We start from the raw sequence: 143,294 nt of genomic DNA on the forward strand, positions 1-143,294 counted from the left end.
ATATTTGATTGACAGCTGAGCTATTTAAATTACAACAGCTATGAATGCTTTAATAAAAAAAAGAATTTGGATGTCATGTTTAGTTTGAAAACGACTTTTAGTATACAGCTTTTTATGTCTGGGTGTGGCAATGTGGCAGGACTTACCGTATATACTCGAGTATAAGCCGTCCCGAGTATAAACCGAGGTACCTAATTTGACATCCAAAAACTGGGAAAGCTTAATAACTCGAGTATAAGCCTAGGGTGAGAAATTCAGCAGCTTCTGGTAAGTTTCAATCAAAAAATTGAGGGTTTCTGCTCCCATTGGAGGTGCCGGCGTCTTGTTTTTGGATGCCGGCGACCATTCTTGGATGCGGGCGAATATTCTTGGATGCCGGCGAATATTCTTGGAGACTATTCTTAGACGCCAGCGACTATTCTTAGGTGCCGCGACTATTCTTAGGTGCCGCGACTATTCTTAGGTGCCGCGACTATTCTTAGGTGCCGCGACTATTCTTAGACGCCGGCGACTATTATTAGACACCGGCGACCGTTTTTGTGCTTGACCCGAGTATAAGCCGAGGTAGAGTTTTTCAGAATATTGTGGGGGCTGAAAAACTCGGCTTATACTCGAGTATATACGGTAAATAATATTCTATATTTAAAATACACTTTTCTAGTAAACATTCCGTACCAACTGCCTCTAACAAAGCATGCTGAATAGAGGTATCTGGGAGTCAGGGAAGGAAATGATATCCCCAACTCATATGTGTCCCCAGGCCCCCTAAGATACACTAGTAGTTTGATACTTTTGATTCTATTGTTAAAAATGCTGCTGATCAACAAGAAGTAACTAATAACTTAGAATATGTAAAAGCTGTGCCAAGAGGTCTGAGAGAGAAAAGAATAATACAGGGAGCATATAAACTTTGGCTATCTCAGACCAAAACATAAAGCCTATAAAGGACTATCTTTAGTAGTAATTACCTGGGAGGTATAAAATCTTTATTTTTTTATTTATTTTTTTGTGTGGGGTTTTTTGTTGTTAGGGTTATAGTTAATTTTAGATCTTACTCCTTAGAGAAGTATATGAAGATACACTGTATGTATTTGTTGTAAAACACAATAAATAAAGAGAAAAAAATGCTGCTGATATCACAGTTTCATACTAGTATGGGAAATTTTTCTGATCCCTAGCCAATACCGTTTACCAAGAGTGTAATTTTGATCCACCAGTGCTGCCACCTCAGTCCCCCCCCCACCCGACTGTACCCTTCCCCCCTTCTGCCATGGCCATTCCCCTATACTTCTTTCCTTTGCTGCGCAATGGGAGAGTTCAAGTGGAGCTCACAGAGTGGGTCTGGGTCGCCATTGGGTTTTAATTTTTTTCCCATTTTTGTGACGTGGTACATATCACCAAGAAAATATTGCTTCAATAAAATTTTTGTCTTTTATTGATGGCCAATGCACAGTGCAATTTAATGTGGTCTGGTATTCCAAAAAACCCTCCAAAGCATTGCGGTATTTGCCCACTGCCTGTCATTTGGATTGAGATGGGGAGTGTATGATGGTTTACAAGCTGGCCAGGATCAAATTAAAGTGGTTCAAAGCTGGCTGGAAACTTCTCAATTCCCACAGGCTCAGAACAAAGAGAATACTGTACCATTCATGATAACATGTAACTGTCTCAGCAGACACTCCACTAGACAGAGGAGATAGAAATAGAATTCACAAGGATCTAGAGCAAAATCACGAACACCTACACCTTGTTGATAAAACATTTTCCATAAACACTGATTAAGAGCCTTGTCCCACTGAGCCCCTTTTCCCCTTGTGCAGATTAACTACAATCAGGGTCTGCCTAACTTCACCAAACCAAATCAAAAAAAATCAAGTTATACATTTTTCTGGCTAATCTGCAGATTAGGTTACAGATCTGGTGACCATGGGCCCCAAACTAAACTCTTTATATTTGGTGGCAAGCTGGGTCCCCAGAACTGTAGTAAGCGATGCCTATAGTCTAAACACAGGAAGGTCTCCATCACATTGCACTTGGGCCACTAACATATATCCCTTAAGCTTCATAATCAGCTTACTAATTATTGAATTATACTATTTAAGTGATAAATTACAATATCTTACCATGTACTCTGACATTTCTATGTATAGCATTTGGATGATTTATAAGGCACTTCCTTGCCAAAACACATATTTCATATCTTTTGATATGCTGAGTAAGTATGACATTCTTGATCCATGTTTAAACAAACACTACTTCCTCTTATAAAAAGTTGCCTACATTAATATCCCCTACGGGTGAATTATTTAAATTCAGAAGCTTGCCAAGAACATGCTTCTGGCATTTGCGGTTTGACTAATGCAATTTGCGGGCATGTAGATTTCCAGTTTTAGCAACCTTGCATACTTGTTGTCAATAGAAAAACAACAAATTAGGCATTGCTTTGCAGTAATCAATATATATTATGGGCATTCTGGCATTGTCCTTATTCTCATTGCATTTTGAAATCTTTTTTTTTTTTAAGAAGAAAATAAGCCAACACAATACCAGGAACTGATTTAAATCAATTCTCATTTTAAATTATTCTAGGCCTAACTGGATATATTAGAATTATTTGTTTTTTAACTAACATTTTCTTATATTTTAAATGTAGCAATTCTATGATCCGTAATGTCAACAAAGTTCCCAGAATTCTGTCACCATGTTTTTACAAAGGAAATAAAAGGAGTTGTTTAATTTAATTTAATGGGTATGATAGCAGACTGAAAGTTAGAGTAGGGATTAAGTAAACCCTCTACCACTACAGTGCTTCTGTTTGTTAGGAACCTGCATTTGGGATTAATGATTCCCTGGAGTTGTGGGATACCTCAGGGCAGCACCTCTAGTGATGATATACCCTTTGTGGGAATGTCTATGTAGCTCAGCTAGCGATGCAGTGTTATTTTTAGGAGTATTCATGAATCAAAGACCGTGTGATTCTCCACCTCTCCACCCAGTGTATTCTACATCATTTCCTTACATCCTGAAGAGTATGGATGGGTGTCCTGGAACTGGGAAAGGTATGCCCCATGATTATTATATATAAGGCTTATATATATATATTGCATGTTATATATATATATATAACATGCAAATGAGATTTAGTCAGAGCGAAACCCCAAGGTGTATCCAGTGTCTTGGTTGACTGGGACAGAGTGTATGCCAGTTAGCTACACTTTTGGACAGAATGTCTCTTTGTTCTCCTGGATACTTCTGCAAGTTCATCTTGAAGGCCATTTAGAAGGAGATATTGAGAGATTACTTTTTCCTAAATATACTTAGATGTTTGGCTGAATAAATAATACAGCAATATATGGCTAAGGCATAAGGTAAAGACAGGGCAAGACTGTGGCCCTATGAAAGGTGTACATTGCAGACATTCCTCTGGGCAGCATTGCTCGCTTTTGGCCCTTAGTAATCTAACGTATGGCTTGGAAGGAAAAATGTATGGCAGTAGAAAAATAAACAAGAGTTGATTTATGCATCAAACTTACACATTCCAGTTAAATTTTCGAAAACTTGAATGTCTTGAAAATTTGAATGTAAAATTCGCCATCTAAAAGATGACCAGATCATGTAGTCAATGCGAGTTGTCCTAGGAAAAACTCAAGTTTTTTTGATTGATTTGAGGGTTTTCATCTGGCCACTCGATCAATTCAAGTTTTTGGGTCATAAACCCAATCAATTTGAGCAATTTAACTTTTTTCGGGACATGAACACGATCATTAGAGTTTTTGACATTCAGATTTTTTCATATATACCCAAACATTCGGAATTCAAGTTTATCCGAGGTAGAAACATTTTAAAAGAGGCATCATACTAAGTATAACCAGGAAGCACTGCTTAACAGATTTGAATTAATGTTGAACAGACCATTGTGTTGGATCTATTTTTGTTTTTGTTGGGTTGTCTTATGTATAAAAATAGTACTAATCATATCCCATTAATTCTGAAGGAAGATTCTTAGCAAAACAAAGGAAAGATTAATCATGTCAGTCATATGCTGGCAGTGTATAACTGCAGAAAGTAAAAGGCATTGCAGAAGGGCAGAATACATTAACAGAAAGGCAAGTTTAGAATAGCGAAGGGGGCTTAACGCTTTTTGTTTGTGATAAAGTGAATGCAATTGTTGCACATATTGATAAAATTCATCAAATGTTCTTGTGTCCAAATATATTAATGTGTTTGCCCAGTCTGCTCTGATGCACCTATTGGAACTAGAGAACCCTGGAGTTATTGCACCCTGCAAAAATTAGGCTATATGCCCATGCACGTTGTCCCATCTTACATAAATGACCCAGTCTTATTAAATATATAAGTCTTTTTATATATTCAGAAAACTGAAGATCTAAGTTCCAAAACATTTGCAATTATTAGATTTGGAATGTGCTCCATTTAGTATTACTAATGATTAATGGTAGACTTCCATCAAGTGCTATAAAAATAAAGTGCCCATAAATATGCTTTAATCCATAAAGCAAATCTATAAAACATAAAGATTACACGAAGGCCTTCCCCAAAATAAAACATTCATCAGACACATTCTCAAAATTTCTCACATGGAGTTATGTAGACAGGAGCAGAATTTGTTATCTTGAAATGTGTTTGCTGATAAGTGAAGTATGCATTACATTTCTGTTAAAAATATGTACTATTTATTTTCAGTGTGAAATAAACTCAGATCATTGCTTTGATAAATTGCCATGATTAATGGCCTACCCTAAAAATGTTGCATCCCCAAGATACACTTTGATTAAAGATCTGAACAAATTTGAAAATGTTTTAGGAACTTCAAAGCTTCTTGTTCTGATTGTCTGTCATTAGGGTTTTTTGTTCCATTAGGGTGATTTAATATTTCTTTTTGCAGATCACTTTTGGAGATAGCACTTTTTTTTCCACTACAAAGATTGGTTTCAAAACACCAACATGTCTTGGTGTGTCATGGCATGTTGATTCACACTACAAGTCTTTGAAGTGCACAGTAAGCACATAGGCAAAAATATTTACCTGTGCCTTTTTATTTCACTGTTTCACAGTGGGTCTCATAGGTCCTAGAACCTTATACCTTAAGCCCACTCTCATAGCATTTAGATGTAGGTAGTGCCAAATGGTATAGAAATTTCTAAGTTTACTGTATAAATAAGAAATGTTTGATGGGAGGAAATAATTTAAACATTAAATTAAACCCAATAGAATTGGAACAAGGTACTGTTTGATTAAAACAGAGAAAACAGAATTTATTTAAAAAAAAAAAATTATTTGTTTAAAATGGTGTCTATGTGAGGTGGCCTTCCTGAAATTCGGAGCTTTCTGAATAACGGGCTTCCTGATAAGGGATCCCATATAAAAAACTTGCAAAAAAATCGATAAAGTGTACGAAAAAATCACAGCCCAGTTTGTCTAGCCAGCAGCAGGCTAGTGATTTCAAAGTATTCCAGGATGCAATTGCCAAAGCTCTTGGAATATCTACAAGTGGAGCAAACACTAGTATCTGAACAGCAGAACAATAACACTGGGAATCTTGCTGTAATTTCATTAACAGAAACTGATACCAAAATAATGCATAAAATGAGTTATACCATTGCCCAGAAAGACAATTCTGCACAACAGCAACAACATCATGTTATGAAACCTACTCAGTACAATGTTCAATACAATGACATGGCAGGGCTGTGCCGCGCCTCACAGGCGCCCAAGGATGGCGGCGGATGCAGCACCAGCTTAGCGCGAGTGCGCATGAGCAAGGTTTTTACTTCTTTTTGCGCTCCTGCGCACGCGTGAATTGGAGCGAGCCTGCGTTCGCACGCATGTGCAGGAGCGCAAGAAGAAGAGAGTCTGGCACAGCGGGGACCAGACTGGGGGTAGGCAACAGAGCAGGTACATGCCTGGCGCCCCCCCGCCAGCTTTGTGCTCTAGGCACGTGCCTACTCTGCCTACCCCTTGGCCCGGCCCTGTGACATAGTCCCTCAGAATCCTTCTACTACAACCAGGGGAATACATGAATATGACATGGAACAGCAGATGGCTCTACAGCAGCAAATGGAACATGTGAGACAGTCACCATTTTCAGTATATGAAGGTTCACCTCTATTTAGGAACACAATTCCTGGACACCAACCCTGAAGATGTAGCTTTATGGAACCCCAAGCATTTCAGGCTAAGACTGGGCATAGGACCTAGGCTGCATCCCAAAGCTTTAAATCCAGAAGCACCGCAAATACAAAAGATTGTGCATCAGATGATATATTTCCACCTGGATCAGTAGTAATGACAAGATTAAGGGAAAGAGCACCATGGAAGAGGATAAAAGATATGCTTAAAATGATAAAATCTGAGTAGTCTGGAAAAAAATGTTGAGCCACCAGCAAATTAATAATTTCTACATTAATAATAATAATAATAATAATAATTAAAAAAAAAATTAACAGAAGTGCACAAGAAATAATTCATGGCTCTTAGACTCAAGCTATATGAACAGGTATTCACTTTTAGGAAAAGTATTTTTTATAATCTGAGAGTCATTTCTGTAGTATAATGTTAAACCAATGTTTCGCTTAACTGTGCCTGAGTTTACTTAAAAAACGTGATTGCATTTCTACAGTTCTAGAGTTTCTTTAGTTTTATATGTAAGGTTATATTTACAGCACCAATGATCATTACATTGATATAGTGACCAACTGTGAAGAGTTTGGGCACCCTGGCATTACTGTGAGAATGGCAATATCGCCAACCAATATCACCTTTTTATTTGGGTTCACCCCATAACTATGTGATTCAAGTTTTTTGAGTGTGGCCTCAAAGCTCTAACATTGGCAGCAGTTTAAATTTCTCCATTGAAACTCCTTAATGAAAGAATTATTAACTGGACTCGTACATCACAGATTTAAAGCAAAGTTCAAGAAACCCTCTAGTTATAGTAAAAGAAGTAAAGGCACACACATATTCTGCATATAGGATGGCTCATATATTTATCTTCATAAAGCAAGTTTTTTTAATCTAACTGTTACTCATGCTTGCTTCTGATTTTGTAGCATGCCTAATATAGATATTCATACAGATGTTTACTGGAGAAAAATATATATAATTCATGTATTTGATGTTTCATTCCCTTTAAAATACACTGATTTACATCCAGTGGTCCATTATAACAGTAGTCTTTCTGTGTGAGTGCAACCACAACATGGGTGGGATAGCCTTAAGCCTAAGACTTATGACAGCAGGGATAATGTAAAGCAGAAACAGACATGAATTAAGGAACTGATTTATATCTAATAAAGTAAATTGCTCTTTTGCTACACCTAGAACAGAAATGATTGTGTTTGTTTTATTGTGTAAATTTAAAGTGTGTAGTGTACTGTGTATAAGTATTTTGGAACAACGCCAATATTTTTTGTATTTATTATTATTTCTGGAATATACTGCACATCTATACATCTTTAATACGTGCATTGTAATTGAAATGCATTAGCCAAGATAATAAATGCTGAGGAGAAGCATAATTCAGCAGTGTAACCCCTTTTTAAATATTTAGACATTTCAGTTTAGGGTTCTTAATATTTAAAAATGTTCATGTAATGAGATTTGCTAAGCCATTTGAAATGTATAGTCATACCAAATAATGAAAGGAAAGCATTTCCATATGAACTCTTTTGATATTACTAGGTGGTCCCACAACAAGGGGGGAAATTCTATTGGATTGGATTTTAGTTTCCAGGTTATCCATTTTAGATCTGCGGATTCAGGTTATATTGAATTTCCTTTTCTTAAGGACTTAGAAGGTTTAAGACGTAGTACATAATATAAACAAATCTGTGGTTTTTATAGGCTAAATGGTATGCAGTCCCCCATGAACCTTATTAATTAGCTTAATTTTGGAATTACTAACATTTCTAGGAAGGCCATCTCCCATATAATTTATTTAACTCAAATAATTCACATTTATAATAATGATTTCCTTTTTCTTTGTAATAATCAAACAGTAGCTTGTATTTCATCCTAAGTTGTATGAATCTATAACGATGGCAAAATAAACCTATTGGCGTTATTTGATGCTTAAATTTTTTTTTTTTTTTAGCAGACTTAAGGTATGGTGGTCCAAAGTACATAAAGATCAATTATCCAGAAAATTCCAGGTAATAAGAATTATGCGAATTATGGATCACATACCTGTACTTGAATCAATAAAATGCAATCATGTTAAATTGCACAAACTTGATCATGCTAAAATTGCATTTTACTATTCATTTTCAATGCAAAATTATAATTTGTTTTCCTGAAATTCAAATTTGAAAATAACCTAAAATAAGAAGCTCACCAAGTCTAGTTGTCAAATGATTCAATTTGGATGTCCATTTAGATCACATCTACTGCCCTCCCCCCGCTGTCCAGCCTCTTACTAGCCTCATCATAAAAACCAATTATATTTGTCTGACATGACCTATCCATCATAAAGCCATGCTGATACTGCTCATAATGCCATTCACCATCTGGCATATGATCTCTTAACAAAATTTTAGATACATTTCCCACCAAAGACATGAAATTTACAGGCCTATAATTGTTAGGCTGAGATTGTTATCCCTTCAGTATTGGAATTACCTTAGTTTACCTCCAATCTAATGCACCATACCTAATGAAATGGATTCTTCCAATATCTAAAAAACAAGCCTAGCCTAGCTCACTAAGTACTTGGGGCTAGGGCCAGATGGAGCCAAAATCAGCTTGCGGAAATCTGCAGGCCAATTTCAGCCCCCCGACTGCTAGCAGAATCATTTTCTGTGTTTTCTTTGCCTCTATCCTCAGAATGTGTTTACACTGGTTACAACTTTAGGCTTCCAGAAGCAAACGCAGAAGAGGATTCAGCTAGAGACAGGGGCTGAAATAGTCCTGCACATTTCAGCAGGCTGATTTTGGTCCCTTCTGGCCCTTGCCTAAGGGCAGACCTGAACTGAGAATCAAAATAAGCCCTTGCATTTTAGGTACAGAGAGGCCCAAACAGCCCACACAGAGGCCCAAACAGACCCTCACCAGCCCAATAAATAGTAATTTTCTATGGCAATTTACAGCAGTGCCTCTGGCATTTGAGATCTCCTTCCTAAGGGTATATTTCATCAGGCCCTGATGCTTTGTTCACACTGAGTAAACATTTAAGTACCATATCCTGCGTCGACCATTGACTTGATTGAGCTAATTTATCTGAAATGTTACAGAGTGGCCGCCTGAACCAGTTAAAAGCATTTTAGTGTGTGGCACAATGAAGCATAGACTGTAACCCTATCCTGTACGGGAAAATGAGTAGCATCTTACCCTGGACAGCATGGCTTTAATTCCTTGTTAAGACGACCCAGCAAGGGGGTAGGTATAGATCATTGTCACAAATGACCGTGGAAATGAACTTAAGTGGCTGCCTGACCAAAAAATTACTAATTTCCTACTTGCCATTGCTTTTCTAATGCAAACCATACGCTGTACACATCATGCTTGATTACTTAAAGGCTAATTGCTCTAAAGTGTTTCATGCAACATGTCACAAGCCTATACCAGGTTGCTGCAGCTACCTGCATCTATCACAACTTATTTAGTTTACAATTCATAGAGAATGAAATAAAGGCAAAGAAATATGAAAGGCAAACATAAATACAAATATAGATTTAAAAGACAAGAAGAGGGAAGAAGATAAAGCAAGATGAGGAATACAATTAAGTCAGTAAGGTCTGGTTGTTGTACAGGCTTATCCATGGAAATTGTGCTCTAATTTGATGATTCCTTATTCACCGAAAATGGTTGCAACGTAGATAACAAGGTACATGAGAAATGGAAAGAACAAAATACATTGGGAAAGCAATGGAAGCACTGAAGCATTTGAAGGATGAGGGAGAGGGATGGAAGAGGAATAGGGGATGGTGTATAATCTAGAAAAGAACAGAACACAAATACAAATATTATTAATCATTACAGTTTAGTGTTTCAGTTGCTTCTGAATAATTATATTGATATGCGAATATATTCTTGAAACAAATGGCATTGTAAGTGATCTTCCATAAAGAATAAGTGATATAAGTTGTCCTGCATTGGCACCGGAGGGGCCCTTTTACTGTTTCATTTGAAAAACATCCATTTCAAAAAAGTATCAAGGGTTTTGTTTTGGTTGATACTTTTCAATGCTACATTTACCATTGCAATCGCAGTGCTGGACAAAATGCAGTGGGATTTACAACCATTTTTTTCAAGATAGTTCCAAAAGTTGTGTTTTTTTTTCAAAACACATTTTAAGTTACATTTTGAAAAAAGTTAACTGGTTATTGTTAATGTCATAGCAAGATAGCATTTTGCTAAAGAAATACTTTAAAACATTAGTGTTTCACTGAAAAGCTGAAATGAAAGAAAACTATTTCCCCAGGCAGCTGAATTATAAACTGCAAGGAGAACACAGTGTTGTAGCAGGAAAGTAAGTCAACACCCAGTTAAGTATAGAGAATGAGGTAGGCATCAAAATGTCATGTGGTTTTAGCACAGGATATTTTAGGACAGAGTTCTTGCAGTAACACATTACAATGATGCGTTACATGTTTTATAAGATTGCAGTAACATAACTGTGTAACATGTCATCACAGCTGATTTTCCCTTTCGGGTTCTATCATTCAACTACTATATTCTTTGAAAGTGAGAACAGCAAAATATAACAGAAAATCCAAGATATGTTTATGTAGGAAAAGTACTAAAAGCTATTTTCACACACAGTCACAAGAAAAATACTTATAGGCCATATTAAAACTGACTTAGCTTAATTTAAAGGTTAACTAAACACAAAAAGGCTTTTGTGAACAGCTGAGATCCTTCTCTGTCTGTGGCACTGCTGGGATTGTGGATCACAGAGCTTTCACTCTAGAGACTGAGGTTGAAGAGCTCTGAAGTTGCCCAGTCATTTAAGGTTAAATCGTAGCCATGGATGAATCACTTTTGTCACAACTATAAGAAAGCAAAAGCTACTTATTTTCTCCCTTATGGGCATCAGTAAAGGCTTTTGCCCTTTCAACGCCAGTTGATGTTCCTCAAACCTGCGGCTGCCAAATAAATATTATTTGCCTCAGGACAATTCAAATATACATTAAATTGGTGTGTGACAAGATAGATTCTAGTTAAACACATGGAAATACATTTTTTCATAATAAATAGAAATATAAACATACGGGGCAGATTTATTAGTCTGTTTTAAAAACATAATAAAGAGTTTTAATTTACAAAATATTTTTCTTCTTTGTTACTATCAATTCAGAGTAACTAGAGGAATAGGAGATGGTGTGCGATTGAGTGAATTTGAGCTTTTTAATTTGTAATGGAATTGAACAAATTCCTTAAAAATCCACCTATCAACATAAACATTAGATGCACTGCACTATATCTCCCTCATGTCTGTGGGTACAATGACAAAAAGCAAAGAAAATTGATAGTACATATTCTGGTATTGGTATGTAATAGTAATTAGTACATCCTGATTTTTTATGGCTGAGACTTTGGTTCCTGCAAACTAAACTCACTCTATAAGGTTTATGTGTTGCAAAAGTTCATAATAGTAAGATAATCCCACATGCTGATTCAAAACACAAAATAGCTTAGTTAGCTAATAGTTAGCCATTTCCAAAACATTTCCAAACACTTACTGAAGAATGTGCAATTTTCTACATAAATACGAATTCCGCAAACCTTCTGAATAGTTTGATATCTCATATGTACATAAGGTAATAAAGTATCACAGAGAGACCCCAAAATATAAAAAGTGCAAATTAATTTTCTTGTATATTGGTTTGTCTGTTCCAGGCAGGCCCGGACTGGCAATCTGTGGGTTCTGGCAAATGCCAGAGGGGCTGCTATAAGGTGCCATAGAAAGTCAGTAATTAGTGGGCTGGTGGGGGCTGTTTGGGCCTCTATGTGGGCTGATTGGGCCTCTGTGTACCTCAAATGCAAGGGCCTATTTTCATTCTCAGTCCGGACCTGGTTCCAGGTAATCTTTTTTGTCACAGCTTGGCAGAGGGATACTTGCAAAGGAGGTCCCAGGGCCCAATCCTAACATGGCTGCAATCCAGTGGTGACTGGTACTTGAACTTTTTTCCCGGGAGATGAATAGAGTAACATGTGCCCTTCTGAGACAGCTGCTGAAGGTGGCTGGAACTGCAGGTAAATCTGTTCATGGTGTTATTGTGGCAACTAGCATTCCTGAGGGTTGTTATTATTCATGTGGAAATTCATGATGTGAAGTTATATCCAGTTTTGGGCTGGTGGCTTGAGGTTGTACCAGGCAAGTAACCATATATGTATATGAAAAAAAATTCAAAATGAGTAAATTTACATTTGTACATAAAGATATTGCAGACCTGGGATCCTCTTTTCATGTACATATTTAACTAATATATTTCCTTGCTGACAAAGAGAAGCCTTTCTTGCTTTATGGTGGGGACTTTAGATATCCACTCAAGATCATAGCCTGTCTCCCATGGGACAAAACAATCAATTACCATTTATCTGAGCTCACAAACACTTACTGAATGCACTGGTGCTTGGAATTCCTGTGGTTGGTTTAGCAATAAGAGTAAGGCCATTGCCACATAGGCCTAATTCTTGGCCTATGTATAAACACAGGCCAAGTATCAGCCAACCCTCTGCTGACTCCTTCATCTGCTCCCACAGGAACAGCCATGGCCTCGGAGCAAACACACAGAGCAGATTTAGTTGCAGAAATGCGCGACTATGAATTTTCGCACAGAAATCCGATCCAGGTGTCTGCACTCAGCAAAATGAAGTGGCTGTGGCATAGGAGCCAGAGAATGTCTAGAGGACTGGCTGATTCTACTAAGACAGAACTTCTATTTTTTGCTGGTTCTTCAAGTAAATTGAAATTGATATGTATAAACAACTAGCAACGTTAAATGCAGGCTGAGAATCAGCCAATCTGCTGGCTTCTGCTGGCAAGCTCAGAGTGAGCTCTGTATAAACAAACCACATCCATCTACCAGTGTCAGGCTTTTTATTTTACAACTGGCTTATCTGTGGGCTGTTAATTTGATTAAACTTTCTCCGCCTCCCACAGAAGAACTACGTGAAGTTGAAACTATTTTCAGTTTCAGTCTACACTATTTTACTTTTCTTTGTTTAGATAAAGTTATAACAAAAACCATATAGTTTTCTTAGTTACAATAGGCAAAAAGTATGTTCAGCACTAGCCCTGTTGATTGAACTTATGCTGAATTAACATAGAGGGCAGGTAAAGCAATGCATTTGAGTTTCTGATGACACAAAACTATACAGACAATTAAATCCATGGATGATTTGCAAAGGGATCTTGACAAGCTGGATGTCTTGGCAGAGACATGGCAGATGAGATTTAATGTAAAAAGAAAAGGTTATGCATTTGTTATTTAATGTGACTAAGATAAGTAAATGAATGATGGAGAAGTATGGAGTCTATTAGAATTAAACTCAGCTAAACGTTAGGTAGAACTTACCCAGAGAAAAGGTTGTACTTAAAGAATGTGTACCTTTAAGAGTATTAAGAATAACAAACCTATAATGGTAACCTTAGGGATCAAGTACTTTATAAGGAGTCTGCTATATAAACATGTTTGGGCTTAACTTAGTCACTGATCCTCCTCCAAGTTTTTTGATATTTGGTGCATGCCGAGTAATAGAGGGGTTATATTTATATAAAGTAAAATGACAAACTGTTAGTTCCCTTGCCAGTCAATAGTTTTTTTCAATCTCACATTTTAGAAAATAAGCACAAAATGATAATATAGAAATACACATTTTTAACCTTATAATAATTTAGTGACTATGGCATAACACGGTTTGTACCTGTTTCTATAAGAACCTCAAATTATAGCTGTAACACCATGTACTTATGCAAATGAGTCTATAAATGGAGATAAACTTAAAATAAAAGCCCTTTCAATCACAGTTGGGTTCGCTAATCACAGGATAGGGTGTTCTGCTGAGGCTTGACTGCAAGCCAAGGAATAGTCAAATAATCAAACTGCAGATGTCGGAATAGAAAAAAAGACTACATTTATACCATGGCTGAAATTCAAACAAGAAGAAAAATGTACCATGAACATTGAAAGAATGCATTACCCACTATATTTTTCCTTAACTAGCTCTGTATAATAACCAGACATTTTATTGATCAAAGGAATGCTCCTGCACTGAACATGTCCAGTCTGCTTTCAAACTTCAGCAATTCCTTTTAATCACATTTTTTACATTGATGAAAACATAGTTAATGATGCCATATATTGACTTTGGAAGACATATATACCAACTTCTACTTAGACAGATCATTGGTTTACTCTTCCTTTTTGCTGGTATTTCAAATAAATTGCCATTGATATGTATAAAGACACCCTTCTGTTCTCCAGCTGTAGCAAAACTGAAGCACTCAGCAGAGGGGCACAGCAGATGCTGAAAGGTGTAATTCTGAAACAGGTAAAGCAGGTAAAGTATTCTTCAATCTTTTTCACTAAACTTTATTTTACATACTATTTTTCAGTTTTAGTTGTTTACAGTATACATGGGCAGAACATTGGAACAGATATGACATTTTTTCGTCTTCTCTCACTAAGGGGTAAATTTATCAAAGAGTGAAGTTCCGCCACTAGAGTGAAATTCCGCAGCTCTCAATTCATTTCTATGGGATTTTGAAAGGTGTATTTATCAATGGGTGAAAGTGAAAGTTCACCCTTTGATAAATACGCCTATAAAAATCCCATAGAAATGAATGGAGAGCTGCAGAATTTCATAGTGGCGGAACTTCACTCTTTGATAAATATACCCCTATCTGGTAAAAGGGAAAAGGTTCTGTAAACAGGAACATTTTTCAGTGAAGTGAAAAGGAACCAAGAAGAACTGGTCTGGAATGAGTTACCCAGAATGTTCAGGACCTAAGATTTTGCGGTTAAAGGGGTCTTTCTGTAATTCGGATCCCATACTTTATGTCTGCTAAAAAAATCATTTCAACTTTAAATAAACCCAATAAAAATAATTTTGCCTCCAATAAGGACTAATTATATCTTAGATGGTAAGGAACCTTCCGTAATTTGGAGCTTTATGTATAACGGGTTTTTGGATAACAGATACCATACCTGTATAGGTATCTTGGAAATACTGAAGCAGGCATATTATAATTCAAAGATTAAACAATGCATCTGGAAATTGTAGTTAAAAATCCATCTTTTATTCCTGGCTATTAAAAGAAAGAAATTAAAGTCAGGTATAGCGTTGGCTCTAGGTCCTTAATCTTAGGCGTTAAATGATGTCCTTTTCCAACAGAAATTCTAATTAAATTTTACTTGTAGTATGAGGCAGAAACTGAGATTTTTATTTGTTGTTTTAGTTCTGCTTAGTTGATGACTCTCGATTAGGAAGTCACGGAAAGTTCAACCTGAACATAATTTATAAGGCTGAATAACATTTGCATCACATTTCCAATGGTTTCCTTATATTAATAAGCATATTTTTAGGTAATGTTTGGAATAGCAATGCATAATTCATTCATGTCTCTAAGATTTTCTTTAATTATGCAAGACAACATTTTCCTGTGACGTTTGCCTTTAATTTCAAGCTCTCACAAGCTTTATTGGCAGTTTTTAGTTGCATGCCCTTTCAATTCAAGCAAATATACTGACAGATACATTTGATTCATTTCAAGGGTCTGATGCCTTTTTGACCAATAAGAAAGCTACAACCACCAAGTGACATATTTAATAAAAGGAATAGAATAAAAATTTCCAAAAATAAGTATGTAAAACTAATTTTAAGGTAATAAATTTATTTACACGGTTTATATTATAATTATACATTTGAATTGTGAAGCTTTAGGAGAAACTTCAATTTATTACATTCTCTTATTATAATGTTGAACCAGGGACTGGTCTGTTTGTCCTTTTTGGAGTCATAAAAAGATTGTTTTGCCCTGGAATTTGAAAAGGGCTTCATGTGGGGATTTTCACCTTTCCCTAGATCTCTAGGTTTTACTTCTGAGTTAGAACTTGATGGGTATTTTCATTTTACTAAACCTAAGCTTAAAAATTTGTGGGTTTTTCTATAAAAATATAATTGTAAAAAATTGAAAAACACCAAGTAAAATCAGTTGAAGTCCCATAGAAATCAATGGGAGCTATGCTGATCCTATCAAACTTTTTTTTAGCCATTCAGACTTTTAGAGGTTTTCAGGTTTTCATACATTTTTTTAGATTGCAATTGTTTAATTTCTTAGAGGTTTTCATATTTTTTAGCCCATTGTTCAGTTTTTTTCCCATTCATACTTTTTATATTCGGAACTATTAAAAAATGTCATGGCATTCACAGTTTTAGAGAAACAGAGTTTAAATCTGCTTTCCAAAACCTCTATAACTACTAAAATCCAACCTTTAAGAAATAGGCCTCTATGGGGGGGTTATTTACTAAAACTCGTTTTTTTCCTCATATTTTACCAGAAACAAACTCAAATATCTTTAAATGGTTAAAGGGACAGCTGCCATTGACTTTTACATGAATTCAACAGGTTTTTTGGATTCTAGTGAAAATAACTCACATTTTTGAGTGAGTTTCTTGCCCTTATGATATTTACATGATAACACAGGGAAAAACAGATCAAAGACCCCGCCAGCAAAAAAAAGTTTAAGGGTAAGGCCAGACGAGGAGATTCGGAGAGATTTTGTCGCCTGGTCTCACTGAGGCAACTTTGGGCGACTATTGAAAACGCATCACCGCGTGTGCATTAGCGCAGGCGATTTTGCGCTGTAGCCTATGGGGAAAAGACGCTGAGGCAGTTCGGGGAGATAGTCGCGCAAAAGACGTGTCGATAAGTCGCCAGGCGACAAAATCTCCCTGAATCTCCTCGTCTGGCCTTACCCTAAAGTCCAAATATGTGGCAACAAAGTGATGCCATTTTGTTTATTTTCAGCTGAACTAGATGACCATCAACTTGGGTTTTGGGTATTTTTATGCTGTGGCTGCACCAGAGAGAAATGGAAACCTGACCATCCAGTGATCCCCATATTTAAGTAAAATAAAGATCCACAAACTGGTAGGTTACCTTCAAGTGTAAGGGCTGCTGACTATGCCTTATTATTATTATTATGATGTCCCATATTTTCAAATGACAAAGATATAATACACAGTGTAAATTTAAAACATTTACCTTACCAGTGCAGAACAGCTACAAACACATAATGATAATGTCCGTTACTCAGTTTATTTTCTTGTAGAGCTATCATGCCACATGTAAGACCTGGCAGTATACACATACATTTTATAAACTAATAAAGTTTAATCAACAGTCACAAAAAAAGTAGATTGATATCGCAAATTATCTACTTCCTTAAATTTAGCAACATCCCTGTTAGACATGGCATTTCCTGGTGCATAATTCTGGGATTAGTATTTCCATCAATTTCATGTGATTGCTGTCAGACATGTGTATCTGCAGGCATCTGAAAAGCTTCTAAAACAATCAAAAATCTAAACTTTAATTAGCAAGAATAGTTTGTGCCAATAATCACACCAAAATGTTTGTTAGGCTAAATTATAGAGATAAGCAAGCTAGAAAATAAGAATGCATACAAAGGATTCTGTTTCAAGGAAACATTTCCGTCCCACTTTCTCTTCCTTTTAGTACAGGGAAATGTGATCTTAATGTTTAGATTTTGTATATTTATTCTAAGTAACATTGAAGGCTGCATGTTACTTATAGTTTCTGTAACATCTATTATACTATTTAGTTTTCTAGACTTTTTTCCCTTATTTCCCTTTGCTTTAAATTATTACATTTTTTATATTATCTTATATGCAACTCAGGAGAGCGGCAAAATAGTTGAGACCACAGTGTATGACTGCAAAATATTCAAAGCGCAACCAGAACCATTTTAAGAAATACATAGTTACATAGTTTTGCCGCAATTTCTTAAGGCATCTTAGATCTTTGCTTTGGGCCCACCAGTAACATACAATGGCTTTGGCTCTAGTCACTGCACAAGTGCATTTTCTTTATGCATCACCCCCTAGAACAGGGGTATCCAACCTTTTTACCCGTGAGCCACACTTAAATGAAAAGACCATTGGCGAGCTACACAAGCAAGCAAATATTCCTTGCGGATTATAAATAAGTTCTTTTATAGGCTCATGTGGACCTCTAGCCTAAAGGTGGCTCTATTGGAGTAAACCTGTGTCTTTATGCCTCTAAATGTGGGGTAAAGCCAGGAACTTCAAAATGGGCACTTACTTTGGGGCCACTGAAAGCAACATCAATAGGAGTGGAGAGCAACATGTTGCTCGCAAGCCAATGATTAGGGATCACTGCCCTAGGAAGTGAGCACATTGGCTCTTGGACCTGATTCAGCATGATCAAACTCCACCTTTAATATGTTCAACCTCTTTAAAAAGGAACTCAGATCCTATGTTTTGGCACACAAGAACAATATTTTGATACTTAAGAGCCCGTACTTTTGTCCAAATCTCTGTATATTACATTTATTACAATGTTTGCCTCCCTCCTGTTTGTACTTTTCTGCATTGTAAAAACTTACAGTGCTGTGTATCCTTGCCCTATATAAATAAAGTTATATATACATACGTTTGAATCAAAGGAAAAGGGTTCCATTACATACAGCAAACATTGAATACAGAATGATACCCATGAGCTGTAAGACTTTATCTTCCATATACGTTTATATTATTTGCAATCTAACATGGACTTTTTAACTTGGGAATCATAAGAGGTTCATTAACTAAGAGCCACATTAAAAATTCTTTTTGTTGGCAAGCTTTCCGTTGTTATCAGGCCAAGGGTCTGGAAGTAAATTTTGGTGCCAGAAATTCTGTCTAGTACCTAGGTGCCCGCATTACTTGGCATATTAAGGTTACTGTTCTCTGTTTGCATTTTGACTTGTAATTAAACAGTTTCCCTCCATTGAATATATCCATTCCTTCATTTTAAACCATGTAGCAGATTTATCAAATGTAATTATGTCCCTGATGAAATGTTGTGGTTTCTCACTGTTCAACTACTTGTCACATGTATGAACAATTTATCTGATATTCTAAAAACATTTCTTGATATTCTGAATCTTTTCTTGACTTTCAAATACCAAAGCATTTCCCCACTTTACCCATTCCTTTTCCTCCAGAAGGTGTTCTCCACTTTTGTGCAGTTCAAAAATAATTTCTGTCAACTGAAAACTTAGGGAAACCAGTTGATGGGTAATTTTTCCCAGATGCCAGAAGTTCTTGAGCACTAGAGGGGTGCTCATTTAAAAAGCACTTGCATCTGGGGTCTGGTTGCACAACGTGCCGGATTGTAAAAGGTAGCCCTGTCCTCTGTTGCTGCATTCCCTAACTAGTTACATAGTTACATAGTTAAATTGGGTTGAAAAAAGACAAAGTCCATCAAGTTCAACCCCTCCGAATGAAAACCCAGCATCCATACACACACCCCTCCCTACTTTTAATTAAATTATATATACCCATACCTATACTAACTATAGAGCTTAGTATCACAATAGCCTTTGATATTATGTCTGTCCAAAAAATCATCCAAGCCATTCTTAAAGGCATTAACTGAATCAGCCATCACAACATCAACCGGCAGTGCATTCCACAACCTCACTGTCCTGACTGTGAAGAACCCCCTACATTGCTTCAAATGAAAGTTCTTTTCTTCTAGTCTAAAGGGGTGACTTCTGGTACGGTGATCCTCTTTATGGGTAAAAAGGTCCCCTGCTATTTGTCTATAATGTCCTCTAATGTACTTGTAAAGTGTAATCATGTCCCCTCGCAAGCGCCTTTTTTCCAGAGAAAAAAAACCCCAACCTTGACAGTCTACTCTCATAATTTAAGTCTTCCAACCCTCTAACCAATTTAGTTGCACTTAGTCTCTGCACTCTCTCCAGCTCATTTATATCCCTCTTAAGGACTGGAGTCCAAAACTGCACTGCATACTCCAGATGAGGCCTTACCAGGGTCCTATAAAGAGGCATAATTATGTTTTCATCCCTTGAGTTAATGCCCTTTTTTATGCAAGACAGAACTTTATTTGCTTTAGTAGCCACAGAATGACACTGCCCAGAATTAGACAACATGTTATCTACAAAGACCCCTAGATCCTTCTCATTTAAGGAAACTCCCAACACACTGCCATTTAGTGTATAACTTGCATTTATATTATTTTTGCCAAAGTGCATAACCTTGCATTTATCAACATTGAACCTCATTTTCCAGTTTGCTGGCCAGTTTTCCAGTTTAGACAAATCACTCTGCAAAGTGGCAGCATCCTGCATGGAACCTATAGTTCTGCACAATTTAGTATCATCTGCAAAAATAGAAACAGTACTTTCAATGCCCACCTCCAGGTCATTAATAAACAAGTTGAAAAGCAAGGGACCTAGTACAGAGCCCTGCGGTACTCCACTAACAACACTGGTCCAATTAGAAAATGTTCCATTTACCACCACTCTTTGTAGTCTATATTTTAGCCAGTTCTCTATCCAGGTACAAATATTATGTTCCAGGCCAACATTCCTTAATTTAACCAGTAACCTTTTGTGTGGCACTGTATCAAATGCTTTAGCAAAGTCTAAGTAAATCACATCCACTGCCATCCCAGAATCGAGGTCTCTACTTACAGTCTCATAAAAAGAAATTAAGTTAGTCTGGCAAGATCTATTACGCATAAAACCATGCTGGCACAAACTCATAGTATTATGATTTGCTATGAAGTCCAGTATCTTATCCTTTATTAACCCTTCGAAAAGCTTTCCTACCACTGACGTCAGACTAACTAGCCTATAGTTTTGAGGCTGAAAACAGGATCCTTTTTTGAATAGAGGCACCACATTAGCAATTCGCCAGTCTCTCGGCACTATGCCAGATCTCAATGAATCCTGAAAAATTAAGTAAAGAGGTTTGGCAATCACAGATCTAAGCTCGCTAATTACCCTGGGATGAATACCATCTGGCCCTGGACCTTTGTTAATCTTAACATGTTCTAGTCTCTTTTGAATTTCTTCATGTGTGAACCATGCATCATTAGTTGTATTACTAGAATTGGGACTGTTAAGAAGGAAACCTTCACTTACTGATTCCTCATTTGTGTAGACAGATGAAAAATATGAGTTCAGAATCTGCGCTTTTATTTTGTTTTCATCAACCAGCTGACCCCCCTCTGATAGTAAGGGTCCCACCCCTTCCTGCTTAATTTTTTTACTATTAACATATTTAAAAATTAATCAATTCAAAACCAATCAATTTTAGCTTTCCTTATAGCTTCTTTGCATGATTTATTGGCCTCCTTGTACCTTATAAATATTTCGGCTGTACCAGCTAACTTGAAAGCCTTAAAAGCACGTCTTTTCTTACCCACCTCAACACCAACGCTTCTATTGAACCAAAAAGGTTTTGCTTGTTTTGCTCAGCATTTGAAAGACTTCCGATTTTTCTTCTGTGTTTAACCCTGTGAAAAGCATTTCCCACTTAATATGTTGCAGAGATGCCCTTATACTGTCAAAGTTTGCACGTCTGAAATTTAGTGTTTTAGTTACTCCCTTATAGAATTGCTTCTGCAACAGAATCTCAAAGGAGACCATGTTGTGATCACTATTCCCTAGTGTGGATGTACATGTTATGAGAAGAATAGGTGGCACTGTGGTGTGAATCTATATGCCTCCCTCCACTGCCCCTAATGATTACAGTTCTGCTGAATGCAGAAAGTGATACTGTATATTCATGGGACATATACAGGTATATGTGCTACATTTTGGAGCAGGGCAGGGGATAAAAGTCCAAAAAATATGACTCCCATTTTTTGCACCTTCCCCCTACCTTGCACTTTGTAAATGACTGCTTACATGTAAATGGGAAGTTAGTGTAACTTGCTAATTTTTTTTTTAAATCAGCTAGGGAACTGATAAAATATGCCCCTATGAATGTATGTTTTGTCAACAACCATGAACCACTACTAGTAAAACAGGATTGTAGTTGTGATGACAGAGTAACACAAAGGAGCATGCCCAAATACAATTTTAGAGACAAATTGTTTGTGAAATTTCATTGCCTGTCACAGAGGAATGCACGGCGGCGTAACATCTGTTTGAACTGTACATTCGCCTAATGAATGGTAAAATCTCTGCCACAACAGATTTCCAGAGGATTTCCCCCAGATAAACGCAGGAGCAGAATGTGCTTGTGATGTACATCTGGCAATATGCATCACTTTTGTTGTACTGGGAGCTCAGGTTTGAGGGTCTTGCAGTCAGAGTACCTGGAAGATTAGTCTTTTTATTTATTTGCCTCTACATACAGCCACAAGGATCATTTCTGGCACTTTTTTTTATCCATTTAATGAAATTTAAATGTGCTCCTAAAGTTATGAATTACTCATATGGAAGAGAACTATCCTATGAAAAATAATCACAGTGGTAGAATGAACAGTAGGTAAAATTAGGAGCAAATTAGGAGCAAATGTACATGTGTATATTGATGTAAAACATTTTAATATCTACATCTATTTTTATCTAACATTCAAAAACGTTGTTATACATATGATACTCTTGGCTACCATGGCATTTAACCCCAGCAAGCAGAGACTGGATTCATTTTCTAAAAGTCAAGTCTGCTAGTGTGCCATTCAACACCAGACAAAACTCTTTGCATTCCATACTTGAGGAGCAAAGAATTGTGCCTAACAGCTCTAGGCAATATAAAGGGGTGAAGAAGGTGCATTGTAGACAAATATTATGTGCCATACAACATGCCATGATTTGGGGTGGGGTGTGATTAATAAAGCACAGGGGTTTTCCTTTAATTGCCACCATAGTGTACCAGAACATTTCTTTTACTGAATGCAGGTGTGTAGTCTTTGTGTGATATGCTGGTTTGGGGGAATGTTAGCAAGTCATGGGAGATTTAACTGCTGATACCTGTAGTAGTAATCCAAATGCCATGTGTGACATTAGCCTTAGTCTTGAAAACAAACCACAAAAGGGAATAAAGAAACTGCCTGCCTCTCTGTTTTAATTAGTGTCACCCAGACTGCTGCCATCATTTGCTAGAGTCTTTGTAAATTATGTTTTCTGTAAATGTCTACAGTTACAAACAAAAAAAGCAGTTAAACTTCAGAAAAACAAGCCCTATTGCAGAACTGATTTGATTAAAATATCTAGCTCATAATGATTGACAAGCATGGAGAATGAAATTAGGCACAAGACAAAATATTCCTTATTTACTTATTTAGGGAGAATATATGTGCTTTTGAGGGCGAAATAAAAGTATAGAAGTTCAGCTTTCCTATCATTCCCAATCCAATTCACAGGGATATAATCACAACAAGCTCATGCAAGCCTTGCAGATATTCCCTGAAGTAATAACCAAATTACAATCTAGTGGGATAGTAGCTGGATTATATACCAAGTAAAACGTTATACAAAAGGGTTCAGATAATCCTTTATATTTGCAGATATGCCCTGTGCATTGGAACTGCATAATCAGAAATTCTGGTGACATGAAAATGTGCTGTTTAAATTAATTTGCCTACTGCTAAATATAAAGAAAAAAAATGAAAATGAAGGAATTTATCACATGGTATAATATCAATATATATCAATTCCCCTTTCTAGTATTTGCCATTAAACATGTGGAGGCATACATAATAAAGGTTGAATTTTAGAGGTTTTTGAAACCACGATTAAACGTACAAACTCTAAAACCACGAATGCTATGAAAGTTATTAAAAGATAAGAATTTAGTGTGATGCACAATTGTACAAAGCCCAACAATGCTCAAAAAACACGAATACCCACAATCTAAAACCTCTAAAATGCGTGTTTTTGGGACAATTACTAGCAAAAAGTATGAATCTGAAAACCTTTAAAACTAGTTCAAAGATAAAAGTCTAATAGAATCAGCTCAGCTCCCATTGACTTCTATAGGACCATGACTACTTTTATTTGGTAAAGTTTTGTATTAGTAATTTGTATTAGTGCTGAGTAGACTGCATGCAAGTCACATTACTGTAGACATTTGCGGGGGGGGTATTTAGTAAAACTTTTTTTTTTCATTTTTATTAAAAAGAATTAGACCAAATGAATGAAAAAAAAGCATGTGCGGGAAAAGTCACGTCAAAATAATTTTTTTAATTTGTCACTTGAAAAACCAGCATCAAAATGGCTAAAACCCTTGAAGATTTAAAGGCAAGAAACATCTTCCAATTGTAAAAGGGACATCTGTCAATGACTTCTACATGACTTCGACATGACTTTGTTTTAGCTGGAGAATTTTCAGATTCATTTTGTTCCCAGTTTTGTTGTTTTTTTCCCAGAATTCTGATCTTTTGAGACAAAAAGCTTGACCAGAAAACGTTGACCTTTAATAAATGTGCCCCTAGGAAAACAGTGTCTGAATCTTATGGTCTGCACCAGCTGTAGGAGAAACACTGTGTGACAGAGGCTTTACATGAACAGAGCTTGGTTGTCAAGACTGTTCTAAGACTGCCCCCCTGGTAGGGCCTGAGTGCAGGGATCAGCCTGGAAGACAGTTATGGGGAGATTTGGGAGAATTTCCTAATTGTTCACCTAGACACACCCAAAAAGACCAGCTTGAAAGTTAGCTGTGTTTAATGTTCAATATATGTTTGGAAATTTGGTGGATGGCTAATACACCAACGGCCCTGACCCAAGACTGACAACCACTAGCACAGCACAGAGTAAAACATATAATAAGCGGAAGAAGTGTTTCTCTGCCTGCTATGCTTTAATTTTATGAATTATATAAAAATAAAGACAAAAGATTTGTGATACTGGGCGCCTAAGATTTCATGATTTTTACTTTGTTCTACTGGACATCATCAAAAAAGGTTGAAGAAATGAACCAAAATGAATTTCTGATTAGTAATCATATGGTACCCCAAGATCTCTTTATATTGGGCCTCAAAGAACCAAGTGGATTTCTAATGGCAGCCCTCATCATCATTTTGTTTATATAGCAGAAGAGAAAGGACCAGATCCCAAAATTCTAAAGCATCAAGGCCAATGGTTCCATTTGTAAAACAACATCAACACAGATGTTTGAAAGGTATCCATTGAGAAATGATGGTCAAATTGAATTTAAAAACTTTCTTCAGCTGCTTCACCAAAGCTTCACAATCTCTAGCATAACTGCTTTTATTTGAAATAAATGGAAATACTGTTTAAAATGGATATTCTGAGTAATGTGCTTAACTGATTTTTTTATTATCGAGTGAAAGTCACTAAAAACCATGAACTTATTTAATCAGAACATTTAACATTCAACCCGACAACTGGCCATACTTCAGGATCCTACACAGTACTAGGATTTACTTACCTCTGATGTACAGATTCCCTTTGGTTTTATGTTTTCTGGTACACAGCTATAAATCTTAATTTAAACCTTTTAATGACTTTAATTAGTACCCTTTTTCTTATTGCTTAACTAATATGCACAAACAGAAAATATTTTTTTTTTTCAGTTAGATTGGTTTTGTTTTTTCTAGGCATATTTTTATAATAAATAATATAATAAAATAATTATTATTTATGGACTGTGTCTTCCCCTTCCCTTTCTCTCTTTCCTTTTTTTTTTAATTAAGTTTTCAGTTCAGTTAAAAGAATAGTGTAATGCCATATACAGTATAAAGCTGTGTAAAGTGTTTTATACCAAAAAAGTAAAATAAAAAGTGGTGAAATATAAATGTGTTTTTTATAAAGCTGCATTGTTCTCCATCCTCGAAATAAAGCGGCCCGTCACACTTGCTGAAATTATCCATTACAAAGAACGAATCCTATATTTGTGTGTGAAATTTATTTTATGAGTGATTAAGGCTAAAATGATGCAATTATTTTACACTACTCTAGCTCTGAAGTAGTTTATCAAAGTCAAATTCAGGCAACAATGTTTTACTCACAATTTCTTGTCTGGTGTAAAAAGATGTTTTATATGACTTTTAAAAGAACTTTCATTCTGTACCTTCTTATGGACTATATTTTACACCCATGTAACACTGGTCAAGAATAATGACATAGCTTTATCAATAAGTGGTTTAGTGGCCTAAAGCAGCAAGAGAGTATTGGGCTGGGCTGACATCAATGAGGACAATTGATTTGATAATTAATGATCCCCAATCTTATCTTGAAATACATGTTTTATGAGTCTTAGTCATGTTTTGAAACCATCAAAATAGAAACTGTTGTTCAAACTGGAATTCTATCAAAAAATGAAAAGGAATTTTCTTTGTTTAAACATTTTAGGGAATAAATCGGATCTGAAAACATACACATATCATGTTTTATATACTCTTTCATATATTGTCTGCTATTCATTTATCATTTGTTATTTTGGATTCTTTTTTTATTGGCAATCCAAATGTTTTTATTTCATAAATTTGGAAATGGAACAAGTATTATATTTTCACTTTGACTGGATCAGTTACCACTGAGTTGACATTCCTAATCTGCAGACATGCTTTGCCTCTCTAAGTTAAATAAGAATTCCTTTGTTTATCCTGTTGTTATTATTGTTTTTTATTATACAAAGGGATTTGTTTTTTTGCAGATGTTTTAAGTTATACTGACGCTAAAAATGTTATTTCAAAATATTAATCTACATGAAAAGTTAACTATAGATCATGTTGATTGTTTTTCGCTGATATTTCTACTTCTGTAAGTAATTGTTACTTGAAGTTCCTAAACCTGACTGTTTTGTCAACCTGACTGTCCCTTCTAAACTTGTCAGTTAGAGTTTCTAATGCTAACGGACTCCTGCTGCACAAATATGGCAGCCCCCTCATAGGGAAAATAGGGGGTAAGAAAGGTAATGTAAAAGCATCAGGCAGATACTTTTATGGCAAAATTATAAATAGCATTCAAAGATAATGTTATGATAGATATTAAAAAAGTTTATAGTATATTTTATGTACGCGTAGTTTTGGGGGAAATTAGCAATGGGAGGCAGGTAAGCATAGGATCAGGAGTATTAAGACAGGGACATCGGGTCTTCAGGAAAGAACACAGGTTTATTTTGGGAAATTCTTCCCGACTGGCATACAGGAACACAGTTCATTAACATTTTAACAGCAGGCATTCACAACGTTTCCCCATTCTGGGGTTCTCACCATTCAGGGTGGCTTATTATTACAGAGATTTTTTTTTTTTTTTAAAGTTAGACGTTTTCTCTTAAAATTTACTCTATGGGAGATGGCCTTCCTGTAATCTGGAGCTATCTGGATAACAGGTTTTCAGATTAGAGATTCCAGCCCATAATATATATGGAAAGCTGTTGCCCTCTGACCTCACAAGGGCATTTTTAAACCATTACAAGAATCAAGTAATACACATAATCAATAATCTAATAATAAAGTGCTGGTTTTGTTCACCCTTTAATTGAGTTTTTAAAGTGATATGAAAGCCATTTTAATAAATGTCAGGACTGGATCATTATCTCACTCGTGACATTGAGTCAATGTAGTAAATATATATCCTAAATATAAGTAGGCTATAATGTTATTCTTACAGCAATACAGCCTTATGTTTTATGTTTACGTTTCTTTTCACTTAACTGCAATGGAATAAAACTATTTTCCTGAATAAATGTTCCTTAATTCTGTGACCAATGATATCTGTCTTATTATGGACCTGAGCAGAAAATACTTATGAATTTAGAACACTCTGAATATTTTGTAGCTAGTGGGCTGTCTGGTGACCGTCCACACAAATTTCCTTTTTTGGTCACATTTGCATATAATCATAGATATAGAGTTAAATGTAAGTATTGACCCTATATAATAAAACTGGCCAGAAAAAAACTTGTATAAGTGAAATCTAAGAATGGACTTGCAGTATTTGTTTCCTTTAAACTTTAGATCTTTGAACTACAATTGTATTGTGTGTAAAATTAAAGCTGCAATTTTAGTTAAACTGTCATGTGTTCATTGTTGCATTTCATTCTTTGTGCTATGTTTCTAATGACCTTATTTTATGGTTTGTTTCTTGTACTAGTATAAATAAAATTAAAGCTTTCCTTCCTTTAGAGGGAGGGAGGGAAGATTTGACTAAACAAATCACACATGGCCATCAAAGTTAACAGACAAACTGGTAATGTGGTTTAAAGAGAATTGTCGTCTTTGTGATGTTGTTTGGTCATTTGGACAGATTAGCAACCATTTAAAAGCACATTAGAAAATATTAACAGAAGATGTACTTGCACATATGCTTAGCAGTTGCTGAAGAGTTCCCAGCTTTGATAGTATTCTGCATTTTGTAACGATAATTAGAATCCTTTAGCTTATTCTTTTTTTTTTTTTTGTATAAAGCTTGGTAGTAGGATTTAACTATTAACATATGAATTAATACAACCATGATTTTATTATGTGGATAGTGCAAACATTAGCTAAAACTGTTTTAATCACTTTGCACTAGTTTAGTAAATTAGCCCCTTGGTATTAAAATGGCTGAAAAGAAATTTAAAGGGATACTGTCATGGGAAAAAACATTTTTTTCAAAATGAATCAGTTAATAGTGCTGCTCCAGTAGAATTCTGCACTGAAATCCATTTTCAAAAGAGCAAACAGATTTTTTTATATTCAATTTTGAAATCTGGCATGGGGCTAGACATATTGTCAATTTCCCAGCTGCTCCAAGTCATGTGACTTGTGCTCTGATAAACTTCAATCACTCTTTACTGCTGTACTGCAAGTTGGACTGATATCACCCCCTCCCTTTTCCCCCCAGCAGCCAAACAAAAGAACAATGAGAAGGTAACCAGATAGCAGCTCCCTAACACAAGATAACAGCTGCCTGGTAGATCTAAGAACAGCACTCAATAGTAAAAACCCATGTCCCACTGAGACACATTCAGTTACATTGAGAAGGAAAAACAGCAGCCTGCCAGAAAGCATTTCTCTCCTAAAGTGCAGGCACAAGTCACATGACCAGGGGCAGCTGGGAAATTGACAAAATGTCTAGCCCCATGCCAGATTTCAAAATTGAATATAAAAAAATCTGTTTGCTCTTTTGAGAAACGGATTTCAGTGCAGAATTCTGCTGGAGCAGCACTATTAACTGATTCATTTTGAAATATTTTTTTTTTCCCATGACAGTATCCCTTTAATAGGTTCAGGTGCAAACAGACCCAAATTCCAAACCAGAGACTTTACCATAAGGAAAGTTACTGACAAGCAAAATCTTCATATTATCAGAAGCATAGGAACAAGACAGATAAAATGAAGAATGATTTTGAAAAGAAAATAATTGTTATCTTGTTTACCCTAAGTATTCATACATGCCACAGGGAGCCCTTAAAATTGCATGTTTACTAATACTATTGATTAATGCCCTTATTGTTTCCATCACCCTTTTCTTCAAAAAACTTAGAAGGATGCAGTATAGTTAGTAGATGAGTAGATAGTTAGTAGATAGTTAAGAGTAACCAAAAGCTGGCATATGAAGACATAATGGTCCTTATATGATTTGTTAAATCATTCTGAGTATAACATTAATATACTTCACTTTATTATTGTCTATTACTGTCTGTAAAAGAGTCATTCGATAGGATTGGACAAAGTGCAGACCTCCAAGAGATTTTTAATGCCCTCTAACTGCCAATGGGCTACAGGGACTCATCTATATTATATAATTAGCCTTATTAAGCTTTTTTTGCTGCACGCTTACCACTATTGCCATAGGACCTCTACAACTACACTGGTCGCCCCCACCTTACGTCGCACTTCCTCTACATTTGTAAAGTTGTATGAGATATTGTCTCCTAACAATGTGAGCACGAGACAATGGCACTATATAAATAACAGTAATAATAAGTTTAGTTTAACATTCCCACTCCATGTAGTTCTAATATTTGGTGAAAAACAGGTGACTAAAAAACATTATTTATATTTGATCTTTTTAAGAATGTACAATTGTATTAAAAAAATGTATGTAGCAAGCAGTGTCACGATACTTACTGTAGTAACATAAGATAAGAGTCATTCCTGGAGACCAGCTAATACAGTACCTCTTTACAAGAAGTGCGTACATATTTTTTTCTTTCTTTTCCAATTATATTTATTGGCATTCGAGAATTTCTACAGTGTGACAAATAACAGAAACATAATTGAATTGCACAACAATAGTTAGTCATTATACTCCAGATTTTTTAAATGAAGTGTTTTAATGGTTAACTTATTGCCTGTTATTATGTTGTTAGATTTTACCAAGGCTTTTGATAATATTTTGCACATTAAATTCATTCAAAAACTGGACTTGAAGGCTGAGAAATGAATACAATTTTGGTTAACACAGAAGAGGGGAGACTTTACACTAAAATGGGCACAGAATTGCACTCAACGATTGCACTCATTAAAATGTCATACACTACTGGTGCATGAGGGGTAAGGCACATGGGGCAAATTCACTAAAGGGCGAATTGTCGCCAGTGAACGCTTTGCCACACTTCACTCCACTTCGCCAGGCGAAAATGAGTTACTAGTAATTCACAAAAATGCAAAGTTGCGTCCTGGGCGCTGGACGTGGGTAACTTTTCACTAGCGTTATTTCAGCAGTGTGAGCGTTTAAAAGCAAAATTACACTAGCGATCATTTCTGCCTATCGAAACTTTGTTAGTCTTCTTACGCTTAGGTCAATTTGAATATGGCGGGTACATGAAGGTCGTATGGACGTCTTTATTAGAGATGTTGGTGCAAATGCTTGAAGTGGCCACTTTTTATTACAAATGTCCAAGGAATCTGAATAAAGACAAAAGAGATCCTATAATGCCCTACACATGAGCTCACCCTAAAACAAATGTTCCATGCCCTGCCTCAAATGTCTGGGGAAAAATGTTAACACAAAAAAAGTTAAATATTTAGGACAAGTCATCAACTGCATTTCTGGCAGACGGGATATGATATAGGTTCATTTTAGCAGTTCGCCTGGTCTGAGGTGGCGAAGTAAACTCTGTTGAAAGAGGTAACATTCAGTAAAATTTGCACTTTACTGAATTTGTGGAGTAATGAACAGAGCGAAAAGTCCCCTGGCGATAGAGTGCGAATGAACGCTAGCGACGGTCCTTTAAGCCTGTTAGTGAATTGCCGATGTCCCTGCGGATGGGATTTCTGGTGAATAGATGCTAGCGTTGGCCACTTTGCCCTTTAGTGAATCTGCCCCAAGGGCTCTAGGATCTACCATTACTCATAAAGTGGAAACTAATGTGAAATTCCCCTTGTTTTTGACAGAAGGAGTTCAGAGAGAATTTATTTACATTTATTACATTCCATGGCTTTTATATCTTACTCATTTTACTCAACAATGTAACTTCCTTGGCTGATTACCAAAGTATCTTCTGCTCCTTGGGTATTTCCTAATAAATATTCTCCTTATAAAGGCAAAATCAATCTTCTGAAATAGTTCAGCACAGGTTCATCATAATCGTTTACATTAAATGGACAGGTAAGTTGATTAACTATATTTTTAAGAAAGAACACTACTAGTAAATAACTGAGAAGATATACTAATCATAAGCAATACAGTATGTAGGAAGGACCAACTGAAAATGAATCCTTTCAGAAAGGTCCTTGTATTTTGCAGAATCCATATGCTTATTGCATATATTAGTACAAGCACAATCACCTGTTTCATGCTAAAATTTCAAAGACATGCAAGTGGTCTCCATCTTGTCAGTGAGGTAATTAATGTCCAAATTCTTGATCTACATCAAGAATGAAAAGATCCTATCAAATTCCAAACCTGTCATGGCAGGGCAGGGCTTCCACAAACAGGGGCACAAAATTCTGCTTATCGCGTCATAAATGATAAGGAATCTTAGCCCAAAATCACTTCTGGCCTACACTGTATCCTTTATAAAAACATAAATAAAAAGATATGGGTACAGGTCACTAAAAAACATGGCAGGAAATGAAGAAATTGAAATATTTGTTTTTTGGTAGCTCTATGACCAGATGATATTTATTTTTCAAAATTGTACTGAGGACTCAAAGTTGCTCAGATGTTTGGGCTGAACGTAAAGCTCCTTTTAACTGGTCAGTGCAAGAGTTATCCATTTACACTAAAAATATTTGTATCTTTTTATCTTTAACCGAGCTGAGCACATCCATTCTGGAAACACAGCAAAAATAAAAAGTAACAGAAGCCAGTTTTGTAGACCATCTAATTTCAAAGCATTCCTATTTATTCAGAGTTATTTAACTCATCTGCTGTCAGAACAGATTACAATATTCCGTTCTCTTTAAAAACAGTTCATTTTTTAAATTCACCAGGTGCATCTGTTTTCAATTGTGATCGTGACTACACAGCAGGTGGGTTCAGCAACACTGAACTGAGTACAAAGCTGAAGTTATACACTATTTACAGGACCACTCTTCTGACCTCCCCTTTCTAGAAGCCACCTGCTTGTATGACTTAACCAGTCAAACTGGCACGATTATTTCTTTAATGGAGTGATTGTGGAAAATAGAAATTAGATGCTTTCTTTGGTAGCCAAATTCCCCTATGGTTTAATCCACCTAGATCACAGGTTACTTTCCTGACCCTTCACACTCAAAGGTGAGCCCTCACATGTATTGGAGGATGATCTATCAATAATAATAATAGTTCAGAAGTATCACATTACTCACATTACTGCAGTCTTTGGGTTGCAATAGTCACACTTGGGTTCCAGTAATAAGCTTTACAGAACACATCTCAAGTGAACTATAGAAGTCACAATATTTATTAAGGAGGGCATTGTCTCTACACCACCTGAATCCTATACCACCTTGGATCTCAGTTAACCTAGCAACCAGAAAATTCCAGAAAGAAACAGTAAAAGCAGTGCTAAAAGAGGCATAAAAACAAAGCAATATCAAATACAATTTTGTAAGCTGCTTTTAAGATGCGATCTTTTATCCCATAGAAAAGATCAAGGCACCAGACTTTGGATTCAGAACAATAACATTAAAAAGGGCTATGAAAGGCACTTTAGGCATTACTGTTTAATTAGGCCAGAAAGGAGGGCCAAATCACCTGAAGGAGCATCTCATAGACTTGTAGACATGAAAATAGAACCCTTTAAGAAATCACATCAGTTTGAAGATTGCAAAGGATTATGGGAATTGGATAACCTGCTCCCTCTCTGTGCGGTCAGCTTCTTTTGATTTACACAGTGGTCAAACTAAAAGTCTTACTTATTTCAAGAATGGAATACACACCTAGTTTGCAACATTAAAATGATTGATAGAAAGTCTTATTTTCACAGGATTTTTGGTTTTGAAAATTAATCATATAAGGTGTAAATCATTCTACAGCATAAAAAAAAACAATTTCTGGTCGTAAAACAGAATGGTTTTATAGCCTCTCAAAATCTTCAGACTTATAATTCTTTGAAGAAAGCAGGATCAAAAAGAAGGGAAAGGAATATTTAATGGTGAATGCATGCAAACTAAAATTCATAATTAAAGACCATGGAGGTACAGTATGTTAACAATTAAGGCACATCTGTTCACATTACAAACCAAAATGTCATTTTTATATTTTTAGATATTCAGTTAAACCATTCTTATGACACAGAGTTTGCTTTTAACAGAACTTTCAGTTGTTACATACTTCATTTAAAAGTTGTCATTAAAATGCTGGGAATCTTTTAAAATTAACTAAAATATAATGGGGCACATTTACTAAAGAGCGAAGTGGCTAACGCTAGCGTTGCCACCCGCAGGGACATCGCCAATTCACTAACAGGCACAAGCACAAATTCGCTATCAAACCATAGCTAGCGCAGTTATGGACCCTATCGCCAGGTGTATTTTCGCTCCGGCGAACAGGCGCTACCAAATTCACTAAAGTGTGGATTTTTGAGTTGACTTTGCCACCTCAGACCAGGTGAAGTTCTATTAAGCAGCCAGATCTTCCTCAATCTTTTGTCACTCGCATCATATCTTGTGTGCCGAAAATGCATTAAAGTTCAAAAAACACAGGCGACTTTTAATTTTTTGAAGCGGGATTGGCTGCAAAAGTCCTAACTTTTTTTGGGTAACCGGTTTTCTCCACACATTTTAACATATGGAGCATTAATTTTACAATGGGCTCATGTGTAGGGCATTATTTTAACTGTCTTGTCTTTATCAAGGTTCCCTGGAAATGTTAATATTTTCCTCTGTTTCTATTTTTTCCTTGTAACTTATGATAGTTTCTTGCTGCCTCTTTTCTCCTCTTGATCCTCTAATTCCAGTGTGCCATTTTCTTATTTCTTGTGTGTCTTTCCTTGTTTCCTCTAGAAAAGTTACCATGCCATCTTCATTTACCCTTCTACCATTCTTCTTTTTTACCACCTCCCCATGTGCCTTTGTCTCCTTTCTTCCTGGTGCCTATCTGCTACTCGCTTCTCCTTATCTACCATTGTCTCTTTCCTGCCTCTCTCACTATGCACCAATTTCTCTCTTCTCCTCCCCCCACAAATTTGGGTCATGCTTCCATTATCTTCTTTACAGCCCTCCTCATTTGTCCCAGCACTGAACACCCTGCCACCCAATGTAAGGGGCAGCTTTATCAAGGGTCAAATTTCGAATTCGAAAAAAACGTCGAAATTCTAATTCAAAAAGACCAACCAAATTAAATCACCATTTTTTTGCCGAATAGGTCTGTTTTTGATCGAATTCTAATCGTACAAATGCATTTTTTTCCGAAAAAAAGGTAGATTTTTTAAAGTCCATCAGTTGATTCCAAATAAATTCTAGGAGGTCCCCCATAGGCTAAAACAGCAATCTGGCAGGTTTTAGATGGCGAATGGTCGAAGTCGAATTTTTCAAGAGACAGTACATGATAAATTTCGAAATTTGAATTTTCACATTTCTTTTCAAATCTGAATCGAATTTGGACTATTCCCTAGTCAAAGTAAACAAAAATTAGCTAGAAATTCAAATTTTGTTTCATTCAAATTTTCACTTCAACCTTTTTATAAATCTGCCCCTAAGTGTAGGAATACTGATTTCGGTGGAGAGAAAGCAGTTGGAATCAAACAGCAAAGGATAGATAGGAGCTGGGGTATTTCTGTATCAATTTATAATTTGGTGCCCCCTATGACAGTGCACCCTAGGCTCCTTCCTTCGCTTACTGCCATTAGTTCCAGTCCTAAAACTTCAGCTCATGCCAAATGTAGACTAGAATGCACACATGTATTACTGTATTACGTGAAACAAATGCAACATAAACCCTTCTCTATCTTTAGCTTGGCTTAGCATGCATTATTATTGCCTTTAATCATAAACTTAGTTCCATGAATACTATATGTGTCTGACTATAATAAAGAGCTCACTCTTTTGTTGTGTTTTATTGCATTTTCATGGCTAGTGTAATTATTTTTGCGTTCAATGTTTATTATGCCATTTTGTTTACCTTGCCTGTGACAGCGAAGTTAGTTTGACTTTTCCTTGGTTAATTCTTGGATGGCCCCATACATGGGAAAAACAATGGCTTAAACAAGTCTTGCATCAATTTTCTTTTACCAGTGTGAGGTGTCTTCCTGCAATAGTAATTCTTTTTTGGAGCAGCACTCCTCTTTAGAAGACAAATAGTACCTGGATTTCCTCAAGGTCCTGAGCATTCTGGATAACAGGTCCCATGCCTGCATATGTCTATTTTGGTGCACATCCTTAAAATTACAAGGGTAATGATGAATTAACCATGGATTTTGTTGTGTAGTTTCATGCATTGGTTTGACTGACGTTGTAAAGGCAGCCTGCGTGGAGTTGAGCTGGGGACCTGGTTTTTCTGTGCTGTCTACATTTCCACTGTGCTATGTGAGCAGACATATAACTAAGTAGGCTTGGCTTGTTTCACCTGTTGGTAATCTGGCCACAGGGGATCTGTGTAAGCCATTAAGATGCCTATAAAACCCCCTACACTGCACTGACTCATTGCCCAACCTAGGTCTATGTTCTATAGTTCCTGGGTGTGATTTTTGTCTGATTTTCTGTTCCTGAACCTGTTTTTCACCTTGCTGTATAGCTGCCTAAACCGACCCTTGCCTGCTCAGAACTTCCCCCTTGGTCCTCTCATTTTAAATCCTGGCGGCATCCAAGTAGCGGAGGGCCCCTCCCGAAGTAAAAAGACGGTTGTAGAGTTTTTGTCAGGGCTGTTTTTTACTCCAGGTACGGACACTGTTTCGGAGAACTGCTGCACATCTGTATTGCATGGAGGCGACCAAAATCTGGCACCTGTTACATTCCACAATTCTTCTGCATTTCTTGGTTTTGCCTCAGAAACAGCATTTTTTATGTCACCCCCCAAGTTTTCTGTTGGATTAAGGTCTGGGGATTGGGCTGGTCACTCCATAACATCAATCTTGTTGGTCTGGAATCAAGATGTTGCTCGTTTACTGGTGTGTTTGGGGTCTTCTTTTGTTGAAACACCCATTTCAAGGGCATTTCCTCTTTGGCATAAGGCAACATGATCTCTTCAAGTATTTTGATGTATTGAACCTAATCCATGATCCCCAAAAACAGTGGTTGATAAGTTTAGTGATGTCAGACTGCTATTATTCTGAACACAACTGTATATATATCTTTCGATGGAAATACCAGGGTCTTTTCAGACTGTCTTTAATAAAATACTTATTATTGCATTGTAAGTGTACATGTTTATGAATACGGCATTTGCTCTCTGCAGTGTTTCTACTTCCACTGGACTATGTCTGCAGTGTAGTAAATGTATGTATTTGTAACATACAGTATGTCCCAAAAGGCTACATTTTGTATGAAAGATTGAAGAGACCTTTTGATATTACCGGAAATGGTTCCTGCTTATGCAATTCTTGTATAGTTCAGTTTCAGACAGGGAATGCACCTACTCACATCACCAAATGCCCAATTGTTTTTTGTAAAAGTATTATATAATACTATGAGGCTAAAGGATATTGTTGTCAGCCAGTCTGAGACAATACAGCATTACACTGGCCTGAGCTTGGTGCCTTCATTGATGGATATGTGTTACATGTGAATAGGGTTATAATACAAACAAATCTATTCTTCAATAGATGATATGGTCTGTGTGTGACATTACACATAAAGTGTGTGGGTGAAGTATGATGCTCTCATATGCCCAGGACACAAAATATTTTATGTTGATTCAATTATTACTGTAGGGCAGTGTTCCCCAACCAGTAGCTCGCGAGCAACATGTTGCTCACCAACACCTTGGATGTTGCTCCCAGTGGTCTCAAAGCAGGTTATTATTTTTGAATTCATGGCTTTATGGCAGGTTTTGGTCGCATAAAAAACAGATCTACTGCCAAACAGACTCCTGTCGGATACCAGTCCATATAAGGGCTACCAAGGAGCCAATCACAGCTCTTATTTGACACCCCCATGGACTTTATCATGTTTGTGTTGCTCTCCAACTCTTTTTTACACTTAAATGTGGCTCACAAGTAAAAAAGTTTGGGGACCCATGTAGGGTAACAAGTGTGTCGGAAGAATTAAGTCTGCAGGTCTATTGGTACCATGAAGGGAGGAAGTACACCTGAGTATTCAAGGGTGGTGCAAATCCAGCTCTGTATATCTTTGTATAATCCAGCCTTGTTTCCACCGGTAACACCCTCTCCTGCCTGTATCTGGCAAAAGATGTATTGCTGCAGGTCTTAAAGTGGTGGCCCTGTGGGTCAACAGAGTTGGCTTGTAATGTGTCCATCCTTGCAGAAACTGCATAGGGCATACAATCTCGATTGTAAACTTTTATTAAATTTCATAAAACCCATGCTTACAGTTTAATGGAAAAGTGGTTGGGTAGGGGTACCACTTTTTAAACCATCCTCCATGACTCCCAGATTCTCCATCAGTGAGGCACAAGTGGAACTACAGGGTACATAAGGGGGTCCCAAAGTAAATTACAGCAATTCATGGGTCACAAATGGCATGGGGCTTGTGGTCAATGGATCATAGCTTAGTTTTAGCATAGCTGAGCCACTAAACTAATTTATAATGCTGGATGCAACATGATATAGAATAAATAACAGTGGAACAAAGACTCAAGTGCTAGCCCTCCTTCAATTGTATATCAGCTACTTTGTTCCTAGTATTTTGTTGGGTTCACTTGCATAAAAGGTTATTACATACACCATAGTGGGTACATAAGAACCCAGAACTGTATGTAAAGGACTTCTAAACCAAGGTACAAGGTATTATCCAGGCTACATACTCGTTATTTCTGTGATGGAGAGATCTGGGGACCTAGGCTTTTTCACAATAAGTTTTTTTTCTGTAATTTGGGTCACAATACCTTAAGTCTACTAAAAAACATATACCGGTAAAAAATATATATATATATATATATATATATATATATATATATATATATATATATATATATATATATATATATATATATATACACATGCAGCTTAGTTACCATCAAATAAATGGTACTGTTTTATTATTACAGAGAAAGAGGAATCATTTTAAAAAATGGATTACTATTTGCTTGAAATGAACTCTATGGGAGATGTTGTTCCCATAATTCTGAGCTTTCTGGATAAGGGATGCCATATAAGTGTCATTCTGCAATAACAGAGTCATATAATAGCACAGCTACCAACAAAGAAACAATATACAGTAAATGATTATTCATACTGTTATCATGAACCAATATAATGTATTAAAACAAACCAGACCTATATGTATATTTTTAAGTTTATATAGATATAGAAATAATCTTGGAATTGCTCCCTTAGCACCACTGTATAATCACCCTGAATTGAAGAAATGTGGATCACATTTATGACCCTTCACAAAATGCCATTGCTTATTAGACCATTTTGTATACTTCTCACGTTTGCTAATCCTAAAAGTGAGCATAGACAGATATAGTACAAAACTATTTTCTTACGATATTCAGTGCGTGTATGGTGGGAAAAGAAGCGACCGATATCGGCTCAAGACTTGGATATTGGTCGGCTTGTTGATCAGGCTGGATGGAAAGTTTTTATTTGGTGCCTTTGAAGGCACCCAAACATTGGTCATTGTTAGTGATGAATCGTCAGATTCAGGTAGAATTATATTGTTTCTACCTGTATATCTGAGATTCAGCTCTACACGTGTATTGAAACAAACGATCTTTCTTGGAAACAGCTTTTCCAAGAAAGTTCGTAATTGTCGCGTCTATGGCCACCTTTACTCTAAATTCCTAGTGGTTCTCACTACATATTACAAGGACATTCCAGCAGATGTTTTACATGTGTTCATCTCTTTCATCCTGTAGTCTCTTAACTCTAGTAAATATTCATTGAGTTTTTGGTCTATAATTTGAAAAATTACCTGTAGTCTTACTCCTACAATTTGTCTAAATATTTAACAGATTCTTGTAATAGAGAACATGAACTTTGGTACATACATATATAATATGGAAAGTGCATAGCATGAAATTTGTAGTCATGGGTTCCTCTCCATCTTTTCCGCACCAATAATACATAAGATTGCTTTGGAACGATCACTTCCAGACTTGTATAACAGGGATGAGTATAGTGTGACCCTAGTGTGAATGTGATAGGGACTTAAAATTGTAAACGCCAATGGGACGGGGACTGATGTAAAAGTCTCTGTATAATCTCTGTTAAGAGTTGTGCTCTTTTACTGCAAATTCATTATGTCAGTGGTGAAAACATAGTTATCACTACCTCCCATCCACAAGCACAAAAATAACACCAATACATATAACGACTGTAATCACAGAATTTTATTTAATAAAAAAAAAACAGTTAAAAAAAACAACACATTTTTGGGTGGTTGTCAAGAGCTCCTCACTTCTACATGAGCATTATGGAGCCCAAACACACCCATCATCAATAACATTTTGGCAGGAGCTTCAAATGTTGCACTGATTAAATTACAACAAATATATTATACCTTTTAAAAACTGAATTTAGAACAATAAATAAAAAAGGCATAGACAAATTAAAAAAACTGTCATAGCATTACAAAAAAATTATTAAATAAAATCACAATACTAATAATGTGCAGTCAAGTTTTTCGTCTACAAATGAGAACATGCCAGTAAATCCCTATATAATGTTTCCAGTTGGCAATAAACAGTCAATTATTCATTGACATAATTATTTTCTTTAAAATATCTTTTGCTGAAACAAAAAGTATGACCTGGGCAAACATAGTCTGCACTAAATACTGGTTTCTTTGGTAAAATGTAACTTCCCCCTTTTTGCTTTTAAAGCAAAATTAGTGAGATACATTCAAAATAAACAAGGTCTTTTTTTCTGAGCATCCAGAGCTTTCTCCAAACTGTTGGACATAAATAACGTACACTGTAATCTTTTAAGACAGGGCTTTTTAAACTGGGAGGCCCCAGGTTGGAATCTCTCCAAAGATTTTTATAGCCTCCAGCCAACCTAAAGGTTCCATAGGCTTCTTTGCATTGAGATTTCACAATACAACTCACAAACATTTCTTTTTCTGGATAATAAGACCATTGTACAGGAAAGGTCTGACATAACCATTTCAAAAAGGAACAATAGCAATGCTTGGGAAAATAAAGATTTCCTATTATATATGTAGTTTGTAGAGTATGTAGACTACATAAAAAAATCTTTAATTACTGTACTCTGTGCTACATATATGAGTGTGTGAGTTACTTTGTAATGTTTCCAGCACATAGTAGAACAGATACGTCTTTAGAGAATAAGTACAGTTGTCTTAGGGAGAAGACGGGGGCAGTGGAGGCGCTGCTATAATAATGTAAAAACAGATGCATCATTGCTATATACTTCTCTTTAAACTGTCAGGCAGAACAGTGTATTGAATCCTGAAATAAAGAATAATGTTCAGCCTCTGCGGACTGGTTTTAAAAATACCAACAATAGGTAAATAAAATATTAAAAAAAAACAAACATATAACATTTTCCAAAATGATAAATACTGATAGAAAATACACACAAAAAATGTAATAAGTGGCTAAATACATTGTTATGTGCATGTGGAACTTGGCAATATGGCTGCTATTACAAACTGACTTAAATAAGAAGAATATTTAAAAATTTGTTAGCATTCATGTGTCTACTTACAAAATGATTGGCCTAGTCTTAGGGGCAGATTTATCAAGGGTCGAATTTCGAGTTCATGGGAGTTTGTAAAAACTCCCATAAACTTGAAAAAAAAAATTGCATTTTTTTAAAAAAAAAAATCAAATTTTTTCAAATTCAGATGAATGGGTTCAACCTACAAACTCGAATCGAATTCGATTTGACCAAAAAAAACTTGATTTTCAGGATGTTTCGAAACAACTCCAAATGTATTTGAGAATGTCCCCCATAGGCGAAAACAGCAATTCCGCAGGTTTAAGGTGGTGACTAGTCGAATTCTTAAAGGGCCAGTACATGACAAATTTCAAATTCGAATTTAATATTTTTTAAAAACTCAAATTGAATTTTAACTATTCCCTAGTCGAATAACACTAAAAAAATTCGAAAACATGAAGTTTTTAATTCGAAATGCGAATTTGAATTTTCACTTTGACCCTTGATTAATCTAATGTGACTCATATAAAAGGACTCAATGAGATCCAGTGTCTAATTCTGCCTGACATTTAATACATAATGAAAATAATATAGGCAAATTTCAATAAAGCACTGAGCAGATTCTTGAAGGCAGTTCAACAATAAAACTCACTATGATCGACTTAACTTTAAGCTAAATTCATATGAGCTTTCTGTAAAATATTTTTTTTGGTCACACAGAAAAAAATGCCACTTGAGATGTAAAAAAAAACAACAAAAAAAAAACCACACACAAATCCTTATTTGTTTGCCCAGGACCATCTTCCTATGTAGTATTTGTGAATATTCGTATTCATTCACACAATCCAGCTGACCCCTGAAATACCTTTATGGTAAAAAAAAAAAAAAATGCTATTTTTCTTACTGTACTTCCTAACAACCACCTATTTTTCTTTCTACAACATTCTAGAAACATTTCTCATAATTTAACTCTGTTATACCATTGGGATGGCTACTGGTATATATTATTGCAATATTTTTGCATTGTAAAAAAATATATCCCTACACTTCCAGATTTCTTTCTATACCAACAACTTCCAAATCACATTGAGACTCAACCTTTACTTTTTCTACTTGCCAAAAGCACTTCAGCTAACATCCTAAAAACCAACTACATTCAAGGTCCATTTGGTACTGCCTGCCAGTTATTATTTCAGATAGTATTTGCTGACAGTGAAGTAAAAAATGCAAAACATACTAAAATTACAAATGACATCAGTTGTAAAGGAATCTAGGTAGAAAATAGTTCGGACATAACAGCAGTTTGTCTCTCAAAATGTTTAGCAAACGTGCTCTAAGTTCATAAAATAATTATTAAAAGACCAGGAAAAATATGAATAAAATAAGCAAATAAAACCAAAGCATTCATGTTTATCACTGCCCTATATTATAATACATTATATGTCCATAATTTCAGATTTTTGTTTCAGCGGAGGCTAAAAACACAGTTGGGGGACTTAAATGAAAAGGCATTTCTCGCTTTTTACAAAGTTTCATGTCTTTTGATATAAGGCAGAGTTGTCAAAGATTGTTTACACGCAATTATCCAACACTGGGGCCATATAACGTTCTCATGACTAATAAACGTTAATTAATGTATCTTCCTAGTTTAGGGACTTCCATAGTATGTCTCAATAAGACATTCACTCAGGCAAAGAACAATGTATTTTTGTATATAGGCCCGAGCCACTTTGAATTTTACTTTTAGAGTTAAATTTATAGATCCTGTGCAAGAGTGACAAGTGCAAAGCAAAACTGTAGAGTAATTCTAGAAAATACACATACAATTGTAAACAATATGACTTTACGTCTATAGGAAAAGGATTTAAGAAAGGTAAAATTGTATGTGCTGACTTGGCTCATTTTATAACTGAATGCCAGATATAAAAACATTTATATGCTTCACAAAAAAGATTACTGGTGTGATTCAAATACAACCACTGTCAGCAAAGTACCTGTGTACACCCATAAAGGTATCTAAATCTAAAATGAATAACTTTAAGTGAAATTGTTACAGATCTCCAATGCTTTTTTATAAACCTGAGTCACATCATCCATATCTGAAAGCAAAGAAAAGCTGTTGTCTGCAAAACGGTTGCGGTAGCGTTTCAAGTTTTGCGGACGACTAATTTTCTGAAGTCCATCAAAATCCTGCAGATACAGGATATTTTCAGCAGAAACACAACTGCGTATTCTCTGCTTGTTTGATCTTCCACCTTTTAATTCAAGCAAATCATAGGCGTCATTTGAAAGAATGCTGTCATCACTAATGATGCTGGATGGACGACTGTAGCTTCGAGACAGTCCTTCTCCAGGCATAACCCCTTCTTTCATAGATTCCAGTGAAGCTCCTGTGAGAGCAGCTACTGAGGAATCGGTGCAGTTGCTGGAATATTTGCTATTATGCTTTAAGATGCCCTTTCTCCTATATGAAAGACTATGAGAAAGCGTTCTCTTTGTCTCACTGATAACATGTGAAGGATTGATACTTTCTTCTTCATCATTGTGCAACAGTTCAGATGACTCACTCCGTTCAGGAGAAGAGTAATAGCCAGACTCTCTTTGTGGCGTCTTTTTTAAAATGCCCTTTTTTGGCATTGGTGTGGCCTGTTTGGTATCACATATAATTGGATCTTCGAGGTCTTGTGTGGAGTTGGGAGATGTATCTATGTGCCCTTTTTCATCATTGATCTTGTATGTTGGGGACGAAACAGGACTAACAACACCATCAATATAGCCATCACTGTGTGAACGATGATCACCATTTCTTTTCTTTAATATTCCTTTGGGTCTCTTTGATATTGTCACTGATGATGTTTCATCAGCACCATCTTGCAAAGACTGTGCAATGTCATTCTCTTTCTTGGATTTCTTTAAAGATCTTTGCCGTTCTAATGAAATTTCAGATGGTTTTGAAAGGCACTTGCTTTTGTTTTCAGCCTCAAGCTGTCTGCTGGTAGAACGATTATGCCAATCGATAAACCTTGCAAGTAGTGGAGATTCAGAGTCTCTTAAAACATCACAGTCACATACACTACTTTTATAGCTCCAGTTAACCCACCAGTGGTTTGCAATATCTTCAATTGTTGCTCGGCGCTCAGGATTAACCATAAGCATCCACCTAATCAGCCCACGAGCATCTGTGAATACAACACACAATGACAATACTCTCAGAACTTTAAGATTGTTTTTTTTTTCATCATGTGGCACCCCAAGAAAAAGAAACAAATATTCCTTTAGGAGTCATGTGACATACAGTATATAATGGCAGTTAGGATAGAAGACATACAAACTATCCAACAATAAACCTAATGCTCTCTGTAAACAGTAATTGGGACAAAGCATGGAAAAATAAATAATGGGAGCACAAATGCTCCCAACGCTGTATCTATATGCTGCACAAATCATGGAAAATTAGGTGGAATTCCGTGGGAACATTTTGCAGTATAAGTAAGAAAAACATGGTGATTTTTTTTGTTTTGAAAACTACATTTTTGTAAAACTGAATAAGGAATTGATCTGTTTAAAATCAATATTTTACACTGATTCTTCCATGAAAGATTCCTCTGAACCCTAAAAAATATACTACTCTGAAGCTTTGAATACCAGAGATCATAGAATGGATCTGCCTTCCCTGTGACTTCAAGGTGAATCATAATGAAAGTAAAAAAAATTTCATATGATTTTTGGATGTTGTGCTAGAAGGTACATTACTCATTTAAATTAATTAAATTAATCTCCTAGGAGATGGGGCCAAAATGCCCCAAACCACCCAATATTGTGATAAATCATTTACTTTTCAGGAAATTCTTGCCTGAAATTGCAGCAGTCCAGGTTTACAACAAGCATTTAAATGAAGGATTTTTCCGGCATTCCAGCCTCCACGTATTTTGACTACTAGAAAATGAGGCAAGTAACTGGAATGGCTTTGTATGTGGTTCACCCTTAAATGAACTTTTAGTATGACATTTATATTCCAAGATTATTTGCAACTGGGTTTCATTTTTTATTTTCTGCTGTTATTGAATTATTTCGGTTTTTGTTGAGGAGCTCTCCAGTGTGGAATTTCAGCAGCTATATGTGGTAGCAAGGGTAAATTTTATCATAGAACCAGACAGTAGCTTAAATAAAAGACTGAAATGCGAATATGAGAGGTCTAGATAATAAAAAGAAAAATAATAAAAAACAACAACATTTTAGCCTCCCGGACCAATAGTTTTTTAGTCAGTGATCCCTTTCTATCAGATGGAAAGGGCAGAAGACTACAAATAATTGAAATACTATTAAAACAATTTAAAAATTAAGACAATTTGAAAAGTTGCTAAGAATATGTAATTCTGTAACATACTAATAGTTAACGTAAACATGACTAATACCTTGAGGAAAAAAAAAGAATTTTTTAGGGAAAATTAACACATAACATACCCCCCTCCCCACCATGAAGGTGAGGTAGTTTACAAAGAAATGATCTACTTGTGAATAAGAAACGGCTAAGAGCACTGGCAGATCCAAACTTGCATTTTGGCTAGGGTGTAGTGTCATTTCACAAGTTCTGTTTTAATTGCACACGTGCAACAAGCTTAGTCAGCCAATAAACCAGGCACATGTTTCACCTTCAGCCTGTCTCAGCATGTGTTTCAGATCATACTGTTACCTGATGGTTGTGTTGGCTCACGGTATTCTCCACTGCTTATTTGTCTGATTAGGTTTTTGTGATCAAAACCGTCAAAGGGCATTGTTCCATAAACTAGAGTGTAGAGAAGTACTCCAAGGGCCCAACTGTCAACCTAAAATAGAAAAAATTATGCTGTAAATATCATTAGAGCACACGACAGGACACATTTATTTATATAAGGAAGAAGGGACTGGATTTATACTCCTGTAAAAATGAAAGAAACCCAGATTGTCTATGGCTGCTGGGATTTGTAGAATAGGTGCCACTTCACTAGAAAGGACCTCAAAGGGAGTAAGAGTAGTAGACAATCCTTCTGTCTTTGTTTTCAGTCCAAGAAGCCATTGGCTAACCATTCTGAGGCTGAGCATAGGCAACAAGATCTAGAAGGTAGGGGAGCCAGAATTGCTGGACTAGTTTGGCAACATTGGTAATATACAGCTCTATGCAGTGTCACAATTATGATTTCAAAAATATTTACTGGGTCTTTAAAATACTGGTATTTGAATTCTAATATACCGTATATACTCGAGTATAAGCCGTCCGAGTATAAGCCGAGTTACCTAATTTTACCTCCAAAAACTGGGAAAGCTTATTGACTCGAGTATAAGCCTAGGGTGAGAAATGCAGCAGCTTCTGGTAAGTTTCAATCAAAAAAATTGAGGGTTTCTGCTCCCATTGGAGGTGCCGGCGTCTTGTTTATGGATGCGGGCGACCATTCTTGGACGCCGTCGAATAATCTTGGAGACTATTCTTGGACGCCGGTGACTATTCTTGGATGCCGGCGACTATTCTAAGACACCGGCGACCGTTTTTGCGCTTGACCCGAGTATAAGCCGAGGTAGAGTTTTTCAGCATATTTTGGGGGCTGAAAAATTCGGCTTATACTCGAGTATATACGGTATATCTAATTTTTGTACTGCTGATTATTTAGGGGATGGTGTTCTAATTAGAGCTACACAGCATTACATAGGCTCTTACGTATAGACTTCTGTCTATATTACATCCTTTCCTCTGAGGAATAGATTACATAAATTACTACATATTAAAAAAACTTTTGCTAACTTAAACAGCTTTATCGAGACAACATACCTCAGGACCTCGATATGGTCTCCCATTTACTATTTCCGGAGAAGCATAAAGAGGGCTTCCACAGAATGTTTGCAGAAATTTATCTTTTTGATAAAGGTTTGAAAGGCCAAAGTCAGCAATCTGCAAGAAAGATTATTAGAGTTATCTGTCCGTTCACCAAAACAATTTCTACTAAATCATATTAATATCCTACAAGTGGAAATGTACACTTGAAAATGTAATAACAGATTAATCATAAACCTTCCAAGCAATTTATGGAATGTTATAAATAGTGGGAAATACAAACAGTGACATTGCTACAAATGGAGAAGGCCCTGCAATATACTTAGCAATCACATTTGAAATTGCTTCCCACTGAAACAAATATTTAATATTAAATGCAGTTAGCTACCTGTTGTTTCTATTGCAGTGCAGAAACTGACCTGTCTTGGGCTTGGGGATGCCACAATCTACTACTTCTGTTTTAGCATCTGTTATATATGTCTAATTAGGGTATATTGGCTCATCAGTTGTGTGTCCTTGATACAAGAGCTGCTGTATGAAAGCATGCAATGTACTCCATCAGCTACAGAAACCACAGTACATTAAAATTGATTGTATTCAGTTTATAATGTATTTATTGAGAGTTCAGTACAACTAAGGTGCCATTTAGCTGGCTCCTACATGGCCTAAGAAGGCCCATCATCACCATAATCATTAAAATGATGCAAGGAATTGGACCCACAAGTACACTGATGCATAACACAGGCCTGACCATATACACTGGCTGAATAGGGTTCTCTCTATGGTTTTCCATTTTAGTTGACCATCCTTGATATGATTGAACCCAAGGTTGCTCAATCAATCTAATAGTTTTAAGGGACTGTGTATGTCCAAGTGATAACACAGTTTTGCGAATTACGGTTGACATATAACGGCATGATTTGTTTACTTTATTGTCATATTATCATATGTACATGTATGCACAGTCACTTTAAACCAGATAAACTAAAGCAACACTAGCTGGACTTATAGTCAATTTCTCATTGTGTCTGATGAACACAACTTGAATATATATATTTAGATCAAATGAAGAGTCTGGCTACATCACAACTGCATATCCCGAACTTCTATTCCGAGGCTTAGATTGCCTTCAATTGGCCTAAATTCCTCTTTCTTATCAGTTCACCCTGGCTAGCTCACAGGAAGTTACTGTTAAGTCTAGAGAAGTGTGCCTTGTCAGTCAACAGTGGGAAAAATGGACCATTTCCAATTGTAATATTTCTGTGCTTGTCCCTGTACTTTCCTGTGGCTCTACAGTGGATTTGGCTAAAATTATACATAATGCTGCCTTTAATGGACACATTCCTTTAATGGCATGGAATGTATCATCGTGCATGGAAAAGCACGATATATTTGTTTTCTTATGAAGGAGTAAGTACATTTAGCAGCCATGTTTTTATTGCAGCCATTCAGGAAAACATTTACATTAATGCCCCCTTCTATCCTCACTGATGTTTATCAGCTTTCCCCATTAAAGCTGTCAGACCCATTGAAACTGAGATTACTTCATACTCTTGGCACTTTAAAAGCACAAAACTGTGATGTAAAAACAAAGCATCATATTTAGCATTGTAAAGGATAAAATATTTTATACACTTTTTGCAAAATAATGAATGCTTTGTATGTAGATTTAATTTAATAATACCATCCAAATGGGCTCAAATATCAACATTAAGTGAGATTTGAAATACTTCTTCCAAGCAATAAATGCAATTGGAGCACAGATTAAAGTCATTCATTGAGTACAGTAATACAATAACTTTACAAAGGCAATTGATCTAGTTTATTTCAGCAAATTTAGGTTTCATTATGAAACAAAACCTTTCAATTTTGCTCTTCTTTTAGACTAAATTAACATTTCTTAACTTGATATAGTGCAGCTTATTGACTAGCCATTAGGGTGATGGCACGTAAGGAGATTTGTAGTTTGCGAGAAATCTGTGCTATGTAAATCGCTGGTGGTAAAACATATGAATCGGATAAATTGTTTTCTCATGCGTTCTGTGGCGGTTGCACAATTTCAGCAATTCACACTGACACCAATGCTAAGATACACAGTGGTGCACACAGGACTTCTTCAGAAGCTTAAAGTGTAGTAAGGCTACAATTATATGACAAGCAATGACAATAACGCTCATCAGGAAACTTCTATTACAGTCTATGGGGCTGTTTCAGGGCTCTTTGTAGCAATATTTTAGGGTAGTGTGCCACTACCCCGTGGGATAACATGTACATTTCATTCTTTACATAATTATAAAAAGTGAATTAGAATTAAAAATCTGTATTTTCTTGGTGGATATGGGTTTGTCTGTCAGAGTCGAGCTCCATCTGTTGCCACGTGCGATTTATCCAACACATTTTCCATTGTGTTCTATGCAAAGCTGTCACAGACAGAGAGGAGACTTTTGACTGTCTTTTTTCCTTTCTGAAGGCAGTAGCAGTCAAAACGCCCCCAAATGCCATTTGTCTAAAATCATTTAAGAACATTCATTTTTTTCTTGGATTTTTGGCATACTCAAAGAACACCAATGTCTGGCTTCAGAAGTGCATGTTACCATTATAGAAACCAGGGAAACATGGCAGCTTGAAAACAAACTCTTAAGCAGCTGTGTCTTAATATTTCAGTAGACAAATAAAAATGTGCAGTAGCTCTTTAAGGGAGAAGGAAAGTCGTTTACCACTTGGGGGTGCCAAATGTTAGGCACCCCCAAGTGAATGTATTTACTTACCTGAAACCCTGGGCTGGTGCACCTATCAGCAGAAAACTGCACCGGCCCAGGATTATTCCAGCGAGCACCACGGATCGATTCTCTTGCGGCTTCTTCTTGCGGCTGCGCATACGCCTTAGAGTGAAAAGCCGAACTTTAACTAAAAAGTCGGCTTTTTCAGTCTACTGCATATGCGTCTGCCCCGGGAAATTTGAAGAAAGAAAAAGTCGGAAGAGAAGCACTCCGTGATGCTCGCTGGAATAATCCCGGGCTAATAGAGCCCACACTCCAGTTGGGGGAAACAGCAGTTTTTTTTTTAAATAAAAAAAACTGCCCCCGCCAGCGCGAAGACACTCACACTGGGAGGGAGCCATGTCAGTCAGAGAGTCTGCGCATAACACACTTCTGACGTCACGTACCTACACATAATGAGCAAGTTGCAGCATTCGCTCATTATGTTCATGTGTGCCTCAACATGGCTGCTTGAACCGGGAGCTCCCTCCTGGTGGAGGTTGTCTAGCACTGGTGGGGGGGGGGGGGTTTAAATATATATTTTGCCAATAGTTACCCTTAAAGACCATTGCTAAAATGTTTTAACAGGATTTGTTTACCAGCATTCAAGAACAGTGGCAAGATTGACCTTGAACCATTTAAGCAATGTAATCTTTACAAGACCACTGTAAGAAACAGTTATTTTACTGCTTTGCTTTATTAGCCTTATAAAATGACAAAAATGCTGTGTTTCATGCACAGAATTATGACTAGACAATATTTACGTGGCCAGCTCTTTGTTTACATGGGCTTCCCAGAACAATATGGAGTACTATGCTTCCTATCGTTTGTTTTTTTTAGCTCCTTTGACCCTTTCAGCAGGATGAAACTCCAATGGTTAATACTTTGGAATGTGCCTGTCTGGAACTTAAAACGAAGGTCATCTCATGTCAAAACTAAATATCAGCAGAAAGTTAACTGAAAGGGACTTATGAAGAAAAAAAAAAAATAATTTTCCAGAAAATTGCAGTCCATCTCAGAAGATGTTAGATTTCACTGACTGAAAGACAACATTCAGTACCTATACAAAAATACACTTAAAGGAAATAATATTTTAGAACCATGGGCTTCTCACTGGAGCACTGTGTCACTTTTTAGTTAGTATAGATATGGGTATATAGAATTTATGTGGAAGTAGGGAAGGGTGTGTGTATGGATGCTGGGTTTTCATTTGGAGGGGTTGAACTTGATAGACTGTCTTTTCTCAACCTGATTTAAATATGTAACTATGTAACTTATAGCAGCAAAGCAAATTTCTAGCAGATAGAGAAGGGTCTGTGTATGTCTGTGGGATGTTTCAGTAAGTAAAACTCTTACCATTATATAACTAACTTCAGTAAAGATATTATCTATAAGCCTGATCTCTTAAATTATATGCCTGATTATAACGCATGGTCATGTAATATTAAATGGATGATGGTTGGCACAGAAGTCAATTTAGCCCTACCCCTGTGAAATACAAAAGCTTGAAGCACCACTCCACTTTAATCAACCAGAAAACCCCAATATTTGAGTCCAGCAGACAGGGATTGCCCGGGTCCCATTGGGTATAGGGGGCTCAGCAGGGCACTGGCTATTGAGCAGTTTATGATTATGAAGAATTCCCAAAGTGTATTGCACCCTATATTTGCTGTGGCGCCCAGTACTAGGCATGCAACTGAGACAAGTAAAACAATAAATTAATATTTTTATTTAAGGTCTAAATCAGGAAAGGCTTGGAAATTCAAAACAGAAATAGAAAACACAGCATACCTTTATGTTGCCGTTTTCATCAAGAAGAATATTCTCCAGTTTTAAATCTCTATGTACAACACCATTCTAAAAAAGAAAAAGAAAAAAAAATTGTAAAAAAAAAAAAAAGTGTTCTATATATAGATTTTATACTTTAGGTTTTATTTATCCACCAGACCATTACGAGGCTAAAGAATAGCAAAAGGCTATTAGTCACTAGCTATGTGGTTGGGACAAAAATGAATGGAATCCATCCTCCTACAAAACATAGGAAACAAGAGGGGATTCTTTGGGTACCTTGTTTCACCTCCCCTCCTCAGCTTTGTGCTGAAAAGGTTTTACTGAGCTGAGCGCCAAGGGCTTTAAAAACAAAATTAATACCATTCTGGTGCCTCTTTAGCTTGATATAAACTTTTAAGAAACGTATGCTCGATGGCTGAAAGATTGTTCAATTTTATTAAACTCAGCTTCATGTGTTTTAAACAAAATATTTTCCCTCTGAGAATACAGTTGCAATTTCTTTGGTCTTATTGTAGTCTATGATTTTAACTCATCCGTTACCACCCACCAACTAAATAAGATTTGTGCTCCAGAAAGATGTAGTGCTAAAACCGAGTGTGCTTCTATTTGTGGCCTCAGTTAAGTGAAATATCTTGGCAGGGGGCACTTCTCTAATCAACCAGTCACAACTAATCATTTCCATGTGCTACAGCATTCACTAGGGAGGTTAGTTTATATAACATAGAATATTTTCAGTGGCCTCCTCCTTACTCCAGAGACACAATTCAGCTATGTGTATGTGCATGTGAGTGTTAACAGCTAAAGGAAAATACTTGTCCGACAACCAATACTGTAATGGACCTAATTTTAGCTGAATCTTTAGATGCAGCAAATATTTTATTTTTCATTCCTCTTTGGAAGAAAATCCACTATCTTTTTGAAAGGTGGCTAAAACATTCTCGTACAAAAGGTCAGCAGCAAAAAAATATCTGTTCAATAAAAACATACACGAGTCTTTCTGTGCACTTATTATAAATGGCTGCTCTTAGGGCAGTGGCACACGTGATGATTTGTCGCCCGCAATTTTTTAGACTCGGCTACAGTCGACAAATCTCCCAAAAAATGCCTCTCCATTGCCGGTAATAGGAATTGCTGGCGGTATGTCCAACTGATTGCTAAGTTGTCGAAGTTTCCTCTGGACGTTTTTTTAGGGCGAATTAGTGCTCAGTTGAGAGGCAATGGAGAGGCATTTTTATGAGATTTATTGCAGCCGCATATAAAACATTGTGGCAACAAATCTTTCCATGTGCCACTGTCCATAGCGGCAAGACACTAAAAATTTGCCCAGACAACTTATCTATTTCAGCTCCTGTCTTTTCCTTTTTATTGGGTGAGCAAATATTTAGCAGTTGAAAGCAGCTAAAGGTTTTGTTTCCCTAAACCTACATGGCTGGAAATACTAAAGTATACTGAACGTTTCTAAAATTGCAGCCGTGTCAATCCTATGACTAAATATCAAATATTCCTACTTACAAAGCTTTTGCAGACAGGAATTAAGAGTCCTACTAATTACTTACTAAAAGTGCTTTAGCAAGTTGGGCTGCTGCGTGCTTCATAGAGAAAAGTAATCATTCCAAATTCTTGTGCTTGTAGTCAATACCCAGCCCCGTTACATCATGGCAATTGGTATAACAACCATGGGCACCCTATAACTAGACTTCAAAAGCAGAGCAATGCAGCAAGGCTTAGAATCTCTGGTGGTCATCACCAAACAGGAGTATACATGTTAAAAGCTAGGAGCAGATCAATTTCCAGTGCATATACTTCTGTACAGTGATGACTTCCAAGGATCCTAAAACTGGATGTGACAGCATTTAGATGGCAGCCACCGATTGCCGTTTCACATTCGGATCCAGGTCTGGGGGATAGACTTGTGGGATTTTAACCGACAAGAGTTAAAGTTAGACAGGAGGCCTGAGTACATTCTAAAGTTTCAAACTAAACATCGCTAATATGATGCAGAAAATTACACACAAAACTGCTGCTGTTTTAGAATCCATAACCGGTCAGTATAAATGAACTGCAAGGTAAAGCACAAGATACATATTCCTCAATATGTACAAGATAGGAGCACACACAACTATGAGCTAGTGGGAAAAAGTGTTACAGTTAAAAAAAGCTCAGGAATCGGAGAACTCAAGCAAAACATTTAAGCAGCCATCATTCTTCTCACCTTGTGGCAGTAGTGCACAGCAGAGACAATCTGACGAAAGAAGTGTCTGGTTTCCCTTTCGCTCAGTCTTCGTCTCTCGCTGATATAATCATACAGCTCGCCTTTGCTTGCATATTCCATTATGATCACAATTTTGTCCTTATTTTCAAAAACTGCATCAAAAAAAAAAAAAAAAAAAAAAGAGAGAAGGCTTTTAGTAAAGGTTCGAGTGAGCTGCACAAATGTGTGGTTGCATTAGTGAGTAAAGACAAGTCTGCAAAAATCACTGTGAGAAATATTATCCTTTACAGTGGACCGGTCACCCAAATTAAAAATGAAATCCAAATTCTATTTTTAATGAAAGTATTCATAGCTGATGTAAACATTTAAAGGGATACGGTCATGGGGAAAAACATTTTTTCTCAATATGAATCAGTTAATAGTGCTGCTCCAGCAGAATTCTGCACTGAAATCCATTTCTCAAAAGAGCAAACAGATTTTTTTATATTCAATTTTGAAATCTGACATGGGGCTAGACATATTGTCAATTTCCCAGCTGCCCCAAGTCATGTGCTCTGATAAACTTCAATCACTCTTTACTGCTGTACTGCAAGTTGGAGTGATATCACCCTCCTCCGTTTTCCCCCCAGCAGCCAAACAAAAGAACGATGGGAAGGTAACCAGATAGCAGCTCCCTAACAAAGATAACAGCTGCCTGGTAGATCTAAGAACAGCACTTAATAGTAAAAACCCATGTCCCACTGAGACACATTCAGTTACATTGAGAAGGAAAAACAGCAGCGTGCCAGAAAGCATTTCTCTCCTAAAGTGAGGGCACAAGTCACATGACCAGGGGCAGCTGGGAAATTGACAAAATGTCTAGCCCCATGTCAGATTTCAAAATTAAATATAAAAAAATCTGTTTGCTCTTTTGAGAAATGAATTTCAGTGCAGAATTCTGCCGGATCAGCACTATTAACTGATTCATTTTGAAAAAAACATTCTTTCCCATGACAGTATCCCTTTAAAAATCTCAGCTGTCGAACAAATATTGCACCCCCCCCATTCGCTACAACATTTAATTGTGTAATCAGTGCATGGTGATGGACATCAGGTCCCCCCATTCTGGTGCACAATCAAGATTCTGAAATTATGCAAGGCTCACCTTAATAACAGTGTCCACAACATGGCTCCTGCCTGCTCGCTATAATTGTGAATTTGCAGACCAAAGGAAGCAAGATTCAAATAATTTATACAGTGTAATTAAAGTTCATTTTCCTATAAAATAGGATTTGGAATATTTTTTTTTTTTGGTTGACAGGTCCCTTTAATTTTTTTTTAGCTTCCACTAATGTAAAGGGAATATTATTAGATATAGTTAGAATTACTTTCCAAAGGTTCAATCTATACTTTTCATCAACTCATGTGTTAATACCATGGCCAAACATCTCGGAATACAACTTCAATTAAAAAAAGAAGCCAAATTATTTTCTTGTGGCAGGGGATGGTGTCAAAGGCAGATATTTAAACTTTATTTTGAATCAGGAAGTGATGGGAATGGGTAGAGGGTTTTTACTTCTACCTGACAGCACAACACCTGGAGGTGGGCATTGAAAGTACTGTTTCTATTTTTGCAGATGATACTAAATTGTGCAGAACTATAGGTTCCATGCAGGATGCTGCCACTTTGCAAAGTGATCTGTCTAAACTGGAAAACTGGGCAGCAAACTGGAAAATGAGGTTCAATGTTGATAAATGCAAGGTTATGCACTTTGGCAAAAATAATATAAATGCAAGTTATACACTAAATGGCAATGTGTTGGGAGTTTCCTTAAATGAAAAGGATCTAGGGGTCTTTGTAGATAACACGTTGTCTAATTCTGGGCAGTGTCATTCTGTGGCTACTAAAGCAAATAAAGTTCTGTCTTGCATAAAAAAGGGCATTAACTCAAGGGATGAAAACATAATTATGCCTCTTTATAGGTCCCTGGTAAGGCCTCATCTGGAGTATGCAGTTCAGTTTTGGACTCCAGTCCTTAAGAGGGATATAAATGAGCTGGAGAGAGTGCAGAGACGTGCAACTAAATTGGTTAGAGGGACGGAAGACTTAAATTATGAGGGTAGACTGTCAAGGTTGGGGTTGTTTTCTCTGGAAAAAAGGCGCTTGCGAGGGGACATGATTACACTTTACAAGTACATTAGAGGACATTATAGACAAATGGCAGGGGACCTTTTTACCCATAAAGTGGATCACCGTACCAGAGGCCACCCCTTTAGACTAGAAGAAAAGAACTTTCATTTGAAGCAACGTAGAGGGTTCTTCACAGTCAGGACAGTGAGGTTGTGGAATGCACTGCCGGGTGATGTTGTGATGGCTGATTCAGTTAATGCCTTTAAGAATGGCTTGGATGATTTTTTGGACAGACATAATATTAAAGGCTATTGTGATACTAAACTCTATAGTTAATATAGGTATGGGTATATAGAATTTTAATTAAAAGTAGGGAGGGGTGTGTGTATGGATGCTGGGTTTTCATTTGGAGGGGTTGAACTTGATGGACTTTGTCTTTTTTCAACCCAATTTAACTATGTAACTATGTAACTATGTAACACCTAACAAAGTGCTACCTGTGCCATAGCTTCAGTTTATGTGGTTTCAGGAGACTCTCTCTTTAGCCAATATGAAGGAGAGGTAGGTTACTTTTGTTGATCTATGCCTGGCCTTAGGTGTACCTGTGATGAGGCTGAAGGTAGTTGTTCAGGGGGCAGTGTGTAAAAGCTGGAAGCCATAATTCTACTCAAATTGTGGGTAGAATTGTTTAAACACCCATGCATAGCTTCACTTTATTGTTTCTGTCCAAACACTTTTCATTAAAAACATTGACAATTTGAGAAATTAATTTTTGTTTTTAATCATAAAAAAAAAACTGCCAAAAAAAAACATGTTTACTGCATCTCTACATCACGGTTTCACGATTTCCTTCACTCTGGTGTATTACAAATAAAAAGAGCCTGAGAAGTACCCTTTAAATATTACAAGCACCTTTATTTCCCAAGTACGGTTATATTTGTTTGCATCATTGGGATACCGACTCAGAATATCACACTCACATGTTTAAAGCTGGCCATAGATGCAAAGATCCAATCATCGTACGATCGGACTTTCCCATCTCCCGACCCGCCACTAACCATTCAGATCAAAGTCTTACCAGTCAGATTAGTTAAAGAACAGATCAGCAATGTTCTGCCCCTGACAGCAATCGTACGATATCTATGTCCAACCAAAGCTAGTGACAGTCTCCCACTGAAAATCGTACGATCGGCAATACACGCAGAGATATTATCGGCAGCCGATAAAAATTTTCTAACCTGTCCGATCGACGAAATGACCGATCTCCGCCGGACGAAAAATGTCGGGACTCTCCACACACGTTCCGAAAATCGTACGAATCCTCGATTCGTACGATCAGATCTTTGCGTCTATGGCCAGCTTTAGACTATAAGCATTTAGCAGACTCCTCAGTAGGTCAGGATATTTAGCAGCCAGTGCTAGACAAAAAAGGTAATGAACAGGCAATATTTTTTTTTGTGACTGATGAAAAAGAAGGGATATGAGCTGTCTACATTCCCTACAGCTTTATCAGCTGACACGAGTCCTGTGCTCTGACATCAATTCAATTTCCCCATGTCTGAGCACACATACACGGTATATGACAGAACATGATAGTTCATGCTGCCTTGAGCTAATATGCTATTCTTTACAGTACAGTACATAAGACAACTCACTTGAACATCAAAATCCCAATAATGATAATATTCCTTTCTTGAATGCAGTGTTTCACAAAAGTCATTAAAAGGACCATAATAATACCAATTATCATATGTATCTATATTTGAATGAAGTTCTCTGCACAAACACTAAAAACAATGGATTCCTATTCTAAAATATACTACAGGTATGGGATTATATGGAAACCTGTTATTGAAAGCTCTGAATTACGGGATGGCCATTTCCCAAAGACTCAGCTTTAAGCAAATAATTAAAAGTTATTTACGTTTCCGCTGTAAAAATAAAAAAAGTGCCTTGTACATGATGCTAACTACAATATAATTAATCCTTATAGTAGTCAAAACAATCCTATTGGGTTTAATTCATGTGTCAATTATTTTTTAGTAGACTTAAGGTATGGAGATCCAAATTACGTAAAGATCCCTTATCCAGAAAACGCCAGGTCCTGAGCATTCTGGATAATCTTTATATGGCACCAATTTGTCCAATATCTCTGTTTGTCTATGTGTGAAAGTAGGGAGGGGTGTGTGCATGGATGCTGGGTTTTCATTTGGAGGGGTTGAACTTGATAGACTGTCTTTTTTTCAACCTGATTTAACTATGTAACTATCTCTTTCCAAATAGAATAACAGGTGTTACAGGTCTAATATTGTGTCCTATGGCAACCAATCAGCAAGAAACATTTGTCACCTCATCTTGGTTGCTATGGTTAATGCACCTGGGCAAACTTAGTGCCTTTTATTACCTTTGGAGATAAGGGTTTGAATATGAAGTTGGTTTTCTATTTGCTGCTAAAACAGTCTACTCTTCTGGAAAGGCTTTTCACTAGATGCTAGAGCTTTGTTGGCTGATATCACCCCTATTCATATGTAAGAGGTCAGGCACTGATGTATACTTATGACAAAAAGGTAAAACATTTCTCCGTGATGGTGAGAATAATAAAACAATACAGTAAAACATTAGGGTGAAATAACTGTCACTGTGTCTTTGACATTTTGTTTTAATATTAAACAAGGACATCTTAGAATTCCCAGCAGGAGACGTAATATTTCATGTTAATATTTATCATGCCCAACATGCCAAACTTTAGCATTACATTCCCACCCTTGATTTGCAGCCAAGCCAAGAAAATGAAAGGAAGCAGAAAGATAACCCAGAATGTTCTTCTCAGTGTGGCTGAGAGGTCTCTGTGCGGATTACTTCATTCATAGCCATTCATCTTTTTTTCTTCTTCAAGATTTAAGATGATGACTTTCCCAGGTGAAAGTGTTCAGTTTTTGTTTGCTGTTGGTAGGATGCCAACAAGAAGTTTGGTTTTGCAGTGTAAGATGGTGGTCAGTTTGTATCATATTCCAGCAATAATTTTGTTTAGTAGGTTATTATTAAATGTCAGAAAAAATACTGGTTTTATTGCTCTGAATGGCAGCAATCTCTATAAATGCAATTACAGAGTTATGGTTGGGAGTGCAATTGTCAGTTATAACAGTCTATAATGCAGGGTAAAATATTTGTGAACAATAAAACCTAGCAATTAAATTTTTGTGGTAGAATCCATAACCAAACATTAACACAATGGGCCAAAGCCCTTCTCTATGTATATTTATTTCCCCTAAGGTGTAGTGCAGCTCACATTTCGACGCAACAAAGCAAAGAAAGAGTTTCCATCTCAGCAGTGGAAAGAGAAAAGACAGATGAGACTTTATTTTCCAGCTCTTTTCAGTGAGGGTATGCTTAAACATTCAGGTCAGGCTTCATTTATTTTAAACTCACGTAAACCACTCATGCTTCTCTTTAAATAGGCATACCTGCTGTCATTTTTGGTCAAACAAAACCACTACAACCATATGCGTCCATAAGGCTGCCACTTAATAACTCTATTATTACATTTACAACAACCCCTTTCAAAATAGTTGGCAGATATGTATATGACCATAACATGTAGATATCTGCAACAAATTTAACTACACTGCATTATCTGCTTTTGAAAGTCCTAAATAGGAGGTTTAAAAGGGGCAAAGTTTTGGGCCAGCTGGAATATTCCCTATACTTTCCCTCTCAGTTTGAGTAATCATATAAATTAGTTCCAGTGTGCCGACATTCCTTCCATCTGCTGTCTTTCCATGCCCCCTGTATTGGTATTTTATTGCTCTATGAACAACTGCAGACAGAACTACCTTTCCACAGAGACAAAGTGCCTCTTTATTTAAAAGATCAACCTATCAAGACAAAGCTACAATTAGTTTTATGTACACTAGATCAGAGACTATCAACAAACCCATATATTCCATTTCCAAAACTTGGTTATCAGGTCATAATGAGAAACAAATTTTAGTCAGGGATTCTTTAGCCAACAGCAAACTTGAGCCTGCCTTCTTTACAACTCAAAAGGCTGGTTCAAATTTGCAGATGCAACCCAGGAACAAGTATCTTTATAAAGTAAATGGCCCCTTAAAGGAGCTTTTATTTAACTGTACTTTTGGATAATCACTATATTTTAAGCATAGTTAAAATGGCAATCTTAGAGTGATTCCCTCAGTTTAAAACACACACATTCAGGACAGCCATCAGAAATCGCAGGGCCCCATACAACAAAATTTCCTGGGCCCCCTGGGCTGCGCCCACTGCAAGCCCCACCTACAGGTCCACCCTCCCCACCACACAGTAAAAAAACCAAAAAATATTGGTGGCTAGGGTTCCCACATGTTAATAAAAAGATATTGGTGGTCAGGGCCCCCCCATAAAAAAAACATTTGTGGCCAGGGCCCCCCCATTAAAAAATATTGGTGGCCAGCCCCCCCCCCAAATTATAAGAAAATTGGTGGCTAAGGCCCATTAATCGTCCATGCCTTCAGCAGCTCTCAGAAAGATGGGGGCACGGCTAATCAAGTAAGTGTGGCATGGCCGGGGCCCCCCTTACCCTTGGGGCCCCCTAAAACTCTCCCCCTGTCCCCCTCTGATGGCTGCCCTGCACACATTATATATACTGTAGATTTTCGGTAGAAACTTTTATTATATTCCCCCATAAGTGGTCAGTTCTGTTTGTATTCTTGTTTTCTCATGTTAGGTGGCTCATTGACTGGATGTAGGCTTGATCGTCTGAAGTGGCAATGTGATTTATAAGTGGTATCAAGAATAAATTAACCACATAGACCACTTCAGAAATGTTCGTAGGAGAAACTATTTTTATTGTGTTAGAATATGGGAAATTACAGCAAGGCGAAAACTCTCCTGTCCATAAAAAAAAAAAAAAAAAAAAAAAAAAAAAAAAAAAAAAAAAAAAGAGTACAGGATTGCATTGTGTTTAAGCAGCAGAGTATATAATTTTTTTGTTTTATAGAATCAAGCAATTCTTAAAGTTACATTATTTTCCCATTAACATGGGAAGATGGCTGCCACGTAGCAGCTATGTTATTATGTTTAAGGGTGGTTCACATTTAAGTTAACTTTTAGTATGTTATAGAATGGCTAATTCAAAGCAACTTTTGAGTATTGATTATTATTTTTTAATAGTTTTTGAATAATTTGCAGTCACTGTCCCCATTTAAAAAAACAAATGCTCTGCAAGGCTACAAATCAGATCTCACCATTTAACCAAGCTGGCAATAAACATTTAGGGGTTGATTTAGGTACACCACCAAATCTTTTTGCATTTCTCAGTTCTATCATTAATAAAAGTTGGTTGGTTGAAACCTCTTTGAATGCAACCTAAGACAGTTTAAAAGCAAATTGGTCTCAGCCTTTCCATCATGTGGCCTGTCCTATGTTGGATGTTCCAAAGATGGCTGCATTATAAAGCAATTAGAGAAAACGTGCCACTTATTATTTGGTTGATTTGCAGTTACAAGTCAAGAAAAGAAAGTGGAGAAACAACCTACTCGGTTAACATCTAGAAGCCTGAAACAACAAATCTTAATGTGCTTACTAAGCACAATGTTTTGTCTCTGCATAGGAAAGTGGTCTCTGTTCTCATTTCTATTTTTTATGTTAGCTGTTAAATCAATCCACAATGAATAGAGTGATTTACTGTTGGAATTCAAGGCTTCAGAATGTTTCTTAATGTGCTTTAATAAGCTAATTAGATAGGTGCAAAATAATGATATGAGGAAACCTAAGGTGGCTGGAATGTAACAGTGGAAAACCCAGGTCATTTTGTTCTTGACTCCATGCCAGTTGCTGCTTCTGGCTTGACAAGACTCTCATTTGCAAACAAGCAGAAGTGTTACTGCTCTTGACGTCACAGCTCAGCAAGAGAGGAAATTAATTAGAAACATGGTCTTAATTGAGAGGTACAAACAATGCCAGAATTATTCATCCTTGATCTAAATTAAGAGCCCTTCTAGAATTTCATTATTTTTTTTACATCCAATTTCCAATGTAGGGTCACCTCATTACAGTATTCTCACTGGGAATATATTATAACTCGCACAATTTGTAAAACCAATCTAATGTTTTTTATAAACTAAAAGCAGTAGGTACTGAAAAGGAATACATGACCTGAAAATTGAGTCTTCTGAGCACTAGACATGACATTTTGTCACTGTGGCCCATCATTTTATTAAATAATAAAAAAGATCAATTTTACTGTGAGAAGCAAACAAACAGACATATGACCAATGGGTTTGGGGTCCGAATTTTTTAAAGGAGACATACTGTGTCAAAAGAAATGATGTGTGCTTTAGTGTTACAGGCTGATTTATTGAAAATTTCTTTAAACACACAAATAGCACTGCCCATTTGTCCCACTTCCTGCTGCCTCCATTACCAGGCTATGTAGGGGAGACATTTTTTACCAGGTTTCACATCAAAAAGACACACAGACTTCAATGAGTGAAAAAATTGTCACCCATAGACTTCAATGCATTTGGCAAATTTTTCGCCATTTCTCAAATTTTTGCCGGAGTGAAATGGGTCAGATTCACCCATCACTACTCCGTACACTGTACTGTAGGATAGTAACCCATCAGCAATCGATTATTTTCCAAAATAGATAACACTGATGAGACATTTGCTTTACACCTATGTATATTAAACATTAATTAAAAAGGTCCTATCTCTAACCTTGTGGTCTAGGCCAGTGTCCCACCATGTTGCATCACATTACTAGTGGGCACAAGGAATACCCAGGCAATTGAATCCAACATGACAGTGAGGCATTTTTCAAGGAAGGTTGATTGACGCAACAATGTTTTCTATATCGGCACTTGTACAGAAAAGTTTGTAGAGGGTTTGTACATTAAAAGCCATTTTGTACCATGCAGCACCATCACTTATGGCAATATATAAATATTTAAACATGGATATATATAGAATTATTTTGTAATCAATATGTATTCCTGCTACTTTAGGTCTAAAGTACAAAATACTGGTTACGTAACACCAACAAAAAACTATTTCAATTCTGAAAATAGATTAGATAGAGATAATCAGCATCATTTCAAATTGCCTGATTTGATTCCGTTAGGAATGTCCAAGTAATGTGGCTTTAGGCAGGCAAGGAAATGCAACAGAATGAAAACAATCTGAAAGAATGGCACTGCCATCATCTTGGAAGCCTCACTGTAAAAGGGAACAGTGGGTCATGCTAAAGGACATACCCCTTTGTATTTAATCAAAGTTGGAAACATCTCCATAACATAATGTTCATGAATTTTTTAATAAAACATGCAGTAAAGATAATAATGTAACAACTATCCCACTTTTCACATCTGCAAGGAGAAACAGCATTTCAGAATACTGAGCCGAGTCTGCTATGCTCCCTCTGTATGGCAATGACTATTCATAATTACCCCTTCCTGCACAGAGGAAGACTGGAACTATGTTCGTTCAATGAAGCATCATTAGCAAAAACTGGCATTTTGTTTACATTTCTTTTTCATTACCTCTATTTAAAAGTAGCTCACTTCAGATTCCATTAAGCGTGCAAGTTTATGTGCTTGGAGGCTAAACCCATGGATTCTAGCTACAAGCTGTGCTCTCCTAGAAATGTTTACACTTGTATATTGACTTACAGTCATGTACAACATGTCTCTTTTTGTGCTGTTTAGATGCTGAAACATGCACCATATAGGGAAAAAGAGCTTAAATCCCCTTTAAGATGGCATCAAACATCATCATCATCATGATTAAATTAATTAACATGCATGAGGACATAATCCTTAAAGTAGAGCTTCCCAGATTTTGGGGCTCATCTTGGGTTGCCTGGAGCAGGGGCTGTGAAGGACCAGCTTAAAGACTATTTAGGGTGATATTTAGAGAATTAAATATTTGTTCTTCAAAATCCTGAAGACTTAAAAATTAAGGTCAATTAGTGTGAGATTTGAGGTGAAAATAGTTGCTACCCCGGTATTCTTGGAACTTTGGCTTAATGACTGATACATCAGTTAGTTAGGGTGGATCAAACCAAATGTTAGCCCTCAAAAGGGCGCTTGAACAGAAAACATCACAAAAACCTAAACATTTATTGGAGTGGCTGTCAGCTAGAATTTTCAGGGGATCGCAGCTTGTGCCACTATTCTTCAGGTGCACCAATAATAATGCTCTTGAAATGGAGACATAATATTTTGAAGAAATGCAAATTATTCAGATTTCTTTAAGAATCTGCCTAAAGAGTATTTTAGCTTTTTTTATTTTCCCTCCAGAGTAAAAGGAAATCCCCACTTGGTGTTTCTACTTGGCAGCTTTGCCTATGAGCTAGGGTGTGTATTTTGGTGATCATTGTAAGCACTGCATGTTTCTTTTTATTTTTGTGCCCAGGCATTCTTCTGCAGATTTCTTGTCTGGCCCTTTTTTCAGTTTTTTGTGTAAACTTGGCCTAAACTGTACAATACACCACTTATTACACACTCCTGCCTCTTCTTGGCTTTTAGTATCCTCTGCGGGTAGGGGGTTGTCTCATGTAAACTAAATGGAAAACTCTTGATGATACTTATGCAGTTCCTCTGACTTTGTTTCCCCTTCCCATCTGGTGCTGTAGTTTGAATTTCTTGGCAGTCTAACAGACCGAATAGCTTCAGGTTACTTTGGGACAATTGGTTACAATGTTATCTCCATTCCCTATTTAATGAAACTAAATGCTTAAGCCTTCATATTTACTGTATAACTACAAAAACAAAACAATTTCAAGTTTAATATACAAAAATGAATAAACCAAACTGCCCAATTTATACATAAAATTAGATACAGAATACTGGAGTTAATATGACAGATGTTAAAATGCAAATAAAGTATTATATTTTGAAGATGTGTACCTTTTTATTTTAGACAACCGATTTTTAAAGAAATCCCCTCTACCATGGGGCCATTGACTGCAGAAGCCTCTTTATGGAAGCCCTGGGAGCATCCCCTACAGGACATTGGTTTGTTAATAGAAATCCTATGTTCATTTGTCATCTTATACTAATATATGCTTTTCTCCTTCACAAGCGGAGTTATGTTCCTATGCCATAATCGATTTACTTTACAGCAATGCTAACATATGGTGCCTTTCTGCCTAAATAACTTAGCACCTCAAGCACAAAATGGGGCAGGCACTAAAAACAAACTTTGTTTTTAACAAATTTTTTTGGTGAGATCCATGGTTTTTGACCGCTTGAATCTACATCTTTGTAGTTGAGCTATCCGTTCTTTTACATAGCCTTTTCTGAGGGTCTGGGGTTGGTGCACCTGGACCATTTATTAAACTTGATAAATCCCAGTTTACCCAATTTATTTTTACTTTAGTACTGTGTTTTATGCCCAATATTTATTTTCTGCAAATAACATTGTATCCCACTTTTAAATTAAAATTACTCTTCAGAGGATCTTAATGGAATCAAGGGGAGGTGTGGCATTTGTCATTTTTGGATCTCCTAATGCCTATCCCAAATACACAGGTACAGGTAGGAGTGCCATCCAATTGCTAATCAGTAAAGCTGATAAAAGTTGTCTATTATTTAGGCCTACAACATGTAGCAATGGATGAACAAAAAGCCAAAAAGTCTGCAAAACTGTCCAATCTTGTGTGGTATATGGCCACCATTGACACAATGGCTGCTTAAAACTGTTGGAGATGAATGCACTTAATGTCTCATGAAGCATAAGGCAGGGCTGCTTCTAAGCCTTATAACTGTTAGTAATAAAACAGAATGAATTTTCAGATGTTGCATCTCTAGAGTAAAACACATTTTTAAGTTGTCTGGATGCACTCCATAGGAATAAACATCTTTATTTGTTTAATGTCATAATGCATTGTGTTCCATCCCACACAAATATAGAATGCTGGAAAAGACTTCAATATGGAGTTTAAATGCTGGACCACACAAATATTGCTTTCAGTGATATCCACATAAATTTACCTTCATAAATTCTTATGATATGCGGGTGGTTGAGTGATGACATGATCTCAATTTCTCTTCTGATGTGAACCATATCTTGCTCATCTCTGATTTTGTCTTTACGAATAGATTTTATGGCAACCTTTAATACAAAAGAAATTGAGCATTACTATGGGAACAAAACAGATATAAAGCAACAATTAAAATGGTTCCAATATTTTACTGCTAGCAAACAGCTGCACATGGACCTAATGGAAGTTGAAATGTTTAATATATGAATAATGTACTGCACATTTTATTTGTCCTTTTATTCGGTTATCAGCTAATTAAACATGTATGAAATATACTTTGGAGCAGTATAAAGTAGCACATTTGTATGAGTGGAACAATACAATGTTTTATTTAAATGTGCCCTAAAGGTTCAAGCATGATGACAGCAGTAGCAGTGACAGGCAGATTCCATTCAAGTAAATGACAGGCTGAAAAATGATGGCACTGAATGCACCATGTGCCATTTTCTTAACAATCTAAGCCTTATGTTGTGGGACTACAGCTGCCAATAGGCCTTGAAGCCTTGATAATATGTTGGATGCTGTAGTTCTATTAGTGCAGGCAAATGGTGCAACAATTTTACATTTCAGGAAAAGCTCAGGGTTTTTTTTTTTAAACTTTAATGCATTTTCGGCAGACAGGATATGATGTAATTGACATAAGATTGAAGAAGATCTAGCTAAATTTTAGCACTTCATCTGGTCTGAGGTGGCAAAGTCAACTCTGGCGAAAGAGGTAACGATCAGTAAAATTTGCAGATCAACGACCATTCGCCTGAGCAAAAAGTTGCCTGTCAGAGTGTGAATGAACGCTAGACACGGCTCCATTCACTAGCGAATTGTCGTCTGCGCCTATAAGTGAATTGGCGATGTCCCTGCTGAATGGATTTCTGGTGAAAAGTCGCTAGCGTTAGCCACTTCGCCCTTTAGTGAATCTGCCCCTGAATCTGTTTCCCAGTATCTAATCACCGGCTCATAGCTGCTTTTTGAGCTCTCTTTTAAAGTATATTTTCTGCTCACGAACTATAAGAAAAAAAAAAAAAAGATTTTAAATTGGCTTCTTTCAAATTTCTCTGTGGTTGCTAAAAAATGTAGAATTATATTTATGTTACACATCTATTATTGTCGGACTATAATTACACCCAAAAGCCACAAGCAGCAGGCTTAATTGTTTGCATGCAAATGGCAAACGTGTCGTTAAAGAGATGACAAATTGCTCACCTCTGTTTTTTTTCGAAGGGTAGTCTTCCTATAAATAATTTTGGAATTGTTTCTGTAGTATGGGATGTATAAAGTAAGTTGGCTGGAATTTAAACATTAAATGAAGATAACAACTATGTTCCGTGAGTGTCCACTTCAAAAAGTATACTTCTATTACTGTATGCTGCTTTGAGCAGTTTGCAGGATAGATCTGGTGAAAAGGTAACACAAATACTACAGGACGTTACAGTACACTAATAATTACATGATGCAGCCAATTAAAGAAGGCAAGAGAGGTACAGAGATTAGGATAAGGACACGCCAATACTAGGATTACTGTATTAATGTTCATTTTCCCCACATTGTGGTTCTATCATAAAGCCACCTGAACAATGTGAAGAGAAACTGATCAGCTCATATAAACAATTATTGGAACATATTTGTATACTGACTTTCCAAGCTGTGTATCTGCACCAACAATGTTCTATGTAGTTCATTCAATCCTGCTCACTTTGTTTTAGAGCATCCGCATTAATATGAAACAGGTGTTTCTATCTGCTGAAAAATGAAGAGCTTGCACCCCATATCACATCCAGACAAGATCATATTACAATACACAGAGACTGTGAGAGTTTAGTCTCTGGAGAAGCCAGTTGAAAAATGTGCACTGGGATGTTTTCAAAGCTTTGCTTCAGATTCTAGCATCAGGAAATACAGATTGGAAAATCTCTAGGAAATGAGAAATACAAAGAAAACATGGGCCTCAATTCTCTGTCTAGTAAAGAGGTGTCTCCTTTCCTGAGGTATTCCCTCCTATTTCACCAGCCCTGCTTACAGGGAATTACTGGCAAATGTTTTTCTTCAAACTCTTGATCATCTACAAAAACAATTTAATGTATACAGCTGTGAATCAAGCATAGGGTTGAATATCCTTATAATATGTAGGTGTTAGCTAGGTCTTGTCTTCAAAAATATGTCAGTCACTAGAACTTGTCAAATTGCCTTTGAGCATGACCCCCCAAACAGATATCCTCAACCAGTGGCTTGTGAGCAATATTTTGCTTACCAACCCCTTAGATGTTGCTCCCATTGGCCTCAAAGCAGGTTCTCATTTTTTAATTTCTAGCTTGGAGCCAAGTTTGGTTGCATAAAAGCCAAATGTACTGCCAAACAGAGCCATCTTCAGGCAGCCAGTCCGTATGGGGTCTACAGCCCATATTTGACATCTTCAGTGACTTGTTCATGCTTGTGTTGCTCGCCATCTCTTTGTACATTTGAATGTGGCTCACGGGTTAAAAAGGTTGGGGTTCCCTGTACTAATGTAGGTATTATTTAATTCTTTGGACCTCATAATGCACTGGGGAAGAGGGCATCATCTTCGTAAAAGTGAAAATTTAAAGAATTGGAAAACTGTATGTGTATACATATTGGGGGGGGGGGGACACCAGAACTAAATGGCCACTGAAAACCAAGCCGTGCAATGATCCTTCATCAACATATGTCTGAGGTTAATGTCCTATGCAGGGCAAGACCCCAGCAAACAGATAGATAGAATGCCAGATCAACAATTCAGATAACTTAGATTACTATCGACTCCAGGAGGGTTATATTCGATTTAAATTAAGCTCCCTTTTACAGCCAAAAGGAAAAAAAAAAGGAGGCAGCAAGGTCCCTGCTAAGATATTGGGTAAGAAAAATGTGCCTGTTAGTGTGCACTGCGAGAGAGACTATTGACTACAAATCTCTATAACAGAACAAAATAAAAGAGTATTATAACAAGTACTTTATACTGAAGTTTGCTTTATTTCTGTTACTGATTCATATATTTAAACAAGTAACAAGCAACTTAAGAAAGAGAATGGCACTGTTATATACTTATTGCCTACGGACATAATGCCATAATGTAGTGTTTCATGCCCTCGCTTTTTCTTTAAATATCTCTTGTTAATTCATGTCAATACAAGTATGTTTTCCAAGACAAATGATCTTGTATTCAAGTCTGCAGCTGCATCAACATGTATGTCTGGGCAAGAAAGCACAAGCCGAGCGAATGTTCTGCCGCATCAGTTTATTTATATTGTTTGGGCAAAGGCAACACCTTTATACAAGGCTTTGCGCAATAGACAAATGAACAAGCAGCAACATAATTGTGGAGAAGTCACCCCCATACTATTAAGTAATGTACAAATCATGTTCAGCATGAGACACCTGATCTAATTATTAGAGTGAATGTGATCTTATTAGCGTTAACCCTTTCTGCCTCATTAGAAGTAAACATTTATAAAAATAACATAGGGACAGAATATAGTGCCAAAATACCATACTACTCAGAATCCGATGAGCAGTGTATTATTTCAGGGAGAGAAATCCCCAGCAATGTGTGCATACTTCCTGCTCCCAACACAGCATATGCTAATAGTTAGGCACTATGACCATCTGAAAGCTTAACTCAGAGCTGAAGAAAGTTCCTAAGAAAAATATTTGTGAAGAGTTTGTGTAACTAGCGTGTGCGCAAGTGTGTTTTCTTATTAGCCCAGAGATGACAGAGACAAAAGTAAACTGAAATCATCAAGTAAATCAAGCTCTCTTCAGGCTTGCTGTAAAATAATCAAGCTGATTTACAAAAAGAAAAATGGAGCAAAATGCATAATGTAAAAAAACAGACACAAAGTTTCATGTTTTTGCCACTTTGCCCTCCTGATGCGCAACAATTGCACTCTAAGGGGCAGCATATTGATGTCAACTGGAATATGCTCAATGACACTAGAGAGCACCAGCACCAACTTTGGTGTGACCTACACTCTGTACCTTGTTCCAGATTTTAAATCAGAGCCTACATTTGCTTATACTGATAGTACAAGGAATCCCATTTTGTCCCAGAGATGGGACAAACCCAGAATGCTGGGGTTTTCTTGATAACGGGTCTTTCCGTAATTTAGATCTTCACACCTTAAGTCTACTAGAAAATCAAGTAAATATTAAATAACCCAATAGGCTGGGTTTGCTTCAAATAAGGATTAATTATATCTTAGTTTGGATCAAGTACAAGCTACTGTTTTATTATTAAAGAGAAAAAGGAAATAATTTTTAAAAATGTGTATTTGATTATAATAGAGTCGATGGAAACGGCCTTTCAGTAATTCAAAACTTTCTGGATAACAGGTTTCCGAATAACGTAACACATACCCGTATTTCATGTCCATTTATAGAAGTGCGTTCAACGCTACATTCAGTCTGCATGCAAGTCATCAATGTGGCTAAGCAACGGTCTGTCTAGGAATACCAGTTAAAAAGAGTTGCAGAAGAGCTGAAAAGCTGGTAGGACTGTAAACCGTAAAAATGATTATGGCTAAAAATGCCATATTTTATATACTGAACTTATTGCACCAGTCTAAGGTTTTCAGATTTTCAATAGCAGCAATGATCCAGAACTTCAAACTTGTCATATGGGGTCACCATCTTGGAAAGTGTCTGCAACACTTGGTTGGCTCTGAGCAGCTGTTGAGAAGCTAAGGCTTAGGGGTTTTCTCAAGCAGAAAATAAGGGCGTGTAATATAAGCTGATGCTACCAGGCTGATAAATTCTGATTCTAGTTGCACTGGTTTCTGGGCTTCCATGTAGTAATTATCTGTATTAATTACTAATTAGCCTTATATTGTGACATTTATATTCTATGGGGCAGATTTATCAAGGGTCGAATTTCGAAGTTCAAAAAACTTCGAAATTTGACCATCGAATTGCATTACTTCGATATCCTAAGTTTTTTTTATTGAATTGGGCCATATTTGGTCGAAGTTAAATCGTACAATGAAATCCTTCGAATCGAACGATTTAATCGATCGAATGATTTTAATTTGACTTCTAAAAAAACTTAACCAAATCTTGGCTATAGGTTCTAGGAGGTCCCCATAGGCTAACATAGCAATTCGGCAGGTTTAAGGTGGTGAAGTCAAACTTTTTTAAAGAGACAGTACTTCAATTTTCGAAGTCCAACTTTTTTACTTCGAATCGAAGTCGAATTTAGGCCTATTCGATGGTCGAAGTACTCGAAAATTAGTTTGAAATTCGAAGTTTCTGAATTCGAATATTCACTTCAACCCTTAGTAAATGTGTACTGTATATTTCAAGTGGGTTTAGTTTAATCAATACAGGTGAGAAGGTTTGAGGGTATAAAAAGTGGGAAGGGAAGGCAATAACTTAGATGTGCAAAATGCGGGAACTGAGCAGGCATGGTGTTATAGAGTGTTAGAGTTAGCAAGTTTCTGTAAAGCATCACAGTGCAACATATAATAATACCTGGCACCCCTTATGAGGCAGTTACAATGGACCATCATACCAACCATGGTGTTAGCTGAGCAGAAAGATGTGTTACAGAAGCATCGTAAATTAAATAACATTTTCCACAGACAACCTGTGTAATGGGATTATGCTAAACACACTTACTTTTTCAAGCAGAAATGTACTTGGTTTTATAGTTTCCAGCATTAATGAGACAAACTACATTAAAAGTCTTAGGGCATGGCCAGACATGGCGTTTTTAAAAAAGCTCAGTCGGGCGTAAATACGCATAAACTGCGCTACCACTGAAACTAATGGAAAACGCACTATGGCAATTCTCACAGGGCGCTTGCAAGCTTAAATCCGCCACAGGACGCGTGGCTACAATGAAAAGTCGCCTGCGCTAATGCACACACGGCGATGTGTTTCTATAGTCGCCTGAAATTGCCTCACTGAGGCAACTTTGGGCAACTATTGAAAACGCATCGCTGCGTATGCATTAGCGCAGGCGACTTTTCATTGTAGCCTATGGGGAAAAACGCTGAGGCAGTTCAGGGAGATAGTCGCTCAAAAGATGAGGCGATTAGTCGCCAGACGACAAAATCTCTCCGAATCTCCTCATGTGGCCTTACCCTAAAAGTGTGCCAGATTCATAATTGACTTAAAGCATTTAGCATGTTTTAATCAGTTGGGTAGACTTGGGAGGAACTGTGACTATGGCTGAAATAAAAGATGCTCCATGTTAGCCCAAGCATCTTGTGGCAGCGTAGCATAAGACATATTCTTTACACATTGTCATACATCTGACCACATCCCAGGCAAATTACCAGCTAAAGTGAACATCAGTTTTCCTCTATTTGTACATATAAAACTCCAGCCCCAGCCAGATGTTCTCTACACGAGTAGAGAACAAGAGTTCTTTCCAACCAAAAAGCCCATGAAATTGCAATGTTCAGCTGAAACAATTTAAACATTCGACTGATTTCCTTGCATATGTACCATCTGCTAGAAACCACCATAAAAATCTGTAAAGGAAAATAATTTTATGATTTATGCTGTTTTATGACTTGACAGCTCATAAACATTTTTCATCTACAAAACATAGACATCGGAATAGTTTGAGAATGTCTTTCGTTCAAAGACCAAGAGTAACCCACCAGCACACCCTGGCCTCTCAGGAAAGATTGTCCGGTAAGAGGAATAGGCAACCTCAAAAATACAGTCAACAGAAAAGAATAATACCGGCACTTTGTCTTTGAAATAAACATGCAGAGCTTGTCCGCTTGCATGGAGCCCTGAGTGCCGGTATTTTTCTTTTCGGTTTCAAAGATTCAAAGATTCAGATAATCTGACACACTTATGTTTTTCAGTGGAATAGTACTAGGAGGAAAATAAGAGAGGTTTGAGGTGACACCTTTAATCCTGGCTGAAGAAGTAAATCATTGGTGCCATGGGGTCTCTTTTCAAGAATGGACCACAGTGTCTTGAAAGACTTCAGCCTCTGGAACATTTTGCAGTTTCCTTTAAAGCAATACCCACAGTGCAGTATCGAATTTACAACTGTAGCCAGAAAAAACAGATCTGTCTGTCCATATAGGATAAGAAATAGGTTGCTGCTCAGTATTCACTTAGTGCCCCATGGGCAGTTGGATCTGTAATCTTGCGCCAAAATAGCTCAAAAAATTTCATGGGGGTGGTAAGTCTATCAGTTGCAATTTTGATACTGAACTCTCAGTATCACTTTAATTGAAGTGGTGGTCTAATGGATTTAGAAGCCACTATCAATTTGTCATAGGGCGACTGAATCTCCCTGAATCTCCACGTGTGTCTCTGCCCTTAGGGATGAAGATTTGCATAGGGTAGGTTGTGCAAGAAATGTTTCTTCAGTCAGAAACCCAAGCTCATCACAGAGATGTGACAAATTCAGCAGCCCCCCTTACTGTGCCATGTCTATGATTTGACATGGGCATGATGTTGATGATATAGCAAGATAAAACAAGCTAAAATGGCAATAATATTTGTAATATTAATAAATAGTGTGATACAGCTGCAATTTAACTGGGAATGTAAGGATTATGATAGTATACTGAAGAAACAGCTTGCATGTGTCTATTTGTGTGCATGTGCTATTTTCTGAAATGATTGAACCTTCTAATATACTGCATGTGCTATTTCTTAGTGAACTAAGGTTAACTTAGGTTAAAGGACTCAGTTCAGTGGGACTCTTGTCCCTATTTATGGTGCTAGTTACTATCTTGTGAGACAACTTTCTGCTAAATAAAATTGTTACTGCATGGCAATGGCACAAGTGGGCATTGGCAGGTAGGGTGAGCCTTTGGGGAGTTAGTAGCAATGTACCAGAAACATTCAATGAAAGAAACAAATTTTCATGTTGTTAATATGTTCTCACCAGTCCATGGCAGACAAGGTTGACTGGTTAAGTGCAACATCAAAAAGAACTGCCTGCATCTTACCTTACTTATAATTCTAAGAACAGAGTGCCCTTTCATAGAAGAGCAAAATGCATTTTACAATGGTGTTCCTATAAGGCAAATGAAAATCAAAACCCCTTACAATTGTAGGAGGTTTTAAAGGAAAGAAACAGATAAACGCATAATGAACTTACAAGTAATAAATCTCAGTGGTAGTTATGGTACCAGGGGTACTCTCCACTTCACACAGCATTAAGAATGGAATATGTATCCAGGCTCTAGGGAAGGATTCCACTTTGAAAGCTAAGCCACATTATCCCACTAAAAGACAGACAGTGTGTCTACCACTCACATACCAATACCAAAGCTAAGCATGTAAGGCTTGATGGCAATGATACATGTAATATCACTTCCCAGACCACAGCTAAGCCTGCTATTAAAGCACAACATCCCCACAACTTAAAAAAGAGTAAAAGAAAGATTATTTTAATGGTGGATGGAGGTGGATATTTTAATATTAACCAACATTCACAAATAAAAATATGATGTTTATGTGATTGGCATGCCTAGTGCCATGGCATATTTTGTAAAGAAAAAGGAAACAAACCAGCTTACTGAAGCAGTCCAGGAAAGCAACAGATGTATAAAACATATCAAGAGGGAAGAAAAGTCCAGGAAAACAATCCAAATGGTTTCTGTAAATAGTTAAATTTTCTGCCCATGACATACAAATGCAAAGTTACATATAGGGGCAAAATCTTTCCTTCTAATACCTACATTAGCCCATGTATATGGTTAGTGAATGACTACAGTACTCATTTTCCCCTTCATAAACCCAAATACTCAAATGATTCAGATTGTGCCCAGTATTTGGATGCCAACACAAAATTTGTGTGTTTTCCATAAGTCTTGACCACATGCCATTATGCTGTGTGTTACACCCAGATTATGCACACAGATCTATTACAATGGTGGGCTTTAACTTTTATTTGGGTGCAAATTACAAGAACTGTGCTGTTGCTACAAGTGACCAAGTGAAACAGTGTGATTGCTAATGAATCAGCCTGACTTTACATCTGTATCCACTGGACTCTGTAACCCAGCCAAACAAGTGGTACACCAAGGTAAATTGTCTCTAGAGAGAAGCAGTATCCAGTATAGAATGTAATGAGACTGCAGTGAGCCTCTGAATCAAAACAAAAGGACTTGCATTTGCATTCTTTCCAGCATTACAACGTTTCAGGCCAAGTGCTCAACCTGCCCAGCCATGACACATCCACTTTCCAGCAAGCCCCAACTGTTCGCAGGTCTGAGAAGCATTGGTCTTCCAAAACAGGGATATTTGGGAGTGCGGTAAAAGCTTGTAGGGAAGTATATAACAAGGTTATCAAAGCATCATAACATTCAAGTGAATTGCAAGTGGCTGTTGGTTAGTAATGGAATCTTGATCTTCAAAGTCCTTACAAAAGATCAATATCTCCTGTGGGCCATGAAGCTCAAAAAACTGCAAAGAACAAGAGATATCTTTGTATAAAAGTGCTAATATCCCTTTAATCCATTTGGCATTATGATACAAACCTAGATTTGGTAGGCTTATTAAATGTTTGCATGTGCTGTTTTGCAATAATCATACTGTAAACCAGATGCAGCACAATAAAGGCACGATGACTACATGTTTTCAACAAAAGAAGATGGATCAATCCAATAGGCCCTCAATAAGTGACACACTATTTTCACTTTATTTACAAACTAGACTATGAAAATAAATAATTTGCTAGGGCTGTGAAGAGCATAACAAACCCATTTTACATCAAAGTAGAAGGTTCCTAGAATCCTAATCCTACCATAGTCGTGCATAAAGAAGGAATAAATATGCCTCCAATTATTTCCTATTAAACGCAAGGGTCTGTCGCTTGGCAGTGCAAGGAAGCAGATGAATCAGTTTGAGACTGTTGACAAGTGAATTCCAAAATCTGTGTGGGATAAGGATTTAAGGAAATGCAAAACAAAGCTTAATCATAGTTTAAATTGCAGAAGCACCAATAAACTTGGAATTTGAAAAATAAGGATGCTGTTTGTATCCCCCTGCTTTTCTGTTGTTTTTCTCAAAATAAATAACAGGTTGAAACTTTTCCCCAAGCGAAAACAAGCTAAGAAAAATAATTTTTTAATTGTTTATTAGCAGATTCCAGTGTAAAATCTGGAAAATGTTTTAAAGCATTTTTGCTCATACCAATGAAAACAAAAAAAGCCAGCTCTGTAGTTACAACAAAAAATAAATTCAGACATTAAAAAACAGAAAGAAAGGGGTGGAAATATAGTCTTCTCAAGCAGCAGCTATTTTTTGCATGCCCAGTTTTTCTTTGATAAATAAAGTAGAGTACAGCAGCGGGTCGGGTACCCGCAAAAACCTGCGGGTTGCAGGTAGAAGTTCCGGGTGCGGGTATAGACGCGGGTCGCCGGTTCTGCGGGTTTGTGGATCGGGCCGCAGGTCTTCTCAATAGCGATTTTTACGCCTTTTTTCTGATTACGTCTACTTCTGATGATGTCACTTCCGATTTACAATGACAGCACTTTCTGTTTTACTTTTTTTCTGATCACGCCTACTTCCGATGATGTCACTTCCGGTTTACAATGACAGCACTTCCTGATTCTTGATGGGCAGCGGGTCGCGGGTCCGGATAAGGTACTTGCAGGTCCGCTCGGGTAGCGGGTCCAAGCGGGTAAGAATGCGGGTACGGATTCCAAAAAAATGGACCCGCGCAGGACTCTAAAATAAAGCCACAAAGTACGGTTTTCGCCAGCTCTGAAATTTTGTCAGGGAAAGGCATAAAAGTATAAAAAGAGAACAAATCTCTGAAAGCATATCTGGTGATCTAAAAAGGTGCCAAAAGGTCTCATTTTGCAACCTCATGGTGCCTGCCTTGGGTAAGAAAGTCAATATGGCAACTTCCCCTATACTGATACAGAAACAGGATATTACATACCGTAATAGCATCTTTTAAGAACATAGACTCCTGTAACTGACTTGTAGAGTAAACATCAATATTTTTTCTTAATTCCAATGGGCAGGGTTTTCTTAAAGCATGGAAGTTAAGCTATTCGTATAAGATCCAGGAAAACAAAGAGCAAGAGGCTTACTATTTTCTTACAACCACTTTGACCAAACTCCCATCCACATTTTTATCATATTTATCAATTTAACTCGAAAAAATCTGATGCAAGAAAGACTCGATAAAATTGTGAAAAATCTGAATTGTCCGATTTTTTCAGATTTGATGCCCGAAAACCACAAATGAATCAAATTATTGTACAAAACCCAATGTAGATCATGATATCTTTCAATTGTAAACAGGACATCTGCCATTGACTACATGACCTACATGACATGAGGTTTGAGATGGAGTACTTTTATCAGAATCAGGGTTTAATAAATCACAAAAATTAAGGTTTGTTTTTTCCTCCGAAAAAATAAGTGTTTCCCCTTTAAAACTCCAAAAAGAAAAAAATTTGGACTTCATGTTAGGTTAAATGCAGCATAACACTGCTTGCCTTGATTGGTGCTTATTCGTAGAAGTCAGGAGATCCATTGCAGATCCCACAGAAAGAATAGAATTTGTTTACATAAATCCTAAAGAAAACAATGCACACAAATGCCGCACAATGCAACCCATTATATCGATATATCTTCAACCATAGGAAGATTTTCGTTCTAAATGTCATACTATGCAAGTCACACTCCCAAATTCCAAGCACAAAAATGCTAGTTCAAGGAGAGGGCATGGAGTATTTCAGCTCCTTTATTTCCGAATACAGCAATTCAAGCAGAGATAAGACTAATTTGATAGAGCTCTGAATCATCATAATTGATCCCATGTGCAAGGCATACTTGAATGTACACCCAGTCTGTTCAGCAAATGTTCACTAGATTTATGCTTTCATCACAGAGGCCACGGAAAGACAAATCTGATTGTATTAGATACATTATTATTCAGGACATATTTTTTTCATACTGGGAAGATTATATTAAAACTGCCCTGCTTGGATTGTATATGAAATTGTAATGCTTCCAAAAAGTTCCTCTCTAGGCTGGAGTTCTGGAAAAAACACCAGGATTAGTGTTGGTATTTGCTTAATTAGCTCAACAATTAATTCTGATTACCGTCTGTGAGGGCTCAGGGGTGTAACAGTGAAAGACAAGGAATAATAAAGAGACATAATGGGATGAGAAATAGAGAACAAGGATTTTGGACAAAGGGAGATCATTAAGAATTCCAAATAAATCCTAGTGGATTTAAGAGGATAGTATTGAAAGAGGGAGCTACCAGATTAAGCGGTGGATTATTGTATGTATATTTTTATTTACACCGTGCTACTTATACACACAGTCCTGTATATTATGGTTAACTGCTAGTATATTAATAAATTGATTATAATAAATTGTGATGATTCCAATGCAGACATTCAAATTTCAGGCTGAGGTTGAAAGTCACAAATGTTTCGTCTAAAGGGGCTATGCATGTGCTAAAATGAGAAAGGAATCATGCTGTGAACTATTGCTGGGCTTGCTTCCCATCACATGCATCCCTTGAAAAGAGAAGTGAGGAGTGAAATTGCCCTTAACCAGTTATATCTTACATGTGTTTCTCCAGCTGGGGAATGATAGGGGGAAGTAAAATGCCTGACGACTGCCAGTAAATCCCTCTAACTAGGCACACACAAGTGGGTACATGAGGTAACACTGCAGATGTGCAAATATTGAATTAAAGGCGTCCCTGGTTAAACAAATGTACCCACCTTAAATCTCACCTTACAACCCTTAAAATATATTTTACTCTATCTAGCTAATTACATTTACTCTGAAGTGTACAGCACATCTACTACAACAACACTTCAATCTAAAGTTGGATGAGGCTAAAGGTCCTTTGAGGTGGCCATACACGGGCAGATAAAGCTGCCGATATCGGTCGTTTGGACCAATTTGACAGCTTATCTGCCTGTGTATGGGGGCTTCCGACAGGTCTTCCCGATCAATATCTGGCCACGATATCGATCGGGAAGGTTTGATTTTTAACCGACCGACCCATCGGAGCCCCTTGGCGCATCGTAATTCGATCGTTCGACCATACAGCCGAACGTTCGAATTGCCCCCCGATATAGCCATGCCGTTAGTGGTATATCGGGGAAAGATCCGCTCGTTTGGCAATGTCGCCAAATGAGCGGATCTTTGAGTCTATGGCCAGCTTTAGACCACTTAGGCAGCTTATCTGCCAGTGTATGGAGGCTTCCGATGGGTCTCTCCAATCGATATCTGGCCAAGATATCGATTGGGGAGGTTTGATTTTTCTGGGGATCGAGGATCAGCTGGTTGATGTGGTCCTCATCGCGTGGTTGCCCATTCTCTTCCTTGTAATCCAACATTTAGGCCCTAGGGCCGAACATTCGGTTTAACTCGATATCGCCCTGCCATTGGTGGGCAAACATAATAATGGAAAAAACTTGCATATCAACAACAAGAACACAAGATGAACTTGTTTTAGTCGGTATAGGTAGGCAGCTGCATGCACTGAACACATTTCAGCATGATAGTTACCTTTATAATAAGACAATCAGCAGTAGCAGAGATACACTCCACATAAAAGCTGTGGCAAAGGATATTTGGTGCTTTCTTTTAATAATGTGTGTGTGTTACTAAAACCTTTTACTCGGTCTCTGTTAATTTTAATTAACAACATATCACTTAAGATATCACTTACTGCATTTCATTCAGTATAGATTGCCTGCTGTGCATATTAGTGATGTGCGGGCCGGCCCGATACCCGCAGGTCAGGCCGACCTCGGACTCTTCTTCGCGTCAAATGCCGGCTTCCGACTTCGTCTTTTATAGACGTTGCACCTGCTTGCCCCGCACCTTTTGTGACAACAGCGGCGGAGCGTGTCTGCACGGGTCTATAAAAGCAACCCTGAAGTCGGATGCAGGTAGGCACAGGCTAAGGTAGGGCGGGTTAGGGTCGGGGAAAGAATTCAAGTTTCTAAAATAACTGATGAGTACATCCTAACTAGCACTGAGTTACAATGCAGATATGCAATGCATTATCCGGAAAACCCATTATCCAGAAAGCTCTGGTTTACATAATGGCAGTCTCCCGTAGACTCCATTTTAACCAAATAATCCAAAGTTTTTAAAATTATATTTCCTTTTTCTCTTCAATAGTAAAACTGTACCTTGTGCTTGACCCCAGCTAAGATATAATTCATCCTTACTGGAGCAAAACCAACCTATTGGGTTTATTTAATGTTTACATGATTTTCTAGTAGACTTAAGGTATTTAGAGCTAAATTATCGAAAGATCTATTATCCAGAAACCCCCAGGTCTCGAGCATTCTGGATTACAGATCCCATACATGTACCCAAACTGAACACATTATTTTGTTCAAATTTAATTTCCTCACTTCAAAGCTTCTGAATAAAATAACTGCCCCTGTGGAAGTGATTTGAAAGTAGAGCTGAGCAGGTCCATTAAAAAGTTCCTCCTCCAATTTACACCACCACTAGGGCAGATAAGAATTGACATTTGTTCTGTGTGTGACAATGGTGGGGGTCTGTTCCTTCGGGTGTCTCATTATGTTTCTGTTATATTGCTTTCAGTATTTCATAATTGTTCAGTATATTGTCCCTTCCAATGTTTCATGAAAGGAACTGGTTGTACTTTTAAGTTTGAAAGAAAACCAGAATGACAATTTAATTAAACACAGCAGCAAGTGATCTGTTTCTGGTATGAAACCTAAATTACAAGGGAAGGAAATGTGTTTTGATGCCACTGCTGGGCAGTCTTTAATTTTTCAGTGACGTTGTTAAATTATTTAGAAGTTTCTATTTTCTCTACTGAAACTAGGGATGCACCAAATCCAAGATTCGGTTCAAAATTCAGCCAGGATTCGGCCGAATTCTTCTGTCAAGCCGAACCAGAATTTGCACATGCAAATTAGGGACAGGGAGGGAAATCACGCGACTTTTTGTCCCAAAACAAGAAAGTAAAAAATGTTTTCCCCTTCTCGCCACTAATTTGTATATGCAAATTAGGATTCGGTTCAGTATTCGGCCGAATCTTTCACAAAGGATTCAGTGGTTCGGCCGAATCCAAAATAGTGGATTCGGTGCATCCCTAACTGAAACTTTCATAATAAACTCTTTTACCCATCTTCCTAATAAAATTCCAATATCCAATTCCAAAGTCCAAGTATTTGTAATTATAACAGGGCAGTCAAAATTGAGGCTTTGGGTGGAGCAGACCTCTAAAGCAGGGGTGTCCAAACTTTTGGCTTCCCTGGGCCACATTGGAAAAAGAAAAAAAAGTCTGGGGCCACACATGAAATACAAAGACATTTTGATTTGTAAAAGTAAAGAAAATACACAGAAAAGAACTAAAATACCAGTTGGATCTATACACTGGAATATGGGACACCAGGATATTAAATAGATGTATTATTATTACTAATATTATTATTACTAACTGGGCAATGGGCACAGTCCCCCCTCCTCCCTAGGTCACCACATTGTTACAACCTGGCATAGTATGCCTGTTCCTAACAAGATGATAGTCTGAAGTGGTTAATGTGTCTGGACTTAGGGAGCACATTGTGTTATTTCACTCTCTTGTTTTCTCCGATTTCCATAACTCACCTTTTGAAAGAACTAGAAAAAACAATCCCAATTTCCAGTTTCCACGGTAGTCAAAACGCCCCCCCCCCATATAGACCAGTGTTTATTATATCACAAAGAATCAATGGGTAAAAGATCAGCATACTAGGAGGAATGATGGTGTAACAATCATCCGTTGTCCCCTGGGAAATATATTCGTTTTCGATGCAAATGAATCTCTTGAAACTGATTAATTCACAAACCAAGCAGATTATGAACTGGCCAATAAATCATGCTTATGTTGTTGCCCCTAATACTTTGGTGGCGGCATTTCTCCAAGGAATATCAAGAATTCGCTCTCAAGGGGTTCTGAGTCACTAAAATGAGAATGGAATCATATTATGCTCATTTCTACCAACTGCACAGTTATTTTTCCAAGAAGAATTCCCAAGCTACTAGGTTCAATAAGCTGTGAACATTTAAGTCATAACTACATGAATTCATACACTAAAATTCTAATTTCGGGGCAAATTAGGACGTGGGTAGTAACCCATAGCAACATATCAACTATAGGCTGCAGGAAAAATGAAAACCAAAATGAGTTGCTTTACCTTTATGCACTAGTAAAATGTTGCTCTCTATTGGAAAATGAGTCCTACTGGGGCTTATTTTGTAAAACAAAGCCATGCATGGACTAATATGATGACTTAGTCAATCCTGACAGATTTTTTTGGCTGCTGTATGCGGTCAATAGTATATCTTTACCAAATGATAGGGTTCATCCAGATACTGTTCAAGATGGATGGGAAATATGGTCAAGAAGGGGACCATATTTGCCATTGATGATTGTTCTGCACTGGCCCTCCATGTGATAGATTCACTGGCACAGTGGCTAGACAACTGATTTAAACACCCTCTGGGTGGGACAAAATGGGTTCATCCACAGATCCACTCATTTAGGAACCTTGCAGGGGCATAGCCAGATTAACTCAGATGCTGGGCAGTATATTTAGCCAAAGGTACCATGGAAATCTGCCAAAGTCCTTTTACATGGGTAACTTGTACCCAAATACTATTAGGAACAGGAAAAGATAAGCAATTCCTACTGCAGATAGTTAGGAACTGCTCAGAAAGTGAACAATAAAAGTTTTCCCCCCATTGCTTGTGAATTCAATTACCCCCCATAGCTTGTGCATCTACATAGAGACTAGATTTACCCCAGCAACTTCCAAATCCAAAGACTACGTTATAAAGTCCCTCCTTTAGGATTATGTTGCTGCAATTGTTGCCTTGTCATCTGACCTGACTGAGCTGGAAGGTTGCATAAGGTGATTACATGCAGTTCCTTTGCATCTAGTTTTTAGGATGAAAACATTTGAAAATTATTCAATAGACAATAAATCCCAAGTAAGTGCAACAAAAGTAGAGGCTCTGTGTAACATTGAGATGGGTGTGCAAATTCTATCATCACAAGGTGAATTCGGTAGCCAGTCTGTGTGCCTCATTTTATACAGAGGATGCGTAGACCCTCAACATTTGGCGTTATCTGTAACACATATAAATATATATATATATACATATATACATATACATATACATATACATATACATATATATATATATATATGTATATGTATATATATATATATATATATATATATATATATATATATATATATATATATATATAGGAGATAGCAAGAAAGGTCCGCACACACAGGACTTGAGTGAAGAAAAAAATTTTTTGTTTATTCAACGTTTCGGCCCAGTCACATGAGCCGTCTTCAGGAAGTGAGTATATATATATATATATATATATATATATTTATTTATTCTGACCCTATCTGGTCTTCACACTGGTCCTACAAGTACTGCTGCTCATGGGGGGCAGCCTCTCAGTTTGGGACCCTGCTGTTACCTATCCTTGCCCCATGAAACAACGAATGCAATCACTCCATGCCAGTGGTACCCAGCACCCTCCCTATTATACAATAAAAACGTTCAACTTTGGTTGAAAACAAATATGTTACAAATTGGTTTCCATATCCTTCTAAATATTGCAACATCAATCTATTGATGTTGCATCAGTAACACACATGCAATAGGCATGGTAGGAAATGTATTGTATGTACATTACAGCAAACATATGCCCAGTCTCCTTTGCTCAGCCATAAAGAGAGCGGATAAGCAAATTACATCTGGCACTACACGTATGTGCTGCTGTCGCTTCTGGATGGGGAAAAATGCGGAGGATAAGAAAATGCTGTCTCTGCACTAAACCTTCAGTTACAGTGACATTTTCTTGCAATTTCACCAAGTCTGCTGGAAATCCGCCTTACATATTTCATCACGTATCTGAAGCCAGTGAAGCGCTCAAAGCATACTGAGGCTTGGCACTTGGGTGTTTATAGACGAAAACACTTCAGAGGAATATATTTCACATAAAGCTTTATTTCAGATACAAAAACACATTTCTTTAGAAACATAAATGGTCCGACAAGACAGCAACACTAGTATGCCAGTAAGCCTTTACACAAATTGCCTTCAGTTTCAAAAAGTTATTTTATTTATGGCTACATTTATTTTCACTTTGTAACCCAAGTCACAATTATGGATTATTGAAATCTCCACTGGAGAGTCCTGCGTGGGTCAATTTTTTGGAACCCGTACCCGACCCGTAACCCCAACCTGCAATCCGGACCCGCAACCCACATTCTTACCCGCTTGGACCCGCTACCCGACCCGCAAGTACCTTATCCAAAACCCGGACCCGCTGACAATCAAGAATCAGGAAGTGCTGTCATTTGTAAACCGGAAGTGACATCATCGGAAGTAGGCGTTACCAGAAAAAAAGGAGTAAAAATCGCTATTGGGAAGACCCACAGCCGGACCCGCAAACCCGCACCCAGAACTTCAACCCGCAGGGTACTGCAGGCTTTTGCAGGTAACCTGCAGGTACCCGACCTGCTGCAGGACTCTAGATTGAATCGGTTGTACCAGTATAAGATGAATGCAGACCCCAGAGCAGATAAACAAGCACAAAGAAATAACTGGTAATATCAGTTTTACCCTTTAAAACCAGATGGCTTTTCATTCTGAAGCTGCCAATACTGGCAGGAGTTCAAAATGATCTGTCCCCATAATGGACAGATCAGAACACTAGCGGGGGAATGTAATTAAAGTCACAAAGAGCAAAACAATTTGCACCAATAAGACTAAAAATCCACATTTCACAATGCAATATTGTTCCTTAAACTGTTATTACATTGCAAATTTTAATTGCACACTCTTAAGAAGTACTTGAAGGTGTCATAACCCTTGGAGCAAACATAACGACTTTTTTATCAAGAAGTTTTATTACACTGACTGCACATTGGCGCAAACTATAGAATTCGTGGTCGCAAAGGCATAACTTTTTGCACTGTGAATAGTTTTTCCGTTAACGCCTTTTATTACATTCCCCTGGGGTGTTGGCAGCACCCCAGATTAACATGGTTCCAGCATAAAGAGATCTTCCCTAAGCCTGTATCAGGTTCTAATCAGGGAATTTACCATTTTGGGTCCATGCACAGCCAAAAGACTTCTAACTTGGTCGTGGTAGCCAATGTCCTTAGGACATTACATTTAATTCCTGATAATGCCTTCAAATATATAGAACACCCGTATAATGGTTGGTTTTCAGCCAATCATTTAATAGCCAATTGGAGGAATTCTTTCCTGCAGCAGCACAATGAAATATACCACCTTCCTATTGTAGCCAATGGGTTTCCAGCATATTTTGCTGCGCTCTAGTAACACAGTCTTGTTGCTATAACAACGGACCCTTTTTCAGCTTTACATTTTCCTTATTTCATCAGGATAAGAACATAGCAGTATCCCTCTTGCCTTTTCAGGGATGTTCAATAGGCTATTGGTAAAAAAAACTCCCAGAAGCCTTTTTAGGCTAATAATTGTAGGACTATTAGCAAGCAATCACTTAATTAGAAGGGTATGTAAAAAGCGATACAATATGCATGTTTAATAGTATGGCAATGTTTGTTTTGTGCAGACATCCATTGAACAAAATGTTGCTGAAGTGCCCCCTGTGTTAGAGGAGACAAGCATGCATACTTATGCCAGTGAAATAAACATTTGCTCAGGCTAAAAAGGAGGCGAGAATGTCATGGGCAGCTCAGGTTTCCTATGGAAATTCTTACGTTTACATGAATGTTTATTAGAATGGTTTGCAATTATTAAGCAAGGTGGGGGCAAAGTTTTGAGTGGGGTTTCAGCAAGACCCTTATCCAGATTATTGGGACATGCAAGTTGTGTGCATGCAAATCAACAACACATTTCTAGATGTTATCGCAACTGAAATAGCTTTCAGTGCTGGTTATGTGGCTGCAGGGTGCTCAGTATGTGTACATCAATACAGATATTTCTTTGGGACAAGGTAATCCCTAGTGGCACCCTCTATCACTGTCTAATCACAGACTTTCAATTAGGGGCAGCTGACCTACAGTCCTTGGCCTGCTACAACTCTCCTGTAGTTCTAGTGCAGTGCTCCCCAACCAGTGTCTCATGAGTTAAGGTGGACATAGACATAACAATTACGATCTTTCCAAGAAAGATTGCTCATTTCAATACACACGTGAAGAGTAGGGTTGCCACCCGGCCGGTATTTTACCGGCCTAGCCGGTAAAATACCTGCCGGGGCCGGTATTACAAATTTACTGGCAATGTAACTGCTGGTAAATTTGTAATACGGTCAAAAGGAGCCCTCGGCCTGCCCCCAATCACCTGTAACTTACCTTTTCTTCTAGCGTCTGTGGTGTGGCTACGCCCCTTTTGATGTCACGCCCCGCCCCTTTGAGGCCCCGCCCCCAGCAGACGGTACATTTTTTTTATAAAAGGTGGCAACCCTAGTGTAGAGCTGAATCGTCCTATATACAGGTAGAAACAATAGAATTCTACCTGTTTCCGATGATTCAGCACTAACACTGGCTGATGTTTGGGTGCCTTCAAAGACACCCGATCAACATTTTCTGCCCAGCCTCATCGACCAATATCCAAGTTTTCTGCCGATATCGGTCGGCTCTTTTACCATCATAAATGTACCGAACATTGTACGAAAATTTTTTTATATGATATTATCTGTGTGTCTATGGCCACCTTAACGTATTGCTCACTTTTCCTTGGATGTTGCTCACAGTGGCCTCAAAGCAGGTGCTTATGTTTGAATTCCAGGCTTGGAGGCAAGTCTTGGTTGTATAAAACTAGGTGTACTGCCAAACAGAGCCTCCTGCAGGCTGCCAATCCACATAGGGGCTATTGAATGGCCAATCACAACTCTTATTTGGCATCTCGATGAACTTTTTTCATGCTTGTGTTGCTCCCCAACTCTTTTTACATTTGAATGTGGCCAGGGTCGGACTGGAGCCTTGGGGGCCCACCAGGGCTGCAAATGAAGGGCCATCCTGGCAGTCCCCGGGGGCCCCCTCCCGACCTCCAAGTCCTTGCCCAGCTGCCTGAATAGTCGGGCTATGCGCATGCTTGAACACTGTGCGCATGTGTGAATTTAATGGCCATGGTAGCGCAGCTCATTACTTTATGGGGCAGCCGGAGCCAGGGTTTGCAGGTCTGGGCTGGTGGGGGCCAATGAGTGCTGGGCCCACCAGGTTTTTTCCTGGTGTCCCGTCGGCCCAGTCCGACACTGAATGTGGCTCGCGGGTTACAAAATTTGGGTACCCCTGTTCCAGCGCAACAGTTTGAGGTTTGTAGATGCTTTAAATGTTCTATGTGGAATCTCATTAAATGGAAGGACCAATGCATGTTCTAATGTTATAGGTCTAGATAAGGGTTAGCTGTTTATTTTACAGCCTTCATGCAACTATTTTCCCTGTATGGTTGTGTCAGTAAATGGGGCAGATGCACAAGTACTTATATAGAGTATAAGTCCCATAATGGCCCAGCTCACCTTCCCATCAGCAGCATTGAGGAGACTATGAAATGGGTGCCACTATCCCTTTGTCAGAAATAAGAGCAGAGTGGAAGGTGACTAGAGACAAGCTAATGGGGAGAGGGGACCATTTGGTTTAATGGGGAGAGGGGCTGTTAGTTGCAGGGCTGGAATACAGAACACAAATGCATGGGGGTAGATTTATCAAAGAGTGAAGTTAGAGATCACCACAGTCCACTAGAGTGAAATACCGCCTCTCTCCGTTCATTTCTATGGGGTTTTTAAAGGATCAAAGGGTGAAAGTGAAAGTTCATGCCTTTAAAACCCCAACAGAAATGAACAGAGAGCAGCTAGAGGACTGTGACGATCTCTCGCTTCACTCTGTGATGATAAATATACCCCCACGGACTTCATTTACGTCTCAGCTGTCCTACCATGGGAAGTGCTGCAAATGCCACTCACCTCTCTGCCCGAAAACCTCTGGACGGCTCGCTTGACTTTGCCATAGGTGCCCTTGCCCAGCGTCTCGAGCAGCTCGTACCTGTGCTTCAGGTTGTGCTTGTGATGGTGCCGCCGAACCCCGTGTAGCTTGCCCACAGCCCCCGCTGCTGCTTCTTCCTCCTCATCGTCGCACGGGGAAAGTTGCATGAACTCCGCTAGCCCCACCACTGGCCTCTTGTCATCATCCAGCTTGCCATCCCCATCCATGTCCCCCGGTGACAAGCAAAGAGCCCGCTTGCCCCTCTCTAGTGTGAGACAGCCGCGGTCGCTCGTTTTTGCCTTTCGCAGCTGCGCATTTGGCACGTGAGGTCGTTAAACCCACCCTGAAGCGTCTCCCGTGGGGTATCGGCGGCGATGCGATTGAAGGTGCGTGTGTCGGGGCTGCTCTGTGCAGACAATGCGAGATCAGGCGTGTCGCTCACTGACTAGCGCACAGGACTCAGCCAAGCGTGGGGTAAGGGGAGGGGGGTTCCACTGTATATTCACGTTGTGGCTTCAGTTGTTTTAGGGGACAGCACAGTCCGTCTGTGTCTCCATTCAGCTGTTAAGCCCGGCAGTATCTGGGAGACAGTGCTCCTGAGGGGGGACGCCGAGGGGCCACAGGGCGCAGAGTTAACGGAGAATAATTCCCCTCCTGAAGTGCCCCCATGTTCTTCCCTTCCTTTCACTTTGCTTTCTCTCTCTCTCTCTCTGTCAGAGACGCCCAAACAGCAGCAGTTTGCGATGCTGAGTGAACGCGAGAGGCCCTTTCATCCGCTGTTCTTTCCTCTTGTCTGAGGGAACAGCCCATGTGGGTGGGGCGGCACCTCGTGCTCCTCCCCCTTTCCCATTGCCTCAGGCCGGAGGAGCAAGAGATGGGGGTCAGCCGACGGGGCACAAGCGCTACTGTGAGGGAAATGGCGCCCCTGGACTCACATGCCGACACCCTGCTGTAGCACCCAGTCTTGTACACAGCCATCCAACAACAAATAATCATGCCATGCCCTCCTCATGCCATACCTCCCAACATTTTGGAAATCAAAAGATTGTGTGGTGACATTTTTTTGACCATGGCCATTTTTGTGGCCACACCCCCTAATTACCATGTCCATTTTACAAAATTTGGCAGGTTATGAAAGTTTGAACATATTTCTGTGTTTTTTTTTCCAGTTATTACAGTTTTGCTAATGAAGGTGAATTAACTGCGAGTCTTACTTTTCCCAAGAGACAAAATTGTTACAAAAGTATCTTATCTGCTGATGTGGCTGTTCTGGGCTCTCTGACAAAAGCCAATTAAGTTAGAAACTTTGTTTCTCTTTCTGGCTGTTCGGTGCAGAGAAAAACTGAACTTTCCAGTACAAATGAGGGACTACTGCGGGTTGAGCTGTCAAAAGAGGGACTGTCCCTCTAAAAATGGGACAGTTGGGAGTTGTTTATATGATAAGCCAGATGTAAAGTAGGCAGGGTTGCCAGGTCTCATTTTCAAAATCAGATACAAATACAACCCAAAACTAGCCAAGAGGCACTTCAGAAGTAGCCCAAAAAATAGTATAATATGTGCAGTGAAAAAAAAAGTCTAAAAAATAAATGAATATATAGGAAAATATGTCATTTTCCCACGGAGTAAAATCGGACACGATTCGCCAGTCACCAGGGGTGTAACTACAAAGGTCGGCCCAGGAGGTATAGGGGCACCATAAGGCTCTAATACATATACAATTGCAATAAATATTGGTAAAGCAGGTCAACCTCTTAACATTTTGGTGGCCAGCAGATTTTTGCCCCAAAATTGCCTGATTTTGAGCAAAGTCACCGGAAAATGTAAGAATGCTTAAGAGTGCCGGGAGACTGGAGTGCAGAGCCCCAAAATCTGGGAGCTCCCAACACAAACCATCCCCATTGCATGCTGGGCATTGTAGTCTTACATTAAAGACTACTTGTTTCAAAAAACTACATTACCCAACATGCATTGGGAGACACAGGCCTGGCACAATTGGGCAAGAAAAAGTATTGGCTGGTTTCCAAAGTACAAACCAGCCAAAGGACCAAAAAGTACCCCAAATCTGTACCTTGGCTGGACTTTAAATTAGTAGCCCAATTTGGCTGGAAAACCTCCAACCTGAAAGTAGGAAAAGGACAAGATATAAGGGGACTGTATAGTCAACTTTCTGAAGCCTGTATATCACTCAGAGAACAGCAATGCCTTCATTTACATTAGAAAAAAGCAGAATCCATTTTAAAGGAGACATATAGGATAAATGAAAAAAAACCTAATTTTGTAGGCAATTATAAGTAATATATGGTGTTGCTTTTACATGGTGCTAAAAATTAATATTATCTTTAAAAATAGCCCCTTTATTGGAGCTCCCTATATATGTTCACTGGTCTCTGCCTGTATTTCAAATGAGGGGTGGGCATGTCCTAATGGTCCCTGGCAGAAGCACAGTAGGAGGGGGACAGCCAATCACAGCCCTGCAGTCACACAAGCAAAGACAGGCTTCTGTTCCTTATCAGGTCCTGCTATAGGGTTGCCACCTTTCCCTGTGGCTCCAGCCGGACAGGGGGTGGTCCCGTGACGTCAGTGGGCGTTCCCGTGACGTCAGTGGGCGTTCCCGTGATGTCAGTGGGCGTTCCCGTGACGGCAGTGGGCGGTCCCGTGACGTCACGGGCGGAGCTATGACGTCGCGATCGCCGATTGGCCGATCGCGGCGTCAATCAAGCTAATCCCGCCCGGTTTTCCTTATTTGGAAAACCGGGCAGGAAGCATTGAACCGGGCAGCCCTTCAAAATACCGGGCTGTCCGGTTCAAAACCGGACAGGTGGCAACCCTATCCTGCTAGCTGCTGATTGGTTCCGGTCCTACAGTGCAGTGAGTGCCGCTGGCTCTAGTGATGTGCCGGTAGGCCCGATACCGCAGGCGGGTTTGGGTCGACCCCGCACCTCCATTTGCAGGTGGCGGCTTCCGACTTGATTTTTTAAAGACACATGCCTCCTGCCCCGCCCCTTTTGTGACATCATCAATGAGCCGGGTTGGCGTAGGCCTTAAAATGGAAGCAGGAAGTCGGGCTCAGGCGGGGGCCGGTTGGTGAAGGGCTGGTTTCACCCGACCCGCACATCACATCACTAGCTGGCTCCTCTTCACAACTTGGGAATTCAGGGAGCAGGAAGTGGAAGAGAAGGGAGGGATTATTAGGGTTTTTACACAAATATTCAATACATCAGCCTGAAACTACTTTTTTAAGCACAATTCGAAATGAATATAACACACTGGTACGTTATTTTTTTACACAAAATGTCTCTTTTAAGGTGCTAATGTCACATGGCATGATACCTCAGTCCTTAGTTGAACAGCAATGGTGGAAATGCCCCTGTCCTGCTGCCACTCCTGATTACACTGAATGTTAAGGTGGCCATACACGGCCAGATTAAAGCTGCTGATATTGGTCCTTTAGACCGATTTGGCAGCTTATCTGCCCTTGTGGGGACTTCAGAGGGGGCTCCCAGATCGATATAGATCAGACAGGTTTGATTTTTCCTGAGATCGAGGACTGCATTGGATAGCTGATCCATACAATCCGTCAGGGGCAGCCCATTTGCTTTGTATAATCCGATCGTTTGGCCCTCATGGTTTCTGCCAGATGCCAGTATTGGCATTTTCAAGGGTGCTTACAGTTATGCCAGAATGGTACGTGAAGATACCCAGTTACTGAAAATAAGTACAAAAGTTGATAAGCATGTTTTTTACATGACAATGCCTGGCAAACTGTGGTGAATTTTGTCACCGTTTTTTTACACCTCATGATAAATAGATGGCCAGGTGGCATACTGCCCTCAAAATAAAAAGACTCTATATGAGCTGACTTGAAAAAACTGAATAAAGGTAGGCAGCAATGACACAGACCTAAAATGATTTTGCAGGAAGATAATCAATGACTGTAACTGCGTCCTTTCTAACAAGATCATATTTGCCATATCACCCTTTTTGAAACCAGTGGAATGGTTTACACCACCCTGGGGTGCCATGTATGTGATACATTGTCTGCACCCGGTATTGGTGCACTGCAGATGTACAAACCCCAATATTGGTTGAGAGCTGATGGTCTTTGGTAGGATCATGACAGCCCTAAGCCACAAGAGACAACTAGGCCACATTTCTTCCCTTTACTTGCTTTTTTAATACTGTATGTCTGCTTATAGAAGAGGTGGCAACTCCCTTCACAGTGGCAGGCTGTTCTGCCAAGGTTCACTTATTTGTTGCATGTTCTGTGCTGTTCCAAAGCTAATTTACATTTCCCTTTAACATTTCCATTCCAGGAATTCAGCCTGCAGTGTTTCCTGGTTAATATCTCTGCTAATATCTGTTTATGTGGCTAAAGCCACATGGGGATTCTGAGGTTAATATTCAAGTCTGGATCTGTATTGTGATAGAACTGGTGCAAACCTCATGGCAAAGCAAAGCAAGGTGACAACTCCCCGCTAACAAATACCTATATAATTAATGATCTTTATACAGGAAAACAAATGTTTTCTGAATCCTTTAGAAAATAAGGAGCCTTAAGCTGGCCATAGATGTTGATTTTTAAAAGATCCGATCCTCATCGTGAGACCATGATTTTCTCGGAACGATCGTACGAATTGACCATCAACTAAAAAGACCAATTTACCAGGAAAACAAAGGGTAGCTGCCTGCTTGGCCCTGCAAACATAGAGAGATTGCACTGGGACCGACAAAGTTTTTTTAACCTGGCCGATCAATTTCCTGACAGATGTCGGTTGAATAATCGTAAAATGTACGATCGTTCGAATCCCACTAAAGCACGATAATTTCGAAGGATTGGTCGGACTTCCCTAAAATCGGTCGTTCGGCAAGAAGAATCGTCGTGTCTATGGGGAGCTTTAGGGTCAGGACACACAGGCAGATTTGGGGAGATTAGTCGTGAGGCAACTTCGGACAACTTCGGAAAACGAATCGCTCCAAGTGCCATCCAGCCGCGATTTTCATTCTAGCCGGCGGGGGGGGCAGTTAGTTGCCCCGAAGAAGAGGAGATTTGTCGCCGGGCAACTAATCTCCCTGAATCTGCCTGTGTGTCCTGACCCTTATGAACTAAAATCTTGAATGCAACAGAAATTAACACTGAAATGTCTGTGTGAAAAATGAAATGTGTTTTTTATTCATTCTGTTATGATGGTAACTCCTTTCATCTTGTATTATAAGATCAATCAACCGCTAGAAACCAGTTCCTTTAACACATAAAATGAACAATCTATTTATCACTATAACAACAGCTGCGATAAGATACCACAGATAAAATACTATACCAGGGATAATATAACTTAGCTTTTATCTCCAGCTGACACATGAGATCACTATGCAGAACTCTGTCATAAATTTGCCTTCTTTTTCAGCATTTGGAAAAGCAAACAACCGGCAAGCCCTATAAATAGAACAGAGGAGAGGTCATTAATCAGAGCCTTTTTTCTAAATGAAGTGAGCTTTTATACAGTATTGTTCCACATGCTTGAGTCACCAGGGTATAAAGAGACAATTTTTGAATCGTACCCTATATAATCAAGCACCATGCTGTGTCTGGGTGGGATTGATTTCCACTCTGACTGCTGTTTAATCATCCCCAATAAAATGTATCATAACGTCCATGTTTATAACAGCAACAACAAATATTCCAGATATTAGAGGGGAATTTGAGTAGCTTTTAAAATCACCCTTATCATGTAGATTGGCGGTCCTCAATCTTTTTTTTACCCGTGAGCAACATTCAGATGTAAAAAGAGTTGGGGAGCATATAAAATGTTCCTGGGTGGCACGAAATAAGTGCTGTGATTGGCTATTTGGTAGCCCCTATGTGGACTGGCAGCCTATAGGAAGCTGTTTTTGGAAGTACACCCGCTTTTTATGCAACTAAAACTTGTCTCCAAACCAGAAATTAAAAAATAATCACCTGCTTTGAGGTCACTTGGAGCAACATCCATGGGGATGGTGAGCAACACGTTGCTCACGAGCCACTGGTTGGGCATCACTGATGTAGATGCATTTACAACACCTTTAAAAATGTCAACTTTATAAACTGTTCAGTTATCTCTTCCAGTCAGTGTCTGTATTACAAATGAGTAGTGTCCTTACTTATTCCTTAGAAACACAGTAGCACAGGGTTATTTAAATCTTTAGGCAATAACGCCTTTGCTCACTCACTGAGAGAAATAATGAAGTTCCTTGTCAGGTCCAGTGAGCAGCTGACACAGAGCTGAAAGGAGCACATGCAAATCCAGTCAGGGGATATTACAGCAAATAAACAGATAAATAAAAGAAAGCTAATCTGTCAATACAGGAAACTGTCACATCAAAGAGGTGGAAGTATCATTAAATTGTATTCAGCCTGCAGGCCATCAGCTTTCCTTGCACTTTTTAAACTCTTCTGTTGTTGTTGTTGTTGTGAGGCTGAGATCTGCAGTTTCACAATGGGAGGAAGTCGGAAGTCTAGACGGAAATTCCTGATGTATCTAATGAAAATATCTACAAACCATGATGCAATATAATATGTCATTTGGACTATTAACTATAATTACTATAATATATAATTACTATAATATATAATAACTATAATATATCTGAATTACAGCTTATTCTCCAGAAACCCACAAAGTCCAATAAGATTTATAGAAAGAGGACTGCATTGATGGGATTGTTAGTCAGTAGCAAATAGTGGCCTGGTATTCAGATAAAATACTTTAATTAGGATTGCTACTTTCGCTGGCGCCTGAACCCAAACATGGGGGGGGCGGGTAGCATTGGGGGTGGAGCAATGGTGACATAAGAGGCAGAAACATTGAAGTAGGTAGAGTTATGATGCTATGGTGGGGTTATTGCATCACTAAACGCCGCCATACATGGACCGATAAGAGCTGCCGACAGATCGAGTCGGCAGCTGATTGGCCCGTGTGGGGGCCATCCGACGGGCGTCCCCGATCGATATCTGCCACACTGGTGGCAACCCTATCTTTTATCTATATTCTGCCTGATGAGTAAACCCAATCCTTTAATTGCAGATATGGGATCTATTATACAGAAACCAGTTATCCAGAAAGCTCTGAAATACAGCAATGCTAATTTATAAAAACGGAGTCTTATTTTGATTGATTTGCTCTTTTTTTGTTATTTCTGTAATAAAACATTAACCTCACTTGATAATGTATTGGCCAGATTAGTGTTCGGTTTTCACCACAAGGCTTGAAAACTGAAACAGAAACTGGAGACCCGGCCAGGCCTTAGAAAAACCGAACTGTTCGGGTCAAAACTGAACAGGTGGCAACCCTAACTTTAATGTATTTAGTAATGGCATAACAGTCAGCAGCTAATCCACTGAAATGTCCCCTAGTCAAGGCAGCAATACAATGGTATTCATGGTATTCAGTGGGGATAGGAAAGTTAATCTTCTAATTAACAAACCTACATTCAGAGTTACCAATAACAAAAGCACATGATTCATTATTAGGCTATATGTAAGTCACACCGCGCAGTAGTTATGCGGGACAATACTGTTTTGAAAAAAAAAGTAAAGGGGGGGTTGGATTAGGGTGGAAATTATGCAACGTGCTACATTTTTAACAAGCCATTCTCACTTTTAAAGGCCCATTTTTTTAAGCACAAATAATGTGGATATTCAAAAAGTGACAGAGACCTGAAATCCAGCTTATTCTCCAGAAATGCACAAAGTCAATATGTTTAATAGAAAAAGGACTGCATTGATGGGATTGTTATTCAGAAGCAAATAGCAGCCTGATATGCAGATAAAATACTTTAAAGGAAAACTATACCCCCAAAATGAATACTTAAGCAACAGATAGTTTATATCAAATTGAATGACATATTAAAGAATCTTACCAAACTGGAATATATATTTACATAAATATTGCCCTTTTACATCTCTTGCCTTGAGCCACCATTTCGTGACTCTATCTGTGCTGCCTCAGAGATCACCTGACCAGAAATACTACAACACTAACTGTAACAGGAAGAAGTGAGGAAGCAAAAGGCAGAACTCTGTCTGTTAATTGGCTCATGTGACCTTACATGTGGTTTGTATGTGTGCACAGTGAATCTTACGATCTCAGGGGGCGGCCCTTATTTTTTAAAATGGCAATTTTCTATTTATGATTACCCAATGGCACATACTACTAAAAAAGTATATTATTATGATAATGGTTCATTTACATGAAGCAGGGTTTTACATATGAGCTGTTTTGCTCAGTATCTTTTAATAGAGACCTACATTGTTTGGGGGGTATAGTTTTCCTTTAATGTATTTATTAATGGCATCACACATCAGCAGCTAATCCACTGAAATGTCCCATAGCCAAGGCAGCAATACAATGGTATTCAATAGTATTCAGTGGGGATAGCAAAATTAATTTTCTAATTAACAAATTTACATCCCGAGTTTCCAGTAACAAAAGCACGTGATTCATTATTAGGCTTTATTTATGTCAGACTGGCCCACCAGGATACCAGGAAAACTCCCGGTGGGCCCAGGTGTTAGTGGACCCTCTTGCTTCTAACCATTTGGCCTATTTCATGGTCATTTCCTATTTCTTTATTTGAAAAAATGCTTAATAATGGAAGAATATATTAAGTAGATATAAAAGACTAGGAAAATAAGGAGGTTGACTGAGGAGAGGAGGAATAATAGTTTGGAAAGTGGGCCCATGGTCTAAGGTTTTTGGGGGCCCCTGGCATCCCAGTCCGACACTGGGCTTTATATAAGTCACACCATGCAGTAATTATGCAGGACAATACTGTTTTAAAAAAGAAAAGTAAAGGGGAGTTGGTGTAGGGTGGTAAAATATGCAGCATGCTACAATTTTTAACAAGCCACTCCCACTTTTAAAGGCCCGTTTTTTTAAGAACAAATAATCTGGATATGTACATGGACATTGTCACTAATGTAGATGGCATTATTGAATTGTCCTTACATAACCTAAACCCTATGGCAGCTTTTAACGAATGCTGATTGGTAGACAAGCCAGGGGCACACACTATACAGATTTGCAAAGAACATAGCGAGCACTGAAACACGAGGTGCTAATTCCACCAGTGCTATCACGTATACACGCCTCCGGACTTCAGCGTTTGGGAATACAAATGTACAATAGTTCATACGGAGTACTTGGTGTGTTAGTTAAAAATCTTCATTTATTGAATATAGTTAAAAGCATGAATATATACAGATTTGCAAGCCTGCAGCTGCCCCAACCATTTACTCATTTACCAGTTGACGGGGTTTCCCTAAGGTGATGAAAGGCCAAGGTTTCTTATAGAACTTTTTGAGATCAGGACTGGTCTTGAGAGACTGGTATAGGCAACAGCCTAAAAGGGGTGCACAACATATAGTTTTGTGTTAACACTGAAGTGATATTGCTTGTGTTTTAATTAAATTACAAGATTTTGTGTAAGAAGAACAAAAAGCATGATACTTTAACTGAGGCAAGAAAGATTTTGAGGGTTGCAGGGTACATCAGATCACACACATAGATCTGTTTTGATGCAATTGCATTGTTGGATCTGAGACTCAATTATCACAAGATCATATGCAGGTTAGCTGCAAGGGATGGAAAAATTTCACTGATGTGATCAACGATTGAATTGTTAGTTCCCATGGCCACACATCACACAGGGCTGGATTAACAATAGGGTTTAATGGAGCTGGCAACTAATACCAAATTAATGCAGGTGCTGCTATCTTAATTGATTAATTAAATACTTGGTCCCTTATATTTTTAATATATTTCAATTTTTACAAGCGCTCGCCAAGTAGTGAATGTGGCTTGGGTGCCGCTGCCCCGAACCCGTCGCTAACTTAAACACAGTCTTAAAATTCAGGTGCACTCACTGCTCTCCATTGGATGGTGCTGCGCCTCGAACCCGTAGCTTGGGGAGAACACTTCACTTTGCAAATCCGCCTTGGGCACGCACTCCAGTAACTCCTCGGACTAAGTTTAGATCTTATACTGCGTCTGAGGAGTGACTGGATTGTGTTCCCAAGGCGGATTTGCAAAGTTAATGGAGCTGGCACCCTTAGATCGAGAAATAGATAGTTTGATGCCTTCTGCTCTGATTGTATAAAAACAAAATGAGTCAAGTGTAAGCAGAGCAGGCAAGGTTCTGTTTGAAGGTCTTGCATCAGTTCGATCACTGACTCAGGAAGACTTGGAAGTAGTTTTACTGTGAAGTGTTTCTATAACAGTTCATCTCTATGATTACTTGACTACAGCTCCCATCAGTCTTTAACCCATGCTAATATCCAGGAGAATATATTCTCCTCAATGGAGTTGTTTCATATGCTATGGTAATTGTGGCGACATAATGCATACTGTTCCATGTTCAATTGGATTGAATAACCATATTCTCCACAAATCTTGAAAATCTGTGCTTTTCCTATATTTCTAAAAAAATTTCAAAATGTATTAAGTAGAAAAAAACATCAAAACCTTTAACACCAAACTTGTCCAAGTAAAAATTGTTAAGGTGCTATAGAAGTTAATAGGAATTATCTGAAAACTAGAGGTTTTCGAGGTATTCGTATTTTTTAGAGCATCAGTCAATGCTGTGTTCCATTCACACTGTTTATATTCATATATTTAAATAAATTCATTGACAATCATGGTTTTAGAGTTTCGTCATAATTTCAAAAATCTCTAAAACCACTAAAATATTACCTTTAATAAATAAGCCTCCCAGTGTTAGAAATGAAATCCATTTAGTACAGGGCTTTTAATGTAAAAATATATGGTTATGGCACACTGACATATGTCAGCTAGCTGGAAAGTGCCTGGAACCATCGCTGCACCTCTCATTTGGTTTAACGAGAATCACAGTCAAGGCCTGAACTAGGGGTAGGAAGAAGAGTGCCTAGGGTGCAAAGGTAAAGGGCATCAAGCGTATACGTCTTCTCCCTGGCTGCCCCTAGTCCTGAAGTATTTAGCGGCACAAAACTCCTGTCTCCTGGCCCACACGCAACTCATGCCTCCTACACCTCATGAATACAGCAATGCCGCAATGGCAAATATGGCTGCTTTCTATACTTGGAGGTGGTCACAGGTCACTGCACTTCTAAACACACTATAGAGACTTGAGGCAATTCATTTAGGGCAGAGACACACGGTCAGATTCGGGGAGATTGGTCATCCGGCGACAAATCTCCGCTTCTTCGGGGCTACTAATCTCCCCGAACTGCCTTCCCACCGGCTAGAATGCAAATTGGCGGTGGGATGGCACTCGGAGTGCTTCGTTTTTCGAAGTCACCCAAAGTTTTCTCGTGAGGCAACTTCAGGATGACTTCGGAAAAGGAAGCCCTCCGAGTGCAATCCAGCCGGCGATTTAGCAGATGGAAAGGCAGTTCGGGGAGATTAGTCGCCCTGAAGAAGAGAAGATTTTTTGCCAGGTGAGTAATCTCTGCGTAATCTCCCCGAATCTGACTGTGTCTCTGCCCTTAAGCTTTTTATCGCTGTTCTACCCTGATCTCTCGTTCACAAACTGCATTTTCCTAATAAAAATGTGTTAATTTAGCTTGAGGGAGATCTATTTAATTAGGCAGGTTAATGAGACGATGACTCTTTGATTTAGCCAAAAATTATTGCAGAATTGTGACGTTACTGTTCCAATGATGAGATAAACAATATACACAGTTTCTCACTCTCTGAAAGCATTGTATACTGACAGGTTTAGCCAAACTTCCTATTATATATTATTAACAAAAGCAACACCATGTAGCTTTCTGTATGACATTGAGTGGCGCGCTTATATTCCCCAGTGCTCCCCAAAACTGCTGCAATTGTATTTGAACCCTGTATTTGTATTTCCTGTTATTTCTTTAGAAGTTATTAAATTCTAGCACAGGTACTTTTTACCACATTGTATGTATTGACAAACACACTACAGCAATTATAGTGGCTGCATCTCTAAAGTTAGACTCTCAGAACTAAATGGTAAAGTTTAAAGAGCCTCAGATTCAGGCAAGTTAGAGGATCAACAGTTTTGTCAACTAAATTATGAGACACAAAATAATGCAAGTAAAATAAATAAACAGCTTTCTACTGAATCAGATATGATCTTATGCAGTAAGCATGAGCTGTGAAGGACTGGCATATTTGAATGATCAGGTGCTTGCTGTGATTGCAGCATGTTGCTCCCTCAACAGATTTTGTTGCTCAGTGACTAGCAATGTGATATGGAACCTCTGCCTTCACTGTCATAGATACACAGCAACAGACAACAGCACCAACTTTATAGTTGCTTGTATCTGTTTGTGTCCAGAGAATATTTCCATATCAAAAACTGTGTTAATTATTTACCAAACTTTTAATGGATGCATGATTGTGTTATTGGGTCCACATGGAGTTACAAAGGTGGTTTAACAATATTGGCATATAATTTGTGTTATTTTCTTGTAATTCATTTCTGCACTATTGTCCTAAACTCTAATATAATGGTAGTACAGCTTTTACCAGATAAGCAAACCCCGTGAACAGAAATCTGCAGAATTAATGTAATCTGTTTTTCTGCAAATAATTCTAATGTACTTGTGTTTGCTACAGGTCTTTTTTTATAAACATAACAAGTTATAGTTACAACATTTTGAGAATCACAAAGGCAGAGGTTGAGTGTATAATTACACACCGAGATGCAGTCAATCTCGCAGGCCCAAAAAAACCTTTTTCGCCATAAATGCACAAAGAACTATATCTATTTTTATAGAACTATATCTTATTCTATACACTCACTGCAAGGGAAGGAAACACTGGGTATATACAGTAGATCAGTATTGGCCCTGGTGTAGAAAGAAAGGGATTGATGGGGTTAAGGAATAAAAGGCACTTGCCAGTGCTAATTATGGCTTTTATCCTGTCTGTTTGAGTAAAACAAGGGTACTCACATGTCTGTGAGATTCTTCAAAGCTTAAAGGAACAGTAACATCAAAAAATAAAAGTGTTTTAAAGTAATAAAAATATAAAGCAGTGTTGCCCTGCACTGGTAAAACTGATGTGTTTGCTTCAGAAACACTACTATTGTTTATATAAATAAGCTGCTGTGTAGCAATGGGGGCAGCCATTTAAAGGAGAAAAGGCTCAGGTTACACAGCAGATAGCAGATAAACTCTGTAGAACATAATGGTGTTATCTGTTATCCATTTGTTAACCTGTGCCATATAGCTGTTTTTCAATTTCCGCCATTGCTACACAGCAGCTTGTTTATATGAACTATAGTAGTGTTTCTGAAGCAAACAGATGAGTTTTACCAGTGCAGGGCAACAGTACATGATATTTTCATTACTTTAAAACACTTTCATTTTTGGTGTTACTGTTCCTTTAATGCTCAGTAAAGTCAAGCAAGTGTTATATCATGGTGTGCTGTTGTGTTGAAGGTTATGGAGGATATTTTTTTTTAAAACATGACAAAGTAAGCAGTACAACTGCTCCCACTCATACCAAATTGCAGATAGATGAGCTCCTTTGTGAACGTATGGCCAAATAACATAAAGTGACAGTAGTGAATGTAAATCCCACTAATAAATACAATAGTTTCCCTAGTTTGTGTTGGGGGCAGCAAAGCAGTATGTGAATAGGTTAATTAATGAGATAGGAGGAGGGGGATTAGAAAAGGACTGATTATTATGTATAATTAAATAATGAACATCTGTTCTTACACTGTTTCTGCACTTCTGTGAGTAAGGTCAAAGGTTATCAGTCCTGCTATAAATTACTAACATGGCAGCCAAATGATTACTGTGGTTGGGGCCAGGAAAAAAAGGCAATATTTTATTCTACATTTAATAAAAGAACTAAAATTTAAAGAACCTGTTTAAATTGCATTGTGCTTATGATTGTGTAGACAGCCGCCATGTGGCAGATAACCGTGCATTCCAAAACTGGGCAACAGGGGAGTTAATTGATTGGAGGATATGTAAACACTGAATGCAGATAACATTGCACTTGCCATGCAGTGGGACAAACAAAAGTCCAAAGGTACGAAGGACAGTCCAAACATGGTTTCTGCACCAGATGTCGGAGTCAGATGTTGTATCTGAAGGATGTCGGCAAAAAATGTATACTATTAGTGTCAGTCCACACAAGCAGATTCAGGGGGAAATTTAGTTGCCTGGCGCCTAATTGCCTCTTCTTCTGGGCGACAATCTCCCCGAACTGCCTTTGCATGTCTTCCCAAGGCAACTTCTCCGGCGGGATGGCTAGATTCTAACTAGAAGAGGCGATTTGTCGCTGGGCGATTAAATCTCACAGAATCTCAGTGAAAGAGTTTACTCACAAGGCTTTCGAATGAGTGTAGAATAAGTTTTACATCAACTGTGATATCAAAAGGATCCAACAACATGACTGAACACCATATCCAACCTTATCATCAGAAAACAAAGCAAAAAAAAGACCCATACATAGTTCCTTCATGTAACATTCTTTTTTTAAGAGTAACAGATTATGGCACATGTTCAACGTTATTTAGCAAAGGCTAAATTACCTTGTTGATGGTGTAAATGAGAGTGCCATTCAGTGGCATAACTACAGAATTTTTATGTGGTGTCCCATCCTCCAAACCGTGAACCAGAAGATCTGCTTAAAGGGATACTGTCATGGGAAAAAAAAAAAATTTCAAAATAAATCAGATAATAGTGCAGCTCCAGCAGAATTCTCCACTGAAATCCATTTCTCAAAAGAGCAAACAGATTTTTTTATATTCAATTTTGAAATCTGACATGGGGCTAGACATTTTGTCAATTTCCCAGCTGCCCCTGGTCATGTGACTTGTGCCTGCACTTTAGGAGAGAAATGCTTTCTGGCAGGCTGCTGTTTTTCCTTCTCAATGTAACTGAATGTGTCTCAGTGGGACATGGGTTTTTACTATTGAGTGTTGTTCTTAGATCTACCAGGCAGCTGTTATCTTGTGTTAGGGAGCTGCTATCTGGTTACCTTCCCATTGTTCTTTTGTTTGGCTGCTGGGGGGGGGAAAGGGAGGGGGTGATATCACTCCAACTTGCAGTACAGCAGTAAAGAGTGATTGAAGTTTATCAGAGCACAAGTCACATGACTTGGGGCAGCTGGGTAATTGACAAAATGTCTAGCCCCATGTCAGATTTCAAAATTGAATATAAAAAAATCTGTTTGCTCTTTTGAGAAATGGATTCCAGTGCAGAATTATGCTGGAGCAGCACTATTAACTGATTCATTTTGAACATATTTTTTTTCCCATGACAGTATCCCTTTAAACAAACACACAATACTGACATTGTACATCCTACTGTTTCCTATGGGAAAATAAACTTCTGTTGTGGAAAACTATGGAAAATAATCATCGATCATCATGTTGAATTAGGGCAGGGTTGAAATAGTGGGGTTTTATAAACATTTTACTACTTTGTCTACATTTGCATAACAAAATCACCAATATGTTTTACATCTCTACTTAAATACAGACTTTCTAAAAGCCTGAATGCTGAAGTAGCAGACAAAATATTTGTGTGTGCAGAGATGAAGGCACGGTTATGGGCGAGGGGTAAGAAGCAATAGGGAGAGTTTCAATTCAGATAAAATTATGTACAAGTGAGAAGAGTTTATGAAAACAAATAGACAGAAATCGATTGCATGCATTTTTCAAGATCTTTTTCCTTTACAGTGAATGAACCTTACATCCACCCCAATTATGACACAGCCAGACAAAATAATACTTAAAATTCCCCATTGTATATTTAACTCAATCACTAGATATGTGAGAATGCTTCAAAAATAGAGACTACTTCCACAATGAACTATCATAGATCCCAAGTGAAAACTCGAGAGAAAGATGGAAAACTTTAGATAACTTTGAGTTAGATAACTTTGAGGATTAGATGTCAACACCATTAGGGCAGAGACACACGCTGCTATTTCGGGAGATTAGTCGCCCAGCGACAAATTGCTTCTTCTTCTCCCCGAACTGCCTTCCCGCCGACTAGAATCTAAATCGCCAGTGGGATGGCACTTGGATTGCTTCAGCTCTCTGAAGTCGTCCAAAGTTTCCTTGTGAGGCAACTTCGGGAGTCTTCGGAAAACAAAGCAGAGACACACACTGGTATTTCGGGAGATTAGTCGCCCAGCAACAAATTGCTTCTTCTTCGGGCGACTAATCTCCCCGAACTGCCTTCCCGACGGCTAGACTTTGCAAAGCCGAAGCGATCCATGTGCCATCCTGCCAGCGATTTTCCTTCTAGCCGGCAGGAAGGCAGTTCAGGGAGATTAGTCGACTGAAGAAGAAACGATTTGTTGCTGGCGGACTAATTGCCCAAAATAGCAGCGTGTGTCTCTGCCCTTAAGTTAAAGAAGAGGAATGTATCCTTGCAAGAGATCCAGTGGTGGATTTGTAGTTTTCTCTTTACCCTTTTTTTTTTTTTAATCTTGAAAACAGGACATGGAAGTTTTGGTTTAAAATTGCTAACTATAAACACAGGTTGATAAAATGACATATTAGAAAAGCACGCAGATTATGTTACAATAAAAAGTTTTGGAAAATAGTGCGAGCGTTCTATTCCCATAAGCATTCTTGTATTTCTAAAAGGAGTTTTTACATTTTGGGTAAGATGTTCATTATGACACATGGATTTAGCTAAAAAAAAACATAATGGTACCTCAAAATGTGCTTGTATTTTTTTGTAAATGAGGCTGTAATTCACCTACATGTTGTCTACAAAGGTCATAGCATGATGCAAGGTATGTGCATATAACTTATTTGGTATCTTGGCAAGACATTAGGGTTCATTTACAACCACAAATTTCACCACAATTTTTACTCACAATGCAGGATTTCCCTATGATTCCAGTGTAACTGGAGTCGCCAAAGGGAGATGTGCCTGATGCAATTGCGCTGTAAATTCTGGTTGATGCAATTTCCCGTGTTTGGTGTGAGAGTGACACGTGTGCCCTATTTTCAGGCACAACAGCACACAGGCCACTGTGAAAACTTTTGAGCCACAACATGGTTCGGAGGCAGCGGTAGTTCCAGTGCTTCCCTACATTAATAGAAGCAACTGCAGGAAATTTTGGAATAGGAGGCAGGAGGAAAGGAGCACCGCAGACCACAACTATAAGGGTAAGGCCACACAAGGAGATTCGGGGAGATTTAGTCGCCTAGCGACTAATCGCCTCGTCTTTTGCGTGACTATCTCCCCGAACTGCCTCTGCGTTTTTCTCCATAGGCTAGAATGAAAAGTCGCCTGCGCTAATGCACAGGCGGCGATGCGTTTTCTATAGTCGCCTGAAGTTGCCTCACTGAGGCAACTTTGCCGAATTGCTGTTTTAGCCTATGGCAGACGTCCTGGGATCAATTTGGAGTTGTTTGCAGCTTTCCTGTCCTTCAGGTTTTTAGACTGGTCGAATTTTTAGTTCATGGCAGTTTTAAATAACTCCCATGAACTCGAAATTCGACCCTTAATAAATCTGCCCCTAAATGTTACATTCATTTATAAAAATAACAAGTGAATCAAAATGACAAGGGAATCTGGAAATAAGATTATTTTGGAAAACCCCTCTTACTTTCCCTTGCTACTTTCTGGATAACTGCTCTGCTACCTGTTTTTGTAATTTGTATGTTTTGTTTGTAGAGGAAACAATGTTTTATTGGGCTACTGAAAGGAAATGTGTAAAATTAAAACACATATTTGAAGTCTGTTTTTATGTTAAGACTACCAATTTTAAACCCAATATAAAATCTTACTAGTACTGGTATTCTTAGTTGGCGTAAATTAGATTGTATGCTCTTGTGAGTAGGGCCCTCTGTTCCCATGTTTACTTTGTAACATTTGCTTGTTAAAAAGACCCCTCTTTGCTATAAATTAATTTAAAGCTCTGTGTAGCTTGCTGACACTGTATAAATAAATGATAATTAAATGTGTAGAAAAACATGAAAAAACCAACTCCCCAAGTCCAGAGTAAGAGTTACAATATATATATATATGCAACAAAAGTTAACAGAGTGAATAAACTAAATGTTCACTCACAGTTTTTCCATATAACAGCATAATTTATTTAGGGACAGAGAGTGTTTTGGAAACCTTATTAGACCAAAATGTTTAAGCAAATGCCAGCAGTACTTAAACTTTCCAAATACTAAAAAATTGCCCCAAGCTGCTGATACTCAAAAAAACTTGGGAAAGAAAGATATGGGATTGGATATAAAAGAAATAGGAACCATGGAAGTACAAGTTCCATGGCAAATAGTAAACTATATAACTAATCAGCAAAACAACAAAAACATAAGCACAATTTAGAAATATACCCAAAGAAGAAGTCTAATGCAGTATATAATAAACAACTGCAATACATGGGGGGGGGGTCACAAAAATGTTGGTAAAGGCAAATATAGCAAAAATGATTTATTCACAGCCCAATTTTCCGTAATTTTTCTACCTTCACTGACAATTTTTTAAAAATGTTGCTAAAAAGTGGATGTAGCTATTTTTGTATCACAAAACCTTTTTGAGATTCATAACCACAACATTTTACCACCACTTTTTACGCCAAAATGTCTCCACGAAACGAACGAAAATGTCAAGGATAAATGTTGATAGGTTAATTTGGCACAAGTAACAATTTTACAGCTCAATAATGAAAATTTTTACCATGCATACAAAACTTTCCACAATTTGTCAGAATTACAACAAATCCATAAAACTATAATATCTTCTATATATTTGTTGTGGTTACAACATTTTTCCAATTTGGCTACCGACACTTTAAGAACTGTGTACTTACCAACACTTTTGTGAAATCCCACCTTAGGCTTTTGTATAGCAAAGAGAGAAAGGCAATATGGGACAATAAGAAGAGAACTGCCGGATTTCAGGAGGGAAACTGTGGTCAGTTTCATTCAAAGGGTCAACTCTTGTTTAAATCAGACTGTTTCTTTAGAATGTGCACAAATACCAGGGGCAGTGGCTTAAGGGGTGGATATGATTATTTTGGATCCTCTATTAGAGTATACATTGTAATTATATCAACTGAGAGCATTGTTTGTTGTGGATTTCCTGTCAAAACCACAGTTTTTTTTCATTTCCGAGGGCCTTTAGTTTATGGGCCATAATTATAAGGTTTATAAATATTATTATAGATTGTTGTATGGGTCAATCTGGTGGTTCTTTCATCCTTGTGAATGAATGCAGTTTCAAGATTTGTTTGTTTTTCTTTTAGTCTTCAGATGGGTAAGCTATTGAGCTGCTAAGTCTCTTTGTTCTAAATTAGGGATGCACCAAATGCAGGATTCGGTTCTTGATTCAGCCAAGATTCTGCCTTTTTCAGCAGGATTCAGATTTGGCTGAATCCGAGTGGCCAGCCGAGCTGAATCCAAATCCAGAAAATCATGTGACTTTTTGTCACACAAATAAGGGAGTAAAAAGATGTTTAACTGCATGCTGCATGTGTGGTTCTCTTTCAGGATTTGGCCATCCTAAAATTGTGGATTCGGTGCAAAATTGTTGATTCCCTGTGAGGCAACTTCGGGCGATTTTGGAAAGTGCATTGCCGCAGGCGATTTTTAATTTTACCAGTCGGAAGGCAGGGGGAAGGCAAAGTAGAGGCGATTAGTCGCCAGGCGACTAAATCTCCCTGAATCTGCCTATGTGCTAAAGCCCTAAAGAAGGACGATAACTAAAGAAGTAGCTAGAAATTCTTTACTTTATGTTTTGGGTTTCTGTACCAGCCCAAGGCAACCACAGTCCTGTAGTCTTTTAGTCCTTTAGTCTTTTCTGCCGATTCACTGCACATGCTCTGTGCTGCTTACTTACTGAGCTTAGGGTCTGACTCACAATATACAGTCACACTATATGGCTGATTTGTAATTAATACAGATAATAATAAAGTTCTTTACACTTTTTGCACTTTTCAAACTAAAAAATGTATATTGCCTATTTTAATTTGCTTTGTACTTGTAATTCTTTTGCTTCTCTAAAAGATATATTGTGTTTTTATTATTAAGTTCATTATTAAATGGTTAATATTAAGCAGGTTAGCACTTTATTAGTTGTTATGGCTGCTCATTTGTAGAACATCTAATTTAATAAAAGTTTATGTAGAAAAGATTTTATAACCTGTAAATATTCTTGCTTGAGGGCTTCCACAATAGCACAGCATGTATCTGGGATTATATGACCAAGTGTTTGTGCAGATATTTTGGTAGAGAATTTTAGATCCTCAAGCATTGTTCCTGTTGCCAAAAATGTAATGTAGCTATCAGTCTTTGTTCAGGAGAGATAGAATTTTGCATGCCAATGTCTTGTCTTTGGATCAAAGGTGGTACAGCCTCAAGTAGAGCTGAAAAGCATGATTCAGACATACGCAAGTTTCTTTTAAAATTATCAGGGTTTCTTAGGGGCTGATTCATTAAGGGTCGAATATCGATATTCGACTAGGAATTGAAATCCTTCGACTTCGAATATCGAAGTCGAAGGATTTAGCGCAAATACTGCGATCGTACGATCGAAGGATTATTCCTTCGATCGAACGATTAAATCCTTCGAATCGAACGATTCAAAGGATTTTAATCCAACGATCGAAGGATTATCCTTCGATCAAAAAAACTTAGGAAAGCCTATGGGGACCTTCCCCATAGGCTAACATTGACTTCGGTAGCTTTTAGCTGCCGAACTAGGGGGTCGAAGTTTTTTTTAAAGAGACAGTACTTCGACTATCGAATGGTCGAATAGTCGAACGATTTTTAGTTCGAATCCTTCGATTCGAAGTCGTAGTCGTTGTCGAAGGTCGAAGTAGCCCATTCGATGGTCGAAGTAGCCCAAAAAATACTTCGAAATTCGAAGTTTTTTTACTTCGAATCCTTCACTCGAATTTAGTGAATCGGCCCCTTAGTGTAGTGCCATGTGTTAAAGGGTTTCTCTTTTTAAACGCCATTTTTTGCTTCAGACTGACCTCTTCCTTCTATTTTTCTTTTTCAAAGATCAGACCAGTGCAATTGATGCTCTGTGTCTTGGAATTAAGAAAGAGCTAATTTTTCCCCTCTTGCTACGGACGTTTGTTCACTTGTTCCTGCAGAGGACATTCATTCGTTCACACAAAGAATATGATCTTTTCATTTAAATACACGCCAACCTGCCCATGCACTTATGTCACTTCTGGAATTTAAATGTCATAATCCAAGACCAAAATCTTTATGTTAATGTTTAGTTTTGACCTTTCTCTGTCTTTAAGATAGTACTCTTTTGTGTTAATACTGGATCGGCCATACCAATGAACAATCTCCGATTATTCGTTTTACGTACAACAATATCTATACACCTATGACCACTTTAAGCCTCAATTGCTTTGCAGCTCATTAACAATATACACTTAATGAACCTGAAAAAAATATTAGTATAGAGATATGTAAATGTGTTGATGATTTAACAGGAATAAAGCTAAATACAGTGCCTCTTCATTGTTTAGCTAAGTTGAGGGTAGAAACCTGAACAATTAATCATTGCTAATAACTGTGCTTCTTTGGATTTTAATATTAGGTCTCAGTTTTCTGTGGAATTGTAAATGATATCATGTTACTTGACTCAGAGACAGAAACTCAGTCCAGCCCAGCCAATAATGCTTGCATGAAAGATAAGAACTGTAGATAGTCGGAAATGGTATAACTTTAGTGCCACCATGTGTTCACTGAAAATCATGAGAGTAGGAAAATGCTAGGGATGACTATGTCTGCTAATTATTTTACTTAATCATTGGCCATCCATGGATATCCATTATACTGTACTGTGTTGCTTACCTAGGATTCCTTTCTATTGTGATTATATATAAAGTAGTTGCACAAACTCTATTTGATCCAATGGTGGATTCTTTCCATTTAGCTGGGCTGGTGTGAAACCCTCTCCCCTATCACATGATAGCCATGGAGATGCTAAAGCGATGTGTCAATAACTTACATGTTACTTACTCAAAGCATGATCTTGCTAGTTTGATCCTTGCTATTTAGAATCCATGGAATATTTTTGAAAGTTCTATGTAACATGGCTTTGGAATAAGTGAATACCAATTTTGTAACTTATTTAGGATAAGATACAGTTGTAACTGCCGGGGGTGCAGGAGGTTCAATCGCACCTGGGTCCAAATTATGACATCAGTGCAGCCTGTGCAGGGTGCATAGTCCAGCTCTGTGGATGCAACATAGACATAGTCAGCGGCAACCAAGGAGATGCCTATGGGGTAGATTCACTAAAGGGGGAATTGTAGCCAGTGACCGATTCATGCACCTCGCACCACATCGCCAGGCGCAAATTTGTTACCACTACGCTAATTCACTAATATGCGAAGTTGCATCCTGGGCGCCGAACGCTGGTGACTTTTTGCTAGCGTTACTTTGGCAGTGCAAGCATTTCATAGCGCAGATGTGCTAGCGTTCATTTGTGCCTAGCGAAAATTCACTAGTGATCTAACGCTTAGGTCAATTTGAATAGGGCGGGTACATTAAAATGTCTTTATTAGAGATGTTGGTGCAAATGCTTGAAGTTACCACTTTTTATTTTTTTATGTCCAAGGAACCTTAATAAAGACAAAAGAGTTAATATTATGCCCTACACATGAGCCCACTGTAAAATGAATTTTTCATATGTTCCATATGTTCTCAAATGTCTGGGGAAAAATGTTAAGCCAAAAAAAGTTTAAGTTAGGACTTTGAAGGCAATCCCACTTAAAAAAAGGAAAAGTCGCCAGCGGTTTTTAAACTTTAATGCATTTTCCGCCGACAGGATATTATGTAACTGTCATAAGATTGAAGAAGACATAGCTTCATTTTAGCTGGTCTGAGGTGGCGAAGTCAACTCTGGCGAAAGAGGTAACGTTGCGGAGCAACAACCATTCACCTGAGCAAAAAGTCGCCTGGCGATTGAGTGCAAATGAGCACTAGCGACAGTCTTTTTTGCTAGCGATTTGTCATCTGCGTCTATTAGCAAAAAGTCGCTAGCGTTAGCCACTTCGCCCTTTAGTAAATCTGTCCCTATGTATGGCCCCCAACCCTCCCCTTATGAAAACAGTTCGACTATACACAAGCTGCTTAAGTTGTGCTATGGTAGTAACTCTGAAGATGACTCTTGTAGGACTTGTAGGACTACAAGATCTAGCATTATCCAGCAGATTTAGGATCTGTAAGCTACTTTTTTGGGGCTGCTGCCCCCCCTTCCAACTCATGGCATGAGCAGCCCTGGGAGATGTAGTCCAGCAATATCAGAGTTTTGTTCTTAAAGCAACATTACTCAACATAGCTCTCCAGAGTAAGAAAGTCCTCATTGGAGGAATCTCAACTGATTTATTTACTTTTGATTTTTTACTTGTGCAACTTAAACTGGATGCAATAAACACAGGACTGTACAGTACAACTAAACAGTAGTTTGTTCTTCCTCCTCATGTCTGATTATACTGTAGTTTTGGAAAAATACATTTTTACACAGTTCTCTCTTTTAGGTAACAGCAGTATCACTTCTGGTGTGTTTGTAAGCAGGATTCTCAAATTTGAGTATTTTCTAAATGATCAATTATTTGATAAATTTTTGACCTGTTTCTGAAATAATTCACTAATATGCTTTACTTTTTCTTCTCAGCATCTTTCTCTCTTTATTCTTTCTTCATGCAGGAGTCGGGAGTCCGATTCTGATTGACAGTTAAGTATAAGTATAGCCTTTTGGGGCAGATTCACTAACCAGCGAAAATCGACCGCTTCACACCCATCGATACACTTCGCCAGGCTAAAATTAGATCAGACAATGCTAATTCACTAAAATGCGGAGTTTCATTGTGGGTGCCGAATGCTGTCGACTTTTCACTAGCTTTACAAGTGTTCATTTCTGCCTATCGCAAATTCGCTAGAGGTCTTGCGCTCAGGTTCATTTGCATATGACAGGAAATTTAAAGTTGAATGGACGTCTTTATGTTATATGTTGCAGCAAATATATTACATTTTCACTATTAAGTACACATGTCCAGGGTACCTTAATGAAGACATTAGAGTTGTTATAATGCCCTACACTTTTATGCTTTTTCCAGTCAGAATATGATGTAAGTAACAGAAGATTGAGGAAGATGTATACACTGCAGTGTACTTCGCCTGGTCTGAGCTGGCGAATTGGCGCCTGCACCCATTAGTAGATCAGCAATCTCACTGCGGCCGCTAACGCTGACGAATTATCGCTTCGCCCTTTAGTAAATCTGCCCCCTAGGGTGGTGCTTCTTTTGCCTAGAAAAGGGATTATTGCTCATTTTTTTTTAAAAGACCAGAATTCTGTCTCTCTACATGCAGGATTTGTATTACGTCAGTTATTTTGTTTGTGGGCTGTTTGTAGGCTGAAAATGATCTGGGTGGGGTCTAATCAGCTTATTATACAGGCAAAAGTATGGACAGATGAACTTACACCAAATATCTGCAACACTGTGTACACTGCTGTTTCATCTGTAAGGTCTCTCATGATCACTGCACATTATACTGTGTATCTCCCACTATTACAATGATATGCCACTACAAATAGGCCTCACAGCTCTTAATTATTTGCAAAATCTATTGTTGATAAAGACAGCATTTGCAAATAATGAAGGGGGAAAAAGTGTGTAAAGCGTGTTATATTTATACCTATCCGCTCTAATAAAAATCAACATAAACAAATATGTTCAGCTGTTAATATATTAAGACTTTAGACAGTTTCTTTGCAAATTAATTTTGAAATGCTGATATAACTGTTTTAGCAACATTCTTGCAGTCTATATATTTTTATAGCTTTAATATTTCACTTTGAGCAGCAGCGCACAAGTCCACAGAGGTTAGCAAAGAATGCCATGTTTCCCATTGTAATGGCTGCAATGTTGATAGTATATAAATGTATTACTTGCACTCTATCACACCTTGTTTTGGTTTTGCATGGAAATTCACATGGCTTATGAAAGGTACAGGCACCTCTATCTTAAAACTCCTGTGTGCTATTAAGAGGTGTGTGTTTATGTCCTCTGCACACTTGTGAAGTTCACTGTAAGTGCAAGAAATTAATCACCATCTGACGGCTCAGGCAGCTTGTAAGGTTCCCAACAATATATCCCACAAAACTGTGTATTATTATAAAGAGTGCTTATTTTCCAGGTATTGGATCTACTATGCGGAATACTTGGGGGTTTTCTGGATAAGGGATCTTTATATATATTGGATCACCATATACTAAATAAACCCAACAGGGTTGTTTTGCCACAAATATGGATTCATGCAGCTTAGTTGCCATCAATTACAAGGTACAAAATTGTGAATCATCTGTGACGCTCAATAGATGACCTCTCTTCCCCTTCTGGGCCCCTTATAGAGAAAGCAGATCCAGCCCCCCCCCCCCTCTATAGTTAAGCCACTGCATTATCTTCTCATGTTTGATTTCAGTATAATGTCAGGCTGGCAACATTTTCAGTTATCTCTGGATGATAACAGCAAGACAATATGACTGTAGGCAGGGCTGTTGAGGGCTATTCTAGGGATTCTCTCAAGCTGGAAGTTGCAGACTAGAAGCACATCAGAGACAGGGACAACAAAGTACAGTTGAAAGCAATTTTCTCACTGCACTTTATTATCTTTCATTCAGCTATCACACAACAGTGTAATAAAATATAGTGACTTAGGAGATGGACCTCACTCACTTCCTCTGCTGCAGCTCTCCAGAGAGTTACCATTTCTTTCACTGCACTTGCTTCCTCACAGACGGCCTCCTTGGCAATCTCTCAGATTCCAGTAGCCTCTTACTCAGTGGTAACAGCCAGACAACCCGTGACTCTTCTTCAGGCACACAAGAAAACCCAAAGGTGTGGGCAGTAGTACTTTTAACTCCAGGGAAACTATTTTTTTTTCCTATTTAATCCCCCTTAAATGTATATTTTAGGGCAGGCAAGTTTTTTTTAGAAACCACAGTCACAATATGTATCTATGTTTGTTTCAGTGAGGGGTTGCAATGGGACCATTTTAGAGATTGTCTTTGACAGCTGCCTTAGCATCAACCTTAAAGGGATTCTGTCATGGGAAAACATGTTTTTCCCCAAAACACACCAGTTAATAGTGCTGCTCCAGCAGACTTCTGCACTGAAATCCATTTTTCAAAAGAGCAAAACTACTTTTTTATATTTTATTTGGAAATCTAACATGGGGCTAGACATATTGTTTGTTTCCCAGGTGCCAACAGTCATGTCACTTGTGCTCTGATAAACTTCAGCTACTCTTTACTGCTGCACTGCAAGTTGGAGTGATATTACCACCCTCCCCCTATTAGCCCATCAGCAGACCAATGGGAAGGTAACCAGATAACAGCTCTCTGGTAAATATAGAAACAGAACTCAATAGTAAAAATCCAAGTCCCACTGCAACTTCTTCAGTTACATTGAGTAGTAGAAACAATAGCCCGCCAGAAAGCAGTTCCATAGTGCAGCACCGGCTTTTTCTGAAAGCACATGACCAGGCAAAATGACATGAGATGGCTGCCTAAACACCAAATATTACTTGTTGGGTTAGGAATGACATTTTACATGGAAGAGTGAATTATTTGTAGTGTAAACAGTGTAATTTAGAAATAAAAACGACACCATAAAAATTATGATAAAATCCCTTTCAACGTTTGTTACTCCTTGGATATAAAAGCTAAGAGATTCAAAATAGGCCCTGGCATTTTAAGTACACAGTTGCCCAAACAGTCTCCTACCAGCTCAATAAACAGTCACTGTCTCAGTAGCCCCTTTGGTATTTGCCAGAATCCACAGATTGCCAGTCCAGGCCTGCTGCTCCAGACAAATCTGTATCATAATTTTTAACAATCTGAAGTCAGTGTTTTTTTTTTATTAATTACATTTTGCTTGAATAAAGTCAGATTTAGAAAGATGGGGTTAAACTAACATCATTGCTTTACTCCACAAAACAGTGGCGTAAAGTTTCATAAATAATAAAACACTGACATTCAGACCAGATAATTTTCTAATGATTTTCTGGCATAAGCGGACATTTTACTCTAATATAATGCCAAATTCATCTCAACGCCACTTTTGTGAACCCCCCCCCAAGGCATAGTCATAATACCCCTGGATTAATGGGAACATGTTCCTCCCATAAGGCATTGGTTACATTACACACATTGAGAGGTTAACTATTTACATCCTCTGCACATAATAGACATATTTTAGGAAAAGTAACATCAGTGTTCAAATCTCTGCTAAATATGCAAAAAGAAAATTATATATTTTCAGCTATCTGAAAAAAATTAAAATAGTGAGAATGATGTTTCTCATTGAAAACAGACATACATTTTGGAGAGACGTATTTTATTTCATAAACCTCGTGATATGTGGCCTGAAATCAAGAGTTGCATATACTCAGGAATTACGCAATCCTAAACTATTACTATTCTGTTTGTTTATTGCTATGTTACAGTTGAATTTCCTTTATGTAGATATATTCTTGGGTATGTAAAGCAACACCCATAACCTTTCATGTTAGTAATATCAATTGGCCTTTTCGTTTTATCAGCCTTTTAGGTAGTCAGTGCTAGAATTCTTTTTCCATACCTTTGGCAATAATCCTATGAATAAAGAACAGGCGGGATTCTCATCTGATGATAATCTTACATTATTTTGGCCTGTGGCATGCAAGAAAAAGTTATTTAGAATAATGTTGTATTAAGAAACCACTCATGATGTTCTATGCCTCACAGCGTACGTTAACCCTTGATAATGTGATTAAGTATGCTGGGAGTTTTTGTCTTGTGCCAGGCAGAAAATACTCTTAGAAAGGTTGCAGTCTAACAACAACACTATATTGGTTTGTTTAGGGCCACCACAGTACATGAAGACATCCCGGTGGGCCCTGTCCCCAGTGGGCCCCAGCGCAGAATACACAGGGCAGGCGGAGTCTTTTTCTGCGGATGCCAGCATGGGTAGTGGTAATCTGCATGCCTGGGTTTGCAACAAGGAGTGGGGGCCTCGGCAGCAGGTTCTTGATGGGTATTGGTGGCCTCGGCATTGGGTTTGTAGTGGTGGTGGGCAGGGCCGCCATTAGAAATGACGGGGCCCTGTACAACAAAATTTTTGGAGCCCCCTGGGCCACACCCACACTGGCGCCCAAGCCCCACCCCAGATCTCTCCCACTCTACCCAAGCTCCACTCCATCCCGCCCCAAAGACCACACAGACATCAGCGCTAAAAAAGTAACACACAAGTTATAAAAAGCTATTGATGGTCAGGGCCCCCTTATAAGTTAAAAAAAACATTGGTGTCAGGGGCTTGTAGAGTATTAAAATAATACATTGGTGGCCACGGAATTAAAAGAATAAAAAAATACATATTGGTGTTCAGTAGAATTGAACTCGTGGCTTCAGGATTTCAACTTCGCCTCCTTTAGTGACTTCGGGTCTTTTCCCTGCTTCAGGGCTTAAATTTTGGCTGTTTTCATGACTTCGGTCTTTTAGCCACTTCAGGACTTTTTGCGGCTTCGGGACTTCAGCTGTTTGGCTGTTCGGGACTTCAGGAGAGGCGGCACGGCTTTGGTGCTGTCAAGGGAGGCCCGGCTATTTCTAAAAGTGCAGCAGTACCCCCTGTGCCCCCCAATGGTGGCCCTGTATAGCTATGAGCAGTATATTTGCTATGCTGATATTTGAGTATTTTCTAATATAGACAAACAAAATTTACCCCATAGCGAGATAATGTAGGGATGACTTTCATTCGAGAAGTAGCTTTCATCTGGCATGAAAGTACTTACCCCAGTCCTTTCAGGAGATTGCAGTAGCAGGCGATGTCAGGACTAATTGGCACATCATTCTGAGCTACTACCAATTAAAGGTGGCAAAGTGCCCCAAATAACCCTGTGTGCCGATGCCCTTAGAGGGGGCATAAAACATCTTTAAAACTGACTCTTTCATTTAGGTATTTGAAAGAACAAAGGCAGATTAATATCTTATATTCAGATTAATATCTTATACTTATAGTTTAGAATATCAAGAAATCCAACAGATGCTCATCTTATTCCTATGACCTCTAAATAACGTTCACATTCTAAAAGCTGAACTACATGCTCTGAATAATTGAATGTAAACATGCAGAAAGCACCCCCTGTAATTGTTCCAAGAATCCATCAAATAAGTGAATATCCCAAATCTCATCACCACAAGTGACCTTCAGGTGTATCTAGAACTGAAAATAGGCTTTCACCCCAAGTCTCAGCTAAATAAGTCTCCGGGCTGTGATCCCACTGTCACAGAACCCCCAATTGAGCCAGTCCCTGCTATAGTGGGTCTGATAACTCTAGAGACATGAAGGTCCTCAGGAAAGGTTATGTACAGTTCTCAATTATGTAACATTGTAAGGAATAACCTCTATTTGTTTTTATGCATTATGGCTGTTTCCCTTATCTTTATTCTTACACAGAAAAGTTAGATGTATAGCAGGGGTGTCCAACCTTTTTATCTTTCCTGGGCCACATTGGAAGAAGAAAAATTTTCTGGGGCCACACTCGAAATACACACAAACACTAACGCTAGCTTCTAATTTTAATCTTAGATTGTTCATTCTTGAAAAAAATGCTCATAAATGTAGGTGCTGCATATATTCCTATCATAGCGGGCGATGCCGATGAAGAATGCTTACCTGCCTTTGTAAGTAACCGAACGCTGACTTGTTAACCACTTTTTCTGCTCTAGGAAGACACGCACCGCACACCCCATGTAAAATTTAAACCACACAATTAGCAACCGCATACAATACGCTCTCTGTGCGTGACATTGCAACATGACATTTTCAGGATTGGTGGAAGTTCAAGCTGGGCTGCATCCATATCCATCCCGGGCCGCATGTGGCCCTTGGGCCGCGGGTTGGACACCCCTTATGTATAGGCTTGTCCTGCATTGAAGCCTACCTATTGCAGTCTTTAGGCAATCCCGATCCTGACTGACCCTGCCTAAACTTACCTGCCTTAAATACTGCCAGCCTTGAACCTTGCCTTGACTCTGGACTCTTCTGAACCCTTTTCCTGCCTTGTCAGTAAGTCTTTGAAACTCTGTTATTGACCCTGTTTGTACCACTGCCTTCCATTTGCCTTGCCTGCCTTGTTTTGATAAACCTGCCTGGGCTTTATAAATTTGTTCCGGTTGCCACGCATCTGTCACGCCTGTTTCCCAGTCAACTCGCTCCTTTGTCCTAGACCTGTGGCCCCTGAGACTCTGATGTGGCCCTCTGGTGGTCATTCAGAGTATGCTTTGGCCACTGTTCGTGAAAGATATATATAAATGCTAACCTAACTATCTGCATCAATGTCTCATAGAAAATACAAGGAATTTTGAGGTGCCTTAATTGTGTAATCCCTTTTCTAAAAAGGAAAGTAGATTTAATAAAAAAACACTAAAAAGTCACTACAGCCTTAGTAAGATTGATTACAATCTTGCTCAGAAAATACTGTTTGCTTTTGGCATCCAAACAAACAAGGGTCCAGGTATCCATGTGAGGGTAAAGGCAGAATTCTCATTACAAGCAGGGCCTGATTTATACATAGGCCCCCGAGGGCCTGTGCCTGGGGCGGAACGGTTTTGGGGACGGCCCTCAGGGGTCCCTATTTTTTTTAAACCCTCCCCACCCTCCACCACGGACTTCCATAAGAAAGAGCTGAGGGGGTGAAAGGTAGGGTAGGCATCACTTCCGCTGAATTTATCACATCAATACACACGACGTAGGGACCTAAACACAGCCCTGATTACAAGTAACAGTGCAAAGCAAGCAGTTTATTTTACATTTCCCCTAATCTACGCAAAGTAGGCAGGGAGCTTATATGAGGATCGACTTACATTCATGGAGCCACAGGCCCAGGGGATAAAGTTATTGAGCATAGTTGGTTTTAGACTATAGCTCTGGTGGTGCCGGACTACATCTACCAGCATGCTTTAATACTTGAAATTATCTCAGAGCTGGAATTTAAGTCCAACAACATCTGGGTATGGCTGAGCCTCAGTGTTTACACCCCTTTAACACAGACTATTATAATTAATGATTCTGCTCCTAAGAGCTATGATTGCAATAATTTAATGTGCTGACAGACAGGTCTCTGTGGATTCTGTGCTAAAGGCCGTAGCCTGACCCTGTGCAGCTGGGCTTTGTAGAATAATGACGTACTATACAACAGCACCTCCTAGGTACAGAGCTGCTCAATCCTTTAGGGACATCTGGTATTCCTCCATTTTTATGCTTCGCTGCATTTGCATATTCGACTTCCTTAATTATGTGCACTTTTTGGCTTTCGGATACAATGGGATTAATTTAGATAAGTCTTTGATTTTTTTCCATAAGAAATAGATGCTTGGGTAATTGATTAAAAATGAAATGTAAAAGCTTGTATAACTATACTGAGAACAGATGTCTTGAATAATTGTTATTTGACTTTATTTACAAATTTCTAACATATTGTACAAGAGGGAACAGTATGTGCAAACATGTTGTGACAATGCCAGTGTAAAAAGCATACATTCAAGAACCATTCCATGTGGGGTTGAATTGTATTATGATTATTTTGTATTTCTTATATCCATTTAGAATAGTGTCTTTCAAGTAGGAAGGAGCCTGGAGCAGTGGCTGGAAAAGCTCAGTTTTATTGGTAGTTAGGGTAGATTTGGTGAGAATGGTTATTTATTCCTCTACCTTCTCAGTTTAGCAAGAACCTGAAAAAGATAGGGATAATATAATATTTAATATAATGTTGAAACAATGGGCGATGCAGAAATTTTTTCATGAGCTAAAGAGTGCCCACGTCAAAGATTAGACCTACAAGGGTGACTCAGTTGAGAAAATCCAACAACTACTGATTTAGAAGGTGTGCCCACCTTAAAGCTTAGACTTCCAAGGGTGGTTCAACTGAAAAAGTCCAACAACTACTGATTTAGAAGATGTTACAACAACGTGTGCATGCTTGTGCTGAGGACAGTGTAATAACTGACATATTTTATCAGTATCTGTTGATTTTCTGAAGCTGAAAGTAAGGTTTCTTCAAAGAAGCAAGGTTAGAACATTGTCTCGGGCAGCACTTTACTATGGGAAGTAATAGAAGTCTCAAGTATTAACTTTTAGAATGTTATAGAATGGCCAATTCTAAGCAACTTTTCAATTGGTCTTCATTGTTTATTTTTTATAGTGTAATTGTTTGCTTTTTTCTTCTGACTTTTTCCTGCTTTCGAATGGGGGTCACTGTTCTGTAAAGCTACAAATGTATTGTTATTGCTACTTTTTATTATTCATCTTTCTATTCTGGTCCTCTCCTGATTATATTCCCATCTTTTATTCAAATGAATGAATGGTTGCTGGAGTAATTTGGACCCTAGCAATCAGATTGCTGAAATAGCAACCGGGAGAGCTGTTGAATAAGCCATTCTATAACATACTAAACATTAGCCCCATGTCAGATTTCAAATTTGAATATAAAAAAAACTGTTTGCTCTTTTGAAAAATGGATTTCAGTGCAGAATTCTACTGGAGAGGCACTATTAACTGACGCGTTTTGAAAAAAACATGTTTTACCATGACAGTATCCCTTTAATAACATGTCTGTAGCTACTGGGAGTTACAGTCCAGAAACTATTGGGTGGATCAGCACTGCTATAGATGTTGTATGCCCCCTTTCAATCTTATTCCAGCACCATACCAAAATACAAACAGGACCAACCTCTCTATGAGCTGTGCATTCCTTCCTTCCTCCTTAAAATTATGGCTACCATGCTCAGTGCAAGCAATCCATATGTTCTGGCAGTTTGACAACCCATGGACTGGAAATTCTTTCACAGCTCATTGAAATTTCTGATCTCAGCTACTCCACTGTAAAATACATAGCAATACTAACAATCTGTTTGGCACGCTTGAATGCGTGTTAACTGTCGTGATCTATAGCTATAAGTACAAAATGGCTTACGTCAAAGGAGTGTCACAAGCAGATTTAATAGTACAACAAAAATCTAATGGGAGATACTCAGGAAGAGAAGAGCATGTGTGCACATTTTTCTCTTTCTATGTTAAATATATTGTCTCCAGACTAGTCAAAGATCAAGCTAAAACAACATTATATAGAATACATATACATTTTATATTGCATTGCTAACATACACTACATTTTTCAGTTACATAATTCTGTGTTTGCCTCTTATATTTGGTGCTGTTATGGGGCCTATTTATTAAACCTTGAATTTTTCTGGTTGAATTTTTAAAGGGGAAAAACTACAGTACAGTATGGGTGCCAAAACATGACCATTAAAAACCCATTGGTGGCCAGGGTCGCCCCTACAATTTAGAAAAAAAAAACATTTGGTGGTCAGGGCCCCCCCATAAAAGATTAAAAACTTAACTGGTGGCTAGTGCCCCCCTATAACTTAAAATATAATTGGTTTCAAGCGCCCCCATTAAAACTAAAATAAACTTCAAACTACAAATTAAAAAAACCATTAGTAACGAAGGCCCTTCATCAGTGGCCAGGGCCTCTCCTACAAATTAAAAAACCCATTGGTGGCCATGGTCCCTACAAGGTAAATAAAAGCATTGATGGTCAGGTTCCCTCCTTACAAGTTAAAGAAAACATTGGTGGTCAGGGGCCCCACAGAAAATGTAAAAAAAAATTGGTGGCCAGGGGCCTCATAGATAATTAAAAAAAACAACTTTGGTGACCAGGGGCCCATAGAGGATTAAAATAAAACATTGGTGGCCAGGGGTTGAATTAAAAAAATTGGTGTTCAGTGGATCTTATCTAAGTTCTTCTTCCTTGTTCTCGTTGATGCAGCTTCTTCGGTTTTCTTTGACAGCTTCAGCTTTGGGTATTTTCAAGGCTTTGGAGCTTCGGCTCCTTTCGTGGCTTTGGATCCGTTAGCGGCTTTGGCTCCTTTTGCGGCTTGGGGCCTTCAGCCTACAGTTGGTCTTTGTCCCCTTTATATGTAGCTGTTTACTCAGTTATTGAATGCTACAAGTACAAATCTAGCAGCAGTGCAGTCAGGAGATCTGGTAATGCTGTTTTCAGTAGTTTTACATTTTACGAACCTAAAATAAAATTAATTTCCAGGTAACTTTATATAGAAAAATTTGTCCGGCAATGTTGAAGGTGTCCTCTTACAGGAATACGCTATAGCACTGTATGACCTCTGTAAATATGTGCTGCAAGTGTTCAGTTTATGAAGGAGTTGTTTGAAATGTGTCTTTTTAAAGAACCAGTCACACCGTATTTTAAAAATGTTTTAAATGTTGTATGAATTAATCCAGCACTTACAAATCCTATTTTATAAGCAACAACAATTTCATTCTATTGTTCTGTGGAAATTTATGAATAACCATAATAAATGTTAATCTCCCTGGTCCCTCCCAGGACAATGCAAGCTAAAACCACAAAAAACAATTTGTTCAACCTTCCCCGCACACTTTTCTCTTAGGGATGAAGATTAGAGCCTTACGCTTGAAACAAACACGTACATTAGCTACTCATATCCTGACAGCAGCAAGGTCTTTATTGGCAGCAAACTGGAAAAGACCTACGATTCCGGGCTTACAAATGCTGATATCAAAGGTAAATTGGATTAGAGCGATGGAGTCCATACGAAACAGACTTCATGATAGAAGTTATGAGGGGGAGCTGGAGTGGTACCCGTGGGCTCAACATCTGGAGACTTTGCAGCTTCGAGGTACCGTGCAATAATCTGAATTTTCTACACCCCCAGACTTAGTCAGACCTGTCTCTCTTTCTATTTTTCTTTTTCCTTTTCTCTGTCTACCATTCTACTAAAACTTCTTTCATTTCCATGAGGATTCATTGTTTCGTTATTATGATATCCGTTTTCAGGATATGATGCTTAAGGGTTGACTGAGCTAATTGAAGTGTTATATTCTGTTGTGTAACATCTGATACAGTCACTTGTATACTTTCTTGCATCAGTGTTGTACCTGTTATCTTTTTTCTTTTTTGGAAATGAAGGTCAATAAAAATTTTAAATTATAAAAAAAAAAAAAAAAAACAATTTGTTAGGCACCCCAAGTGATTATAATTACTAAGCAGGGACCTGGGGTTCATTCTGCAAGGTATGCCAGGATATTTTGATTCTTCCCAATGCTCCTCTGCAAATCAACAAACAATTCCTGTACTACACCTGAAAAGTGCTAGAAGGGGGTAAAATCATCACTTCAGTCTCTACAGAATGTACCCTCGGCCACTGCATTTTATTATTTGTGATACGCTATGTAATTGTGTGCCCTATCAAATGGCTCCCCTCAATAGCTAGTGGAACGCGGTGTGAGCGCACAACCTTGCCTTCCCTTCTCAGTAGCCTGGTGCACTATCCTTTGGGGAGACGGCACTCCCACGATTTCCAATGTAAAGCAGAACAAGGAGGGATCGGCACACAGGAATAATTGCAACATGGGGTAAACCCCTAAGTGTTTATTGTGTCATAGTTTGCACAACGTTTCGGGGGCACGCCCCTTCGTCAGGTGATGTTAACAAGCAGTCAATACAACCTTTAAATAGCCCCAACGCCCCTCCCACCATGTGAAAATTTTTTTTTACAAAAAATCAGATAATATATACATGGTTAATTGTTAAATGCTATTCCTTACCCCCTGACTGCAGCTGCACCTACCTACCTAGTATAGGGTATATTGCCTCTGTTATAAATCCACAACAGATGTCCCTTCTGATATCATCTGCTTTTCTGGAGCTCCATGTGCAGAGTACAGTTGCTTATAGGAAAATGGTGCTGGGCCCAACCCAATGTGTGCCTTATGACATTTTGTACTTTATAGTTGCAGGTTGTGGTGTATGAAAGAATCACGGATGTGACCCAGTAGCTATAACAATAATATAATTCAGCCTTCCCTGAGACAAAGATCAGAATCTGAATAACTACTCCTTCCTATTAAAGCCCAATATTACTACAGATGCCTAAAAATTTTTTTTAATATTTAAAGTTTTATTGAAAGTTTTTCAATACAGTATAGCGTTCAAGAAGTGGTGTAACAGAGAAACATCTACTGCATACTAGTATCAACAATGAATGTAACTTGCTAGTAGAACATTAAACGTTGGTCTCGTGAAAAAGCTTAGTCCGTGACAATTCCACAGCTACTGTATTATTAATTGACAAAAAGAGAAGGAGGAAAAAAGGAAAGGAAGGGAAAGATAGAGAAGGAAGAAAAGAAAGAAAAGGAAACAGTAAATAGCAAGAACGAGGTCAGCTACCGATGCACCCCAGTAGGGAGGCATCGTCAGTCATATGTCTAAAGTAGTCATTAGTGTTCGTGGGCCCGATCTTAGTATGATACCTTAAGTCACACCAACGGTCTCCATCTGAAGCGTCGCCAGGTGTTGGGCCCAGGGATGCCACTCCAGCTCCTCCTCATAACCTCTATCCAAAAGTCTGGCTCTTATTGATTCCATTGCTCGAATCCAGTTTACTTTAGCAATAAGTGTTGGCACGCCTGGTATATGTGACTTTTTCCAATTTGCTGCTAATAGAGATCTTGCCGCAGTTAGAATGTGTGTGGCCAATTTGTGCGAGCTTCGGGATTGGATCGCTCGGATTCTCATGCCTAAAAGAAATGTGTGTGGGGACGCGTGAATAGTGCAGCGGAGAACCTCGGAGAGCAGAGTTGCTACCTCCTTCCAGTAGTCCTGGGCTATGTGGCACGTCCACCACGTATGTATAAAGGAGCCTGTCTCCCCACAACCTCTAAAACAGCAAGCATGGTCTGGGTTGCCACTAAGTCTACTGATGCGAGTGGGGGTGTAATACCAACGAAATATGATCTTATATGCCCTTTCGTTTGAGACTGCACAGACAGAAGTTTTTTTCGCCGTGTCCCATATATGTGACCAGGATTTGTCAGATATTGTGAGGCCTAGATCTTCCTCCCATTTCGTCATATAGGGTTGGTTCAAGTTCGTCGTATCTGAAGCTAGGTTGCTATAGAGGCTGGAGATCAAATGTGTCGGGTATGTACGGTTATGACAAATGGTCTCAAAATATGTGAGTGAACTGTCCATTTTAAGTTTAAGTGCAGCTTCCAGATAGTGCCTGATTTGTAAATATCTGAAAAAGTGTGAGTGCGGTATACTATATTTCTCCCTACATTGTTGAAAAGAAATTACAGACTGGCCCGATAAAAAGGCATGAAGTGTGATCATATTCGCCGCTATCCAGGGGATGAAGTCTGACGGGGTACAGCCCGGTGTGAAATCTGTATTACAAAAAATGGTCCGAAAGCTAGAGTTGAGGGTGCTTAATTTCATTTTCAGACAATTTGCATCCCACAAGTCTAACTCATGTTGTGATGTAGGTAAGATATCCAGAGGAGTAATTCTGGAAGCCTTCGGTATCCAGAATAAATGGGCTAGCTGTAGAGGGCGAATGAAATGATTCTCAATTTCCTTCCAAGGCTCACTAGTCAATGCATGTATGTGGATAATCGATTCTAGTCTGCTCGCCAAATAGTATCGATGTATGTTTGGGACTCCCAATCCCCCCATAGTTTTGGGTTTAGTCATGATCGCTGCCTTAATTCTAGGTTTTTTGCCTTCCCAAATAAAGTCTGATATAGCCCTTTGAAGGGCATGTGCCGTACTTTCCGGAAAGTGTATTGGTAAAGTCCTGAATAGATATAACAGTCTCGGTAGTAATGTCATTTTGACTGCCGCTATTCTACCGAACCAAGAAAGGCGGTATTTGTGCCAGGAGAGCAAGTCTCTTCTAAGTTTGTCCAACAGTTTAGGGTAATTGGCTTTGTATAAAGTGTCGTAGGACGAAGTCAAGCGGATCCCCAAATACTCTAAAGAGTCTGTCTCCCATTTATAATCAAAATTGAGCTGCAATAATTTCAGTTCTGGCTTTGACATTTTCAGGGGGAGTGCATGAGATTTCGTAGGGTTAATTTTGTAGCCAGAGATACGTTGGAACTGATCCAGCGTCTGTAACACATTTGGCAAAGAGGTCTGAGGGGACGTAAGTGTAAGAAGGATATCGTCCGCAAAAAGATTTATCTTGTGCATCGTCTCACCCACCTGAAAGCCTTTGATGTTAGGGTCATTTCTGATAGCATGGGCTAGAGGTTCAAGGGATAAAGCGAACATTAAGGGAGACAACGGGCAACCCTGTCTCGTCCCTCCCCGGATCTCAATATGGTCAGACTGGAGGCCCATGTTCACCACTCGAGCCGAAGGAGCCACATACAATTGTTTAAACCCGTTAGGAACGGTGTAGGGATTTGTAATTTCTCCAACACCGCAAACATATAAACCCAATCCAATCTGTCAAACGCCTTTTGTGCATCTAAAGAGAGGAGAAGGGAGGAGGGTTTCATGCTTTGGGCTAGACTTATCAAATTAATAGCTTTACGTATGCTATCAGCTGCTTGGCGCCCTGGCACAAAGCCTACTTGGTCATGATGGATGAGTTGTGGGAGTATCATGGTGAGTCTGTTCGCCAATATTTTTGCAAACAGCTTTATATCAGAGTTGATAAGGGAAATGGGTCGATAGCTTTCACAGTTTTGGGGGTCTTTCCCAGGCTTTAGTATCATGATAATGTTCGCAGATTGCATGTGTTGTGTTAAGGGTGACCCTTCCAGAAGCCCTTGAAATAGTTCTTGTAAGTGTGGAATCAGGTGTTCGGAGAATTTTTTGTAGTATTTGGCAGTAAAGCCATCTGGGCCAGGGGCTTTATTTGGTTTAGAGTCCTTAACCACCTGTGTAACTTCCTCTAAATCTATTGGTGCTGCCAACAAGTCCTGATCTACCTTTGACAAGGGGGTAGGGGCCCAGTTGGTCAAAAAATCTGACCGACTCGCCAACTTTGCATCAGGGGCTTTGTCCGCTGCGTATAGTTTAGAATAAAATGCTTGAAAGGTCGTGAGAATTTGTCGGGTATCTCTTGTTGTTGTTCCATCTAAAGTGCGGATAGCATGGATAGTCTGTGAGGACTGTGCAGCCTTAAGTTTACGGGCCAACATAGTGTGTGGTTTGTTAGCATATTCATAATACAGATGCTTAGTTCTTTGCATCACATACGCCGCCTTGTCTGATAGAATTTGAAGTAATTGTGCTCTGGTATCTTGTATATTCTTAAGACTATCTTCGGTTGGATGTTGTTTATGGGATACAGCTAGGTTATGTAATTTGAGTGAAAGCTGTTGAGTTTTCGTTTCTCTAATCTTTTTCAATCTTGTGGCGTGTTTGATCAACACCCCCCTAATCACTGCTTTGTGTGCATCCCATCTATTTGCAAGGGAAGTCTCGGATGGGCTATTTAACCTGAAGTATTCCTTGATCGTGCTAACGACGTCCGCGCATGCATCAACATCTAAAAGTATAGATTCATTTAGTCTCCAACTCCCTGCCCCCCTCAGCATATCCCAGTTGTCGAATATGATCTCCACCATACCATGATCGGACCAGGTGATATCGTGAATTTTAGCATAGTGGACATAATGTACATGTATTGCTTTAGTGAAGATAAAATCAATGCGGGAGTAAGTGTTGTGGACGCTGGAATAGTATGAGTAGTCTCTATCTATTGGGTGCTTCTCTCTCCATACGTCCACTAACGTCTCTGCTGTCAGATGCTTAGCTAAGGTTTTGGAGTCTCTATCACAGGGAGTGGAAACATGAGGCGCCAGGATCGTCCGTGATCTGTCTAAGTTATTATTGAGAGTGGCATTAAAGTCTCCCCCCACTATGACTCTGCCCTCCGAGATCTCCGCAAGTTTGTCAAAAAAAATTTTGAAGAATGTCTGCCTGGACGTGTTAGGGGCGTATACTGAGGCTATCGTAGTCAGTTGGTTCTGTAGTAAGCCAGTGACAATAATGAAACGGCCTTCGGGGTCTGTACGTCTCTGTTTAAGTTGGAACTTAATCTGTTTCGCTATAAGTATAGCCACACCTTTTGTTTTGGTGGGTGAGTTAGCCAGATATACCTGCGGGTAATATTTCGACAGGTAAGCAGGCGAAGATGATTTGCTGAAGTGGGTTTCCTGTAACAGCAAGATATCTACTCTATTTTTGTGATAATCTGAAAAGGCCAACGTTCGTTTTTGTGGCGTGTTAAAGCCATTGACATTATGTGAGCCTACCTTTAAGTCGAAAGAGGAGGAGCCAGAGGGAGGATGCCTAAAATTTTAAACTTATTAGCCAAGTGTTTTCTTTATTCAGCAATCCCTTGAATCTCTCTCTTCAAACCACTCAGGTAGATAAAGAGTTTTGGAACAAGAAGGCTGTACTTCTGATGACATTTCCCCCTAATGTGAATACAATACCATTTTGTTTTTACAAGGCTTGCTTGCACAATATTAACAATAATTAGCATTAGAAAAATGCAGCAAAACCACAATTAAGGGAAACAAAGGCAGAGTGAAAGCTCTCTGTTCCACTGAATTTGTTTATCACACGCCAAAATGTCATATATATTATGTATAAGCTCCCAGTCTTTATAATTCAGTGTAGGGATGGCTCAGTGCTATGGTTAATACATTTTTATAGCTTTATGACCAAATTTGTTTTAAGTACAGAATATTAGCTTGGGATTTTCATTCATACAAAGACAGTGAGGTTGATGTATCAAAATTTGAGTTCACAATTTGAGAAAAAAATGCAGTGTAGTTGTAGCAGTTTTTTTCCCGCAACCTTGAACATTACTGAATAGACCTTTTTGTTTTATGTAACATAAAGTCAATCACCTTGCTGTTATACCAAGAGATCTGTGTAAATTCTCCTGATCAATACAGGTATAACATTGTAATCAAGGCTATAAAACCAGCATTAGCTGCGGAGTCACACATGAAACAGACAACCGGTTTGCAATAAATTACAAGAACTGGATGAGAACAAATACCTAGACATTTATGAGATATAAATCATGACCAAGCAGAAGAATTTCTACCATCAGTTGCCTCCTACTGAAACATTTATGTACGATTGTGTTGCATACGAAGCACCGGTGATCCTCTCACCTGCTGCAAATAAAACATTGTGCTGTGACATTCTCAATACTATTCTCTTTTCATCTCAGGGCTCAAAGTTTAGCTGAAAGGTATGAACAAGTCAAAGCAGATTCTGCAGTGATTACGGGGTGAGTGTAGGTTTGAGAGCCTTATAACAAAAGTAGTTCTCTTTTTATATAAGTAAAAACAGCTCAGATGTAATAAAATTTATATTATAAAGTTCCATTTCTCTGTCCATACTGCACATCTTCCTATATATATATATATATATATATATATATATATATATATATATATATATATATATATATATATATATATATATATATATATATATATATATATATATATTTACAGTGTATAAGTACAGGACAAAAAATGTGTAGGGCCCACTATACAGGTTACTGTGCGATGGACCATGCTTGATACGATATGAGCTCTCAGATGCTCCAGCCTCAAACATCACAATATATCACATCTATGATGGGTAGGTCCACAACTCAGGCATTCTAAGGGAATCAAAATTGTTGGATGACAGGCAGTGTTGCATAGAAAGAGAGAGGTGCAGCTCTTTGCACTTCATGCTATTACTAACTTTACTGGACTGTAGCTTCTTGACGATATGACAATGTATATTTCAGCCAACCTATACCCATGCTAACCCATACCCATAATTTTTTAACCTGTTTGGGCAAAGCAAGAGGCATGTTTTACTCAAAAACCTCCTGAAATTCGGTTTGGGAAGGTTGACTGTCTCTGACATTGGGTTTTACAGTCCTGAAACATTAGGTGGAGCAACCAGGCAATTTAAAGGTGGCCAAAGACGTAGAGATCCGCTCGTTTGGCAATGTTGCCCCGAAATGCCCTCAATGTAGCGGGTGATATTGGGCTGATCTGATCGTGGGCTCTAGGGCCAAACGATTGGATCTTAATGCAGTAGAACAGACGGCCAGATCGCTGGACCGCATACACGCAGAGATGTGGCAGGGATGTGACTGGATTTTTTAACCCGCCTGATCGAGATCTGCCCAACTTTCGGCATGATATTGATCGGGAAAGCTCGTCGGATGGCTCCACACGTGGGCCAAGAAGCTGCCCGTGTATGGGGGCCTTATGGCTTTTGTACCCTTTAAATAAATCATGGATTTTAGCTCATTTTTCGATAGGGAGCTCAGTTTTCCTTAGAGCAATATAAATTCTGGAACAGTGGCCATTCTTTTAAGCTTTATGGTAAGAACCACAAGGCTCATTCTTCACCTAAACTACTCAGTGGAAACTGAAATATCATCAGGCCACTTTGCCTAACTCAGGAAAATTCTCAGTCATAATTAGACTTTTCATTTCAACACTGGGATATTAAAAAGCACTTAAACATAAGCTGTCTGACAAGTAACATGCCATATAAAAAAAGTTCTTCAGACTAAATAACTTTAACCTGAATGAAAATTGATCTTTATAGGACAATTTCCACCTTTTGCAACCATGAAGCTTAAATATCAATCCAAAATAGACCTTAAAAACTCCAAATATTTGAACGGATCCCAACAAAGAATTTCTCTCAGCTAAAAGGGGGATTTTCCAGACGTTTCATTTGATGGAAACAATCTTTAGGGAGTATTAGAGGGAAATTCTTGCAGGCTTACACACGGGCAAATCACATAATTGACAGAGTGAAAGCGAGTGATATGTAACAATGTTACTTAAAAAGAAATCTAATTAAAAGCATATGCAGTAGTGAAGCAAAACTGGCGCAGGCAACGTGTAAGAAGAGAAAAAGAAAACAGGGAGAGAGAATGGCAATGAGTTTCTTGGAATGTTTTTATTCAATGCACATGTTATGGAAATACTACGTCCCTGTTCGATTTTATACAAGGCCTTATTTTTTTTTTCCGGCAATATGTTTGCCTCATATGCGCTTGCCTCATTTGCCCTGCAGAAAGTAAAGTTGATGATAGCAAACTAGTGTCATTTTGTAATTAAGCGCATGTAATTAAGCGCATTTTAAATCTGTTTGACGACAGATGAAGATAGATGTGACATGCGCCATTCCCAACTTCAGAGGCAACAGCACAAGCTGGCCTAAAGGAAAACATTGGTTTGTGGGATGAAATGAAAAACTCTGAGAACCTGTGCATGTGAATCTATTTCTTGGCTAATGCACTTTGGCCTATGGCACACATGGCTATTTGACCACCACTATGTATAAGGTGGCAGGTCCGGACTGGGATTCAAAATAGGCCCTGGCATTCCAGGTACAAAGAGGCCAAAACAGTCCACCACCAGCCCACTAAATAATGACTTTCTATGGCATCTTACAGCAGCCCCTCTGGCATTTGCCAGAACTGAGAGATTGCCAAACCAGGCCTGTAAAGTGGAAAAGAGCAGTCAGCATTTTTAAGAGAAGGATGCATGTCACCACCAGCCTGTGCCATAAGCAGAGCATTTGCCATGCGCTAAGATGGATAGGGGGTTCACTAGTTAGTCAAGCACTTTTTTTTATAACATAGGCCCCATTCGTCTTAGTTAGAAGGGTCCAACCCCAGAGGGTAACCAGGCAGGCAGTAATCCAATCAGAGACTTGAGGGGAGGCCACATGGGACATAACTGTTGCTTTTGAATCTGAGCTGCATGCTAAGGATCAATTGCAAACTCACTGAACAGTTATGTCCCATGTGCCCTTCCTTAAAGGGATACTGTCATGGTTAATAGTGCTACTCCACCAGAATTCTGCACTGAAATCCATTTCTCAAAAGAGCAAACCGATTTTTTTATATTCAATTTTGACATGCGGCTAGACATTTTGTCAATTTCCCAGCTGCCCCAAGTCATGTGACTTGTGCTCTGATAAACTTCAATCACTCTTTACTGCTGTACTGCAAGTTGGAGTGATATCACCCCCCTCCCTTCCCCCCACCATCAGCCAAACAAAAGAACAATGGGAAGGTAACCTGATAACAGCTCCCTAACACAAGATAACAGCTACCTGGTACACTACACTCAATAGTAAAAACCCATGTCCCACTGAGACACATTCAGTTACATTGAGAAGGACAAACAGCAGCCTGCCAGAAAGCATTTCTCTCCTAAAGTGCAGGCACAAGTCACATAACCAGGGGCAGCTGGGAAATTGACAAAATGTCTAGCCCCATGTCAGATTTCAAAATTGAATATAAAAAATCTGCTCTTTTGAGAAATGGATTTCAGTGCAGAATTCTGCTGGAGTAGCACTATTAACTGATGTGTTTTGAAAAAAACATGTTTTCCGATGACAGGATCCCTTTAAAGTCACTGACTAACTCAGAGTTAGAGAGCTGAAAAGCAGGAAGTCATTTTCTGTTCTGTTATGTTAGACATCCAGTCGCTCCAGCCTTCATAAATTACATTTTTGGCTAACTATCTCTATTAGAAACATTTTTGATTTGCATGGGCTATCTATGTATTCAGTTTTTATTTTTAAACTGAGCTGTTCCTTTAAAAATGCTTGTTAGTCCACTGTAAATGTAGTTTCAAGGAAATAAAGCTAATTACAATACGAAATAGTTACACTTCATGCACTAGAGAAATCCTTACTTTGCACATCCTGTAACCATCCAACAAATGAATTTTTCAGTGTAAAAATAAAAATTGGGTATATAGACTGTGCAAAATAAAAACTGTTTCTAATATAGTTAGTTAGGCAAAAATGTAATGTATAAAGACTGGAGTGACTGGATGTCTGACATAATAGCCTGAACACTACTTCCTGCTTCCAAGAGAGCTGCAAAGCAGGAAGTAGTGTTCTGACTATTATGTTAGACATCCAGTCACTCCAGCCTTTATACTTTACATTTTTGACTAACTATATTAGAATTTTTTTTATTTTTGCACAGCCTAGCCATTTACCCAGTTTTTATTTTTTTACTGAACTGTTCCTTTAAGAGGATTCTCTAATGAAAATAATAGCTAGTGCCCTGCCAGTTATCTCACTGTTATCTAGCATATTTATTTCCATGCACTATTCATTTGAATATTTGTTTGATTAAACATTGAAGGATTGATAAAGTGCCGTTCAGGTGTTCAGAGCAAAACAATAAATTATTAAGTTTACTGATGTTGATATAAAACAAGAAGGGAAAATCAAGTATAAACAGAACAGACAGGACTCTCATTTGAGGATGATTTTAAAATATTATTTACAATGCTATTGTCTTTGTGGTTGCTGGCCTACAGCTCAGACCTTGCTTTAACCCTTGGTAATATGCTGAAGAATACTGCAAATCTGCTGCTATAAAGGTTTTATGTTCCCTTTAATGTTCTGAGATTTTTCTGTTTTTAAAGGGGACCTGATATCCAGACATAAAAAGCTGCATAATAAAAGTCCTTTTCAAAGCATACATGAAACCCAAATTTGTATCATTATTAAAACATCCATACCTGTTATAAACTTGTTTAAAAGTCTCAGCTGTCAATCAAATATTGCCTGCCCCATCTCTATGCCTTAGGCATGTCACTGCCCTCCGCATATTCCCCTTCCTTCCTAACCATCTAATTGTGTGTAACCAGTGCATGGGCACCAGGTCCCCCATTCCCATACATAAACAAGATTTTAGCATGATGCAAAGCTTGCCTTAATAACAGTGTCTACAAAATGGCACCTGCCTGCTTGCTGTGATTGTAAAGTCCAAGACTAAAAACAAAATATATAAATATGAATAAATACAGTGTAAGTGAAGTTAATTTGCTTGACTAACATCATAAAATAGGATTTTGAATTCTTTCTTAAGGTGACAGGTCCCCTTTAAATACCTACAACATTGTATATTGTGTTATCTATTATTATCTATTATTCTTTTTTAGATTTCCATGTAGGTGGATTCTGTGAAGCTGTAGGATGCCACCGAAAACATGCCAATGTACCAAATATGTACCAGAGTTCAGGCTCACCCCACAGCAACACAGAAAATTTCCAGACTGCCTTAATTCCTGCCGCTATAAGTATGGGACCGTTATACAGAATGCTCGGGACCTGAGGGGTTTTTTTTCCGGATAAGGGGTCTTTCTGTAATTTGGATCTACATACCTTAGGTCTACTAAAAAGTCATTTAAACATTTAAATCCAACAGGATTGGTTCACCTTCAATAAGGTTTAATTATAACGTAGTTAGGATCAAATACAAGGTTTTGTTTTATTATAACATAAAAAAAAGGAAATCATTAAAATGATTTCATTATAATAGAGTCTTTGGGGCAAATTCACTAAGATCCGAAGTTGCACCAGCGACAGCTTCGCCGCACTTCGCCAGGCGTAGTATCTCCAGCACTACGCAAATTCACTAAAATCCGAAGTTTCCCTCAGGGAGGCGAATGGTAGCGAATTTGCGCTTGCGTTAATTCGTCAAGCAAAGCGAAGTTACGCTAGCGATGCCTAATTTGCAAACGGCGCCAAGTTAAAGTTGAATGGACGTATATGTAGCAGCAAATACATTACACTACACAAACCTGCGAAAGCTTCATAAAATAAAATAGAGTTGTTATTTTGCCCTATACATGTGCCCACTGTATAGTTTAGGTGCCATATGTTAGGAAATGTAGGGGGGAAGGAGGGTACCCCCAAAAAAATTTACTATCTTTTTCAGCCTATCACCCTTAAAAAAGGAAAAAACGCCTGCGTTTTTTGGGACTTAGAAAAAATTTCAAAGATTTTTGAAGTAAGCCCTATCTACTCTATTGCACTTCGCCTGGTCTGAGGTGCATAACCATCGGAGCAGAGTAAGGCATCAGAAGGAGCCAGATAGACTTTCATGTACAGGTATGGGATCCGTTATCTGGAAACCCGTTATTCGGAAAGTTCCAAATTACGGAATGGCTGTCTCCTAATAGACTCCATTTTATCCAAATAATCCAATTTTTCCTTTTTCTCTGTAATAATTAAACAGTAGCTTGTACTAAATACGTGATATATACTAAGATAGAATTAATCCTTATTGGAAGCAAAACCAGCCTGTTGGGTTTATTTAATGTTTAAATGATTTTCTAATAGGCTTACAGTATGAAGATCCAAATTGCAGAAAGATACGTTATCCGGAAGAACTCAGGTCACAAGCTTTCTGGATAACAGGTCCCATACCTGTACCAAGTTTAGCATATTAAAACTCAGCGGAGACTCTGAAGAGTAGAAAAGTTTTTGTTTGGAGAGTAAAATTGTTTCCGTTTTTTTTAAAATTGGAACTACAGCAGCAGCAATTCTTTCTGCAGTTCATACCGACTCCTCCATCCTGATAGTGAGTTTATCAACACAATATGCACCGGAAATGTGGTCTTTATTCAGGGGATCACAGGAAACCTGAATTGAAGGTTACATTAGATACATGATGCATAGTGATTTTTATTAACACCACATGTTCAGTAATAAGATTATTCCTCTAGGCAACTTGCAACATATGAATTGTAGGAAAATCAAGTCTGTTGTACCTGAGCAGCACAGTACTGGGGGTGCATACTGCTACTGTCAATGATGAAATGCACCCCCCACAGAAATGATTCTTAGAATAACTGATTAGATCGTAAGCTCCACTGGGACAGGAACTGATGTGAATAATGTCTAATCTCTGTAAAGCTCTGTGGAGTATCTAAATGTCGGATAATAATATCCGTGTGAGTTCTTTTCTATACCGTAAGGATGAATGCTATTGAACAGACAGAAATGAATACAATCTGTTATTATATCAGAGAAGGAAAGCTCAGCAGTTAAAGTGGAGTTCACCTTAAAATAACCTTTCCTTTTGAAGTAGACAGGGATATTCTGGAACAATCTGCATCTGGTCTTGTCATTCAATTCTGTCTTCCTCTAAGGGAAAACTGCTTCATCAAAATCAAAATACCCTTCTTCAAAGGCAGTCTCTTCACTGTTTGCTAAATAGAACATGGCTGCCCTGTCACACATTAGGGCTCATTTATATATGCACACGTACAAAGAAACAGACACAAAGACCAGTCAGATGAGTATGGATGAGTATGGATTCAAAATGCTGATGTGCTTGCCCCCGACTGGAATTTAAAAACCTTCCAGATATTAGTCAATCAGGCCTGTCCATGGGCTTATACACGGGCCAGTAAGTTGCTGACTTGGTCTGGAGGGACTGACTGAGTCTGAGTCAGCAGCGTTTGTCAGTGACTGGCCACCCGCAGGCACTCACGGCTGCACATAAACCTGTAACAGTCTTAGCCTTGTGCATGCACACAAAAGTAGAGTCGGAGCTCCTCTTCAGCTTGCCACGTGCATCATGTGATCAAATATGTCATTCCTGGCCTTGACTGAAGTCTTGGCAGCCATCTTTGTTAAGTGGTTAGAAGAAAAATGATGACTGCAGAGAAGGATTTGCTGGTTTTAGACACAGAAGTAAGAGGTTGGAAAGTATTAAGGGATTGGCAATAGTTAGGAGAAAGTGTATTTTGCCTTGTCCTTTAAGTCACTGTGTAAACAATTGTGTTCCTGGTTGCTGGGTGTTTGCTTCCTGGCCTGGTTCCATTACTTTTCATAAACTCTGTCAGCCTCAACCTGTTGCCCCCTGAACTTTTGCCTTATAACCCTACCTGCCTGCCAGTGCTGCAATAAAGTTTGTTTCTGTTTCCAAGTATCTGCCTGTCAGGGTCCAGTTCTGCTTCCTGTTGGCTCCTCACTAAATCCTTGAAGGACCAGTAGTCTCTGACTGTGAAACCAGACCTCTGGTCCAGACAGTGTGTTTGGGCCCTTGGTTCCGACAGATACATTTCCCCTTTTTCCCTGCTACTGTCCATATTATTTTATATTGTTTTTCATTAATTTCACTGTATTGTTTTCTCTAAAGATTGTTTTATATACTAGACAAGTAAGTTTTTTTAAGGGAAGGGTAAGATAGTAACAAACTAACTCAGGATATAAGTGAGAAGGTTATGGACTCAATTTTAAGCGTATAATTCAAATGATTAAAAATGATTTCCTTTTTCTCTGTAATAATAAAACAGTAGCTTGTACTTGATCCCAACTAAGATATAATTAATCTTTATTGGAAGCAAAACCAGCCTATTGGGTTTATCTAATGTTTATTTGATTTTCTAGTAGACTTAAGGTATAAATTATGGAAATATCCATTATCCGTGGTCCCCAGCATTCTGGATAACAGGTCCCATATAATGCAATGCATGTCTTAGTCCCTTCATTCTGTAACTCAAATAAAGAACAGTTTCATTGTAACTGATTGCCCCAGCCACCTCTACATACTCTGTGCTGACTGTGCTGCCGTAGGCACATTTTGTTCTTTGTTATAAAGTGCTACAAATGTCTGAAAGGGGAAGGTTCCAAGTCAATGTTTTTCTGCTAGATATTTGTACTTTAGCCAGCAAGTTAGGACTTTTTTTTTCTTCTGCTAATTGCTTTGAGTGTAGAGCTGGCACCTTTTCTGAAAAAAAATACTTCTTTTATCTTTCTTCCCTATTAATAACATCAAGCATGAGTTTTAGCGGCCAAGTGACACCCCTCTTTGAGTGTAGGATACTTCATCATCTTAGAGTCCTGTTAAAGCCTATTACAAATGTTGGTACCCATCGCAGTACTTTTTTGCTGTGCAGCCCTCTATGAAAATGCAGAATTTTAGAGTGCGGCGCTATGCACAGAGGTGTATTAGCAGAGAAAGCAGATGCCCATACCAGGGGCTCATTTATAAACACTGGGCAAATTTGCAGCTGGGCAGTAGCCCATATCTGTAACTTTGTTTTGAGCTACAAGCTAAACTGCACAGGAGATGTTGCAGGATGATATTGGATATTGACATATTGCATTCCTATGTATAGTTGCATGGGTCAAAATATAATGGGACCAATCAGGTGCAACGCAATTGTGTCAGATTCAATGGCCACTATGACACTGGAATTCTGGGGGTTACAAATCCTGCTTTGTGGGAGGAAAAATCATGGTGCTTACACTCAAAATTAGCTTACTGCACTTGCGGATGTAAATAAGCCTTAAGATTTTTTGGGGGGGGGGGCAAATAAAGTGTGATCCACAAAATATGATCAAAATATCTTCTGTAGTTAAGCCCTAAGTTTCTGTATCACAACTTTTGGGAAAAAGTATCCTAATTTTGATGTGAGTCCCTAACACGTTTATTGCAGCTCCCTTTACTGCCCGTATAGCATCAAGTTGCAATTTGCAATGTCTAAAGTTGCAAATAAATCCATGTGTTGCAACATTGTAGTCACCAAATTCACATTTGTCGTTTGCCAAGGTCGCAGAAAGTGTGCATATGTTGCATAAAGCTATCAACAGTATACAAAGCGACAGTATGAAAGCTGTGTTGCCTCTTTTGTGATTCTTGCCAAATGTTGGCCTTGTGCTTCCAGACTCTGCTGGCAATGACCAGGGTAGTGCTCCATCTGGGGATATAAAATAATTAGCAAATTGGTCCCGAATACTCGTCGCTCCTGCAGGACCTCTCACAGCTGCCCAGTCTAGATCAGGTATTTCATCTGTAAGCTTAACCATAACATTGACGGACCAAATTGTGAAGTACGCCCAAGACCCAAGTTTATAGCAATGTTGAAAAACTCTCCACTTTGAAGCGCATTCAACCATACATGGTGCTCTTGAAAGTCTTTAGTTAAAAAGCCTTTTTATTACACTTCTTTGAGTTCCTGGATAAGGTCTCATAATATTTTCTGAAAGTCCAAAAGCCTCACCCCCTACAAACGCATATGGCATATTGGCTCCAGTTAAGGCATGGATTGAGGAAGGGATAGTGAATGATCATACAACTTCTGTCCAATCGCTGACTTTCTGATTGCACTGGAATCTCCAGTAGGCTCTCACATCAATGATGGAAAAACAATAGTTTGCATCCACAATTGAAAAATACATTTAAAGTTCCAGTATGTGGAGTCACAATTTGATGGCACGACAACTCATCCAATGCACACAAGCAATTTGAAAAATAATTTTTCATATAGAATCCGCAAATTTCTGTCATTGCTGCTAATTTGGACATGGCATAACAATTTCTTCCAGCTTGTTCCATGACCTTTACAAAAGAACTCCTAAAAACTCCTCAGTGACTTATAATATCCTCATATTTTATAATAGGAGGTACTTTATTCTCTATATATATATATATATATATATATATATATATATATATATATATATATATATATATATATATATATATATATATATATATATATATATATATATATATATAATTTAAGTATACATGTACCTTGGAGATACTCCCACAACCCCATTTGTATTTTACAACAATTAATCAGGCTTTCTGACAATACATCAGTCACAGTGATCTGCCAACTTTTATTTCAAATCTGCATAGCCCTTGTACATAGCCCTGTAACGTTCAGTGGTTGGAAGACTCGGTGCTAATCTGTACCTTGGGTTCTATTTTATAAAGCAAAACATACCCAGTGAATAGAACAATTCCCAGAACACCACCTATAAACAGACAGAATATTTATATTTCTCCAGAGTTTACAGATGTGGAGTCAAAAGCCAGGGCTGTATAGGTTTAACAACAGCTGAGCTGACGCTACTCCCTCTGCCGTTGTATAATCTTTCCCACAAAACTTGTAAAATGTTACTAATTGGGTGTAATCTGTAGATCTTTAGAGACCTCTGCTGGCTTTACATAGTATAGGTAAATGGAAAGTCTAGCCAAACAACTTAAAAAATGTTTTTTTTTTTTGCATTAATCAAAGTATTTTTCAATTACATGAATGCTATTGGTAAATGAGATTGCATTAAAAATCAAAACCTAGTATAAAGAATTACATTTTCAGATTCATGCAGAATGTATCAAGTGTTAATAAAATCACATTCTCTTACGTCCCCTACGGCAGCACCGTGAGATATATTTTGTTTTTACTGCCATGTAGGAAAAGTGAGGAAGAAAAAGAGTTAATACACCACACCCATTAATAGGACCTCAGTGTTTTTTTGTCCTGTGACATGTGCTGCTAATGACATTTATTTCTTTTTCCAGGGTTGTGCCAGGTCCCTAAGGGGACTTGAAGACCATAGACAGTGTACCTGAGTGATAGATCTGTTGCAGGTTATGAATTGTCCGTAGATTATGTGCTGTCATTGTCTCTGTGTAACTGAGGGTTGCCCAAATCTAAGATGGCGGAACGGGCATCTGACGTGCGACTAAGAGTTAGCACGATTGGTCAATAAGTGGTTCCCTTCCGATGATGTCAGTGGAGGTGCGTCGGAAAGGTTTTGCACCAAGTATTCATATACCACTTAGGCAATAGTCAGGCACCCTCTTTTAGGTGCGAGACTCTAAAAGATGCAACCAGCTTCTGTTGCGGCTGACCATCAAGGTTATGATAAGTTCCTACATCTCAAGACTCCTCATTAGGCTCAGAGGTACACGGTAGTTCTGTGGGTCATTCTTGTGATATAGAAAATTATCATAGCCTTGACTATTTTATTTTGCAGATGTCTACCCTAGATCCTTCACCTACTAAAAGACACAAAAGGTCTAAGCAGCAGTAGTGCAAGGCAGATGCCTCTTCCTGACGCATATGACATGAGATTCTGCAAGGACTGTTTGTCCTGTTTAGCCCAGAAAGAATCTGAGTGGTACCTAAATCCTCAGTATGGATAAAGGAGTTTGATAAATCTACGACAGAGATGTTTAACCAGATGCAGCACAGTTCAGTCTCGCTGCCTGATACTCCCACTCAGACTAATCTTATGTCTTTGGATGATTCTGTGCAGGATTCTTCTGAGGATGAAGAACCTTTAGCTCTCTTCTCGGTGGATCACACATCTAAACTTATTAAAAGAGTGAGGCAGACTATAGAATCCTTAGATGGGGAAGAATCTCAGGCTACTACTTCAGAGTTGGTAAAAAAACCTTTTCCTTTCCACTCCCATGTTATGAAAGAGCTAATGATTAGAGAGTGGAAGAACCCTGAGAAAGGTCTCTAAAAGACAGAAGCTCTTGTTTCCTTTTCAGAAAAATAAACTACAGTCATGGGAAGCATCACCTAAAGTCAATGTGGCCATTGCCAGGCTTTTTAAAAGAACATTAATACCAGTGGAGCATGGTGCAGGACTAAAATATTCTATGCTTACTAAGGAGAACATATGGTACCCGTGTAGCCATTTGCAAGCCAGCCTTGGCAGCATCAGGAATCCCTCAATCAGCCAGACACTGGCTAAGACAATTTGATGAGGACATCGGTAGTAACATCCCACGGGAGGAACTGTTGGAGTCACTTTCTAAGCTCAGCACAGCTGTAGAATTACTATGTGATGCCTCTATTGAGAGTATCAAATTGTCAGCAAAATTCATGGCTTTGCCTACAGCAGCCAGGAGAGAATTGTAATTAAAACCAGTCAGCTGATGTTACATAAAAATACAGTCTCTGTTCAATGGCATTTGAACTGGGTTCAGAATTAGATAAACTGTTCGAGTCTCTGGAGTTAACATTTTTTGTAGACGAAGTAGAAATTCTTTTTTTCGCTACAGAAAGTCATCACCCAGAAAGGAGAAGACATTTTGAAGAGACATCAAGAGAAGTGATTCAAACTCCTTTCAGAGCTATAGAACATTATCCTCCACTCAGGGAGATAGAAGGATGCCTTTTTTCTTGGGAGCAAAGGTTTTCCCATCTCCTCTGATACCAGAAGTTCACTTCCTGTGCGGGATAGGTTACAATATTTTCTTCCAGAATGGGAGGAAACCATTGTGGGTACTTGGGTCCTTCAGCTGGTAGCAGAAGGCTAAAGAATAGAGTTTCACAGACTACCACCTCAAAGATAAATACTTAGCCCAACTAAGTCAAATTTGTGAGGAACTCAAACCGGTTCCTCAACTAGAAGTCCAACAGGGAACATATTCAAAGGTTTTTTTGGTTCTCAAACCCAATGGAACCTTCAGAACCATTATAGATTTAAGATACGTCATTTTAATTAATCAGGTTGGTTATAAACATTTTGGACAAAGGCGATTACATGGCTTCATTGGATCTCAAAGATGCATATCTTCATGTTCCCTATATTCAAGACTCACATGAAATTTCTGCGGATTGCAGTATACATCAAGGGAACCCTACACCACTATTAGTTCAGAGTACTACCATTTGGGATCAAAACAACACCTTGAGTATTAACCAAGATTGTGAGTTCCCTACTGAGACAGGAAAGGATATCTCTAATTCCTTTATCTAGATGATTGGTTGGTCACAGTTATATCAGCATCCCTCTTGAAGAAACATTTAAACAGGACCATGAGTCTTTTCTAGTTCTAACCAGAACAGCTGGGATTCCATTACGTTCTGGCTGGTTGCACTAATGAGTGTTCAGATTAGTTTTTTTACTGCATTTTTTTATGCTACATTCTGCATTTTCTTGTGCTTGATGCATGTTCAAAGGCCAATAGAATAGAAAGTTGCATTTAGAACTCAACAAGACATACTTAGCATTAATAAAATGCACATAAATGCAATGTATGTGTATTAACACGCTTGGCATACATTTGTAAATGCACAAAAAAAACCCAAACACCTGTAAGGGATTTTACCTGCACTCCTCTGCGTTGCGCTTTCTTCTGTTCAGCCGCAGGGGAGCGCAGGAGTAGACGCAGTCTATTATTTTGAAGGGGGCTATACTCACACAGATGCAATGTAAGCACCAAACGCAGGTTGGAACGCAGCATGTTGCATTTCACCTGTGTTCGGCGCATACATGCGTCTGTGTCAGTATAGCCCCCTTCAAAATAATTGACTGCGTCTACTCCTGCGACTGAACGGAAGAAAGCGCAATGCAGGGGAGCGCAGATAAAATCGCTGTGTGTAAAGGCCCTTAGAGTCCTTACAGGCTACAGTTTATTTACAAGCCCTTCTAGACGGTTGAGAGATAGTGTGTGCGCATACCAATTCTCATGGGCTTATTGTCTGGTTCTACCCACTAGTTTTCAGATTGTTTCAGCACAGTCCACGCTGCTTATCTATGGGCTTGATGAACATATTTTTTAAACACAGTATAAATCCTTTTACATACAAAAAGCTCAGAATTTGCAATTTTCCAAACAGACCTTTCCGTAATTTGTATCTTCATACCTTAAGTCTACTAGAAAATCACGTAAACATTAAATAAACCTATAGGCTGGTTTTGCTTCTAATGAGGATTAATTATATTTTCGTTTGGATCAAGTACAAGGTACGGTTTTATTACTACAGAGAAAAGGGACATTTTTAAAAATTTGGATAAAATTAAGTCTATGGGAAATGGCCTTCCTGTAATTCAGAGCTTTCTAGATAACCGGCTTCTGTAGAACAGATCCCCTACCTGTATATGCAAGTTCCCTTTGGAATGTAGACAAATTCCAGTGCATAGGTTTCTGGCTTCAAGTGCCACTTAAAACAGGGCAGTAGCCTGAAATGTCAATGATGCTTGACACTAAAACCTATATCTCAGAAACTGCTAAAAACAGAAACGAAATGTAAACATACCGCAATCCACAGAGGATCACCAAAC

General features: G+C 38.4%; 1 protein-coding gene across 1 annotated transcript; it reads right to left on the bottom strand.

The window, feature by feature from the left end:
• Positions 1–39,788: 39,788 nt before the first annotated feature.
• Positions 39,789–88,802, bottom strand: nuak1.S (NUAK family kinase 1 S homeolog). Its single transcript, XM_018256042.2, has 7 exons — positions 87,746–88,802; positions 65,765–65,885; positions 53,663–53,814; positions 51,451–51,516; positions 46,898–47,017; positions 45,788–45,920; positions 39,789–44,273 (listed from the first exon to the last, which is right to left on the bottom strand). Exons 1-7 carry the CDS (start codon positions 87,989–87,991, stop codon positions 43,132–43,134), a joined length of 1,980 nt encoding a protein of 659 aa, XP_018111531.1. The 5' UTR covers positions 87,992–88,802; the 3' UTR covers positions 39,789–43,131.
• Between the last annotated feature and the right edge of the window lie 54,492 nt (positions 88,803–143,294).

This window comes from Xenopus laevis, chromosome 3S (genome assembly GCF_017654675.1).
Source record: "Xenopus laevis strain J_2021 chromosome 3S, Xenopus_laevis_v10.1, whole genome shotgun sequence".
Lineage (NCBI taxonomy): Eukaryota > Metazoa > Chordata > Amphibia > Anura > Pipidae > Xenopus > Xenopus laevis.

What these genes read in the sequence shown, in the direction of transcription:
- nuak1.S (XM_018256042.2), bottom strand. Translation starts at nt 87,991, where the DNA reads ATGGATGGGGATGGCAAGCTGGATGATGACAAGAGGCCAGTGGTGGGG. An exon ending in ATGAAAACGGCAACATAAAG is followed by an intron (nt 47,018 to 51,450) that starts GTATGCTGTGTT and finishes TCTTTCTTGCAG; the next exon opens with ATTGCTGACTTTGGCCTTTC. An exon ending in GACCATATCGAGGTCCTGAG is followed by an intron (nt 45,921 to 46,897) that starts GTATGTTGTCTC and finishes TTTCTATTTTAG; the next exon opens with GTTGACAGTTGGGCCCTTGG.